This window comes from Hippocampus bargibanti, linkage group LG08 (genome assembly GCF_051943395.1).
Source record: "Hippocampus bargibanti isolate YZ-2025 linkage group LG08, ASM5194339v1, whole genome shotgun sequence".
Lineage (NCBI taxonomy): Eukaryota > Metazoa > Chordata > Actinopteri > Syngnathiformes > Syngnathidae > Hippocampus > Hippocampus bargibanti.
Genome location: NC_142741.1, coordinates 12,576,991 through 12,721,169, shown reverse-complemented (window position 1 = coordinate 12,721,169; position 144,179 = coordinate 12,576,991). Strand labels below are relative to the sequence as shown.

At 44.7% G+C, this 144,179-nt stretch overlaps 4 protein-coding genes and 1 pseudogene across 14 annotated transcripts; 4 read left to right on the top strand and 1 right to left on the bottom strand.

Moving 5' to 3' along the window:
* The first annotated feature begins 10,368 nt into the window (after window positions 1–10,368).
* On the top strand, window positions 10,369–55,657 carry wdr4 (WD repeat domain 4). 2 transcript variants are annotated; one of them, XM_089002175.1, is made up of 11 exons: window positions 10,369–10,526; window positions 20,865–20,933; window positions 21,116–21,253; window positions 21,326–21,482; window positions 24,803–24,915; window positions 24,997–25,057; window positions 26,980–27,072; window positions 29,074–29,138; window positions 43,554–43,743; window positions 44,071–44,140; window positions 55,304–55,657. In XM_089002175.1, exons 1-11 carry the CDS (start codon window positions 10,444–10,446, stop codon window positions 55,492–55,494), a joined length of 1,230 nt encoding a protein of 409 aa, XP_088858301.1. In that variant the 5' UTR covers window positions 10,369–10,443; the 3' UTR covers window positions 55,495–55,657. The 2 variants fall into 2 exon arrangements, with proteins under 2 accessions (XP_088858301.1, XP_088858302.1); XM_089002176.1 differs by lacking the exon at window positions 55,304–55,657 and adding an exon at window positions 54,563–55,218.
* Window positions 55,658–61,860: 6,203 nt separating this feature from the next.
* ifngr2 (interferon gamma receptor 2) lies at window positions 61,861–84,279 on the top strand. The gene is made up of 7 exons (XM_089003011.1): window positions 61,861–62,161; window positions 64,596–64,710; window positions 76,243–76,412; window positions 79,368–79,510; window positions 79,679–79,820; window positions 83,743–83,885; window positions 84,085–84,279. The coding sequence occupies exons 1-7, from the start codon at window positions 62,122–62,124 to the stop codon at window positions 84,184–84,186; spliced, it is 855 nt and encodes a 284-aa protein (XP_088859137.1). The 5' UTR covers window positions 61,861–62,121; the 3' UTR covers window positions 84,187–84,279.
* On the bottom strand, window positions 72,422–73,821 carry LOC148894562 (uncharacterized; annotated as a pseudogene).
* Window positions 84,280–91,285: 7,006 nt separating the features above from the next.
* On the top strand, window positions 91,286–116,227 carry LOC148894560 (interleukin-10 receptor subunit beta-like). 8 transcript variants are annotated; one of them, XM_089003004.1, is made up of 8 exons: window positions 91,286–92,962; window positions 96,527–96,571; window positions 96,840–96,954; window positions 98,433–98,611; window positions 99,208–99,362; window positions 104,935–105,085; window positions 112,517–112,647; window positions 113,116–116,225. In XM_089003004.1, the coding sequence occupies exons 3-8, from the start codon at window positions 96,878–96,880 to the stop codon at window positions 113,227–113,229; spliced, it is 807 nt and encodes a 268-aa protein (XP_088859130.1). In that variant the 5' UTR covers window positions 91,286–92,962; window positions 96,527–96,571; window positions 96,840–96,877; the 3' UTR covers window positions 113,230–116,225. The 8 variants fall into 8 exon arrangements, with proteins under 8 accessions (XP_088859130.1, XP_088859129.1, XP_088859136.1 ...); XM_089003003.1 differs by lacking the exon at window positions 91,286–92,962 and adding an exon at window positions 92,988–93,239 and having other exon boundaries at window positions 99,289–99,362; window positions 113,116–116,227; XM_089003002.1 differs by lacking the exon at window positions 91,286–92,962 and adding an exon at window positions 92,993–93,239.
* Window positions 116,228–129,857: 13,630 nt separating this feature from the next.
* il10rb (interleukin 10 receptor, beta) lies at window positions 129,858–139,193 on the top strand. Of its 3 annotated transcripts, XR_016115819.1 has the most exons (9): window positions 129,858–130,042; window positions 132,060–132,189; window positions 133,358–133,545; window positions 133,704–133,864; window positions 135,639–135,792; window positions 136,541–136,698; window positions 137,009–137,181; window positions 138,690–138,848; window positions 138,932–139,193. XR_016115819.1 is itself a non-coding variant. In XM_089003000.1 (8 exons), exons 1-8 carry the CDS (start codon window positions 129,952–129,954, stop codon window positions 138,694–138,696), a joined length of 1,062 nt encoding a protein of 353 aa, XP_088859126.1. In that variant the 5' UTR covers window positions 129,858–129,951; the 3' UTR covers window positions 138,697–139,193. The 3 variants fall into 3 exon arrangements, 2 of the variants coding, with proteins under 2 accessions (XP_088859126.1, XP_088859127.1); XM_089003000.1 differs by having other exon boundaries at window positions 138,690–139,193; XM_089003001.1 differs by having other exon boundaries at window positions 129,884–130,042; window positions 132,060–132,175; window positions 138,690–139,193.
* The last annotated feature ends 4,986 nt before the right edge of the window (window positions 139,194–144,179 follow it).

Below are 144,179 nucleotides of genomic sequence, written 5' to 3'. Positions count from 1 at the left end.
ACTTCCCTGTGCGGCAGTATCAGGGCTTGTGATGAGTCAAGACTTTGTGTTGTCAATAGGCGTGTCATGTAGGATTGATGTGTTGTGCATGGTAACGTTATGTGTTGGGCTGAGATGTGCAACAATGCTGTCTGCCAGCTGCTGGCCAATGTGTCTAATTATGTCACTCATCTGACCAACTACGTCAGGTGACTGGGGTAAGGGACCTGATGTGTCAGGAGTCTGTGCGCTCGTCGGAGATGTACTGCACTGGGTCTGGGAAGGAACTCTGTCCCCACTAACATAAGTGGCCTCAGCTAGAACCTGCCCATTCCCCACTACAACATCACTCTGGATGTGACTCCACAACTGTAACATGGTCGGGATGCCTCTTCCTCTACCAATACACTTATTCAAAGGTGTGCTAAATGTCCCTTGGAAGGAGCTCATTCTCAAACTTATCACAAAAAAAAACTTACAGGAAAAAAAAAAGAAGCACACCAATTGCAAAACAGCAGCTCAGACAATTAACACACAATTTAAAGAACGGGGTCGACACACCGTCCACCGAGTGATGGGATGAAGACACTGTGCAGCATCGCGGTACCGGTCCGAAGTGGAGAGTCACTCGTGATCGACAGGTCACGGCACCAATGTGACGGGTGTCACCACAGTGACTGTCTTCATCTCCACGATGCTGCCGTATTAATGATACCAGACGCGTGGATGTGTCTTTTTATTTCTTTTATTTCTGCAACACATTATGGCAGAAGGGATGGGTGAAGTGGCATGGGTTTTGTCTTGTGATTAACATAAAACTCCTCCAGATTGTTCTGGAAACTATGCAAAACATTGTAGATAACAAAACAGAATGAACAACGTGTGATCGTATAGTGGTTATTTACAGAAAAAGAGAATACAACACAAGTTCATTGTTATTTACATGATGTCCCTGAACGCATCAAACGCGGAGACTCGGCAGAACACGCGGTGCGCTTGCAAGGGCGCACAGTTCAACCCATGCATGGGTTTCGTCTTGTGATTAACTGCGCAATAGAAAAGCACTATGAAGCACATGTGCTTCAAAGTTCCACTCGACAAAACGTGAAGTAAATAATGACACAAAAAGTAATCTGGACTCGAAATGAATAAGGGAACTAATTAGATAACACTAGACAGTATAAAAGGGGAAACAAAATAAGATATTGTCATGAAAATGCGTGTTAATCGAGGCCAACAGAAAACTGCGACTCACCATAAATCTCCTCCAGATTGTTCTGGAAACTATGGGCGGGACATGGTGCCACACTGTGCGCCGTTGCGTCACTTCCTTCATAATTTAATAATCTAAGTGCACAACTCCGTTACACATATATACTGAAACATCTCAGTAAACCTTATTTCCTTGGATTGCATTTACCTTTATTTGTCTCGCAGTGGAGAAATTTACATTTTATCGCAGCAAAGTTATGAAAGTTCCTTTCGCCAGTAGTTGCCGTGGCGACTGCGGCCAAAATAAGTTTGTCTATGTCCCCAGGTCCAGACTCAGCTTCACTGACTTCTCAGCTCCGGATGAAAGTTGACTGCTGTTTCCTCAGACCCGCCAGCAATTCGTTAATTAAATTCTCAGTTGTCCTTGCAACCCGTCATATTTTTCGCTGTGATGAGTCTCGTAGTGGCGTCGAATATTATATTCCTTCAATACCGAAACTTGTTGCAAACACACCAAGCACAAAGGTTTTCTGTGCATCTCTGTAAATAAATAGGACGTGGTCCATTTTTCTTTGAAAATTCTACACTCCTTATCTACTTTTCTCCGTTTGGATAACGACATTCAGATCCACAATTTGTCTGGTTTGAGTTGGATTTTATTTCAGAATGGGTCAGATTTACTTCAAAGTGTATTTCAACCAAGAATACTTATAATCTGCGGTGTGTCGATGTGACAGGTTGTAAATTATCTTATTTCCTATTTTGGTTACATTCGCGTAGTTCTATTGGTTTACAAATGATATATATCGAAAATGTTTATTTAAACATGGAACGCCTGCTTCGGTTAGTGTTTCGTGTCGGACCGATTTAGATCGTTGGACCGGAAATTGTTGTGCGCATACGTTTGCATTAGATCGGGGCATTCGAAGTAAACCACTGTTGAGTCAAGACGTATCACATTGCTTGTCTTGTGGTTTTTTTCTGGATCCCACAACACCGTATCTCCCTTACTATAGTGGAGAGCGCAACATTTTGGAGGCACCGCTGGGATATTTGCGTTCGAGTGTTGTCTACTCGCCGTGGGTAGAAGCTCGCGCCGAATATCCCCAATCAACCCAGTCGGAGCTGCGTCGCCATTTACTGGTTTGTTTCTACATGTGCTCTAGTTGCATCTCTGTGCGTACAGCCACCACTAGAGGGCACTGGAAGACTTTGAAGTGAATCCGGCCAGCTGAACTGCGTCTACCCTCTCGAAAATGGCGTTAGAGGAATTGCAGTTGGACATCAAAGGCAAGTTATTTGGACTGAATTTTCAACAGTTGTCAGAGTTATGTGCTGAAATCCAAATATCTGGACTGGAAAGAGAGCAACTTACAGGAAAGACTCGAGGCCAACTAATTAATATTGTGTCAACCTACATTGAAAGAGCTGAATTAGAGCTAGAAGATGGAGGAATGTCAGATTTGCTACGTGTAAAGGACTTGATTGAAAGTATAAAAGATTTTGAACTAGGAATAGCCAAACCAAGTGAAAAAGGTCGGGATGCAGTGCGAAAGAGAAGCATAGTGCCCCCAGACACTGCCCCCTGGCGCAAAGATTTCAAAATATCTGGACAAATAGGTGAACTCGGACAAAAAGATAAACTCACATTTCCTAATTTGGTCAGACAGATAGAAAGTGGGCTCAGTAAAGGCTACCAGGGGGATGAGATTATTGATGCAGTGGTTCGTGCCATAACACCAGGTCTGCAGTTGAGAAGCTACCTCGAAGGGAAAGAAAATCTCACCCTACCTTCTTTACGAAGGATTCTCCGATCTCACTATCAAGAGAGAGGAGCCACTGAATTGTACAAGCAGCTCTCATCGGAAGTGCAGACTAATAAAGACTCCCCACAGAAATTTCTACTGCGTGCGATGGATCTTCGTCAAAGGATTCTTTTTGCATCTCAAGAGGCTGAATCAGGGGTGAAGTATGATCCCACGTTGGTCCAGAGTTTATTCCTGCACACAGTTCTGACGGGGTTACAGAGTGACAATGTAAAGAGTGACATGCAACCTTTCCTCCTGCTAACCACCACATCAGATGAAGTACTGTTAGAAAAATTAAACATGGCATGTGCAAATGAAAAAGAGCGACAGGAAAAAAAGAAAAATGCTGCTGCACGGGTGACAACGCTGAACACTGTCCAGTTAGATGACACACCAGTCCCGATTGGGAAGAGGACAGTCTTAAAGCAGAATACTTTTACTGTGCCGAATGAACTCCTTTCAGAGATCAAAGAGATGAGGTCAGAGATGATGCTGTTACAAGAGCTGCGTGCAGAAGTGTCCCAGATCAAAGAGACTATTCAGAAACCAACAGCCACTTCTCAGCCCACCAGCGGAGGACCTGAACGCCTGCCTGACCACTACCCTGAACAGGTCGCCTTCACTCCACCTTCACAATATCAGGTAGATCCACCAGCCAGGCACTACTACACCCAGCACTCCCCATCAGCTCTTCAGCAGTACCACCCAGCACCAGGCCCCAGGCCGATGAGGGGGGCAGCACAGTTCCAGCAGCGGTTCGCCCCTCAGCAGTACGACATGCCCCGTCGCCCTCAGCCCAGGTGTTATTCTTGTATTCAGACAGGTGAAGAATATTGTCAGCACTGTTTTAAATGTGGAAGTAGTGAACATTTCAGAGCAGGCTGCAAAGCACAGAACTCAGCTAGGAACCATGCTTTAAACTAGAAAGGGTTACCCCAGTGGGACATGGTGTGACCACAGAGACAGATAGGTCCCAGTGTGACAATGGTGCGATGAAAATGGAATGTAAGCCCCACACATGTGGCCCCGTTCAGAAGAGACATAAGCAGTCATTTGTCAAGCGTACAGATAAGAAACAGTGTGGCAAATTACCTTCGGTCAGGGAGTTAGTGGGAAAGAAATGTCTTATTCTGTGCTTTTTGGGTAACAAAAGGGTTGAAGCACTCTGGGACTCGGGGTCCCAGGTGTGTGCTGTAGATGAGTTATGGAAACAAACAAACTTACCTGACGTGTCATTGAAAAATGTGAATGAGCTTATTGACCCTGATAACACTCTCAATATTGTGGCAGCTAATGGAACGGATATGCCTTATGTAGGATGGCTTGAGATACTATTTAAACTTGGTGCTAATGATCCAGGGCTACTTGTACCAGTATTAGTACGAAAAGGTGACCAGCAACAGTGTCCTATCATAGGGTTTAATGTCATTGAGCGTCTTGTGTTAGATAGCCTCTCTAATGAGTCACAAACAGGGGATACAGAAAAGCTCTTGAAATCGGTTAGACTAGCTTTTCCCCACCTTAAGCGCAATAAAGCTGCCACTTTCATAAAAGCAGTTAGTCTGGGACAAGCACATGAGTACCGTGTAAAAACAACAAATGAGAGATTCACTATAGCCAGGCATAGCTCACACCTTATTCCATGCAAAGTACAGGCTAAGCCCTTTAAGGAAGATGTTACATTGGTTTTTGAGCCAAGTGAAAACCCACAGTGGCCAGATGGCCTCGAGCTTTGTGACTCATTGGTCTCAGTAAAGGCAGGTTCCATCCCTAGGATAGTTGTTAGTGTCCAGAACCCTACTAATTATGATATTAGGTTTCCAGTAAAGGCTATTATTGGTACAGTGCAGTTAGTAGGGTCTGTCTACCCAGCTAACATATTTAAAAGGGACCTTCCTTCAGCGGTTGTCAATGAGGTCCATGTCCAGAATACCACCATCGCTCTCAGTGAGCAGTGGGACCCCCCAATTGACCTTTCTCATTTGGATGAAGATAAAAGAAAGTCCGTTCAGCAGATGTTGAGAGAGGAATCGGCATCATTTTCAAAATCGGACAACGACATAGGGTGTGTGGAAAACCTACAAATGGACATTTTGTTGAAAGACACTGAGCCCGTTTCAAAGACATATATGTCTGTCCCAAAGCCAATGTACAGAGAGGTGAAAGACTATTTACAGGACTTGATAGCGCAGGGGTGGGTGGAAAAGTCCACTTCCTCCTACTCATCCCCTGTCGTCTGTGTCAGGAAAAAAGATGGTACACTGCGCTTTTAGATCGTTGGTGTATGCACAACACCGTATCTCCCTTACTATAGTGGAGAGCGCAACATCGATGAGAAGGTTTCTTCAGCCGTCATCTGTACAAATTTGAAGGTTTCGGACGTTTCGCCTGCTATCAAAGAGGCTTCGTCAGCGAACTAAAGCCTGACTGGTCGTATCGGACCTATTTATATATCCCTAATATCCAGACATGGCGGCGCCGGACACAGCTATGATAGGTCCCTATAGGGCTGACGAAGCCTCTTGGATAGGAGGCGAAACGTCCGAAACCTTCAAATTTGTACAGATGACGGGTGAAGAAACCTTCTCATCGATGGACCACTCCTGTACGACTGAGAGCTTACACAGACGAATCTACGGTTTGGACACACTCAAATACAGGCCAAACCAAATCCATTGTGTTCAGTATTTTACCATTGTTGAATTTATATAAATCCACAAGACACCTTCAAAAGTATAAATACAAAACAAGGTAGTTAGTTGAAAATTAGATTCACAGTAACTTGTTTCATTAGGAAATACATTTTCATTTCAAGACTCATTTGATCACTGAAATTCTCATTTGTTACTCTTCACCTGGTCGTTGTGAGAGAAATTAAGATGAGCAGGCAAAAGATTTTCCACCATTGGATTGGATGGATTGGATTTGCCTTTATTAGTCTTGCAGTGGAGAAATGTACATTTGAAAGTTATGAAAGAAATGAAAGTAAAAAAAGCAAAACACAGGAGCTGCTGTTTTCATTATGTGATCTCATGTGTTTTCTTAAGCTTCCCTTATCAAATGTGTTTAGCAGGCAATTTTTTTCATTCCGTTGTGTATTCTTGTATGTCTTCTTTAGTTTATGTTCTCAGAGAATCTTTGACCTCAAAAAGAACAGGCAAACGGTTTTTCAACAGAGTGCGTTCTCATGTGTGTTTTTAAATTTCCTTTCTGTGAGAATCTTTGTCCACAGGCTGAGCAGGCGAAAGGTTTCTCTCCTGTGTGGGTTCTTGTGTGATTGGTTAACTGTATTTTGGTGGAGAATGTTTGACGACACACTGAACAGGCAAAACGTTTCTTACCAGTGTGTGTTCTTGTGAGTTGTCAAGTTTCCTTTATCAGAGAATCTTTGACTACAAATTAAACGGGCAATCTGTTTCTCTCCAGTATGTATTCTTGTGTGGGTTTTTAGACTTCCATTCTCAGAAAATCTTTGACCACAAATAGGACAGACAAAAGGTTTATCTCCAGTGTGGGTTCTCGCATGTTTTGTCAAATTGGTTTTTTGAGAATGACCATTAAAATTATACCATACTCCGCTAAAAATAGCAAAAATATCATGTCTATCCTTTGTTTTGGTGTAAAGAAGCACAAGAACATTAGGAAAATATTGACATTTAATGACAATTACAAAACATTTCATGAAACACCTCATATTTCCTGAGACAAATGTGCAATTTACATGTATCATTCACAAATATGCATTGCAACTGATCCCACTGATTGTACAAAGGCACAAAACTTTAATTGGTACTAAAAAATATAGTGATGCACTTTAAGATTAAATGAGACTTTTAAAGAAAGGGAATTTTTAAACCACTTACACATACGCATATAAAATCTAAATGTAATCCCTGCGTACACCTTACAAACTAAGGAGAGTGATTTTAAATGTGAAATGAAGAAAGTGTACACCTGTCCTGTAAATCTGTAAACTTCATAAATGAAACATACATACTGAAAGAACTTTTGTTTTGAAGCTGCTGACTAACATTAAAGTGTGGTATGGCAGGCTGTGGGTAATGTTGCTGTCGCTGAGAAGTTTGTCAAACTGACGATGGTTCAGACCTCTGGACCGGATGAAATTTACAGTGTGAACAACCACCTCCATGACGTGGTCCATTTTCAGTGACTTGCCTACACAATGCCTCCTGGTGCAAAATACAGTGAAATGTCCAGAAACGATCTCCTCCATTAAGGGCTTGTACTTTGTCTTTGAACTTTGTCGCGACACCTGCTTTCTTTCCGACCATGGATGACGCGCCGTCTGTAGCCAGGCTGACAGCGCGGGACCAGTCCACTCCAACTCTGTCCAATGCAGCAACGACAGAGCCGAAAATGTCCTCGGCTGTTGTGGTGTCCATCATTGGCATCAACTCAAGAAACTCTTCAGTAACAGTCAATGTCTCATCAACTCCTCAAATAAATATGGCCAGTTGGGCCACATCTGTGATGTCAGTGCTCTCGTCAATTGCCACGGAAAATGCAATAAATGCTCTCTGCTATAGTATTCCTCGTCAGGCTAATATTGGCAAAAGCTTGTCGCTTCTCGGAACATACAAGTTCAGCCGCCTTCATCATGCATCGTTTAACAAAGTCTTGTTGCTGTGCTGATGACCATTTTGTGTTTGGGAGCCTCTTACTGAGCGAATTGCTCGTTCTGTAGCCACAAAGGGACATAAGTCTTCTTGTGCCGGTCCCAAGCCCGGATAAATACAGAGGGTTGTGTCAGGAAGGGCATCCGACGTAGAAGCTGGGCCAAAACAAACATGCGTATCATACCTCTGAAGATGGAGGTTACTGATTCGCTGTGGCGACCCCTTGAAGGGAAAAGCTGAAAAAAAAAGAAGAAGAAGACCGTCGAAATACGGCTTCGATGCTAATGCTATTTCGCCAGCAATTAGGTAGCTGGCTTTTACCGCTGCTTCACTGACTTCTCGGCTCCGGATGAAAGTTGACTGCTGTTTCCTCAGACCCGCCAGCAATTCGTTAATTAAATTCTCAGTTGTCCTTGCAACCCGTCATATTTTTCGCTGTGATGAGTCTCGTAGTGGCGTCGAATATTATATTCCTTCAATACCGAAACTTGTTGCAAACACACCAAGCACAAAGGTTTTCTGTGAATCTCTGTAAATAAATAGGACGTGGTCCATTTGTCTTTGAAAATTCTACACTCCTTATCTACTTTTCTCCGTTTGGATAACGACATTCTGGCTAATGAGGGTGTAGCAGAGAGGTAGAGACCAAGGTATTAACAACGTAGTAACAAGCAGCAGATGGGATCGTCATGCGTCGACTTGAGCAACTGCTGCTTGGAGGCTCCGCCATTCTGCTCATCTCATTGTGAGCGTCATTGTCAATCTTAAAACATCCATCTATCAAGGGTGGCTTCGTGAAATCGTTCTCTTCTTTAATATGCGGGGACCCGTGCACATTCTCTTTGATGAGGTGGGATTCTGGCTCCTCTTTCATGTCAATGACTTCTGGTGAATGTTTGTCCTCCACTTCCTCTTTAATGTGAAAATACTTTAACTCCTCCTGCGCAGGATGGATGACTCCCCTGACGTCTATAAAACACAAGAAGACAAACACCTGGTTTGGTAAAGTCAATGATCATGCTAAATAATTTGATGTTGTATGTTGTTGTTGTTGAAAAAAAGTAGTCATTCTACGGCCCAGCCGTTTGACTTTTGTACCTTTTAATTGTGAAGGGCCCACCCTGAGCGGTTGGGGTTTGTGTGTCCCAATGATGAAGATTTAAATTGTGTGGGGATTTATGCCTTCTTTCAACTAATTTTCAAGTTATTGTAAAAATGTCTTTGGAGACCCACGTCTGCAGTTTATTCCTCATTAGTCCGAAATTGTTGAAGTAAAATTAGACCATGTTGGACAAAAACGAACTGGTCACACGACCATCCACCCAAAAATGATCATTTTGCTTTTCAAGTATTGTCACCCCTTTTATCTAACACACCAAGAATTGTAACCCCTTTCATCTGGACCTTTATTGGATTACCGTTTGTTTGAGATTCTAATTTTGGATTTAAGTGTGCAGTACTATTTTATTCTAGAAAAACTTTGTTGTCCTTTACAGTTGCTATTTCATCTGAGCGGTGTGTTTTTAACACAGCATGTTTGTATGCAGGACTGAGAGGAAAGAAAAGTAATCTGTCCTTGGAACAGTGTTCAAACATCAGCAATATCAAAGAACAATGGTGAATGAATGGTGAAGGTTCAGGTTACAGAACAATGGTGAATGAATGGTGAAGGTTGGTGAAAATAAATGGTCGGTCATTATCCCTAGTGATAGAAATTAGAAAATGCAAAATGTTGGGCTGTTCTCACGTGAGTTTGGATGTCGGTTCAAAACTAAGCCCGCTAAGTGGCTGCCTTAATGCATAAATGTATGGTACTGTCGGGGCTGTGGACTTTCTAGTCTTAATTAAGCACCATTTACCGTGTTTAAATCAGTTGTATACGTTTCCGTATTGGCCACTCTGGCGATCACAAATTCATCACAGGAAAATTTTGAACAACAGAATGTGGGGGAAAAAAAGAGTGTTGAGAGAACAAACCTGCTCTGAGAACCACAGCGCAAGGCTGCCTCTTGCAAATTGCGTCGTCTTTGCTGTTGCGACTTGATCTCTTTTACTTTCCAAAGTTTCTCTTCAGACTCCGTTGTCCTTGTTGCGCACATTTTATACGATAACAGTGACAACACTTAATGATCAGCCATGTGGTTCACAAACGCGTCTCTTTATTAGCAGCTATAACAAAGAAAGCACGGTCAGGCTGAGAAGCTTGAACGTGCACCGAGATGACTTGAACCAGACTTGAAGATTTGTTGAATGCTGCTTGGACTCCAAAAAAGTAGCACAAAGGACGTACCACGTCAAGACTGGAATACTTTTACTACGACTAATTCATAAATAAATATTTTATTTAAGAACGAGTGACAGTTTCGTCAAAAAAGTGTGTTCGAAATGTCACAGAAGATCTGAGATCTGCACTTTTTAGTCGCGCATGAATTTTGGCCATCTTTGATGACGATGGACGGCATTTAAATTTGATCAAAATACTTTGTATTATTATAGAGAATAAATAGCAGTCGTAAATGTTTGTAATTACAAAACTATTATTGTTATAACAGTGACAATTATATTATGATTTGATCACAGGTTCGTCTTAGTGTACCTTTAATTTGGATGGATACGGGTTCTAGGTGTCCCCTCCTTTCTATCCTCAGATGTCATGCGTATGCTGTGAATGTTTTTAATGTAGTATGTTCTAGTGTGGGTGCCGTAGTTGGAGATCGAGGCTAACCTTCTGCGCATGAGCGAGATACCCAGCTGCCGTTTTGACGAGCACCACAACAGGAAGAGCGCGTGGGGTCAGAAATACAGTCATGGCTTCAATCGGTATTTGTGTAGAGTGGCTATTTCTCTCGTGTGGTACTAAATTGATAGCGGCTCACATCAAACAGGACAGGTGAGTTGAAATTAAAAGGCTTGCGTTGAAAATAATAGTTCGTTCACTCCTCTGGCGGGTACTCTTCTAAAGTTTAGGAGCCACGTTGTCGTTTACAAACACTGCAGTTTATTTATTTGTTACTTCGAAATAGTGTATATATAATACGAGACTGGAAGTCCAAAATATAATTTCAGGATGCGTCTTCAATTTTTGCCTTGTGTAAGTTACATTTATGGAGTTATTTCACCATTTTGCTTTCACCCGCAAAAATCCGCACGAGTTCACCTGGTCGTCTGTTGTTTGCTATTTGTTGTTTTACTTGTGTATTTTTTTTATATTTATGTCTATATTTGTGCATTTCAATTTGCTGCCCTTGTTTTTAGCTTTGTGTGTTTCAATGAACTGCGTGTTTGTACCAGTGACGTGCGGTGAGGTTCATGGCTGGTGAGGCACTGACGTCATCAATGACGTCACCGCCCGTCTCTACTTAGTATTTGAACGGTAAATTCAGCCATTTTGAAAAAAATCCTAAAACGGTGAAGTTAAATGGACAAGAACTTTAAAGTACAAATCACGAAATACATCTAACTGTTTAATTTATTTTTTCATTTGATATTTCCATGACAGCTTTCCATGATGACAGGTGAGGCACTGCCTCACCTGCCTCCACTGACTGCACGTCACACTGGTTTGTACTTTGGTTGATAGGGTAAAGTTATTTCATCTTTGCTGCATGTTGCACAAAGAGTATTCTGACAAACACACTTGATTCGAGACAGCTTTCGATTAGTTATTCTGGTGCGTCCGAAGTCTGTGTTGGGAAGGCGTCTTTGCCGAGTAATTATTCGTTCCAGGTCCATCCATCCATCCGTTTTCTGCTGCGCTTTATCCTCACACGATTCGCGAGACATTCTGGAACCTATCTCGGCTGTCTTCTGGGGGAATGCAGGGGACACCTTCAACCGGTTGTCAGCCAGTCGCACTTACACCTCCGGACAGTTCGTTTCGTGTGCGTGCCATGCATGTTTTTGGAATGTGGAAGGGTGTTTCAGTTCTGAAATCTGAAAACGGGTGCTGTGATCCTTAACCCCATACCTTCATGCCATCTTTGACACACAGTTTTGAACGCATCATCAGGTCAAGAATTGATGAAAAGACGCTTCCATTCCAACATAGGAAGGGAGAGCAGTGTTTTAAAAACATCATAACCAATTTTCCCTGCTTGGGTTAGGGCGAGTATTGGTGATGCAAGTATCTCGTTTGCAGACTTTACCTGCAAAATATTACATTTATCATGAAATGAAAAACACACATGCTAATTGTTATTTATTTTTTTTAAGCATCGCTAATGACTTTTTTGATTGTGGCTCTGCATTGAACAGTCGCGGAATCCCATGTCCACATTTAGAACCAAAACAAGAGCAAACTGTAGGAAGATGACAATTTTTAAAACAGTTATGTGGGAATAAATAATTTGTCATATTTATGAATCGGACTTTGACGCAGCTGAATGTGGACTTAATGTTTCTAAAATTGGATTATATTTATTCATCAGTGTTTTGGAGAGAAATAGTGTTCTTATTTTCGTCGTAAATACAGTAGCTTTAAAATGGCGATGGTGAACCCTCTTCTAAAGAGTAGTAGTACCGGTAGTTTGGACCGCAGCATTTTTAAATAATTACAGATCCAACTGTCTGCAACTCCCCGTTTAAAAAAAAAAAACTAGAGAAATTTTTTTTTTCAGTTACATATATATATATATATATATATATATATATATATATATATATATATATATATATAAATAAAAATTCCTCGTCTCACCCACCATGGGTGGTGTCTGTCCCCATTTCAGCTCGGGTCCTCTACCAGAGGCCAGGAAGCTTGAGGGTTCTGCGCAGTATCCGTGCTGTTCCCAGCACTGCGCTTTTCTGGACCGAGATATCCGATGTTGTTCCCGGGATCTGTTGCAACCACTCGTCGAGTTTGGGGGTCACTGCCCCGAGTGCTCCGACCACCACAGGCACGACTGTCACCTTTACCTTCCAGGCTCTCTCCAGCTCCTCTCTGAGCCCTTGGTATTTCTCGATTTTCTCATGTTCCTTCTTTCTGATGTTCCCATCACTCGGGACCGCTACATCCACGACAACGGCTTTCCTTTCCCCTTTATCTATGACCACGATATCTGGTTGGTTGGCCATTACCATCTTGTCAGTCTGTATCTGGAAGTCCCACAGGATTTTTGCTCGGTCATTCTCCACCACCTTGGGAGGTGTTTCCCATTTTGACCTTGGGGTTTCCAGTCCATACTCCGCACAGATGTTTCGGTAGACTATGCCAGCCACCTGGTTATGGCGCTCCATGTAGGCTTTCCCTGCCAGCATCTTACACCCTGCAGTTACGTGTTGGATTGTCTCAGGTGCCTCTTTGCACAACCTACACCTTGGGTCTTGTCTGGTGTGGTATATCCCTGCCTCTATGGCTCTGGTGTTCAGGGCCTGCTCTTGGGCAGCCAGGATGAGTGCCTCTGTGCTGTCCTTTAGGCCAGCCCTCTCTAGCCACTGATAGGACTTCTTGAGATCAGCCACTTCTGCTATGGTTCGGTGGTACATCCCGTGTAGGGGCTTTTCCTCCCATGATTGTCCCTCTTCCAGCACCTCATCCTCTGTTCCCCATTGTCTGAGACATTCTCTGAGTACATCATCCGTTGGAGCCTTCTCTTTGATGTATTCATGGAGCTTGGATGTTTCATCCTGGACAGTGGCTCTCACACTCACTAGTCCCCGGTCCTTCCTTACGGCTTGTGTACAGTATATATATATATATATATATATATATATATATATATATATATATATATATATATATATATATATATATATATATATATATATATATATATGTATATGATTACAAGAAAGCATATGACTCGATAGCACACACATGGATCACTGAATGCTTGGAGTTGTATAAGGTCAACAGGACCCTGAGAGCCTTCGTTGCAAACTCGATGAGGATGTGGAAAACCACCCTTGAAGCCAATGGCAAACCACTAACGCAAGTGTCCATCAAATGTGGCATATACCAAGGTGATGCACTCTCCCCACTGCTGTTCTGCATAGGAGTGAACCCCCTCAGCCAGATAATTGCCAAGACAGGCTATGGATACCGCCCCAGAAATGGAGCTACGATCAGTCACCTCCTCTACATGGATGACATAAAGCGGTATGCTAAGAGTGAAAGGGACATAGACTCCCTGATCCACACAACCAGGATCTACAGCAATGATATCGGGATGTCATTCAGGCTGGAGAAATGTAGTCGGATGGTGACTAAGAGGGGCAAGGTAGTCCACACTGAAGGGGTCTCACTCCCTGAAGGAACAATAGCAGACATTGAAAACAGCTACAAGTACCTTGGTATACCACAGGCCAATGGCAACCTCGAACTAGCAACAATGAAAGCGACTACGACCAAATACCTCCAGCGGGTGAGGCAAGTCCTCCGAAGCCAGCTCAATGGCAAGAACAAGACCCGGGCAATAAACAGCTATGCCCTGCCAGTGATCAGATACCCTGCAGGAATAATAAGGTGGCCAAAGGAAGAGATTCAGACCACGGATGTTAAGACCCGAAAACTCCTCACCATGCATGGAGGGTTCCATCCCAATTCCAGCACCCTGAGACTGTACACAAGCCGTAAGGAAGGAGGCCGGGGACTAGTGAGTGTGAGAGCCACTGTCCAGGATGAAACATCCAAGATCCATGAATACATCAAAGAGAAGGCTGCAACGGATGATATACTCAGAGAATGTCTCTGACAATGGGGAACAGAGGATGAGGTGCTGGAAGAGGGACAATCATGGGAGGAAAAGCCCCTACACGGGATGTACCACCGAACCATAACAGAAGTGGCTGATCTCAAGAAGTCCTCTCAGTGGCTAGAGAGGGCTGGGCTAAAGGACAGCACAGAGGCACTCATCCTGGCCGCTCAAGAGCAGGCCCTGAATACCAGAGCCATAGAGGCAGCGATATACCACACCAGACAAGACCCAAGGTGTAGGTTGTGCAAAGAGGCACCTGAGACAATCCAACACATAACTGCAGGGTGTAAGATGTTGGCAGGGAAAGCCTACATGGAGCGCCATAACCAGGTGGCTGGCATAGTCTACCGAAACATCTGTGCGGAGTATGGACTGGAAACCCCAAGGTCAAAATGGGAAACACCTCCAAAGGTAGTAGAGAATTACCGAGCAAAGATCCTGTGGGACTTCCAGATACAGACTGACAAGATGGTAATGGCCAACCAACCAGATATCGTGGTCCTAGATAAAGGGCAAAAGAAAGCCGTTGTCGTGGATGTAGCGGTCCCGAGTGATGGAAACATCAGAAAGAAGGAACATGAGAAAATGGAGAAATACCAAGGGCTGAGAGAGGAGCTGGAGAGAGCCTGGAAGGTAAAGGTGGCAGTGGTGCCTGTGGTGGTCGGAGCACTCGGGGCAGTGACCCCCAAACTCGACGAGTGGTTGCAACAGATCCCGGGAACAACATCGGATATCTCGGTCCAGAAAAGCGCAGTGCTGGGAACAGCACGGATACTGCGCAGAACCCTCAAGCTTCCTGGCCTCTGGTAGAGGACAAAAAAAGGGGGGCAGACACCACCCATGAGGGGAGAGGCGAGGATTTTTGTTTATATATACAGTAAAGTCTCGTTATATCGATATCGGTTATATCGATAGTACCGCTTATTACGATGCTATTTTCATTTCCCTTGCACATTTCTAGTCTTTTTATGTATAATTAGTACCGTTTATTACGATAATCCGGTTATTACGGTGCTCCTTTTCATCCCACGCCGGCCATTTTTGTTGTTTATATCGATATATCCGTCGCGCCATTGGTCAACTTGGTCACGTGTCTTGTTACGTGAGCCGCCATCGGTCGCGCCATTGGTCGACTTGGTCACATGAGCCGCCATCGGTCGCGCTATTGGTCGACTTGGCCGTGTGACTTTGTCACGTGACACGCCATCGGTCGCGCCATTGGTCAACTTGGTCACGTGTCTTGGTTACGTGTCACGCCATCAGTCGCGCCATTGGTCGACTTGGTCAGGTGACTTGGTTACGTGCCCAGCACCCGTGTAGCAGAGCCATTTTCATTTTCAGACGCTAGCTCGTGTGTAGCAGACGAGATTGAAGTGTTTGTGTTAAAAGGTAAAAATGGGAAGCAGAAGAAGATTGATGACTTTTTTAAATTGTATACATAATACAGTAAGATGTAAGCGTTGCAGTTTCCCTGTTGTGTTATGTACATGCCCACTGTACTGTATATGAATGCAATCGTTTTTTTGCAACAATGTTTCTTGTTTTGTCTGCTGAAGCGCGATGATTTTGAAAATTATTAACATTCCATACTGTGTATTAAAGGACAGCCGATGTCACTTTTTATTCAAATGCAAATAAAAATGACTTCACGCCAAGACGTCTTGCATTGCTTGTGAATCCAAACAATGGCTTCAGATTCGGATAATATGCTTTCTTGTTACACATCCAGTTATGAATATGTTTCAAATACACTGTAGTTCTGAAGATTAAAGCATACATGTTTACAATCATTAAAGAATTATATGTGCCATTTTGAGTCAACATTGGGGGAACATCTCTCACCCAAAAAAAAGGGAGCTAATGGCCAGCTCCGTTTCTTATATGGCGCTTGGCTGCCCTCTTTTGGCGGCTTTTGTTTAATGCAGTTCGGCGCAGGATTGGATATATCGATAGTCCCGGTTATTTTTTCGATATTTTTTCGGACTCCCTTGAATATCGATATAACGAGACTTTACTGTATTTTAAATACAAATAATATCTTATATCTTATATCTTATATCTTATATCTTATATCTTATATCTTATATCAATATATTTGTTTTTAGGACGAACCAGTCCAGAGACAGTTGTTTTAAGTTATTTATATTCTTCTTTTCGTTTCGGCTTTTCCGTTCAAGGTTTGCCATCGCAAATCAATGTCCTCCATCTAACCCGGTTTTGTGCATCCTCTTCTCTCACACCAGTATGTGACATCAGTGAAAGGTGTTAGTATGTAAGTTTAGAATATTTTTTTTCTCTGAACAAAAATCATGATGTTTTGCATTGATGACTATGTGCATTAGTTTAGACTTACTATTCTTTTTTTGTGCAACAACTACACATCACTTCCAATTGTTAACTGTCATTTTCTTTTCAGTGACATGCAAAATCAACTGTCTACTTCTTTTCCCTTCTGCTTTTCCCTTCAGGGGTCGCCACAGCGAATCAGTGTCCATCTAACCTAGTTTGTGCATTCTCTTCTCTCACAACAGCTACCTTCATGTCCTCTTTGACAACACCCATAAACCTCTTGTGTCTTCTTTTCAGTCTCCTGCCTGGCAGTTCAAGGCTCAGCATCTTTCTTCCGATATAGTCACTCTCTCTCCCCGGGACAGGTCCAAACCATCTCAGTCTGGCCTCTCTGACTTTCTATCCAAAACCTCTAATATGAGTTGTCCCTCTGATATATACTCATTCTTGATCCTATACAACCTCATCATCTTCATCTCTTCTACCTCCAGCTCTGCTTCCTGTCTTTTCTTCAGTGGCACTGTCTCCAAGTCCAAACATCATGGCTGTTCTCACCAACGTTTTATACACATTTCATTTCATCCCAGCTGAAACTCTTCTATCACACATCACACCTGACATTTTTCTGCAGCCATTCCAGCCTGCCTGGACGCATTTCTTCACCCCTTTTACACACTCTCCATTGCTCTGGACAGTTGACCCAAGTCCTTAAAATCCTCCACCTTCTTTATCTCTTCTCCCAGTATTAGCACTCTTGTACTTGGGTCCCTCTCATTCACACACATATATTCCGTCTTGCTACGACTGATCGTCATTCCTCTCCTTTAAAGGGCATCCCTCCACCTTTCTAGTTTCTCCCCCACCTGTTCCCTGCTCTCTCTACAGATCACAATGTCATCTGCAATGTCATCTGCAAACATCATCGTTCTGTCAGCCTGTCCATCACCATAGTGAGTAAGAAAGGGCTCAGTGACCCCAGGTGGAGTCCCACTTCCACCTTGAATTTCTCGGTCACACCGACAGCACACCTCACCACTGTCTTACAGTCATGATACATGTCTTGCACCGCTCTGACATACCTTTCTGTCACTCCAGACTTCCTCATGCAATACCACAGCTCTTCCCTGGGCACCCCATCATAAGCTTACTCCTAGTAGTTGTGGGATCAGCAGCTCCTATTGTGTCTACAAAGACACAATGCAATTCCTTCAATTTCTTCTACTCTGTACATTCTTAAAGCAAACACTGCATCTGTCATGCTCTTTTTTTGGGGCATGAATACTGCCATACTGCTGCTCACAAATGTTAACTTGTGCTCTTAGTCTAGCTTCAATTACTCTTTTCCATAATTTCATTGTATGGCTCATCAACGTTATTCCTCTGTAGTTAGTACAACTCTGTACATCTCCCTTGTTCTTAAACCAGTACACTTCGTATCCATTCTTCAGGCATCTGTTGATCATCTAAGATCATGTTGAACAACCCAGTCAGAAACACCACTGCCACTTCTCCTAGGCACTTCCATACCTCGATTGGTAAATCATCTGGCCCGAGTGCCTTTCCCCCCTTCATCCTCTTCAGCGCCCTCCTCACTTCATCCTTGCTAATGTTTGCTACGTCTTGGTCCACAACAGTCACGTCTTCTACTCTTTGTTCCTTCTCATTTTCCTCATTCATCAATTCTTCAAAGTACTCTTTCCATCTTGCCATCACACTACTCGCACCTGTTAATACATTGCCATCTTTATCCTTGGTATGGAAGTAAGGATGCCCCTTGTGACTACATTTCAGCAATTTATATTATACTAGGCATAATGCAGTCATGAAATAACTCACCGTCTGCATAGAGTAAATTAAAGCATTTTCATAACCATGAACTGCAGCGTATTAAAAGGCTCAGTCTCAAGTATGGGTGCTATTTCCATCTGTAAAACACAAACAATCTGCACTGTATGGGACGCAGGCATGGTAAAACATACACTATCTTAAAAAAATACAATAGCATGTATGCGTCTGTGTAAGCTCTCAGTCGTACAGGAGTGGTCCATCGATGAAAAGATCGGCAGTACATATGCACCTAAAAGCTAACAACCACTCATTTGACGACAATGAGGTTAAAATTTTAGCGAAAGAACATAGATGGTTTGAAAGGGGAGTAAAAGAAGCGATTTTCATAAAACAGCTAAATCCTTCACTAAACCGATATGGTGGGGTGAGGTTCAATTTGGATCATTCGTACAACAGCCTGCTTAGGCAACATAGGATTAGTAATACTGATGAGGTGATACTGGAGGAAGTGCGGCAATCAGGCCAGTCGTTAGTCAGGACAATAGGAACAATCAGTGGAGCCGCAGGGAGTAGTACTCTGCTCCCCCCAACCTGAAAGCAGGGACCTGTTGGGTTCTAATTCTTGTTTCTCATCTGGTTCGGTGTTCAACGAAGTTCTGTGATGAAATATCAGCGAGGGCGATAGATGGTGAAGAAAAAGCTACTTTGTTCTAGTGAAACAAAAAGGAGCACATCTCTCGTCGGAGCGAGGAGCCAAGAACACACGAACACAACAAGAACAAAAAGCACACAGCACACAGCCCGCCCGCTCAACTAGTTTTAAAAGGACACAGCAGCGATCTGTTGTCCAATCAGCTACGGACAAGTATTGTACATTAGACTGAAAGTTGATACTTGTTACATTCTGCTTTCACAACTATTCAACTAATAAGCTTCATAATTCCATGTAGTCTAAATTAAACATGCAATAACATAATATGTATTGGATTGGATTGGATTTGCCTTTATTAGTCTCGCTGTGGAGAAATTTACATTTCACAGCAGCACTGATCTAAACATAAAATAACATAAAATGTACTAAGCTAAACATGGAATAACAATGTTTACGAATGTCCATAAAAACACTCTATCAGGACCTATCATAGCAGAGTCCGGCACCGCCACGTCTGGACGGTAGGGATATATATATGGGGCCTAAACTAGCAGAAATACTTTAGTTTGCTGACGAAGTTTCTTGGATAAGAAGCGAAACGTCCATCACCTTCAAAGAAGTACAGATGACGGCTGAAGAATCCTTTTCATCAGTAGCATGTATGCATACTAGCTTTTTTTATTTTTATTTTTTAAACAGCAGCAGGACATTTTTTTTAAATTTACAACAGATTCTTTTCTGACAGACAGTGGCTTTTTAGGTGTTCAATTACCTTACATATTTCGGCGTATACTTCCGCCTTCGTCAGAGTGTCACGGATGTTGTTGTGATGCGCCTTTTTCAGCTGATGTTACTATGAGGGCGTGACGTACCTGTCAGATCTGACTGGGAAGTCATGCCCCCCGCTGTCCGCTTATCCCTCTAGGATACTGCTCTAGGTGGTAGAGAGCATGTAAGCTCCCTCATCCCTGTTTATGGTCCTTGGTTCTCACTTCCGGATTTCAATGGCCTTCCTGATCCAGCACTGATGTTTGTTTTCTTCAGTGCGGATGACTCTGGCGTTCTCCCAGTCCGTGATGTGATTCTCTATTTTGCAGTGGTCTGTGATGGCTGATTTATGGTGTTCCTGTTGTGCTTGTTCTTTTATCTCTTGTTTATATTGTTGCTGTCTCCTTCTCACACTCCTTCTTGTGCTCGTTTTTCCTTGTATTAAAACTCGTTCCTGTCTCCCCGATGTATGATATATTGCATGATTTGCATGGGATTTCATATATTGAGTTGCATTTATTTTCCGGGTGTATTTTGTCCTTTGGGTGTACCAAAATCTGTCGGAGAGTTGTATATGGTTTGAGTATACGCCAAAACATGTAAGGTAATTGAACACCTAAAAAAGCCACTGTTCGTAAGAAAAGAATCAGTTGTAAATTAGATAACAAGTAGACAGAATGAACTTAACACAACTAGTAGCAGGATAAGTTCATTTTGTTGTACTTTTTGAAGTACAGTAAAGTCTCGTTATATCGATATTCAAGGGAGTCCGAAAAAATATCGATATAACCGGGACTATCGATATATCCGACCCTGTTTGCATGTAATTTTCTCTGTGCGTGCATAGAAATAGTATCGATATAACCGGGACTATCGATGTATCCGATATCGATATAACGAGACTTTACTGTATTTAACAATGTAAGTAGGCCGGGTCCATTGTAATTCCTTGTGTACTCATAAAATAGTTCATTTATAGAAAGACTTTATCTTTCAAATAAACCAGTTAGGTATTTCAATCGTTCTTTTGTTGCAGAGACCCATTTGTATTTGACTGCAGCACCGCCAAGAAAAGGGAAAATGACTCAAAGACTGACGACAATAGGTAAAATAAAACATGACAAAGTAATCATATCCATGTGAATAAAATGTAACAATTCAATGTAGTTGTTGTGAGGATACCAAATTGTATTAATTCTATTCGCATTGATCTGTGGATTAATTTGTGTTGAATCCAAAATGAGGAAAATTTAAAACCATATCTGTCTTTGTCATCCACAACCTCAGTCTTGCAGGGACAACTGGACGTGACATCATACTTTCCTTCATAATTTCACCCTCTGGGAAACTGGTGGCTCTCACTGATGACTCCAAACGACTGGTCCTGTTGCGATATGAGCATTCTTGGCAGTGTGTCAGCACCAGGTAAAATTAGGTCCTATCCACCAAGACCGACCATTTATACTCTGTATGAAAAGGTGCATATTTGTTTTGTAGGTGGTTGGCGAGGAGGGGCACATCCTTGGTTTTTAACAGGGCGGAAGACGAGTTGCTTGTGGCTGATAAATCGGGTGATGTGTATTCCTTCTCAGTGATGCAGCCGGAGAGAGAAGGCCATCTTAAGATGGGCCACTTATCCATGATACTAGCTGTTGTAAGGATACCGCCATTAATACATGCACTTTTTTACCAAAGCGGATGTGTGCTCATGATAGATGGAGGTAAAAATGATTTGTAGCAGTCTATCTCCAGTATATTTCTTGATTGCACTCAATACCGGGAGGGATAGTTTTAGTCACACAAAGCAAAGAGTTTCTCATAGGTATATTTTGTCCTGATGTAATAAAATGTAGATTTTCATTGCATTGTTGGTTGCTATTTGGTGTGGGTGAAATAACATGGATTGTTAGATGCATCACAAGACATACACATGATGCTGAATATTAAATGATGATCTGCTGGCGGATCAAAAAAATGGTAGACAGAAGGACACTGCCCACCAGATAATCAATACAATGCAATGCATATGGATTTATATTGCGCTTTAACAATAGCTGAAGCTGTAACAAAGCGCTTAACATTGACATCTATCATACAGAGGAAAAATAAAGCAGTGTCAAAGATAGTAGAAAGCACCAGGGACTAAAACCAAGATCAAGTCGGAATAATTCTGAAATTGCCATTGAAAGAGCTGCGCTGTCAAGTTTATTAGAATTGCTCATTATAAGAATTTCAGAAGCCTTAGCAAGCAAAAGACAAATATTAATTACACGCTTGGATCTAAACCTACCAGTCAGGAAAGCAAAAACTCAAAACCCTAGTTAGGGAATGCAAAATTCTCCAGAGCAAGCCCTTCAGTTAAGTGCGCCCCCCCCCTCACATCTTGTTTTGGTTGATCCGGCAGTGAATGAGTTAAATACCCTTTTACTTGTATTCTTGTTAAACACGTCCTACCAATAGGACTGACAAATTGTTTGGCGAACGAACGAGCGAGAGGTCTTGCTAAAAGAATTTGTGGCTAACCAACCAATGTTAATGAGCAGGCAAGCTAGTAAACTATCAGACAAATTGCTAGGCTACCATAGGTCATACGTAATGTGGTTAAAATCCAAATGTATTAGCTGTATATTAGCTAGCTAACTAGCTTTCTATCTACGTATTTGAGTTATTCCGGTTGAGTGAACGCTGGCGCATGTGGCTGCTGCTGCTCACCCACAGAAAAACGTATCCTGTGACTGTAAAGTGACCTTGAGAGTGTTGAAAGGTGCTTATAAATGAAATTTATTATTATTATTATTGTTATTATTATCATCATCATCGGTGCAGAATCCACACAGAAACTCACAGCCATGGCAATGTTACTGGCACATTGCAATTGGGCTGACGCAAACCAAAATACTATCACATAGATGCCTTGATGCTTAATGATGCCCGTATATGTGAAAATGGTCCAAAATGTCGACCTAAAATTTCTAAACATCATTTGTTTTGTTGGTTGGTTCGCAGTCGGAAAAGGGTTGGAAAACTGGTCTCACCAATCCCCCCAAAAGATTGGATTGGATTGGCCTTTATTAGTTTCGCAATGGAGAAATTTACATTTCACAGCAGCAAAGTGATGAAAGTAATAGGAAAGGAAAGGAATGAGTCGAAAAACAAAATACAGAGCTGCGACAGAGGCATACTCTCACCACGCCATGTTGATGTCAAAAACAACAACAAAAAACTAAATAACAAATAATGTGACACAACACAAAAGAGACAAGACAATCATTCAATCTTAAGCACTTTCTGCACCTTCTTTGTTGCATGAGGAGAGGATCAAAGCATCCTTTTTCCCCAAGACTGGCAAGTGGTGTGTTTATAACATGTATCCTCATTGATGAGAAGGTTTCTTCAGCCGTCATCTGTACAAATGTGAAGGTTTCGGACGTTTCGCCTCCTATCCAAGAGGCTTCGTCAGCGAACCAAGAGGCTTCGTCAGCGAACTGTTCGCTGACGAAGCCTCTTGGATAGGAGGCGAAACGTCCGAAACCTTCACATTTGTACAGATGCGTCTGTGTAAGCTCTCAGTCGTACAGGAGTGGTCCATCGATGAGAAGGTTTCTTCAGCCGTCATCTGTACAAAAGTGAAGGTTTCGGACGTTTCGCCTCCTATCCAAGAGGCTTCGTCAGCGAACTAAAGTCTGACTGGTCGTATCGGCCCCATTTATATATCCCTCATGTCCAGACCTGGTGGCACCGGACACAGCTATGATAGGTCCCTACTCTCAGGTTGGGGGGGGCGCGGGACACCCCTCTGTGGCCCCACTGATTGTTCCTACATTCCTGACTAACGATTGGCCTATTACACCCACTCCCCCCGGTATCACCTCATCAGCATAACGACCCTCATCAGCATTGCGAAAGTTGCCTAACCTGTTTTGCCTGAGCAGGCTATTGTATGAACGATCCAAATTGAACCTCACACCACCAGACCGGTTTAATGAAGGATTTTGTTGTTTTATAAGAATCGCCTCTTTTACCCCCCTTTCAAACCATCTATGTTCTTTCGCTAAGATTTTAACCTCATTGTCGTCAAATGAGTGGTTGCTAGCTTTTAGGTGCAAATGTACTGCCGATTGAGGCCCACTAGTATTATCCCTGCGATGTTGATAAAGTCTTTTTTTGAGAATTTGTTGAGTCTCCCCAATGTACTGCTCTTTACAATTTTCATTCTGTTCTACAGTAATGTAGTTTATTCCATACATTGTAAGAATGAAAATTGTAAAGAGCAGTACATTGGGGAGACTCAACAAATTCTCAAAAAAAGACTTTATCAACATCGCAGGGATAATACTAGTGGGCCTCAATCGGCAGTACATTTGCACCTAAAAGCTAGCAACCACTCATTTGACGACAATGAGGTTAAAATCTTAGCGAAAGAACATAGATGGTTTGAAAGGGGGGTAAAAGAGGCGATTCTTATAAAACAACAAAATCCTTCATTAAACCGGTCTGGTGGTGTGAGGTTCAATTTGGATCGTTCATACAATAGCCTGCTCAGGCAAAACAGGTTAGGCAACTTTCGCAATGCTGATGAGGGTCGTTATGCTGATGAGGTGATACCGGGGGGAGTGGGTGTAATAGGCCAATCGTTAGTCAGGAATGTAGGAACAATCAGTGGGGCCACAGAGGGGTGTCCCGCGCCCCCCCCAACCTGAGAGTAGGGACCTATCATAGCTGTGTCCGGTGCCACCAGGTCTGGACATGAGGGATATATAAATGGGGCCGATACGACCAGTCAGACTTTAGTTCGCTGACGAAGCCTCTTGGATAGGAGGCGAAACGTCCGAAACCTTCACTTTTGTACAGATGACGGCTGAAGAAACCTTCTCATCGATTTGTACAGATGACGGCTGAAGAAACCTTCTCATCGATGGACCACTCCTGTACGACTGAGAGCTTACACAGATGTATCCTCATTCTTGCTTTTAGACTGTGTCACTTAATGATCAGTATATCATCACTGCTGACCGAGACGAAAAAATACGAGTGAGTCACCTTTGTTCTCCGCACAGCATCCAGTCCTTCTGCCTCGGACACAAAGAGTAAGTAATGCTTCTCTTATTAATGTTTCCAATCGAGGGACACAAATGGTACATTTGATGGATTTTGTTTTATTCTGTTAGGTTTGTCAGCTCGCTGTTGGTTCCTTCAGGTGATTTGGACTGGTTGCTGTCAGGATCGGGGGTATGTTTGTCAACTTTTGGATGGGATTTACCGTGCAGATACTTTCTATAAATGCTGTCGTGAAAATTGTTAATAAGGAACGATTCACATGCGTATACCAAGAAAAATTGGCCCCATTGTGAGATGGAAACAAAATGATACTAGTTCTTCATTGTTGTTTTTTTTTGTCCAAACAAAAAATGTAAAATTAGCATATGCAACAGAATTTAACCTTGTTTTGAAAAATAGATTCTCGGCTGCTTTGTGAAGTACAGTGAGACCTCAACTTATTTAGTTCCCAGACAGAGTGTGTAAGGCGAAAAGTGTGTATCTCCCCAAAAAAATTCCCATAGGAAACCATTAAAATGGGAATAATCAGTTCCCGGTTTTCCATGAAATATAGTTTTTAACTCAATAAGCCTTAAAACTACACACAACATACCTTATTCTATGTATAATAAATGTGCTATTGTATTGTAATGAAAGAAATACACGGCATTGTATCATAAAGTCACAAAGAGAGGCACATTACATGAGGACTGTAATTAAAGAAATAAACTGCTGTAAAATAAAGTTTTATTTACCTTTTTGATGGTCAGTCACCTTCCATAAGGACTGTTGGTAACTTAACCTCTGGTGTGGCTTCTCTTCTTTTTTCTTTGAAGACTCCTCATCATTTTTGCTGATTAAAAACCTCTTAATTGACACCTGTTGCTTTCTGACTTGTAAGGTCTCACGAAGCTGAGGCATCACATTATTGTTCATCATGTTGATGATTGTCATAGCCACAGTCTTTTATGAATGGAACTGTTTGGTAAAAGCCTGCACATCATTCCACTTTGCCAACATTGCCTTCTCCTCCTCACCCTCAGATGTTCTTGAACCATCCGTTACTGGCTTTAAAATCCTAAATAAGCGGCGAACTTCCAGGTTGGCGCATGGCGATATCGGCGTGAATTAGCCGTGCTTTCTCGCATAAAATAGCTTTACTCACGCTGTCGCCGGATAGCTGCTTTTCATGAATCCAAATTAACAGAAGTTTTTCAACTTCTTCGATTGCCCGAGACCGTCGCTTTGAGAGCACGGAAACACCTTTTGCAACAGACGTACCTTTGATGGCTTCTCTGTTCCGGAGAATGGGAGCAATGGTTGACTTAGCATAGCCGTGCTTGGCCACTAAATCACACAAACGCACACCTCGTTTGTGTTTTTCAATTATCTCCTTCTTCTCAGCCACAGTGATTTTATTTTGTGTCTTCTTGGGCTGAACACGAGCCTGTGGTGGTTTTTTTTCTGTCCCATCACAGTAAAATTATCAGCAAAAAGCTCCAAGTAGGCGATCGACGTGTGCATTCAATGAGAGGGGGTGTGCTAAGTAGCGCCGGCTGAAGCGCTGTTCGGTCGTGTGCTTCCACCGAACATCACTCCGCCAACCGTGGTGGGTGTGTTTTATGAAAATAGTGATTATTATAAGGTTTAATTTTCATAAATTTGACGTTCTTAAGACGAAAAGTTTGTAAGTTGAGGTCTCACTGTATTTGTAGGGGACCAAGTGAGCCTATGAATAAAGGTTAGGTTTTGATAATCTGGCAGTCACCAGGCCATTTCGGCTGTTTGTCATGTCTCGACTCATTCTGGATCCTGACAGACACACTCTCATGTAGGTTCTGTCTGGTTTAAGAATGGACAATAGAAGTATGGCCCGAATTCCCCAGCAGTTGACATTGGGCAAGTGCTGACCAGGTCCAGGATGGGCATTCGAATTGTGAAGTGTGACCTAAGTCCATGAATGAGAAATCATCAATCAGCCTGTCAGCTGCCATTCCAACCGCCATGTTTCCCACGGCTACAAGGACACCTGACTTGGATGACCTGCTATTCTTTATGTTGCTTCTGCCAGTTACCGGACCCAACGACTTTTAAAACGTTTCTCTATTTGGCAGGATGGGACGATGAAGCTGTGGGAGTATACTACTGGTCAGAAACTCCAAAGTTGGGACTTGCACGGCCCGGAAGAGACATTGAAGAATAAGGGGGTAATTATGTTCTTTCATGCCCAAGATTGAGTGTCAGTCATACAACAAACCACTGAATTTCATATCAACAAGTGCAGACCAGGTCTGTCTGTCTGTCTGTCTGTCTGTCTGTCTGTCTGTCTGTCTGTCTGTCTGCCTGCCTGCCTGCCTGTCTGTCTGTCTGTCTGTGTCTGTCTGTCTGTCTGTACATCTGTCTGTCTGTACATCTGTCTGTATGTACACGTACATGTGTATGCATGTATGTACATGTATGTATGTACGTGCGTATGTATGCAGGCATTCTTCTAGCCTGGTAATCCTCTTGGGAGAGCTGGACAAAGGGGAGTGGCGGTTCAAGATCAATTTCACTTAAAGGACAACCAACATCACTTTTTTGTTTCCAGAAAAACGTTTGAGAGCATCTAAAATACCCAAAACACGCAGTATGATATTTTTAGTCAAATGCAAAACAGCAATAAAAATGACTTAGTGTCCAAAATCTGCAAAAAATTGAGCTGCGAATTGGGCATTTTCAGAAAGTCCCGCCCCTAGTTCGTGACGTCACGCCCAGACGTCTTGCGTTGCTCAAGAATCAAAACAATGGCTTCAGATTCAGAGAATATGCTTTCTTGTTACACATCCAGTTATGAATATGATTCAAATAGTTCTGAAGAGGAAAGCATACATGTTTGCAATCGATTAAAGAATTTATTCCGTGCCATTTTGAGGCAACCTTGGGGGGGAATGTATCACCAAAAAAGAGGCAGAAAATGGCAACCAAGCTCTGTGTGAGGAATTAATCAGCCCGTTTCCACAGGCTGATTAATTCCTTACATGGAGCTTTGTTGCCCTCTTCTGCCTCTTTTTTGGTGCTACACGAAGTTTTCAGAGCAGCCAAGTACAGCCAAATGCATAGACGTGATAGAAGGACTGCTACAATGTGTCCTTTTTTCGGTCGGGTTAAGTCAACTTCAGTGACGTAACATACGGACTTGTCACCAACTCAAAAACAAGACTTCCGGAATATTCAGCACGAGTCTTAAAACGTAAAATATAGCTATGTGTGGTGGAATCTTTGTAAAATACGCTCAGTAGAAGTCATTTGAAGCCATTTTACAAATTACGGACATAACTTGTTCGGAGACGTCGGTTGTCCTTTAAGGGCCCTGGCTGGGGGCAGGGGTTTTGATAGAGGGGCACATTCAACCCCGAGGGCCGAAGAGAAAGAGGATCTGTTTGGGAGATAAAAAAAATGCTCAATCTTATTTGACTTTATCTTTTTATCAAACTTTTAAACCTTTGCAGACATGAGATTACTGTGATGATGAAGTTGTTGTTGATGTTAGGGCCATTCTTAATGAAGCAGGAATCAAAAGTAACAACAAAAAGAGTATTTAATCTTTGGGACGGCACAAAATGAAACTTCCTGTACCCAGAGGGGCAGGCAGCCCGAGGTGCGAAGAGAAAGAGGAGCTGTTTGGGAGAGCTTTTGTAAAGACTGGCAGGATGTGATGTCATGACCGGAAGTACAGATATAAAACGGAGGTCCCAGAAACTAAAACGATGTGTAAGGAAATGAAAAGATGTTTAAAATGTGTTCGTATAGCGAATGGCCCTAACAAAAAACAGTATAATAATCACAGGAGTGCTGATAAAAGATTCAGATCGGTCCAGATCTTGTAGAACAGTCTTAAGATGCCCTACTTATCGAGCAACTGTATTCTGCGATTTTTATTATTTCTGGCAAACTGATCAACCACCAATGATTCAAATTCTTTTGACATCAAAGACTTAATACAAAATACAGGGATGTTTTCACAAGATTATGGAAAGTGGAAAATCTCAATAATACATTGACGAGTCTTCTTTACATTTGTTGACATCTGTGCAGAAAGACATAAGGCTATTTATAGCCTCTGTGCGCCAGACCACTCCAATGAGTGGAAGAAGCAGAATGGCTTCTTACTGGCATTCAGAAATGGCCAATGAAATTTTAATCTCTTGTTTTTATTTAATTTACAGAAGGTAACAGTTTGCCATATTACCAGCTCCTTTGATGGGTGTCACATCGCTGTGCAGTGTGAAAGGTGAGTGCACCTCTGTCTTTGTGAAAGTCTTCGTTTGTTTTTGAAATAATTGTCGAAGGCTCCTTTCTGTTTATTGTCATTTACCTAGACTATTTTCAAATTTGAATCTTGCTTTGAAACCCTGTTTAAATGCAGGTTATGTCTGCTATTGTTCCTTCAGGGAGTGAGACCCCTTCTGTGTGGACTACCTTGCCCCTCTTAGTCACTATCCGACTACATTTCTCCAGCCCGAATGACATCCCGATGTCACTGCTGTAGATCCTGGTTGTGTGGATCAGGGAGTCTATGTCCCTTTCACTCTTAGCATACAGCTTTATGTCATCCATGTAGAGGAGGTGACTGATTATCCATAGCCTGTCTTGGGCGATTATCTGGCTAACGGGGTTCAGTCCTATGCAGAACAGCAGTGGAGAGAGTGCATCACCTTGGTATATGCCACATTTGATGGACACTTGCGTTAGTGGCTTGCCATTGGCTTCAAGTGTGGTTTTCCACATCCTCATCGAGTGTGCAATGAAGGCTCTCTGGGTCCTGTTGACCTTATACAGCTCCAAGCATTCAGTGATCCATGTGTGTGGCATCGAGTCATATGCTTTCTTGTAATCAATCCAGGCTGTGCACAGGTTGGTATGTCGGGACCTGCAGTCTTGTGCGACTGTTCTGTCAACCAGCTCTGGCACCTCTAGTATCTCTACCAATGCCTTTCTGTGCGTTGCTCATGTATTGATCCATGTGTCCACTTATCTTAGCCGCAATGATGCCTGACATGAGCTTCCATGTTGTGGAGAGACAGGTTATTGGCCGATAGTTGGAAGGAACTGCACCCTTTGAGGAATCGTTCATGATCAGGATTGTTCGCCCTTCGGTTAGCCATCCTGGGCGAGTCCCATCCATCAGCAACTGGTTCATTTGTGCTGCTAGGCGCTCGTGGAGATCTGTGAGTTTCTTTAGCCAGTAGGTGTGGACTATATCCGGCCTGGTGCCGTCCAGTTTGTCATACCTGAGACTCTTTCTTGTATATATGCCGTTGTGATGGTAACTGGGTTCTGTTCAGAGAGGTTGCTGTGCTCCTTTTTCATAGTCACCAGCCATTGTGCACTGCTGTCGTGCGACCTCCTTCTCCCATATGCCTTTCCAGTATCTTTCAGTTTGCAGCCTTGGAGGGTCTGCTCTGCTGTTAGAACCCTGCCACTGAGCGTACACTTTCGTAGGTTGTGTTGCGAACAGCCTGTGTATTCTTCTGGCCTCATTCTCTTTCGTGTACCTCTTTAGGCGACTGTACAAGGGCTGGAACAGTTGTTTGGCAGTTTCGAGTGCTTCAGGTATGGTTATCTGCATGTACCTCTTGGGTATTGGCCTTTTATTCACACCTCTCTGGGTCTCCGTCAATTGACTCACATCTTTCCGAGCCGCCTTGATCTTAGCCTCCAACCGTCTTTTCCATGGTGGGTAACGAATCTCGTGGCTCTCATGGTTGCTCTTGTAGCCAAGCATCTCTAGGATCACTGATGCTGAAGCGTATATCAGCTCATTGGTTTCCGTGAGACACTGAGCTACTAGTTGTTTCGTGGTGTGACTGTGGGTTTCGAAGTAACCATTCAGCCCCCATTCTCCGCATGTAACCCCTCTGACTAGGGTTGCTCGAGTAGTAGCATTCCAACAGAGCCATGTTATCGTATCTCGTACATCTCCGCTTTGTTCCAGTAGCCCATTTTTCATCAAGGTGCCGTCTGAGCCGGCGTGTCATTCGATTTATTGATGAGAAGGTTTCTTCAGCCGTCATCTGTACTTTTAGAAGGTGTCGGACATTTTGTCTTCTATCCAAGAGGCTTCGTCAGCGAACTAAAGTCTGACTGGTCATATCGGCCCTATTTATTTATCCCTAATGTCCAGACATGGCGGCGCCGGACACAGCTATGATAGGTCCCTACTCTCAGGTTGGGGGGAGCAGAGGACCACTCCCTGTGTGGTCCCTGTGACCCCACTGATTGTTCCTACATTCATGACTGACTTCCTTCCTGATGTGTGTGTGTGTGTGTATATATATATATATATATATATATATATATATATATATATATATATATATATATATATATATATATATATTTTTATAGGTGTATATGTATATATATTTATATATATATATATATATATATATATATATATATATATATATATATATATATATATATATATATATTTACATAGGTATATATGTATATATATATATATATATATATATATGTAGATATATATATATATATGTACATATATGTATATATATGTGTATATATATGTATCACAAGGGGGCACAAGCCAGTGTCTTATTGTGCCGGTCCCAAGCCCGGATAAATACAGAGGGTTGTGTCAGGAAGGGCATCCGACGTTCAAAAATTTGCCAAAACAATTATGCGAATCAAACCTTTGAATCCCATACCGGATCGGTCGAGGCCCGGGTTAACAACGGCCGCCATTGGTACTGTTGACCTTCAGGGTGCCAGTGGAAAATGGACTACTGTTGGTCGAAGAAGGAGAGGAGGGAGGTGTGCCCGGAGGAAAAGAGAGAAATGGAACGCCAAGAGTATAGAACTAAGAGTAGGAACTTTGAATGTAGGAACAATGACAGGTAAAGGTAGAGAGCTGGTTGACATGATGCAGAGAAGGAAGGTAGACATACTGTGTGTCCAGGAGACCAGGTGGAAAGGGAGCAAGGCTAGAAGCTTAGGGTCAGTGTTTAAGTTGTTCTATCATGGTGAAGACAGAAAGAGAAATGGAGTTGGGGTTATCTTAAAAGAGGAGTTTGTTAGGAATGTCTTAGAAGTAAAAAGAGTATCAGATAGAATGATGAGTCTGAAGCTAGAAATTGAAGGTGTGATGTTCAATGTTGTTTGTGGGTATGCCCCACAAGTAGGATGTGAGCTGGCGGAGAAGGAGACATTTTGGTTGGACTTTGATGAAGTCATACAGAACATCCCGAGAAGTGAGAGGGTTGTAATTGGTGGAGACTTCAATAGACATATTGGCGCAAAAAGGAAGTGAGTTATTCCGGTTGAGTGAATGGTTGAAGTGTTGCATGACATTTAGGAAGGAGGTAAGACAAGGGTGGGCAAGAGGTCCTTCCAGATGACTGGCAAACTACAGCGAACATAATCAGAGACACGGGTCGGAAAGTACTTGGTGTATCGAGTGGAAGAAAGGTAGATAAGGAGACTTGGTGGTGGAATGGGGAGGTGCAGGAGTGTATACAGAGAAAGAGGTTAGCAAAGAAGAAGTGGGACACTGAGAGGACGGACGAGAGTAGACAGCAGTACAAGGAGATGAGGCGCACAGTTAACGTAAAGGTGGCAAAGGCCAAACAAGAAGCCTATGATGACGTGTATGCTCGGCTGGAAAGCAAGGAAGGTGAGACTGATCTTTACCGGCTGGCGAGACAGAGAGATAAAGATGGTAAGGACTTGCAGCAGGTTCGAGTGATTAAGGATAGAGATGGCAATGTATTAACAGGTGCGAGTAGTGTGATGGCAAGATGGAAAGAGTACTTTGAAGTATTGATGAATGAGGAAAATGAGAAGGAACAAAGAGTAGAAGACGTGACTGTTGTGGACCAAGACGTAGCAAACATTAGCAAGGATGAAGTGAGGAGGGCGCTGAAGAGGATGAAGGGGGGAAAGGCACTCGGGCCAGATGATTTACCAATCGAGGTATGGAAGTGTCTTGGTGAGGTGGCGGTGGTGTTCCTGAATGGGTTATTCAACATGATCTTAGATGGTGAACAGATGCCTGAAGAATGGAGACGAAGTGTACTTGTGCCCATTTTTAAGAACAAAGGAGATGTGTAGAGTTGTACTAATTATAGAGGAATAAAGTTGATGAGCCATACAATGAAACTCTGGGAAAGAGTAGTTGAAGCTAGACTAAGAGCAGAAGTGAACATTTGTGAGCAGCAGTATGGCTTCATGCCAAAAAAGAGTCCGACAGATGCAGTGTTTGCTTTAAGAATGATGATAGAGAAGTACAGAGAAGGTCAGAAGGAATTGCATTGTGTCTTTTGTAGATCTGGAGAAAGCGTATGACAGGGTGCCCAGAGAAGAGCTGTGGCATAGCATGAGGAAGTCTGGAGTGATGGAAAAGTATGTCAGAGCGGTACAAGACATGTATCACGACTGTAAGACAGTTGTGAGGTGTGCTGTCGGTATGACTGAGGAATTCAAGGTGGAGGTGGGACTCCACCAAGGGTCAGCTCTGAGCCCCTTCTTGTTTGCTCTGGTGATGGACAGACTGACAGACGATGTTAGACAAGAATCTCCTTGGACCATGATGTTTGCAGATAACATTGTGATCTGTAGCGAGAACAGGAAACAGGTGGCGGAGAAACTAGAGATGTGGAGATATGCCCTGGAAAGGAGAGGAATGAAGATCAGCAGTCGCAGCAAGACGGAATATATGTGTGTCAATGAGAGGGATCCAAGTGCAAGAGTGATGCTACAGGGAGAAGAGATAAAGAAAGTGGAGGATTTTAAGTACTTGGGGTCAACTGTCCAGATCAATGGAGAGTGTGGAAAAGAGGTGAAGAAGCGTGTCCAGGCAGGCTGGAGCGACTGGAGAAAAATGTCAGGTGTGATGTGTGATAGAAGGGTTTCAGCTAGGATGAAAGGAAAAGTGTATAAAACCGTGGTCAGACCAGCCATGATGTTTGGACTGGAGACAGTGCCACTGAAGAAAAGACAGGAAGCAGAGCTGGAGGTAGCAAAGCTGAAGATGTTGAGGTTTTCTTTGGGAGTGACCAGGTTGGATAGGATCAGGAATGAGTACATTCACTTATACACTTGAGGGACAACTCATATTAGAGGCTTTGGAGAGAAAGTCAGAGAGGCCAGACTGAGATGCTTTGGACATGTCCAGAGGAGAGAGAGTGACTATATCGGGAGAAGGATGCTGAGTCTTGAACTGCCAGGCAGGAGACCGAGAGGAAGACCGAAGGGGAGGTTTATGGATGTGGTCAAAGAGGACATGAAGGTAGCTGGTGTGAGAGAAGAGGATGCACAAAACCGGGATAGATGGAGGACATTGATTCGCTGTGGCGACCCCTGCGGGGAAAAGCCGAAAGGAAAAGAAGATAGTCTGGTTATATCGATATTTTCGATACTTTTTTGGACTCCCGAGAATATCAATATAACAAGACTTTACTGTATATATATATATATATATATATATATATATATATATATATATATATATATATATATATATATATACACATATATATATATATATATGTATATATGTGTGTATATGTATATATGTATATGTATATACAGTGAGGCCTCAACTTACGAACTTAATTGGTTCCCAGACAGAGTGTGTAAGGCGAAAAGTGTATCTCAAAAAAAAAAAAAAAATCCCATAGGAAACCATTAAAATGGGACTAATCCGTTCCCGGGTTTCCATAAAATATAGTTTTTAATTAAATACGCCTTAAAACTACACACAACATACCTTATTCTATGTATAATAAATATGCTATTGTATTGCAATGAAAGAAATACACTGCATTGTATCATAAAGTCACAAAGAGAGGCACATTACATGAGGACTGTAATTAAAGAAATAAACTGTGCTATAAAATAGTTTTTTTTTCAACTTCTTCGATTGCCTTAGACCGTCGCTTTGAGAGCACGGAAACACCTTTTGCAACAGACGCACCTTTGATGGCTTCTGTGTTCCAGAGAATGAAAGCAATGGTTGACTTAGCATAGCCGTGCTTCTTCTTAGCGACTGTGATTTTATTTTGTGTCTTCCTGAGCTGAACACGAGCCTGTGGTGGTTTTTTTTTCATAGTAAAACTATCAGCTACTTTGCACCGGCGCTACTTTGCACACCCCTTCTCATTGAATGCACACGTCGATCGCCTACTTGGAGCTTTTTGCTGGTAATTTTACTTTTATGGGACCGGAAAATAAACACCACAGGCTCGTGTTCAGCCTCAGTTCAAATGTGGTGCGTTACTATGAATACATTGAGGAAACTACCAGCCGTACACGTCTACTCTGCTCTGTTTATTCGTCATCCAAGACTTGGGGTGCGTTCAAGTTCGAGAATAGCGCACGACTTCTTAAGACTCTAGGCTGTTTGGAAAGCATTGTCTAACTGAATGAGCGGTGACAAACACTTCCCAACGTTTTTGTGTTGCTACTCTTGAACGCACCCCTCTGTCAAGTTGCGATAGAAGTGATTGTGATTGGCTAAACGGTAGAGTCATGTGTCATGGTAAGCCAATCAGATCTATCGATGAGAAGGTTTCTTCAGCCGTCATCTGTACAAAAGTGAAGGTTTCGGACGTTTCGCCTCCTATCCAGGAGGGTTCGTCAGCGAACTAAAGTCTGACTGGTCGTATCGGCCCCATTTATATATCCCTAATGTCCAGACCTGGTGGCGCCGGACACAGCTATGATAGGTCCCTACTCTCAGGTTGGGGGGGGCGCGGGACCCCTCCCTGTGGCCCCACTGATTGTTCCTACATTCCTGACTAACGACTGGCCTATTACCCCCACTCCCCCCGGTATCACCTCATCAGCATAACGACCCTCATCAGCATTGCGAAAGTTGCCTAACCTGTTTTGCCTGAGCAGGCTATTGTATGAACGATCCAAATTGAACCTCACCCCACCAGACCGGTTTAATGAAGGATTCTGTTGTTTTATAAGAATCGCTTCTTTTACCCCCCTTTCAAACCATCTATGTTCTTTCGCTAAGATTTTAACCTCATTGTCGTCAAATGAGTGGTTGCTAGCTTTTAGGTGCAAATGTACTGCCGATTGAGGCCCACTAGTATTATCCCTGCGATTTTGATAAAGTCTTTTTTTGAGAATTTGTTGAGTCTCCCCAATGTACTGCTCTTTACAATTTTCATTCTTACAATGTATGGAATAAACTACATTACTTTGTTTTTCATTTGGTAGCCTATCTTTTGGATGCACTAATTTTTGCCTTAACGTGTTTATCGGTTTGAAATAAGTAGGAATTTTATGTTGCCAAAGGACTCTTTGTAATTTTTCAGAAACTCCTGCAATGTACGGTACTGCTACTCCTCTCCTTCTAGAATCTTGAGAATTATTGGTTTCGTTCGCTATTCTTTCTTTCTGACATTTGTTGAATGACCACTGAGGGTACCCACAGTTAGTGAGTGCTCTCCTGATATGTTTTGACTCCTTTTCTCTACCTTCAGTGCTAGTTGGTATTAGTTTAGCCCTATGCTGGAGGGTTCTGATAACTCCTAGTTTATGTTGTAAAGGGTGGTTAGAGTCAAAAAGTAAGTATTGGTCAGTGTGCGTAGCCTTCCTAAAGACTTCTGTTTTTAGCGCTCTGTCCTCTTTTATAATTACTTTACAATCCAAGAAGGCTAGTTGGTTCTCTTGAATGTCCTCACGAGTAAATTTAATGTTGAAGTCTACAGAGTTGAGATGATCTGTGAAGGATTGAATTTCTTGTTTCTTAATTATGACAAAAGTATCGTCCACATATCTAAACCAGTGTCTAGGTTTTGTCCCTGGGAAGGATGTGAGGGCCTGTTTCTCCATCTCTTCCATGTAAAGATTAGCCACTATGGGTGAAACTGGTGAGCCCATAGCACAACCATGGATTTGTTTATAAAATTTTTCCCGAAATTGAAAATACGTAGTATTAAGGCAGATTTCTAATAATTGGCAGATGTGATCCGGTTTAAGTTTGGTTCTTTCATGCAGAGTCTGGACATGTCTGGACATTAGGGATATATAAATGGGGCCGATACGACCAGTCAGACTTTAGTTCGCTGACGAAGCCTCTTGGATAGGAGGCGAAAACGTCCGAAACCTTCACTTTTGTACAGATGACGGCTGAAGAAACCTTCTCATCGATCGCTACGTCTTGTGCTCCAAATGTTTGCTTGTGCTTCAAGTGTTTGCTTTGCACGAGGTGATTGTTAGACGCGAGTGTGCCATTTTATTCGCCCCGCCCGCCTTCTTTTGTCGCGTTTTATTCCGCGTCCGTGGAATCATCGGACTCGAGCCTTTTGTTGTCATAAAATCTCTGCCAGCACCTACGGGACTCGAAGTGAATGCAGATGACATTGAGGAGCTTGTTGCTGACCATAATGAGGTCATCAACACAGAGAATTTGATTTGCCTTCAAGAGGACAAGCAGAAGCAGGCCATTCAACGGTTGATGTGCAGGCTTTTATTGAACAGTTCCATTCAGAAAAGGCTATACGAATCATCAACATGATGAATGATAATGTGATGCCTCAGTTTCGTAAGACCTTACAAGTCAGAAAGCAACAGGTGTCAATTAAGAGCCATCAATGACCATCACAAATGTAAATAAAGTGACTTTATTATACAGTGCAGTGTATATCTTTCATTACAATACTAGCACGTTTATTATACATAGGATAAGGTAGGTTGTGTGTAGTTTTAAGGCTTATTTAGTTGAAAAGTATATTTTATGGAAACCCGGGAACGGATTATTCCCATTTTAATGGTTTCCGATGGGATATTTTTTTTTAGATATACACTTTTCGGCTTACACACTCTGTCTGGGAACCAATTAAGTTCGTAAGTTGAGGTCTCACTATATATATAGTGCAGAGTTCGCCGGTTCGTGTCCCACTCCGGCCTCCCTGTGTGGAGTTTGCATGTTCTTCCGGGTGTTGTGCAGCGAGACAGCAAGCAGGTGGAAGGATGATAAAAGTTCTCTCAGCCAGATGTAGGATTGCATTGGATTGGATTGGATTGGATTTGCCTTTATTATTCTCGCAGTGGAGAAATTTAGGAAGGGTATTGTGAGTTTTCTTTATTTGAAGTCGCGGTGGATATCAGTATTCGGCTGACCACAGGTAACACTGCTCTCCAGGCTGTCCTTTCTCCCTCCTCTTCCTCCTCGAAGTGACTGGCTCAGTCTGGTTTTAAAGGTACTTCACCTGAGCTTCTGGCCAATCAGGTCCCAGCCGCGATTGGCCATTCCCAGGTGGTTGCAATCACCTTCTTAGAGTCAATTAGTGGTCTCCCAACTCTACTGTTTTGGATGGGGAGAAATGCGCACCGTTCTCCCATCCAAAATCCAGAAAACACAAAATCATTTAACATTTCTTTTGGCATCATGACATCATTCACACCCTCTCCTCAGAGTTCAGACATTCTTGACAAATAATCAGCTATGACATTTTTCTTACCCTGGCAATGCTCAATGGTGAACTGGTATGGCTGAAGGGCAAGACACCACCGCATTATTCTGGCATTCTGGTGTTGCATGGAGTGCATCCACTTCAGGGCTTGATGGTCAGTCTGTAATCTGAATTCCCTTCCTAGGAGGTATTAACGGAGTGCGCCAATTGCCCACTTGATGGCTAGGGCTTCCTTCACGATTGTGGAGCATTTCTTCTTCCTCTCAAAGAGTTTCCTACTCAGGAACAGGATGGGTCTCTCTTCTCCAGCACTGCCCTGTACCAGAACTGCGCCAAGACCAACATCCGAAGCATCCACTTGGACTAGAAACTCCTTGGAAAAATCTACACTCTGCAGGACAGTAGCTTGGCAGATGAAAAACTTCAAGGCCCTAAAAGGTTTTTCACACACTGCTGTCCATGGTAGAGGAGACTTGATGGTCTTCCTTGTCAGGTCAGTTAAAGGAGCAGCTAATGTAGCAAAATGTGGAATAAATCTCCTATACCAACCAATCAGCCCAAAAAATGATCTCAATTGCTTCTTGGTTTGGGGAGGTGGTATCTTCTCCACTGCCTTCACTTTCTCCACCTGGGGCTGAATCTTTCCTTTCCCAATCAAATGTCCCAGGTAACTAACCTCTTCTTGTGCCCAGGAGCATTTTTCTCATTAATGGTGAGTCCAGCCGCTTGTATTTTCCCAAGGACGGTCTTGATGTGCAGGAGATGGTCCTCCCAACCTTCACTGTAGATCACGACATCATCAAGATAGGCAGCTGAGAAACTGTAACAGTCCTTCAGGATGATATCCATTAATCTTTGAAAGGTCGCTGGTGCTCCATGCAGACCAAATGGTAAAACGGTGTAGTGGAAGAGTCCTAACCCCGGAATCTGAAAAGCTGTGTATTCTTTGCAGGTGGGGTCGAGAGGGACCTGCCAGTATCCTTTACACAGATCGAGCGTTGTAATAAATTTTGCTCGCCCCAATCTTTCCAGCAGCTCATCAATACAAGGCATAGGGTAGGAGTCAAAACATTAGACACTATTGAGCTTTCTCATGTCTGAGCAGAATCGTAGTTGAGTGGTGTCCTTTTCAGGTACTAACACTATTGGGTTAGACCACTCACTTTTAGATGGTTCGATGATCCCCATATCAAGCATTGCTCGTACCTCCTGTTTCAGTGGTTCAACCTGCCGCTCCGGAATCCGATATGGCCTCAAACGTACAGGTTTATTTTCTTTGAGCACAATCTTGTGGGTGATGAGATCAGTTCGTCCAGGTTTATCTTTAAATAGGGAAGGAAATGATTCCCTTACCTCTGCCAACTGAATTTGTTGCTTTGGGCTCAGGTGCAACAAGGTCTCTTTAGAATTACCTCCTTCCCTCTTGGGTGTCATCACAGCCTCATCCATCTCCTCCCTCTCAGTAGAGATTTTTCTGATGAATAGGCTCTGGGAGCTCAATGGTTCCGATTGTTTCTCTGCATACAACTTCAGGAGATTCACATGTAGAATCTGCTTTTTCTTTTGTTTGTCAGGGCAGAGAATCTCATATGTGACAGGTCCTATTCCTCTAGTCACAGTGTATGGGCCCTGCCACTTTGCCAGTACCTTACTTGGTCCCGTAGGTAGCAATATTAACACCTTCTGTCCAGGGTGCAAATCTCTCTCTCTGGCGTGTTTATCATACCACACCTTTTGGTTTCGTTGACCCTCCTCCATGTGCTTCTTTGCCATCTCCCTGAAGTTCTCCAACTTGTCCCTCATTTGAAGAATATAGGAGATGACACTGCGTGATGACGCCTCTCCAGCCACCCAGTTCTCCTTCAGCATGTCCAGGGGTCCACGGACTTGTCTACCATAAAGCAACTCAAAAGGAGAAAAACCAGTTGACGCTTGGGGCACTTCTCGATAAGCAAATAATAGAAAAGGCAGCCATTTGTCCCAGTCTTTACCAGTTTCATGAATGAACTTCCTCAGCATTTGTTTTAATGTCCCATTAAATCTTTCAACAAGACCATCAGTTTCAGGATGGTATGGAGTGGTTCCTATTCCTTTAACTCCAAGCTGGCTATATAGGCCTTTCATCGGATGACACATAAAGTTTGTACCATGGTCTGTTAATATCTCTTTAGGTATGCCTGTTCTTGAGAATAACTCAACCAAACATCGGACTACATGTTTCACCTGCATAGAACGTAATGGGTAAACATCTGGGTACCTGGTTGCATAATCACAGATTAAAAGAGCATACTTGCATCCTGAGCTACTCTTTGGCAATGGGCCAATAATGTCCATGGCTATCCTGTCAGATGGACACTCATGATAGGTAGTGGCTGTAAATAGCCTCTATCCGATTTTTTTTGCTGGTGCACCCATCTGACAAGTGCCACATTGCCTACAATATTCTTGTACATCTTTATATTGCCCTGGCTAATAGAATCGCTGACTGACTCTGTCATACGTCTTTGCCTGTCCGAGATGTCCGGCCCATGGAATAGTGTGTCCTAAATGTAAGATGAGCTGTCTGTAAATGGTAGGGATAACTAATCTAGGTGTTGCAATGTCGGAGAGATACAATAAGTCGTTTCTTAACATAAACGGGTCTCCGGTGATTTTTCCTAAACACTTTGTGCTATTCACTGGCACCCCATCAACCTCATAAACTTTCTCAAACAGTGATTTCAAAGTTGGATAATTTTTTTGATGATCCCTAAAGTTCTCTGGAATCTGCCACTCTGGTTTAATGCTTGTGCCCTCAATACTAGTTTGCATTGGAATGCTCGAAGGAATACATCTCCAGTTCTTTTCCTTCCTGCGCTGCCGTCTACTTTTCTTTACCTTGCCTCCTGCTTGGACAAGTGTATTTATTATACATAGAATAAGGTATGTTGTGTGTAGTTTTAAGGCTTATTTAGTTGAAAAGTATATTTTATGGAAACCCAGGAACGGATTATTCCCATTTTAATGGTTTCCTATGGGCATTTTTTTTTTTGAGATACAAACTTTTCACCTTACACACTCTGTCTGGGAACCAATTAAGTTCGTAAGTTGAGGTCTCACTGTGGTTCCAAACCTTTTGTTTGAGACCTAGTGACTGCCATACATGTGCAATCCTTTGCAATTTTATGGACAACATGGTCCAATACAGGCAAATCATCCCCCAGCACGTTTGCAATAATTTCCATTTGGAAGGATTTCCAGCTTTAGGTACTGAACAAAATTCTATGGCTTTGGATTTTCGTACAAGACACATGGAAGCCTTGTGGCCACGTTGCTGACAATTAAAACAAATAAAGTCACCTTTTGGTTGAAACTTTCCGGACTGTCTCCGAGCCCCATTGTCAGCTTTACCCAAGTCTGCATGTTGAATGGTTTGAGGGCTCTCGTATTTCAGCTTTGCAGATGGTCCCTTTTTCCTGTACGACTCCCGGTGTGCTGCTACGTAGCGCTCAGCCAACTCCGATGCTTCTTCTCCAGTCTTAGGCTTGTGCTCCTTTACCCAGATGCGGACCTCAGATACTGCTCCAGAATGACGACTTCTCCAATCTGAACCTTGCTGCGGTGATCAGGGCGCATCCACCTCTTGTATAGTCCTTTCAGTCGATTATAACTTTCTGTGACAGTCTCTTCCGTGGGAACAATCGTACTACGAAACCTCTGTCGATAGGTTTCTTCAGTAACGTTGTATTTGATTAATACTGCTGCTTTAATTAATTTAAATCTTCATCCATGCCAGCATATGCCTCAAGTGCCTTTCCAGTCAGCAAGGTCACTACTCGAGCAGCCCACTCTTTATAATTCCACCCCCAGGTTTTAGCTACTCTCTCAAACCTGACGAAAAAACTTTCTGCATCCTCACCCTCTCTCAGTTCTGGAATTCTGGGTTCAGAAACCATGGGAACTACAGCTTGTCTTGGACGAGGAAACTGTGGAGGTTGGGCATATGGTAGGTAACCCAACATGGAGGTTTCTTGTGCCGGAGGAAGGTTTGTTGGTCTGGATATTCGAGGGTCAGTGTTTTGGGGCTGTGGTTTTTGAGGAGGATAATGTTGACTCGATTGACTGTCAAATGTCCATTCTTGCTTGTTGTGGAGCATCTGATCTCTTAATTGGTTGATTTGTTCAATCAACACCCCCTCTCTATGTTTAGAATTTTGCATGAAATTTCTGATTTCGTTCACCAATTCTACATCAAGTTGAGCTCTGTTTGTACTCACTGTCTGAGTCTTAGGCTTCACCACTGGTTCCATCTCACTCTGCTCAGTTCCATCCTCATGTAAAAGAAGAACGGCATCTTCTTGGGGCAATTCAAGCTTCTGGTTTCCTTGATCCCCTTCAGAACTCTTCAGTCCAGTTTGGTTGGCCCGTGCTACACGACTTCTTTCTCGTTCCACCTTCTTCATCTCAGCTTCCTCTTATCTTTTCCGCTTCAGCCAGGCGTAACGATCCCACCACTGCCACCAATTGTTGTGCGGCGAGACAGCAAGCAGGTGGAAAGACGATAAAAGTTTCAGGAAGGGTATTGTGAGTTTTCTTTATTTGAAGTCGCGGTAGATATCAGTTTTTGGCTCACCACAGGTAACACTGCTCTCCAGGCTGTCCTTTCTCCGTCTTCTTCCTCCTCAAAGTGACTCGCTCAGTCTGGTTTTAAAGGTGCTTCACCTAAGCTTCGGGCCAATCAGGTCCCAGCGGCGATTGGGCATTCCCAGGTGGTTGCAATCACCTTCTTAGAGTCAATTAGTGGTCGCCCAACTCTACTGTTTTTGGATGGGGAAAAATGCGCACCTTTCTCCCATCCAAAATCCAGAAAACACAAAATCATTTAACATTTCTTTTGGCATCATGACACCGGGCCTGTGTGGGTTTTCTCTGGGTTCTCCGGTTTCCTCCCACATTCCAAAAACATGCATGACAGGCATATTGAACACTCCAATTTGTCCCAAGGTGTAAGTGTGAAAGTGACTGTTGTACGTCTTTGTGTGCCCTGCGATACGCTGGCAACTAATTCAGGGTCTCCCCTGCCTCGTGACCGAAAACAGCTGGGATAGGCTCCCGCGACCCTAATGAGGAATAAGCGGTACGGAAAATGGATTGATGGATGGATGTTGCCGATGCAACAAGTTTGAGCTTATGGGATTTATGGAATAACGAAGTGAAGTTGATACTTAACGAATGGGTCAGATGTTCAGTTCGATGTTTTCCTATTTTCTCAGAGTGTCAACAATTCAGTTTTTCGTGCTGAAAGAGGAGAACAAAGAGAAGAAACTTGTACCACACAGCAGGCTTTCTCTGCCATGCTGTCCAGTTCACATGACCTTTGACCCAGAAGGCCAGCTTTGGGTGCTGATGGATTCCTATGAAACCCTACTTCAAATCTACATCGTTGAACAATGCTCTTGGAAGGTATATTACTCTTAATGCACTCATGCATTTTTAACAATTGAATAAAGTACTTTGGAAACGTGTTTTGCGTTACTTTTTTTCCGGTACAGGAAGTCTAAAACTAAATTATATAATTTATGAAAACTGAGGTTTCACTGGACTGACACTTCTCATGAGTATCTGAAGTTATTCAAACAGTACTTTTTCATAAACATGTTCAATACAGGCTCACTGTCTGATGAAAAGGGTTTGCTGCATGCGAGATAAATGTAGATTATAAAAATGTATGTTACCAAATGAGTCGTTGTCCGTCTCAAATTCTACTCCATTCCTTTAATTTGCTTCCAGTGTGTAACTGCAACCAGTGAACTGAAAAGAGTTACTGAGGTCTTCAAGCCTCATTGGCAGACACTTGATGGTGAGTCAACAAGCCCACTCATTCAGATGTCCATGCTTTGTATTTTGCCAGCAGAATTTGTTAAAACCGTCTTTATGGGGTACCTAAAAACTGTGCAAAAATGTGTCCACTCTAGGGCCAGGGTTTTTGTCATTTTCACTCAAATTCCAGGACCCACAGAATATTGACTTTTAGGACTACATAAACATTCAATGCGTAAGAAACCTCAGACTCATTACTTTCATCAGAAAAATAAGTTAATTCCTAAGTTATATGGGTCTGGATTTATCTGATGTGCAGGTGGGGGTGGCTGTACAAAAGTCAAATGCTCCCCCCTTGTAGGAAAAACATTGCCAGAGGGCTGACAAGCGCTTTTTCGGCACCCGTCGCAAGAAAAAACAAAAGCCGAACAAATTCGGGTATGGCACACCACGTCATATTTTCAATTCCCAAATAAATTCGGGAACAGCACTGAATGAATATTACATTAACTCAGTTATTTCAGTTTGAGTTTTGCTTTCTGCATTTTGTTAGTTCCAATCACCTTTTCAAAGCGGGGTAGTTAGGTTTTAATCATTTTAGATTAGTTTTGTGAAATTTAGTTTAATTTTGTTAATTTTTGTTTAAATCATTTTGTTTTTCATATTTTTTTTAAATGTCACAGTTAAACATTGTGCAGTACAAACTCCATCCATCCACTCTCCAAAATGCTTCGCCTCATGAGGGTCGCAGCTGTGCTGTAGTCTATCCAACCTGTCTCAGGGCAGTAAGCACTCCCTGAACTGGTTGTGTGTCAATTTCAGGGCACACACAAAACAAGAAACCACTCACACTTGCATCAAAATCACACTCCACAACTTAGAATGCTCAATTAACCTACCATGTATATTTTTGGTGAACCCAGAGAAAACATGCCCATGCCTGCCGAGAGCATGCAAGCTCCACACGGAACAATTCAACAATGGAACTATGTTCTGTGAGGCGGATATTCTAGCCCAGGGGTGGGCAAACTTTTTGACTCGCGGGCCGCAATGGGTTCTAAAATTTGACAGAGGGGCCGGGCCAAGAGCATTTGGAGGGAGTGTTTGGGCCGGAAATACTAAACCTAAAGAATTAAAGGACAACCGACGCCTTCGAACAAGTTATGTCCATAATTTGTAAAATCACTTCAAATGACTTCGACTGGGCCTATTTTACAACGATTCCACAGCATATAGCTATAGTTTACGTTTTAAAACTTGCGCTGAATATTCATGAAGTCTTGTTTTCGAGTTGATGACGATCCCCATGTGACGTCACGTTTGGACCACCCCTGACCGAGAAAGCGACACACAATGCATTTTGCGGTGCTTTGTTTGGTCTGAAAACTTCGTGTTGATGGCAAAATTAGAAGGAAAACACATAATGTGATGGTGAATCGTTGTGTGTTGCACCAAGACTACTATTTGATACTAGTTGACACAAATCCCCTGCAGACAAATCAGCCCATTTCCAACGGAGCTTGGGCGCCATCTTCTGCATTTTCTGGGTGCTACATTGCTGTCATTGACGGCTTGAATTGATATGGGAGGATTCCTTGAATCAATTGCAAACATTTATGCTTTCCTCTTCAGAACTATTTGAATAATATTCACAACTGGATGAGTAACAAGAAAGCATCTTCTCCAAATCTGAAGCCATTGTTTTGATTCTCGAGGAAGGCCAGACGTCTAGGCGTGACGTCAAGAACAAGGGGGCGGGACCTTCTGAAACTGGCCATTTCCGGATTCATTTTGAAGTCATTTTAATTGGTGTTTTTCATTTGACTAAAATATCAGCCTGCATGTTTTGGGTATTTTAGATGCTATAAAACGTTTTTCTGATGTCAGTAGGAAACAAAAAAAATTGTGCCGGTTATCCTTTCAATGTAGTGTGTACAAACCTCATAGCACAGTAAGAACACTACAACCCAATTTATTAACTGTCTTTCAAATGTGAAAAATATCCCTGATCAATTAATAAATTTGTCTCAAGGAATATGCAAGATATGGCATTTACAGACTGTTTCGCAGATACTGGCAGGAGGAAATGGAAATAGATTAAAATAACATGCACTGTGATTTATCAAGATTGCGTCTGTTTTTAACAAGTTTCAATCGAAGATGCAAAGTTAAGAAATCAACATTTATTGACAAACGAAATATTCAAGATCTATAATACCTCCTTGTGTTAAACTCCGCTAAATCATGGATGGAATGTCCTGACCGCGTGCTCTACGAACTCGCTACGGACACCCTCGCCTTCACCTGCAAACAGTACACGTGTACCGTCACCAAGCACACAGACATAGGCTACCTGCAGTTGAAATTTGCATACTCGGCACGACAGCCAATCAGAGGTCTGCTTCTTTCCTACGGACTTTCGCAAGCGTTATAATGTTTTGCATTTGCATATCATTTTCCAAAATAGATGCACAGAACCTCAGCCCAGAAGAAAGATTCAAAAGAAGCTAACAACATGTGTGATGCTACTAAACGTAAATTTATATCAAACCGTGACTGTAAAGTGTATGTGAGAGTTATGAAAGTGGCTTAGTGGCTTGTAGCAAGCAATGCAAACATTGCATTGTGCACCATGGTGACAAATGACTACTGCAGCGAAATCTGCAGCCTTGGACATTTACCGTAAATTAAGCAAGGTAACATTTGTGGTAGGTACAGCCTTAATTAATATAAAAAACTTAATACTTTGTGACGATGTTTTTTTTTTGCGATTGCTCGTGTTTCAAGTTGTGAAAAACGGGGCAGGCAACTTTTCAGAGTTGTCTGTATGTGGCCCGCGGGCCGTAGTTTGCCCATGACTGTTCTAGCCAGTCTCACACCGCACCACCCTCATTAAAATGTCAAGCAAAAGTACAGTAAAGTCTCGTTATGTTGATATTCTCAGGAGTCTGAAAAATATCGATATAACCGGACTATCAATATATCTGATCATGTGCCGAACTGCATTAAAAGTGGGCAATAAATGAGGGATCTTTGATATGGCATGTAATTTTCTCCTTGAGTTCATGGATTGCGTATCAGCATGCTTTTGTACTGTAGTGAAGTGAAAAATGAAGTAATGCATTAAATAAAAACGTCTTCACACTTTTTAATGACTATTTCCTTTCTAAAATTCAACCAATGCAAAATCCTCACGTTGTTCTATACACACGAGAGAAACCACGAATGCCAGCTCCCGCTCTGACTAGTTTTTGAATGTCCACAGCAGCGATCTGTTGTCCAATCAGCTACGGACAACTCAGTGTTGGAAGAACATAGGCTGAAACTTGATACTCGTTACATCCTGCTTTCACAATGATTCGACTGATATTTTATTCCATGTAGTCTAAATTGAACATGCAATAACATAATATGTACTAAACTAACATGAAATAACGTAATATGTTTACTAATGTGCATAAGCACTCTATCAATCATATTTAAAAGTTTCATGCTGTTATATGCTTAGTCAACATGTCTGACTCGAATACACAATTGAAGCACAGACAACCTGGGGTCAATGAGGTCAACAGACACACCAAATTAAACTGTCATCTTCATCTACGACAGGGGTCAGGAACCTTTATGACTAAGAGAGCCATAAAAATAAAATATTTAGAAATGTTTTTCAGTGAGAGCCACACGCGGGGCGCGCGCACACACACGCGGGGCGCGCGCACACACACGCGGGGCGCGCGCACACACACGCGGGGCGCGCGCACACACATGGGCGTACGCGCACATACAAACGCGGGCGTGCGCGGCCACACAGACACACCCACGCAAACACGCACGCATGCGCGGCCACTTTTCAACATAATGTCAGAATGTATTATTTAAAATATCTTTGATAGTACTCACTGTTAACATGAATGGTTTTCCGTTCCTCGTGATTGGTAAAAATCCAGGCAAACGATTGGAATGAAATTCAACTTGCCGGTCCAGAGGCGAAGTTACTGCTAGCTAGCCTGCACGCGGCTCATAAGCTTCCACACTTGCTATCTGCAATATACGTCTAAGTATATTGATGCTAACGTGAACATGGGGCTTGTTAAAATGTCACTGACTGTTTCATCGATGGAATTGTTTCATTGCTAATTACAATCAGAACATTTTCTCTCATCAAAGGCGAATGCTCCGGGGCATTCAAACTGAAGTGCACTCGTTGGGCTCATTCAAAGGGGTGTTTACCTGTTTCAAGATGACGGCCAGTATCATCCAATCAAAATGGCGCTTTCGGCCAACCTAGGTGCCTTTGTGTGAAATACTGACACATCCAACGAAGGTCTGGGGGCTGTACTTTATCAGCAGCAGGGAGATAAACTTCGCGTTGTTGCTTATGGATCCAGAACACTCTCACCTTCAGAGAAAAATTATCATCTCCATTCTGGAAAGCTTGAGTTTCTGGCATTGAAGTGGGCAATCTACGACAAATTTCGAGATTATCTCTACTATGCACCTACATTCACTGTGTACACGGACAATAACCCCCTCGCGTATGTCCTAAGCACGGCCAAACTCAATGCTGCCGGACATCGCTGGGTGAATTGGCGGATTTCCACTGCACAATAAAGTACAGCAAGGCGAATGCTGATGCCGACACACTGTCGTGATATCCAGTTAAGCTGGAGGGACACACAGAGGAGTACACTGAAACTTTGCCCCCAGGCGTGGTTTCCACCATATGGCTATGGCTGTGTTGCAACACACCTCTGATGGTGAGGATTTTCTTCCGGTGACAGTCCCCGTTCTCACTCCAGATGATATCAGAGCTGCTCAGGAAGAGGATGCATCAATCTATGAGGTAATGACACTGAAGAGGAGGGGATGGAAAGACAAAGATAAAAGACAAATGGGACCAGAGGCAAGGAGACTAGTACACGAATGGAATAGACTTAAACTGGACAAGGGAATTTTATACAGGCAGGCGGGGAAATGGAAACAGCTCGTTCTCCCTAGTAAGCTGAAGTCGACTGTGCTCAAACACCTGCATGATGACATGGGTCATGTCGGAGCTGACAAGGTGATCAACCTTGCAAGGCAGAGGTTCTATTGGCCATTCATGCAGCACGAAATAGAAAACTACGTAATTCGCCAGTGTTCCTGCATTAAACAGAAACGACCCACCATTCCGGAAAAAACACCCATGGGCAACATCACTACTAGTGCACCATTTGAGCTCATTTCTATTGATTATCTCCATCTTGAGCCAAGTAAAGGAGGCTATGAGTATATTCTAGTCCTGGTAGACCACTTTACTCGTTTCGCACAAGCCTACCCGACTAACACAGGTATAAGTCAGGCAAGGTTGCTGCAGAGAAAATCTTTAGTGATTTTATTCCACGGTTCTCTTATCCAGAGAGACTACATCATGATCAAGGTCGGGAGTTTGAAAACAGTCTATTCCAGCGGCTTCAACAGTTGTCTGGCATTGCGCATTGCCGAACCACCCCATACCATCCGCAATTGCAACCCTGTAGAACGTCTGAATAGAACATTGTTACAGATGCTACGCACTCTCCAAGAAGAAAGGAAAGCTGAGTGGAAAGACTATTTGCCTCATGTAGTTCATGCGTACAACTGTACAAGACATGAGTCCACTGGCTATTCACCATTCTTCCTCCTCTCTGGAAGGTCTCCCTGGTTGCCCATCGACTTAGTTTTTGGTCTGACAGCTGACGAAGAAGTAAAAAGCAGACAGGAATATGCACGTGAGTGGGCCTGTCGAATGCAAGATGCTTACAGAATTGCCTCCGAGAACAGTCAAAAGCGCTCTGAAAAAGGGAAGAAATACTATGACCGTGGTGTTAAAGGCATTGCAATCCAGCCAGGGGATCGTGTACTTGTCAGGAACCTATCTGAGAGAGGTGGACTTGGCAAGCTCCGGGCTTACTGGGAGGAAAGAGTCCACAGGGTCATTGAAAGAGTGGGAGATGGACCAGTGTATAAGGTTCAGGCAGAAAACTGAGACAAAACTACCCGTGTGTTGCACCGTAATCTCCTGCTGTCTGTCAATGATTTGCCAGTTGAACAGCCCCGTAGGGTGAAAAATAAACAGAAAAAACAGCTAGACCGACAGGCTTATAGCAGGGAAGCAGTTGGGCAGGAGTCTGGATATTCAGGTGAAGAGGAGGGATGTTCATACAATCTCCGACGGTTACCTGTTGTCACATCTCGTCGCCGTCCTGGGCGCGCCCCGCCCCTCCTGTCACCTCCTCCGCTGCTCCCTGGAGACGGCCCCTCCAATCATCATGCACCTGGGTCCCCACAGCTGATTGTCATTCCCTTGATTGTGCCTTCTGACTATATCTACCGATCGCGCTATTCAGTCGCCGTCGGAGTATTCTGAAAGCCACCATTACCACTTCCATGACGTCAGGTCTGCCGTCACCAATCTCTCACTTACCTCTCCCTGGTGTTATTTTTGCATGCGTGCCTCAGTAAAGACTTTTTGTTCACGAGTATCTGTCTCGCCGTGTATTTTGGATCCAACCTCCCCGCTTTCCTTTCGTCACTCGAGCCCTGCCCTCAAGCCTCGAGTGCCGTGACACCTGTGTATACAAGGAAGACAGTCAGTCATCAGGCGTCTCAACCTGAACCGCACAATTTCAGAGCTGTAGCATCAGAATTCCACCCCCAGGCACAAACTACGGAACCAGAGGATGGGCAGCAACTAGAGGAAGCTTTTCCATTGGTTGTACCAGCATCATTACCAAAACCAACACCAGCTGACACCCTGCCTGCTGAGGGAAGCCCGGAACAACCTGTAATGGATGATAATGAGGGTGATGCAGGAGCGCCGGCGGAGTTGGTGGAATCGGACACCGAGTCACAAAGTGGAATGGAATCGCTGGCAAGAAGGTCTACTCGTACTCTAAGACCCAGAGAGATATTCACATATGAACACTTGGGTCATCCATCATACCAGCCCTGGAGACCTGGGGCAAATGTCTTGTATACTTGCATGCCTTACCCCACGACTCATTATCTAGTGCGACCTGAACCCTATTACTACCCTACCCCAACAGTATGGACTTATTAGACAGCAGACTTGCATTTGAATGTGACTGAAACCACCCTACGGAGACCAGACAGATGACTGTGCTTTTACTGGTACTTGACTACTTGTTGGTGTAGTCAAGATGTCGGGGGACATCTCTTAAAGCAGGGGAGAGTGTAGGGGGTTAGAAACGACCTCCGTTACTGTATGTTATTCGATTAGCCTACCAATTCAGGAGAGGGCGCTACGCTCCTGTGAATGGAACAGAGGAAGACAATGTAGGCTCAGCTCACACATGCGCAGTCAGTCATAAATGCCGCTGTGTGAAGCTGATTAACACGTTTGTCTCGTGTCGTCTTTTCCTCGTCGTTCACAGGTATTCAAAATAATAATTTCTAGACATCCTCAAGATGTTAGAGTAATCCGGGACTTGTTGGGCGATGCTACATATGAAACCGTAGTTTCGTGGCTTTGATGAATGTTTTGTGGCATTGATGAATTTGGATTTTGGGATGTCAATTGGTAGTTCCCAGCACAACACACACGAACGTGCATACGCATGTGCGAATGTGGAGGATATATACAATGTATAGACCTACACATGAATGTATATTGATATCAGGAGCCGGTATTATTGGAACTTGAACCGAATTGATGTTTTGATGAGTAAATAAGTCATAAATGCCGCTGTGTGAAGCTGATTAACACGTTTGTCTCGTGTCGTCTTTTCCTCGTCGTTCACAGTGCTACCTGCCTGTGACTCCTTTGGACCGACCCAGGTATCCCCTAGGCCTGAGGCCGGTTACATATCACTTGAATTTGCATAAATCTCAATAAATAGCTTGGCAGAGGGCTGCATAATTCAGGCGTCTGGCATGAATGGCTGCGTCTCCTGCCGGCAGTAAAGACAATCTTTCTGGGTCCGAGCCTTTGTCCACAGTGTCCGATCGAACATCTCTGACAGTGCCGTCAGAGACCCCCAAGAAAATATCCCAGATATAAAAGGCAGAATTTGTTTCTTCCACCGGATTTGTGGGCTCTCCTTTAGAGATGAGGTGAGAAGCTAGGTCATTTGGGAGGGACTCAGAATCGACTAATGAAGTGGTTTGGACATCTGATTAGGATGCTTCCTGGATCCGTTCCTGGTGAAGTGTTCTGAACACGTGACCCCAAAGCACACTGGAGAGCTATTTCCCGCCTGGCCTGGTAACGTCTTGGGATCATACCCGAAGTGATGAAAGAAGTGTCTGGGGAGCGCATCTCCCTTCGAGTATGACCAGGCTTCATTGGATGCCGAGTGGGCAGCAGTTGACACAATATTGTACTATTCACAATGTGATAATAACATAAAAGCCCATTGAACAAGATGAACCACTGCAGGAAGACGCCTTCGAAGAAGTGGTTACTCCACTAAACTCAGCCCGATTGGTCTATGAATAGTCGTGCGTCAGAGACAGTGGTCCACCCCAGATCTTGACCAGCTCGATGTGGGGAGTGTACATGCGTGAAAGCTTCGTACACACAATGTTCCAGTCAACGGCCAGAAATAGTTGCAAATGTGTGAGAATATTTGCCTTGTGTGAGTAGCGTTAAAGGACAACAAACATTACTTTTTTGCTTCCTGACATCAGAAAAACGTTTTATAGCATCTAAAATACCCAAAACACTCAGTATGATATTTTTAGTCAAATGCAAAACACCAATAAAAATGACTTAGTGTCCAAAATCTGCAAAAAAAAAATGAACCCGGAAGTGGCCAGTTTCAGAAGGTCCCGCCCCCTTGGTCGTGGTGTCACCCCAAGACGTCTTGCCTTGCTGGATAATCAAAACAATGGCTTCAGATTCGGAGAATATGCTTTCTTGTTACTCATCCATTTATGAATGTGATTCAAATAGTTCTGAAGAGGAAAGCATACATGTTTGCAATCGATTAAAGAATTTATTTCGTGCCATTTTGAGGCAATAGGGGGGCAAATGTAGCACCAAAAAAGAGGCAGAAAATGGCGACAGAGCTCCGTGTAAGGAATTAATCAGCCCGTTTCCACAGGCTGATTAATTCCTTACACGGAGCTTTGTCGCCCTCTTCTGCCTCTTTTTGGTGCAACACGAAGTTTTCAGACCAAACAAGTACAGTGCGACTTCAATGAACTTAATTGGTTCCCAAACAGAGTGTGTAAGGCGAAAAGTGTGTATCTCAATTTTTTTCCCCATAGGAAACTATTAAAATGGGAATACTCTGTTCCTGGGTTTCCATAAAATGTACTTTTCAACTAAATTAGCCTTAAAATTACACACAGCATCTTGTTCTATGTATAATAAATATGCTATTGTATTGTAATGAAAGAAATACACTGCATTGTATCATAAAGTCACTTTATTTACATTTGTGATGGTCATTGATGGCTTGATGGAATGGCGTTGGAGGTCCGATGTCAAAGGGAATTGCTGTTTGGAAAGAGTCACATTCCATAAGGACTGTAATTAAAGAAATAAACTGCTATAAAATAAAGTCGTTTGATTTACCTTCATGATGGTCATTGATGGCTTGATGGAATGGTGTTGGAGGTCAAAGGGAATTGCTGTTTGGAAAGAGATGCACATTACACAAGGACTGTAATTAAAGAAATAAACTGTGCTGTAAAATAAAGTTTTATTTATCTTTTTGATGGTCGTTGATGGCTTATGGAAGCAGAGTCATCTTACATAAGGACTGTTGGTAACTTAACCTCTGGTTTGGCTTCTCTTCTTTTTTCTTTGGAGACTCCTCATCATTTTTGCTGATTAAAAACCTCTTAATTGACACTTGTTGCTTTCTGACTTGTAAGGTCTTACGAAGCTGAGGCATCACATTATTGTTCATCATGTTGATGATTGTCATAGCCACAGTCTTTTCTGAATGGAACTGTTCGGTAAAAGCCTGCACATCATTCCAATTTGCCAACATTGCCTTTATGAGCTCACTTGATGCTGCAGCCATCTCCTCCTCAGATGTTCTCGAACCAGTTACTGGCTTTAAAATCCTCAATAAGCGCCGAACCAGGTTGGCGCATGGCGATATCGGCGTGAATTAGTCGTGCTTTCTCGCATAAAATAGCTTTCTTTATTCACGCTTTCTCCGGATAACTGCTTTTCGTTAATCCAAATTAACAGAAGTTTTTCAACTTATTCGATTGCCCGAGACCGTCGCGTTGAGAGCACGGAAACACCTTTTGCAACAGACGCACCTTAGATGGCTTTTCTGTTCCGGACAATGGTAGCAAGGGTTGACGTCGCATAGCCGTGCTCGGCCACTAAATCACACAAACGCACACCTTGTTTCTCCTTCTTCTCAGCCACTGATTTTATTTTGTGTCTTCTTGGGCTGAACACAACCCTGTGGTGTTTTTTTTTCGGTCCCATCATCGTAAATTTATCAACAAAAAGCTCCAAGTAGGCGATCGACGTGTGCATTCAATGAGAGGGGGTGTGGAAAGTAGCAGCGGCTGGAGCGCTGTTCGGTCGTGTGCTTCCGCCGAAGATCACTCCTCCAGATCCGAAGGTCGTGTGCTTGATGGACCAGCCGTGGTGGGTGTGTATTATGAAAATAGTGCTTATTATAAGTTTTAATTTTCATAAATTTGACGCTCGTAAGATGCAAAGTTCGTAATATAAGGTGTTCGTAAGTTGAGGTCTCACTGTACAGCAAAATGCGTTGACGTGATGGAAGGACTGCTACAATGTGTCCTTTTTTCGGTCAGGGGCGTTCCTTCAGTGACATAACGTGAGGACTCGTCACCAACTCAAAAACAAGACTTCCGGAATATTCAGCATGAGTCTTAAAACGTAAAATATAGTTATATGCGGTGGAATCTTTGTAAAATACGCCCAGTAGAAGTCATTTGAAGCCATTTTACAAATTATGGACACAACTTGTCCGGAGACGTCGGTTATCCTTTAAACTCAACTGTTAAGCAGTGAAACATGTTTTTTACGATATATCAATGTTTGAGTATTTCTATGCTGTCGTTCTCAGCCTTTACCTGTGTTCTTCTTGCAAATACAGTATTCTCAAACTTAATTCATTGCCCAGGGTGCTCAACTGTACTCTTATTTTCAATTGTACGTCTTACTAAATCAAATTTCATTGCAACTGTTCCTCCAACCCTTCTTCTGTTTTGTTTACAGCTTGCACGAGGGATGCTAGCCGTTTTGAACACCTGCATAAGGTGACTTTTGATAATATGACCGTCTACATGAATAAGAAGCAGCAACGACTGGAAGAGCAGCAGCAGAAGAGGAAAATGGAACAGGAAACTCATGGCAAGAAGGCCAGAAAAGAAGTGTCTGGAACCGTCACGACTCTTTCCTCCACTTGAATTGACTGCTTTGTGTTCTCCATTTATTTTAATGATTTTGGATGAGCCACGGTGATAAAATCGTAATCATATGGAATCACTTTGAGTTTGGCAGATTTTTGATATACCATATGCCTTACACATTTATCAGACTTGATCAAAATAAAGTTTTGTTTCAAAAGTATGATATTTTTGGGTGCCAAACATGAAACTTAGAATATCCTAGAATATAGAATCTAGACCGCACTAGCAATCGGCCTCTTGATGTACAAAGTAGGTCACGGTTAGAAAACACTTCGACATACTTTTCTTTACCCTTGTCAACAGCACAACATACATTTTCTGCAAATAAGCAACCCAAAATCAAGACGTTGGAACTAATTACATCGATTTTCATATTCCAGCAAGATGTGTATACTAAATTGGATGATGAGGGAAAATATATTCATATATTTTGGTCTTTTTTTCTACTAGTGGGTTACATATTTAGTTGGAGCATTAGGGTCACAATAGCCTCTTTTCCTCTCACTAGTACAGGGGTGGCCAACCAGTCAGAGATGAGGAGCCATTATTTTTTATTTTGTTACTGCAAAGAGCCACAAACACGCACGCACATGCACACACATACACACACACAAACTACACGGACGCAGACACACATGTGCAGACACGCACACACACAAACACACACATGACCATGCACACACGAACATTGCAGGCACGACGAGCAACAGCCCGAACATAAATGAAACCTAACAACACAAACACAAACCAACTTACTCCTCCCACCGTTCGCAGTCCACTTGGGACCAATCTGCTGGCCCTTGGTCAATTGCAATAAACTTAGCATTTACCACTTAGGACCTATTTCTGCGCATGAGTGGTGATCCAGTCATCTGATCGGCTGACCTCTATGTCAATCAAGTTGCGGGATTGATGATATGCGGTTCGTTCTGTGTATTCAGAAACGTTTGAATGGAAACGCCATCGGTGAGGCATTTTGGTTGTGTGAAAGCCTGGGAGCCGCATTGAAGCAGCCAAAGAGCCAGACGCGAGCCTCGAGTTGGCCACCTCTGTGACTAGTACTTAGTTCTTGGTAATTTAAATTCTCAGTAATACAAAGTTGCTGGGGCCAAAGTGAATCACACAAATGAGACTGATGATGTTAAAGGGTGCGCCACAATGTCTTCAGGCGGCGATGTTGTTCACCGTATTCTGTTCCTCCTAACTTCCAATATATGGCTCTTACAAATCATTAGAGTAAACATTGATGCTGAGCCTTGAACTACCAGGCAGGAGACCGAGAGGAAGACCAAAGAGGAGGTTTATGGATGTTGTCAAAGAGGTAAAGGTAGCTGGTGTGAGAGAAGAGGATGCACAAAACTGGGTTAGATGGAGGACACTGATTCGCCGTGGCGACCCCTGAAGGGAAAAGCCGAAAGGAAAAGGAGAAGAAGATAAAACTCATTTAATCTTAAAGTGCATTACTATATTTTTTGATACCAATTTATTGTTAGTTTTGTGCCGTTGTAGAATCATTGGGATCCGTTGCAACACATATATGGGAATGATAAAAGTAAATTGCACATTTGTTCATGAAACTAAATGTGTAAAAGGAATGTTAACAGACATTGCTTTAGTCTGACCTGAAATCAATGTGTTGTAGGGTATTTAAGTCACATTATCATTTTAAATTATTTAACATACATAATCTATGATTTGCTCATTCCTCACAAGGGTCGCACATACAGAAGTTTATCCCAGCTATTTTCGGGCAGTAGGCGGGGGACACCCTCAACTGGTTGCCAGCCAATCACAGGGCAATTTAGAGTGTTCAACCAGTCTGCCATGCAGTGAAAGCCTAAACAGACCTGGTAAGAACATGCAAACTCCACACAGGGAAGCCGGAGCTGGAATTAAACCTGCCACCACTGCACTGTGAGGCCAACCAGCAAACCACTGGAATACCGGGCCACCTTCCTGCTGGATGATGATTTCTGCATCTCCATACAGATCCTCATCTGAAGGAATGTGTCAGGACACTCGAAGCTTGCGGGCCGGACTCGAAGGAAGGTGGGGCGGTTCGGATCCGAAATACACGGCGAGACAGTTTTCCAGGAAAAGTCTTTACTAAGACACGCATGCGAAATAAAGAACAGGGACAGGTAAGTGACTGCGACCAACAAAGGCAGACCAGACGGCAAGGTAGTCGCGAGGGTAGCTTCCGGAATTCTCCGACGGAGATGGTAATTTGCGATCGGCATATATAGTCAGAAGGCACAATCAGTAAATGACAAACAGCTGTGGGAGCCCAGGTGAGTGATGATGGGAGGGGCCTTCTCCAGGGAGCAGCAGAGGAGGTGACGGGAGGGGCGGGGCGCGCCCTGGACGGCGACGAGATGTGACAGAATGAAGTTCTCTCAAACATTCTGATAGACTGTTGCAGTGACCTTGGATTGAAGAATGCAAAGTTGACCAGTGCCTTTACTGTACATTGGTCCCCAAATTCTGACAGATTGTGGATGTTTCACACTATACTTCAAGCGGCTTGGCTTCAGTTCCTTACCTACTTTGTTCCAAACCCTTGGACCTTGATTCTTGAACGAAAGACATCACGGGAATCTTGGATTAATGGGCAATAGTCCAATCCCCCTATTCTTTGGCCCAGTTGACTCATCCTACATTGCCTCAAGTTCTGAATTTGCTTGCCATAAGGAACTTGACAGTTGTTGCCCATTTCCTGGATGGTCTGTATGTGGTGGTTTTTGTCCAAAGTACAGTATTATTTTTTAATTCCTCTTTTTGTGACTTTTATGAGCTGTAAATCCAAATCATGTAAAAATAGACACATAATTTAATTGGCCGGCCTGAATATATAATCTATGAAGGTTTAACTTTTTGCATGGAATTATGGAAGTTTATTGATCATAAACATTAGCTGAATCCGTTCCCAGGTCTCCATAAAATATAATTTTCAAATAAATTACCCTTAAAACTACACACAACATACCCTATTCTATGTATAATAAATGTGCTATTGTATTGTAATGAAAGAAATACACTGCACTGTATAATAAAGTCACTTTACTTACATTTGTGATGGTTGTTGATGGCTCTTAATTGACACCTGTTGCTTTCTGACTTGTAAGATCTTACGAAACTGAGGCATCACATTATCATTCATCATGTTGATGATTCTCATAGCCTTTTCTGGATAGAACTGTTCAATAAAAGCCTGCACATCAACTCCTGGATGGCCTGCTTCTGCTTGTCCTCTTGTAGGCAAATCAAATCCTCTGTGTTGAGGACCTCATTATGGTCAGCAACAAGCTCCTCGATGTCATCTGCATCCACTTCGAGTCCCGTAGGTGCTGGCAGATTTATCACAACAAAAGGCGCGAGTCCGATGATTCCACGGACGCGGAATAAAATGTGACAAAAGAAGGCGGGCGGGGCGATCCGTTGAGCACATTCAGGATCCTGGAAAGCACCAAACTTACGCCATCGCTGCTAACAATCACCTCGGCAGAGCAAACTCTTGAACTTGCCAGCACAAGACAGCGAGGTGTGAGGCGTCGTAATCATGTCACTAGTGAGGTGACAGCGACTCATTGAAATGTCCCAGTATCGGTGATGAGGGGATCAACACGCACATTCGCGATCCCGGAAAGCACCAAATTTACGCAATCGCGGCTAACAATCACCTCCGGCAAAGCAAACTGTTGGACTTGCCAGCACAAGACACAGCGAGGTACAATGTGTGTTATCATGTCACCGGTGAGGTGACAGCGACTTGTTGAAATGAAATTGAAGTGTCTTCTTCGGCTGGCGGAGGTCGCGAAGGACGGCCCCGCCCCAGCTGTCAACTCGCAAGTGACAATTTCTGTGTCATTAGTCACGTAAAAGCATCGACTAAATAACGCCTTTGTGTAAAGCTTTTGGGCGAAGGATGGTAGCAATGGTGAACGGTACTGGGCTCTATTTGTAGAATGGTCGTAGAAAGTTACTCTCAGGGAAGTGACACACAGCGTGAGAGATGTGTCAGGCTGATTCACATGACAGCCGAGGTGTGCACATGTGACGCCACAAACGCACACCTCGTTCGTGTTTCTCAATGATCTTCTCCTCGACGGTGATTATTAGGGGATCATCTTGCATTCATTTCCCAATAGTAAAATTATCTGCAAAAAGCTCCTCGGAGACGATTGACATGTGAATTCAGCGAGAGGGGGTGTGGAAAGGTGCACCGGCTGGAGCGCTGTTCGGTCGTGTGCTTCCGCCGAAGATCCGAAGATCACTCCGCCAGATCCGAAGATCACTCCGCCAGATCCGAAGATCACTCCGCCAGCCGTGGTGGGTGTGTATCGCGAAAAGTCGTGCGTATTTCAAGGTATAATTTTCATACATTTGACGTTCGTAAAATGAAAAGTTCATAAGGTAAGGTGTTTGTAAGCCGATGTCTCACTGTACCTGACTTGGACTCCTGTATTTAGATTTTGCTACTGTGAAATGTGAATTTCTCCACTGTGAGACAAATAAAGGCCCATCTAATCTAATCAAATAAATGCATGACTTCATTAACTTCTGTGGTATATGAAACCGTATTTTTTGGATTATACGTTGCTCCGGATTATAGATCGCACCAGCCAAAAAATGCATAATTAAGAAGAAAAAAACGTATATAGGTCGCACTGGAGGATAAGTCGCATTTTTGGGGAAAATGTATTTGTGATAGAGATTTCTGATAGAGAGGCATTTGCGTTGCATGAAGCGGTAACACCAAGAAGGTCCTCCTGCAAAGCCGTTCATATTCATTTCCTTGGCAACGACCTGCGCGTGGAGACGCAACTGCACCGTTGACAAACCTCTCGCAGCAGCACGTCGTTCAAGCACCCATGCGTGAACTCGTTCCTCCAACTGCGGCCACCGAGCTTTTCGCCCGCGATTAGCTTTTTTTGTTTTCTTCATTTAAGTAAGCGCAACCTCTGCTTTTCGCCAGTCCCTTACAAGTTTTTCGCTCACTTCAAACTTTCTTTCTTCTGCTCGATTGCCGTTTTCGGCTGCATATTTCACTATCTGCAACTTGTAAGCTACAGAATATGACTTTCTTTTCTGTGACATTTTTATTCAGCCCTTCTCAGTTGTGTTTATAAATAACAGGTGTTACAGAAAAATCTGACCCTCCAGAAACCGCGACCGCAGGGACGACAGATTCTGACGCGTCACAGATTTCCCTGTAACACCTGTTATAGAAATGTGTAGGCTACTGTCTCTGCGCTCACACATTTTGACGGCTCACAGATGTTTCAACACCACAATATCAGCACAGGCCTAGAGCGCGCTCTTGCGGTTTAATGTGAAAATAACATGTGAAATGACATACAGTAATAAAACAAGCATTTATAAGTCGCACCCCCGACCAAACTATGAAAAAACTGCGATTTATAATCCGACAAATACGGTAGTTGTCCTGGTGGTTGTCAAATCTCCCAGGGAGGTGACACGCAAATGTCTCGCAGAGCTTGATAGTGGCGTGGAGTCGAGCAAGTCGTGCTGTGAAACTCTGTCCGATGCTGAGCAGGTCTCTGGAAGTTGCGTGTGTGTCTGAGTCTTAGATGATTCTGATCTGCTGTCCCGCGCGACGGCTGTCCTTTTATACTTTCCTAGCGTGGGAAAAGTGTCAAGCAGAGATTCACATCAAAGCCGCGGTGTGTACCTGTGACGCCACAGTGTCCTTGAGTTTTGAAAGGCGCTTAGAAATTCAATTTATTATTATTATTATTATTATTATTGGAGTTTGCATGTTCTCCCCGGACCCGCGTGGGTTTTCTCCGGGTCCTCCGGTTTCCTCCCACACTCCAAAAACATGCATGGCAGGCAGATTGACCACTCCAAATTGTCCCTGGGTGTGAGTGTGAGAGTGACTGTTGTATGTCTTTGTGTGCCCTGCGATTGGCTGGCAACCAATTCAGGGTGTCCCCCGCCTCGTGCCCGAAGACAGCTGAGATAGGCTCCAGCAACCCCCGCGACCCTAATGACGAATAAGCGGTACGGAAAATGAGATGAGATTATTATTATTATTATTATTATTATTATATGGAGTTTATAAACGTGGCAAAAACAAACCTCTAAAGATGGAGGACACTGATTCGCTGTGGCGACCCCTTGAAGGGAAAAGCCGAAAGGAAAAGAAGATCCTCATTCGCACTCAATATCTGAAGGTGACGGTAATGAAGTAACAGTTGTTTGAAGGGAGAGAGTGAGCGAGAAAGAGTACGCAAGTGAGAACAAGAGAGTGTGGCGGAGCTCGCGCGTACCGCAGACGCATGTACGCACGGCTCCCACGCATGCGCACTGTTGGAAAATCGTTCTTGCTAACTGCTAAGGAAGAGGTCGCGCGATACACACGGTCAACTCAGGCGGACGCCGAAGAAAAAAAAGCAGCACCTCTGGGCAACTTGCTCGACTCCATGCCGCTACTAAGCTGTTGGACATAATTCTTCTTCGAGAACAAACTGCAAACATCTGTTAGGAAATTGTGTTTGGCGCTTCCAAATGTCTTTGCAAATTCAGGCGAGAGCCTGACAATGATTAGGATGGTTTAACATGTTTGGTAACCTTTCGTTGGCATGAAATGACGCGGTTAAAATGCTTTTAACTATAATATGGTTTCACTTCGCCACCCAAGGTAAGTGTTGCTATGTTTACATTTTGCATTTTCTTGAACGACGCTGTTAAGAAACAGTTATTCTGTATTCTCATTTTGTTCAATGCTGTAATATTCTCATCTTCCGTACCGCTTATTCCTCATTAGGGTCGCGGGGGTTGCTGGAGCCTATCTCAGCTGTCTTCGGGCACGAGGCGGGGGACACCCCGAATTGGTTGCCAGCCAATCGCAGGGCACACAAAGACGTACAACAGTCACTCTCACACTCACGCCTAGGGACTATTTGGAGTGGTCAATCTGCCTGCCGTGCATGTTTTTGGAGTGTGGGAGGAAACCGGAGGACCCGGAGAAAACCCACGCGGGCCCGGGGAGAACGTGCAAGCTCCACACAGGGGCCCTTGCTCGGGCGGCTCGGTAGTCGAGTGGTTAGCACACCGGCTTCACAGTGCAGAGGTCGCTGGTTTGTGTCCCACCCCGGCCTCCCTGTGTGGAGTGACTGTTGTACGTCTTTGTGTGCCCTGCGATTGGCCGGCAACCAATTCGGGGTGTCCCCCGCCTCGTGCCCGAAGACTGCTGATATAAGCTCCAGCACCCCCCGCGACCCTACTGAGGAATAAGCGGTATGGAAAATGGATGGATGCTGTAATATTATTTTATTAAATAGCCAGCTTACTAAAATGAGGGAGTTAGTTTTACTTGATGCTGAAATTAACTGTCCAACGTTGCACGCACACTTGCACGCACGCACGCACCTCACACACGCTTGCAACACTGCAAACCCCTCCAAAAATATCCCCCAAAAGTTACATACTTAGTACAAATCATACAGTGTTACAAATGTTACGAATTAGTTAATGTCTCGTTCACTGCCATGTAAAAGTAATTAATTACTTGGCTAAGTGATTATGATGGGATGAAAATAAGAGGTCATACCTGAAACAACCAACTTTCATTTAAAACATTTGTCATTAATTTGAACTCAAAACATCACAACTCGACACATGGATATAATTATTTTTTTAAATACTGCCAGTGATATTCATACATTACATTCCATTGCCAAACAAGGACACACAAACACACGATGTTCATACCAGATGTGTGTTAGATCACAAACAAGCCTTCAAGTGAAAATCTGTCTTAATTTTGTGACTCCTTGTGGACAAGGTTTTCTGCAACTTAGAAACAACTCCACTGACAGGCAGGCTGAGAGTACAGACGCTCCCCAACTTAAGAACATTCGAGTTACGAAAAATGGTACATACGACCATTTTTGTGGGTATGTCGAAAAATGTTTGGACAGAGATGATGTAAGTTAGACTTTGTATTGCACACCTTTTTCTGGCCTTCTCGCATGTGATTGGCTGCTTACTGTGCTTCACGCACACACACAGACAAATTGGAGGTTCCAAGGGCTGGATGTTTACGCGACGGACACCAAGGCTGACCTTTCCCGGCTATGCTGAAGTGTTGCCAACGAGTTCAGGTCCCGATCCGCCGTGCTCGCTTACGATTGGCTGCGTAGAGTTTGTGGGCGGCAAGGAAATCCCTCTTCCCAGTTGTCGCTCTGAGGAGGAGGCGCCGAGCTCGCTTACGATTGGCTGTGTACAGTACGTGGATGTGGAGGAAATCCCTCTTCCCAGTTCACGCTGCAGGAGGATGCCATGCATAACAAAAAGTAATGACTGCTGGCACGTAATTCAGTAATTACGTACCTGCAGCTTCAGTAATAGCTTACTGAAGACCCAAGGACATATTGTTGTACTACAGTAGGTGTGAATTTATTTTACAACTGTTAGAGTGTCTGTTTTATACTTCCTCGTTCTGTGTTTGACTTAAACATACATTCCATCCAAAATATGGCAGTGAAGTAACTTACGAACAAATTCACCTTATACGAACGACCGCTCTGAACGTATCTCGTTCGTAAGGTGGGGAGCGTCTGTAAGTGCAACAGCGCCGCCTGATCCTCATTTTGACAGCGATATGTCCCGTTCGATGGCCAGGCGCGTAGCATCCAGACTGAGATATTTATCCACTCTGTGATTGGAAAAAGAAAAACATAAATATAAATAAGCCCCTCACCGCTTGTCCTGCACCGACTTCATTGAGTGACATGTAAATATATATGTATCGGACCTACGTATTTGAATTTTGGGACTTGTGCATCAGCAGGCAAAGGGGAATACAATTTGGGTGGTTGCTGAGGCAATTTTTTTTGCTGCATTAATGGAATTCGTTAGAAAATAGAGAACGGCTTGCTATAAGGCTATAAGGAAAGTCTGGTCCACATCTCTTTGCGAAACAAGAGGAGCACCATTGTGAATAGTGGGGATGTGGCACTGTAAACCTCGACTCAACACCTGCGATGTGTGGACATTGGCGACAGATCAAGATTCGAAAATACAGTATTCAAACACTTCACACGCTGATCAATTCATTTTTCATCCCCCAGTATTTAGTAAAGCTCCACCAACTCTGCCACAGGAAGTCTTGTTTGATAATTGGCATGTGACTTGGACTCCTGCCTCAAAAGAGACCACCGTTACTTACACTGTGAGGTACACCAGGTGAGTGGCATGAGCGCCTGAACTACTTGTGTAATTGTTCATACCCTATACATACACACACACACACACACACACACACACACACACACACACACACACACACACACACACACACACACACACACACACACACACACACACACACACACACACACACACACACAGTAAAGTCTCGTTATATCGATATCGGATATATCGATAGTCCCGGTTATATCGATACTATTTCTATGCACGCACGGAGAAATGCAAACAGGGTCGGATATATCGATAGTCCCGGTTATATCGATATTTTTTCGGACTCCCTTGAATATCAATATAACGAGACTTTACTGTATATATATATATATATATATATATATATATATATATATATATATATATATATATATATATATATATATATATATATATATATATAATTACAATACAATAGCACATTTATTATACATAAAATAATTTTGCATCATATCATACCTTTGACAGACCCACAGTAAATATGTACCAATTTTCACTTTGCTGGGTAGGAGAGGTGCGGCACGTCAGGGTGAATGCAGACATATGAGTGAGAGAAGGATCCTCACTCACGAGATTGTATTTGTAAACATACTTATTTGATATTGCTTAATTAACCAAACCCACAAATTAATTTGAATCTGAATAAAAATGGTTAATGCTGAAAAGTGAAATATTTTGATAGTAGTAAAATTCAGCAGTCTAAATTTTAGATTCATATTAGCCCCCTGACACTTCTATGAATGGCAGATCCGCCTTACTTTTTGCGCATGCTTACCTTGTGTGCTACAGGCTCTGACAAGATTTGAAGTTAGCCCATGTCTCTGCTTGCACATCCAGCATAATACAACCATACTCTGCCTCGGCTTTGATGAAAGTGACGTTACAGGAAGTAAAATTAATCTGCTTGCAGTATGGAACATCTTTCCACAGGTCCTCACTCACGATTTTCAGTATTTATCTCGAGTTTGGTCTGCTTATGGACTAAGGATATGAATAAGGTAACCTGTTCACATGTCACTGATGTGTGAAATTCAAATGTTGACATTGAGATGCACAATTAATTCATCATCTGCATAAATGAATAAAGATTCATTTATGCATTTTATAATCTGTCAGAGATGTTCGTTCGGACACTGTGAACAAAGGGTCGAACACAGGAAGATTGTCTTACTTCCATAAAATTGTTAGGTTAAAATATTACATGCTAATATTAGCATTTTACGGTGATCTTTAAAATTGTAAATATTATGAACGGAATTAAATATTTACCTTATTGTGCAATGTTATAACCTAACAATTGGCGTGTTCGTTGTGAGAGAGATCACCAAAGAAGCCGGCAACTCCCTCACAGATAATTTATTCCTAACAATTTGATCTAATACAGAATTCTGGGTCTCAGCTCCTTGACACAGAAAATATTCGTGTGCCCCAAATCAGTAAGACAGGCGAAAAGACAAAGACTGAGACTGAGTACCCCAGATTTAAAGGTGTCCCACATGCATATTCAAATTTGGCTCAAACAAAGAAATCAGCAGTTGATTGGATCCCTCTCCTCTGATGTCGTCATCCTTTTGGTGGGGTGTTGTGGAGACGGCTCCAGTTGCCTTTGCCAAGATAGCGTTGGTTTATGTTGTATCCCTTCACCTCCTTCCTTCAGCCTTGGTCAGGTCGTAACTTTTCCTCTCCTTTTGGTGATACGAATCAGCGTGGAGACGTCTCGAGTTGCTCTTTTATCTTTCCTTGGGTGATGAGGACCAGCTGAACCCTTGACATCCTGGTTCCTGAACAGACACAACTCCACAAACAAACATGCAAACCTTCCATGCCCGCTTGCCCATCCTCCTGTTGAAAGCAAAGCACTATCTATGCTGAGTAATTGTTTTACCGCTTATCCTACACAGTGCCTAACATGGCTAAGTAAATTTACTACTTCCTTTATTGCAGACCAGCCGACCCCTTAACCCCCTGGTATCTAAACAACCACAACTTCAATCATGCAACCATTCCACATCTGTTCCTTCACCCATCCACTGAAAACAAAGCACCATTGATACTGATTAACTCAATATTTTAATGTTCATCATACAATGTTAAAAATGGCTAACTAAATGTATTTATTTCCTTCATTTCCCTCACTTGGCCTCAAACAAGAGGCCACCACTATAATTGCCTAACTAGTAGACTATTCTAACCAAATAAGTGGGTGAAATAAAGACATAACAAACGTGAACAATGGATACTACAACCAAATTAAGAAATGTGACAAGTGAAAAGAAAAATAACAAACGTGATAAAATACAAATTATAAGGCATGCCAAAATTAAAAGAAAATATAAAAACAATTGTGGGGTTAAAAAATATGACAACATTGAAAATAAGATATAACAAAAAATGTGATAAAAGCAACTCATGAAATATGACAACATTCCATTTGCCTCATGGCCCGTTTCTGGGACCATATTCATGTTATATCCTCTCAACCAACGGAACATCGACACGTCCATCTGACTCATGACTTCTACTTGTGGCAACATTACATACTGGCCCCCCGGTGGGAGCAGTCCGACAGTTTTTTCTATCAATCGAACTGTGAGGGTCCTAATACACGGAACACAACAACATCCGCAAAACACCATGATAGCTGCAAAAACGGCAACAGACACCATCACAGATGCAATTAAACCCTTCCATGAACCAAACATATTCATCCAATCTAACCACCACTCATTATTGACACCCGAATGTTCTTTCATCTTTTTATTCAAAGTCCGCAGCCCGTCCAAGGCCTTAGTCAATCGTCCACGCGGTGCTGTGTTGTTGGGAATGAAACTACAACAATTTTCGTTTCGTTTCATTTCACACACCCCATTTTCCTTCGCTAATAACATGTCCAGTGCCATACGATTTTGAAACGCCATCAAAGACGTTGCTGCCAATTGTTCGTGTACTGCCGCCAACGATTCCTCAGTATAATTACCCAGACGCTGGACATTATAATAAATGTAATTAATTCTGTCCACATTTTTATTTGGGGTGATCCACACAAAAATACTCTCAAATCCAGATGATACTTGGTCAGCCAATTTATACTCATCTGGTACCCCTCGGGGAATGCCAATAGCATCAATGTACGTGGGGTCGTCTTTTCCCATCCACGATTGAACTCCTCTCTTAGCCCGGTTCAGCCCATCGAGGGTAACCAGATCCCCTATGCGCCCCTCTTCTGTCCATTCTACTGGAACCACAGTGACAGGCATTAATAGGACACAACAGCACAGACACCGGATGAATTTTTGGGAAGGTGGTCGTATAGTTTATTATCACCGCACCACAGCCACACATCTGCACGAGACAAGGGAGAATCCACCGGCAATGGCAAAACAGTCATGCACCAGTCATGTGATACTCTTCCTATGTTTTTACCCCTACCAAGTAATTTCAAACATGTAAAATTCTGTCAGGCTACAACTTTATCAAAAATTGGCTTGCTCTTGTCGGGTGTGGCCAAAGGAAAGATAACATTGTACTGAGTACAATTACCTGTTAAACGTGTTTCAGTCAATACAGGAATAACGCACTCTGAGGTGATGGTTGCTGTAACTACTCGGAGGACTGGGCGAGCCCCACATATCACACAATCATTTTGGGTTGTATTCACGGCTTGTTCTGCCATTAAAAGCCAATTATTAACCATTCCTGAAATACCTGTGGTAACTTTAAACCACTCATCGACCACTTAGATGACTTTAGCTATTACTTTATGAGTGGTAAATGGGCCAAGACTTAATTTGTTGGATTTTTTCTTTATTCTCACACAATATCAAATGGAAATATGGGTAACCCCCTGTATATACATTAAGTTGAAATCCCCAACATCCAGATTTGTCTTCATTCACTATAATTGGTTTACTAGTATCAATTTCTAAAGTGAAGCCTGTTTCTGTCTTACTTTCCCTGATCGCTTTTTGGTGTTGTCGTGCATATTTATTTGTGCCCCAACTTATATACCATCCTTTTGTATCCCAGACCAAATCTTTCCAGCCCCGCGCTATTTGGTCATTCGTTACATACCAATCATAATTCTGATAATTCCATCCATTAATGCGACTATTCGCTATTGCCTCATATGGGATTTCAATAATGACAGTTTGGTCTTTTGGCAAACAAATTTGAATACCATAATGGTATTTTGGGTGGCCTTAACAGGACCCCCTTTGGGACACAGTAATTAACTCTTTGACCCCTCTTCTCCATCTGTCTGGGTGCCACTCTTGCCCTATCCTTGGTTCGTATCCTGATCTATTGCACACCCATATCGGTTCATCCATCTTGATCGGATGAATGTGCCATTCTTGTAATTTGTTTTGGAGTGTCCAATTTGCCACCCTTGCCATCAACTCTGTGAACTGTATACTATGACTTTGCAGTTTCCGAAGAATCCAATTTTTTGACTCTAAGCTTTCCCTTGAACTACATGAATCCCAAAAAACATAGACCTCTAGCCAAGTCAATCGTTCAGGGGATTCTCCAGGAGATACAACAAACCGGCTGTTGTCTTGACAGGTGTATATCAAGGTTCCTTCTCTGCTAATTGCCACCATCTGTACAACATGATAGAAGTCTGTTCCTGGTCTATTCTCTGCAAACCATTGCCTTTTAACAGCCAGATCATCTTTGGCTTGTGTCCAATTATATAATTGTACTTCCAAATCCATATTTTTATCTTTGCATTGAGCATTAAGCAAAATTTGTTCTACCTGTGTCAGCTTCATTGGTGATTTTTCCCTTGCCTCGTACATTACCTCATTCTTGCACATGTGTCTTTCATACACTTCAAAATCAGGAGTGGTCCGGTCAGTTTGAAGTCGCCCGTGTTGTACAGCTTCCCACAGCAAAAAAGGTCCCACAAACAAAACACAAAACAGACTTAACATAATTTCCATTCATTCAAAAATATAAAAACATCGTATAGGGCAGGGCGACTGTACACCCTTTCCCTCATGGCCTGGCTGTTCGGTCGGCCAACTAAGTACCACATCCTGTTCATCACTCAGCGTCTGATGGCCTATAATCAAGGGCGGGACGAATTTGTGAATAATGATACCACTTGTGTTTGTGATCGTCCAGCTGTACGGCGTGTGAAGTCCGAGCTAGAACTTTGAACGGTCCCTTCCATTTTGGTTCAGTCCACTTCCGAGAGATGACCCTTAAGTAGACGTATGGAGTGAGTTGTCGATCTGGTTGTTGTTCATCCGTTTCTTTACTGGCGGCCGCAGCAACCTGGGAAGAAATACTGGACACCAGAGCATGCAGATAAGACCAATACGTTGCACGCGACAAATCCAGGGAGGGGAGTTCCTGCGGTGGAACAATCGTGGAGGAAGGACCCGGCATCAATCTCCCCGTCAGTAGCTCAAAAGGAGCGAATCCTGTGGTCTTATTTACAGATTGCCGGACAGATAATAGAGCCAATGGCAAAGCTTGGAGCCACGTCATTTTGGAATGATGCATAACTTTAGCCATCTTTTCTTTGAGTGTTCGATTCATTCGCTCCACCTTACCTTGGCTCTGAGGATGGTACACACAACCGAATCGGTGTTTCAGTCCCAAAATGGACTCGACTTTGGCCAAAGCTTTGTTGTTTAAGTGTGTGCCATTATCAGAGCGAATCAAGGCTGGGAACCCATGAGTTGGGATGTAGTGGTTCACTAATGCCTTAATAACTGAAGTGGCATCCTCCTTCGCACAAGGGTAAGTCTCCGGCCACCCCGAAAAAGAGTCAACAATGACCAAGAGAAACCTTTTGCCATTCACACTATTATTCATGTCCGTGAAATCCATGACTATTTTAGCACCAGGCCACGATGCCCGTGAAAAGGAACCAGGCAACGGTTTCAACGTTGGCTTAGCGTTGAATGACTGACAAGTGGGGCAATCAGCTACATATTGCCACACAACACCAGTCATTTTCGGATGCCACCAATTAGAAAGTTGCCGTAACATGGCTTGGGGTCCGCTATGCGATGGGGAGTGGGCCTCCTGAAGAACTCGCTCCATGACCGGGCCTTCTGGGAGGACAGGTTGGCCATGTGGTCCCACCCAAATACCATCAGAGCGTCGAACAGCCTTAGAGGCAATCCACATTGATTTCTGCTCAGGGGATGCATTTTTCTGATCATCAGCAATCCCGCGAGCTGTTATCACATCTAGACCCTGGAGAGCATCAGGGCCTGTTTGAGACCCTTCTTGTTGGGCCATCATTATGATACCCACCGGGGTGTAACCGGCTCCTCGTTTTGCCAAAATGTCTGCAGCTTGATTACCTCGGGCTGACAAAGAGTTGGCCTTCGAATGGCCCGGTACTTTCACCACCGCCACCTCACTAGGGTACATCAGAACCACATGAAGGCGTTCCATCAAATCCTTATGGGCGATCATCTCACCTTTAGCTGTGAGATAGCCATTTTTCAACCACCCAGCCAAGTCAATTAAGGCAGCGGAGACAGCGTACGCCGAATCAGAAAACACTGTCACAGCTTCGCCAGGATATTGTTCGAGCGCCAAAATAAGTGCCAACACCTCGGCTGCTTGTGCCGATGGGCGATGGTCCAATTTTTGAGAAATGACTGGTATGAAAGAATCTTGTTTCCATTCAACTACTGCTGCTGCAGCCCGTAGAGAGCCACCCTTCTCACGCCAACAGCATCCATCAGAAAAGAGGACATGTCCGTGTTCTATTGGCTCAGCATATAAATCAGGTCGTATTCTAAGCTGGTTTTGAACGCGCATGGCACACTCATGGGGGCCGAATACTAGATGGTCTGCCATGTTCACACCATCATGCACATAGGTGACGTTAGGAGCCGTTAGAATTTTTAAAAGCCGCATCTGTCTTAATGGGGTTAATGTGAATGCTGTTGATGCGACAAATGATGACACCGCATGGTCCGTTAAAACATGCACGGGGTGTCCCATGACCATGTGTGCAGTTTTTTGTAAAATCTTAGCTAGGCCCGCAGCGTATCTGGCACAATCAGGTTGTTTTTGTCAAGGCCATCCAATGGAACACTGCAGTACATCAGTACTGATCGGCCAGTGCGTGCCTTCTGGTACAGGACTGCATTCACCACCTTTGAGGCCACCGCCACGTCCAAACAGAATGGCTTTGTGTAATCGGGATTGGCAAGAGCAGCTGCCGATGCTAATTCCTGAACTAATGAAATAAACAGTTTGTCCAATTCAGGAGTCCACTGCAGATTGGCCTTCAAATTGCGAACACCCTGTTCTTTGATGAGTGCCCTCAGCGGAGCCGTTTTGTCCACAAAGCATGGGATGTATCCCCTGCTATAGCCACACAGCCCTAAGAATGACATCATTTCCTTAACTGTGGTGGGGCGCGGATGGCGCAGAATCGAGCTGCGATGGTCAGGAGACATGGCCAGACCCATAGGAGAGACAATCCTCCCCAAAAATGTCACTGACTGACGGCAACATTGCAACTTCTTTTTTGACACTTTGAATCCAAGTTCACATAATTTTTCTAAAAGAACTTTCGTGGCCTCAATGTATGACTCTGGATCAGCAGCTGTGACCAAAAGGTCATCCGCATATTGAAGAAGAATAGACATCTGCGGAAGATGACAGTCTCCCAACATGTCTTTCAAAACCTGGTTGAAAATCCCCGGAGAGTTTTTAAACCCTTGAGGCAGCCGTGTGTATTGCAATTTCACACCACGGTAGGTAAATGCGAACACATGTCTTATGTCAGAGGCAAGGGGAATGCAAAAATATGCATTTGCCAAATCTATCACTGAAAACCATTGGTATTTTGGGCAGAATGCGATGTGGATCAGGAACTGGCAACACAGGAGTACTCGTCACGTCATTTACAGGTCTTAAGTCATGAGCCATACGATAAGTCTGCTTGTCAGCTTTCTGTACCAGTCTTAGCGGAGTATTCCAATTTTATTTTGAGTTCTCCAAAACACCTGCATCCACAGACCACTCACCGTTTCTTCCATGCCTTTATCCGCCTCTTTAGGCCATCCATTCTGGTGTCTGTATACCGTCTGGGTTTCGTCAATGTCCAGTTCAACCGGTGCTACTGTCCGGCAAAACCCAACATCAAATGGTCCAGCCGACCACAATCTTGGTGGCAGTTGTGTTAACATGTCCGTCGCCCAGTCATGATCTGTGAACTCTCATCCGTGTGACCTGCTCAGAAGGTCCATTTCTAAAACACTGTCATCAGTCATCTTTGCCATAATTTGAAAAGCTTTCAACATTGGTGAATATTGCAAATCTGGTGATTGAGTGGCTGTCCAATCTGTAGCTATCAAACATTCTTTCACCATTGGCCCCAATTGCCGAGCCTCATGACCGGGTGCCACTGCCAATGTGATGTGTGGCACCGAGTTATGGGACGTCCTGAACCATGCCGACTGGTCAGGGGTTAGCTGTGTGACAGCCGCCACACCCTGGGGTCCCACAATAATGCATAATGATGCCAATCCCCACACCTACCCTTCCATCTCTTCGAACTGGTCTCAATAGACATCATTATGTTCCCTATCATAAAACAATGTACAGTGGAGGGCATCTGCTGGTGTATGGTACGGTGCTAAGGAACAAATCCAAGGCTTCCACAGGAGGAGTCTCTGGGTTCAGCCGAACCCAGTAAATGGACTTTAATGGTGCCATCAGCCATTGTCCATTTGTCCTCAATGTCTCTGCACAAGTGACAGTTTTTCCATTTGGAAACAAGACGGTTAATCTAGCTGGTCCGCACAGGATTTGAGCCTTCACTGCTGACAGCAAGTCTCGGCCCAATAGGTTGATTAGAGTTCCCAAGGAGTAAATAAACGTGTGCCATAGCGTCTGTCCAGTTTGCGCCACAACAGTCTAGAGTGGCTTGGTGAAGGGCAGAGTCTGTGGGTGTCCCGAAAAGCCGACCAACGTTGTTGTTTTCTTAGACAACGCTGTCTGAGGTAGTGGTAGGTTGACCGATGCCCCTGTGTCCACCAGCATCAACAGGGGGTGTCCAGCCACTGTCAACTGAAGCATTGGCTCCGCCGGGCCGCTGCTTCCCGTGCTTCCCAGGCATCCCTATTCGGATAGCTCCTCCCATGAGCCATCCTGTTGGACAAACTGTCCGCGTGGGTGCTGCTGCCACGGCCTTGGTGGACCTGGTGGGCCAACTGGGGCTTGTTGCCGAGGTGGTGCTGCTTGTGCCCTTTTCTCTGGATATCCATTAGGAGAAGCTGGATACTGTGGGCCACTGTATGGGCACTCCCGTATCCAGTGATCAACGGACCCGCAAATACAGCATGCTCCTGGGGGCTGTCTGCCCCTCCCAAAGGGGGCGCCTCTCCCACGGCCTCTGTGTCCACCCCGAGTCTGTCTCCGGCCCCGACCAACACCAGCAAAATGTTGATACATCTGTAATTCTTTCTTTTGAGTTTTGGACATCTTGGCTTCATCATGTAATTTGGCTAACTGCAATTTGAGCAGTTGTTTTGAAAGTGTATTAGCTTCCCCATCCACCTTCGCCTGCTGATCTGCAAAAGCCTTGCAGTGATGTAGCATGTGCCGTTTAAATCGGGATTCGTCACACACCAAAATGTCAGGATCACACATCAGCTGTTTCTTAACAGCTGCTGGCAATCCATCCACTATTGCCGTGCTAAAAAGCACCTCCGATTCAGGTGACCCAGCCGGGTGTTTTCCTGTTGTCTCAATCCAATTTTCCATGCATGCTAAATAGTGTTGGGCAGGTGAGGCAGTTGCATCATATGGAAACATTGTGGGAGCCAAATCAGTTGGCTGGGGGAAAGTAACTTTAATCCGTTGAAATAGAGCAGGGGTCGGGAACCTATGGCTCGCGAGCCATATATGGCTCTTTTGATGATCGCATATGGCTCGCCGATAAAACTAAAATATGTATTTACTTTTTCGTTTCGTCTTTTTTTTTCGCCGTTCATTTCCCGTTGGGGCTGCAGTTGGTGGAAAGCGCAATTTTGATTGGATGACACTGACCTAGAATGGCCGAAAGCGCCATGTTGATTGGATGATAGTGGCCGTCATGTTGAAACAGGTAAACGCCCCTTTAACTGAGCCCAACGAGTGCACTTCAGCGTGAATACACCGGTGTGTGTGCGGGGAACCGCATCGGGTGGGAGTGAGCTGGGAGGTGACGCAGCCTCCCTGGAAGTGTGACAGCGGGCGTCTGCGGAGGTCTTCAAACCGACTTTCGATCACCGAATGCGGGCGTGCACGGGGGAATGTCGGCCTGTTCCTTTTGAAATATTTTCAAAGTGTTTGAGCTCCAGCAAGACGGCGAGGAGAGAAAATGTTCTGATTCTAATTTGCAATGAAACAATACCATCGATGAAACAGTCGAATGTCAGTGACATTTTAACAAGCCCCATGTTAATGTTAGCATCGACATACTTCTGTGAGAAGTATATTGCAGATAGCAAGTGTGGAAGCTTATGAGCCGTGTGCAGGCTAGCTAGCAGTAACTTCGCCTCTGGACCGGCAAATTAAATTTCATTCCGATCGTTTTCCTGGAATTTTACCAAACACGAGGAACGGAAAACCATTCATGTTAACGGTGAGTACTATCACTGTTATTTTAAATAATGAATTCTGATATTTTGTTGAACAGTGTCCGCGCGTGCACGCGAGCGTTTGTATGTGCGCGCGCGCGTGCGTGTGGCTCTCGCTGAAAAACATTTCTAAATATTTTACTTTTATGGCTCTCTTAGTCAAAAAGGTTCCCGACCCCTGAAATAGAGGCTCAGATACTTGGGCCAATGGTGTCTCACGTCTCATATCAACAGTCCCTGCTGCTTCCTCAATTGCCTGTGCCTGGATCAATGAACATGAACCAGCTAAAACATGTCTGAAATCTCCCAGTGCACATCCTTGCCCAGTCATCAATGCCAAAAATTTAGCAAGCCACGTCTTTCCTCTTCTGTGTAAGGGTGGCATTTTTTCCATCATAGCTGTCACATCTCTAATACCCAGGTGTTCATATTTCACTCCATGCGGAGCAGTCACTAATGGAAACATATGTTCATAACTGTCAGTCACCACCATCTGCTGGCTGACCTTCGACTGTTCCTTGCTCCGTAAATTGTATCTATCCTCACTCTCTGTCGCTTCTTTTTTCGCAGCATTTTCTTCTGCTGCGTAACCCACGAGTCGGCCTCTTCTTTCACACCCCCCTCCCCTTCTCTTTCTTGACATTGCCTCAAGTCCCGGCCATTCTTAAAAAGATCTAATGCACATTTTAACATACCTGCTTCCTGTCTTTCAACTTCCGCCTGCTTTTTTAACTTATCACTTTCCTCCAATAAACGTCTCGCAGTCTGTTCTGGCGTTTCTGTCATGTTATATCTTAGTGTCTGTCAATAACCTTATCTACTGTGCACTGAACTAACCGCTGTCCCTGAAAGGTTTAAACAATGGTGATTGTGAAAAATGACCATGTCTGTCTCTGATTTTTAAATTCAGCTTTCTGTCTGACCTGTGGAAAGATGTTCCATACTGCAAGGAGATTAATTTTACTTCCTGTAACGTCACTTTCATCAAAGCCGAGGCAGAGTATGGTTGTGTTATGCTGGATGTGCAAGCAGAGAGACATGGGCTAACTTCAAATCTTGTCAGAGCCTGTAGCACACAAGGTAAGCATGCGCAAAAAGTAAGGCGTATCTGCCATTCATTGAAGTGTCAGGGTGCTAATATGAATCTAAAATTTAGACTGCTGAATTTTACTACTATCAAAATATTTCACTTTTCAGCATTAACCATTTTTATTCAGATTCAAATTAATTTGTGGGTTTGGTTAATTAAGCAATATCAAATAAGTATGTTTACAAATACAATCTCGTGAGTGAGGATTCATCTCTCACTCATATGTCTGCATTCACCCTGACGTGCCGCACCTCCCCTGCCCAGCAAAGTGAAAATTGGTACATACAGTAAAGTCTCTTTATATCGATATTCTCGGGAGTCTGAAAAAATATCGATATAACCGGACTATCGATATATCCGATCCTGCGGGCATGTAATTTTCTCCTTGAGTTCATCGAAATAGTATCGTAATAAGCAGTACTATCGATATAACAAGACTTTACTGTATTTACTGTGGGTCTGTCAAAGGTATGATATGATGCAAAATTGAACCTAGTTGAATGAAAATATTCAGTATTTATCTCGAGTTTGGTCTGCTTATGGACTAAGGATATGAATAAGGTAACCTGTTCACATGTCACTGATGTGTGCAATTCAAATGTTGACATTGAGATGCACAATTAATTCATCATCTGCATTAATTAATAAAGATTCATTTATGCATTTTATAATCTGTCAGAGATGTTCGCTCGGACACTGTGAACAAAGGCTTGAACACAGGAAGATTGTCTTACTGCCGGCAGGGGGTACAGTTTTCATGAAGCCACTTTGTGCTCTTCTTCCCCCTATGCCCGACCTTGCAGGCTTCTGCCCAGCTATTTATTGAGAGTATATGCAAATCTATGATAGATTAGTAAAACACAGCCTTCTTGATTTGAATACCACGCCCCTGAATGTCCTATGATACAAGCACCGACATTCATAAACCAACAGAACGTAGACATTTTAATGGGCTTTCTTTCCATGAACTGATAGATTTGTAACCTAGCTATTGAGCTCTACCTGTGCAGGAGTTTACCCAGTCCTAAATTTCGCCCAAGGCTAGATTTCTTACTTGAGGATGACAGTTTAACAGGCTGTGTCCGTTCACTTCAGATTGACCCTATATCAGTGGTGTCAAACATACGGCCTGCGGGCCGGAACTGGCCACCAAGGAGCTTTGATCAGGCCCACAGGATAATTTAAATGTGGAAAAAATGCACATACGACATGGAATTCATATTTTTTAATGAGGCACAATTCAAGGACATTGGTGCTGTTTTAATCAACATAGAAGAAAACCGCGGTTTCAACACCCTCATTAGCCAAAATGTCATTATCCAAACGGAGAAAAGTAGATAAGGAGTGTAGAATTTTCAATGAAAAATGGACCATGTCATATTTTTTTACAGAGATGCATGGGAAATATTTGTGCTTGGTGTGTTTTCAACACGTTTCGGTATTGAAGGAATATAAAGTGACAGCTAAATGTATACCGCACGAAAGTGTCAGCTAGTCAGGACATGACACCTGGTATTGATGCACTTTTACAGGCCAAAAGATGCTAAATATCAGGAATAAAAACAATGGTTTAAAAATTACTTTCTTTATAAAACTCATTTAATAATGTAGCCACAAGGGGGCACAAGCTAGTGTCTTATTGTGCGGTTCCCAAACCCGGAAATACAGAGGGTTGTGTCAGGAAGGGCATCCGACGTAAACATTTTTGCCAAAACAAATATGCGAATCAAACCTCTGAATCCCATACCGGATCGGTCAAGGCCCGGGTTAACAACGGCCGCCATTGGTACTGTTGACCTTCAGGGTGCCAGTGGAAAATTGACTACTGTTGGTCGAAGAAAGAGGGGAGGGATGTGTGCTCGGAGGAAAAGAGAGAAATGGAACGCCAAGAGTATAGAACGAAGAGTAGGAACTTTGAATGTAGGAACAATGACAGGTAAAGGTAGAGAGCTGGTTGACATGATGCAGAGAAGGAAGGTAGACATACTGTGTGTCCAGGAGACCAGGTGGAAAGGGAGCAAGGCTAGAAGCTTAGGGTAAGGGTTTATGTTGTTCTATCATGGTGAAGACAGAAAGAGAAACAGAGTTGGGGTTATCTTAATAGAGGAGTTTGTTAGGAATGTCTTGGAAGTAAAAAGAGTATCAGATACAATGATGAGTTTGAAGCTAGAAATCGAAGGCGTGATGTTCAATGTTGTTTATGGTTATGGCCCACAAGTAGGATGTGAGCTGGCGGAGAAGGAGACATTTTGGTTGGACTTTGATGAAGTCATACAGAACATCCCGTTCTTTAAGTGAGAGGGTTGTAATTGGTGGAGACTCCATCTATCTCTCGATCTCTATTTCTATCTCTATCTCTCGATCTCTATCTCTCGATCTCTATCTCTCGATCTCTCTCTCTCTCTCTCTCTCTCTCTCTCTCTCTCTCTCTCTCTCTCTCTCTCTCTCTCTCTCTCTCTCTCTCTCTCTCTCTCTCTATCTCTATCTCGCTCTCTACCTATCTCTCGCTCTACCTATCTCTCTCTCTCTCTCTCTCTATCTATCTCTCTCTGTCTATCTCTCTCTATATCTCGCTCACGACTGACGATGGCACACTACTGACGATGTGTCCCAAATTCACAACCTCCCATCCCTGAGGCACAGCTCCCACACCACTCTCAACATCAAGGCTAATCTCATGTGAGGACCATCCATTGGCACAAATGGACAGAATAACATCACGTCCAGTGTTTCATGATTCTTCTGTGTTTCCTTTGTGGATCTTGTGTTCGGACAACTAAGCATAGAACAGCATGAAACTTTTAAATATGATAACTTCTATTCTGTATATTCTCCATCATTGTGTCAAAATCTTACCTTGCTTTTAATACTCGGGTGTGTAATATTATTATGTCCCCACCCAACAACAGAGGATTGGTGTTTTATTGTTTTTTTTTCTCCTACAGGTAACTCATGCACCCCTCAAGTTGGTCTGAGTGCACGCCCAGGCTTCATGACTGTTCATCTAAGTAGACACAGTGGGATCGCCCAGGAAGGGGACCACGTAAAACAACGGATATATTTCGGAAAAGAGGGAGAACTCTTGGAGGCAAGCAAAACTCTTTGAGACATACTGTATTTGTATGAATGCATACAAATTAGAGAGACAAAAGGAAAGGGGCTGCCATAAAAAATGCAAATAACCATGATGACCAACTGGGCGATTGAACTATATTACTTTGTTTGGGCTCCCTTAGAATTGTCTCTTCTTCAACAGTTTTATGAAGATGCCCTGGCCTCTGTATCCATTTACAATTTAAAAGCTGGAGAGCGCTACTGTGCTAAAGTCCAGTACACTTACTTTGATCGTCCTGTTGGTCTGACCAGCTGCGACAAGTGTGAAGTCATCCCTGCGCCAGGTGGGACAACATTTCTTGTTTATTATGATGAAATAAACACTTGATGTTAACTGCTTGGGTAGCCCAGTAATCAAGTGGTTAGCATGTCGACTTCACAGTGCAGAGGTTCACTTCCTGTTCCAGCCTTCAGTGTATGGAGAGTGTGTGTGGAATGGTTGCTCGTTTTTGTGTCCCCTGCGATTGGCTGGCAACTGGTTCAGGGTGCGCCTGCCCACCCCCCCTGCACTGAGATAGGCTCGAGCACCCCCTACGATTCTAGTGAGGATAAATGAATGAATTTTATCTGCTTTGTGTCATGTGGTTTGCGGAGTCAGTTGATTTGTAATCGCATCATGTGGTTAATTTAGAAAAAAAAATGCCTACCGTATTTTCCACACTATAAGGGGCACCGAATTATTAGGCACACCTTCAATGAATAGAAGACCAGCAGGTGGGTGCACGTTACACTGATTTTAAAATGACTAAATTGGCTTTTCGTGGTTTTCAGAGTGAGCCCTCTGCACGAGGAGATATGGTCTGTTGTGGCTGTGGTCCTGCTTAACGGTGTCTCTGTTGTTGCTTTGTGTGCATTCAGGCTCTTGCCACGCCTCTGCACTGGGGATTCCATGCTGATGGACTATGGTATTTTGTGTTTGTGTGTGTGTGTGTGTGTGTGTGTGTGTGTGTGTGTGTGTGTGTGTGTGTGTGTGTGTGTGCGTGTGCGTGTGTGTGTGCGTGTGTGTGTGTGTGCGCGTGTGTGTGCGTGTGTGTGTGTGTGTGCGTGTGTGCGTGTGCGCGAGTGTGCAAGTGCAATGTGTGTGTGTCAATAAGTGGTTAAGTTGAATTTATGGAAAGCACTTTGAGTAGCATTTTATGTTATGAAAAGCACTGTCAATAAAGTTTGATTCGACCCTTTTAGTGACTGTGTTTACAACAGTGGACACCTTATCACCTTCTCTTAATCATATTGCTACAGGCATTTGGAATAAGAAGTCTGTAATCATGCACACGTTGGAATTGTGGTATGCATTTGCTCATTCGTGTTTACAAACCGCAATTTATCTGTGAGATTGCGGTCTTAGCCTATAAACCCTTTTTAGTGGAATGCTTCTCAAACAGTCATTCTCGACTGTGACATGGAGAAAATGTTGAACCCAGTATCCAACAAATTCAGGCCATCGAGTGTGGTTGTGGCGTCACCGGTGCGCACCGCAGCTTTAAGCTTTGATGTCTTTCAATTCCTTGATCTCCTTGATGTGCGTCTCACCCTGACGCATATCACAGGCTTGAAAAAGCAGCTGTCGTGGGACAGGGAGATTGAGACTCATCTTGGACTCAGACCCAGACAGACACACCGCTCGCAGAGACCTGCTCAGCATCGTTTGAGTTCCTCCGCATGCCATTTGGCCTCCGGAACGCCGCTCAGACTTTTCAACGCTTCATCGACTCTGTCCTGCGCGGTCTTGACTTCTGTTGTGCCTACATCGATGACATCCTCATAGCCAGCAACTCCCAAGACGAGCACCTGCAGCACCTGGAAATGGTCTTCAAGCGTCTGGACGAGCACGGCCTGGTCGTCAACTCCGACAAGTGCGTTTTTGGCCAATCCATGGTCCTTGGTCACCTAGTCGATGGCAAAGGAGTACGCCCTCTACCCGGCAAGGTGCAGGCCATCCATGACTTTCCCACACCCAAGACGGTAACCCAATTACAACGATTCCTCGGGATGGTAAACTTCTACCGACGCTTCATCCCGAACTGTGCCGAGGTTGCCCTGCCACTAAACTCACTGACTGGCAACAGGAAGACGCACGTTCCCGTCGACCTCTCCTCCGAGCAATTGAAGGCTTTTCAACGGCTGAAGGATCTCGTGGCCGATGCAACACTCCTAGCCCACCCAAGCCCCGATGGTCAGTTGTCTCTCATGGTTGACGCCTCCACGGTTGCAATCGGTGCGGTTCTCCACGGCGGCCTCGATGGTGACTGTCGACCCATCGCTTTTTTCTCCAAGGCCCTCCAGCCGGCCGAACGCCGATACTCCACCTTTGGCCGGGAACTTCTTGGTGTCTATCTCAGCGTGAAGCACTTCCGGCACTTCATCGAGGGTGGACGCGTCATCATCTATACCGACCACAAGCCACTCCTCTCCGCCATCCCCTCGGCGTCGACAAAGTACCTGGAGCGAGAAGTTAGGCACTTGGACTACCTCTCGCAATTTGACCTTGAGTTTCGCCACATCCAGGGGGCTCAGAACGAGGTCGCAGATGCCCTTTCTCGGGTTGAGATCAATGCGATCCAGTTTCCCGACGGTCTTGACTACGATGAGATGGCAGCAGCTGAGGTACGAGAAGGTCTGGCCGACCATGCCAACGGTTCCAACATCATCGCTGTTCCTCTCCATAACTCTGGCTGCACAATCCTGTGTGTCCAGTCCGACGGCGTCCCTTGACCACTGGTTCCCGACTCCTTCCGGCGAAAGGTGTTCGACTCTCTGCACAGTCTTTCTCATCCTGGAATTCGTGGCACGACCAAGATGGTGGCTTTCGGTACTTGTTGACTTGCATTGACCGCTTCACCCGATGGTGCGAAGCCCTTCCCTTGTCCGACTGCGGGTCCGAAGTTGTTGTCGGTGCCTTCCTCCAACATTGGGTCGCCCGCTTTGGGTCACCGAAGACCATCACCACCGATCGTGGAGCCCAGTTCGAGTCTGCGCTATTTGGCAAGCTGTGCAATTTTCTGGGATGTCAACGAAACCGGACGACTGCCTACCACCCAGCTGTGAACGGCATGGTGGAACGCCTCCATCGTCAACTGAAGACCTCCGTAATGTCTGCCGACAATGCCGAACACTGGGTGGATAACCTGCCTCTGGTGTTGCTGGGCATCCGCTCCACGCTAAAGCCCGACATCAACTCGACTCCAGCGGAGCTGGTATATGGCACCAGTTTACGCCTGCCTGGTGAGCTGCTCAACCCGACCGACCCTACGACTGCTGACGTCAATGATCTGCTCACCCGCCTCCGGCAGTTTGCGCTGGCTCTGCGGCCCCAGTCACCGTGAACATCGTACCAGCCGACGCACGTGGATCCCGCACTCCTAACATGTACGCATGCCTTCCTGCGGTGTGATCGGGTGCGTAAGCCCCTCCAGCCCCCTTATGATGGCCCGTATCCCGTCCTCTCCCGTGGTGAGAAGACGTTCCGGATTCAAATCAACGGCCGCGAGGATACAGTCTCCATCGACCGACTCAAACCGGCAGTCGTAGAGCACGCGTTGCCGTGCTCTCGAACATCGACGTCGGCCGCCCCGCCAACGACGCCCCCCGTGTCCGGTGATCGACCTTCTTCGTGCCTAGCCTCTCCGTGTGGCCGAATGACCCGGAGCGGCAGACGTGTGCATTTCCCAGAACGTCTCACCTCCTACCGGCTCTTCTGAGCGCGTCCAGCTCGTTTTTTTTCCTGCGTCGACTTCTCCGACTTCGGATCCAGGAGGGGAGCCCTGTGGCGTCACCGGTGCGCACCGCAGCTTTAAGCTTTGATATCTTTCAATTCCTTGATCTCCTTAATGTGCGTCTCACCCTGACGCATATCACAGGCTTGAAAATGGTATAAAAGCAGCTGTCGTGGGACAGGGAGATTGAGACTCATCTTGGACTCAGACCCAGACAGACACACCGCTCGCAGAGACCTGCTCAGCATCGCACGGAGTTTCACAGCACGACTTGCTCGACTCCACGCTTCGATCAAGCTCTGCGCATCATCTGCCTGGAAGATCTGACAACGAACCTACTTACAAATAAAGAGAAACATCAAACTCTTTATGGTTACGCCCATAACTTTCCTTTTCTTGTCTGCGCCATATTTGGCGACATGTCTCAGATTTGCACTTCTTCTGTTTAAAACACTCTTATAACTTGTCTACATTTTTGTCTTTTGTTTTCCAGACACAGGAACAAAAACAATTGTGACAACATTTGCCATTGTTTCTGTGCTTGTTATTCTCATACCAATCATCGCATACCTCTGGCTATTCCAGAGGAGGAGAATTAAGGAGTGGCTAAAACCTTCATACAAGTTACCAGATACTGTGAGTATGAATAAATATCACTTCATCTATCTACTAATCTTCTTGTCCTCACAAGCGTCGCAGGCCGGCTGGAGCCTATCTGAGTTGTCTTTGGGCTGGAAGCGTGTGTACGTGTGTGTGCGAGCATATGAATGTATGACCATGTGATACTGTATTTTCCAACTTTTCTAACTTCATCACAGTGTTGTTGTTCCCACAGGTCATCATGGAAGCACAGAATCCACCTCACCTTCAAATTTCCACCAACAGCCCAACCGAGGAGCTCTTTGATATTACAAGCATGGAGTTGAGAAGGCAGTGACTGAATATTACGTTTTATTCAAAATTCTTTTCTACAAATTGGCAATAATTGTGATCGGTTATATCAGAATAAATAAATATTGTGACGAATGGACTACACGGTCATAGACAAATAGCCAGCCACATGATTAATATTCTCATGTTTCACTGAACCCATTTCATTGCAGATATAAGGACTTTGTTAATATGAATTAATCACCTACCAGTTGCTGAACCTTTTCACTTCTAGAGCATGGGTGTCAAACTCATTTTTGCCACCGATCAGGTTGTAGTTATGGTTACCTTTCGGGGGTCATTATGAATTTGAGGATGCCATTAGAATATTTAATCCCCTCCGAATATTACATATAGAGCGCACAACAAATTCATGATTAACTAGTTTTCAAATTTGAAATAAAAAAATAATGACTGTTATTGTGGTTTACATGGGACAATTGGAAATTTTGATTCGGACCTCAGCAAGCATCATGGAATTTCAGAAGATTGATTTGCTTTCGTGGGCCGAACGAAATGATGTGGCAGGCCAGATTTGACCCTTGGGTCTTGACTTTGACATCTGTATTATAGACTCTTCCGAGTGAATTTGACTACATTTTCACTGCAAGTCCAAGTTTCAAAATTTTTAATCGCCATTGTATGTCCAAATGTGCTCCATTTAATTGAACACAATCACCAATAGCATGAAAACAAGTGTCAACACCTTGCAGGGATAACACAAACGTACACAAGTAAAAATATCTGTTATGTCTCTTGAGGCTTGGAGGCAGGACTCAAGTGACGAGGGAAAGCGGGGAGTTCGGATCCAAAGTACACGCGAGACAGATACTCGTGAACCAAGAAAAGTCTTAACTGAGACACATATGCCAAAACAACACCAAAGGAGATGAGTGAGGACAAAAGAATAATGCAGACCTGACGGAAGGGAAGTCGCGAGGGTAGCTTTCTGAATACTCCGATGGAGACGGAAAAGAGCGAACGGTCTATATAGTCAGAAGGCAAAATCAGAGAATGACAATCAGCTGTGGGAGCCCAGGTGAGTGGTGATGGGAGGGGCCGTCTCCAGGGAGCAGCGGAGGAGGTGACAGGAGGGGCGGGGCGCGCTCAGGACGGCGACAAGATGTGACAGTGCCCCTCCCTCAACGGACGCCCCTTGGCGGCCCACCGGGTTTGGATGGGTGATCCGCATGGAACGCCTCGATGAGAGAGAGGTCGAGAATCATGAACGTGGGACCCACTGGCGTTCTTCTGGTCCATAACCCTCCCAGTCGACCAGGTATTGTACTCCCCTGCCCATGCGCCTGGAGTCCAGTATCCCGCACGGTGTAGACCGGTCCGTCGTCCAACATCCGGGGGGGGTGGGCGTGGGGGCTAAGGAGCTGGTTTCCACTGGCTTGAGGAGGGACACGTGGAATACGGGATGGGTCCGCATGGTGGGTGGCAGCCGGAGCCTCACCGAGACCGGGCTGAGGATGGCCTCGATGGGGAAGGGACCCGTGAAGCGTGGGCCTAGCTTGGCTGAAGACCCTGCTAGCCGAAGGTCCCTCGTGGACAGCCACACTTCCTGCCCGACCTGGTAGCTGGGTGCCTGTCGCCGATGACGGTCCGCCACCCGCTGGTTCCGGGATGCGGTGCGTGTCAGGGCGTCCCTGGTCTCCTTCCAGACTCAGTGGGCCCGTCTGAGGTGGTGTTCGATAGACGGGACCTCCACCTGGCCCTCCTGGGTGGGAAACAAGGGCGGCTGATAGCCACAGGCGGACATGAACGGGGACCGACCTGTGGCGGGTCAGGGAGTTGTGGGCGTACTCCACCCAGGGTAGATGTAGGGCCCACGACGCCGGGTTGTGGATACACACGCACCGGAGGGCCGCCTCCAGGTCCTGGTTCTTCCTCTCCGTCTGTCCGTTGGTCTGGGGGTGGTATCCAGACAACAGGCTCGCTGATGCCCCGAGGGACCGACAGAAACGTCTCCATACCTTGGACACGAACTGCGGTCCTCGGTCCGACACGATGTTCGTCGGAATCCCGTGGAGACGGACGACGTGATTAACCAGGAGTTGAGCCGTCTCGATGGCTGACGGCAGCCTGGTTAATGGGACGAAGTGGGCCGACTTGGAGAATCGGTCCACTACAGTGAGGACGACAGTCTTGCCACGGGAGGGGGGGAGGCCTGTAACGAAGTCGACGGAGATGTGGGACCGGGGTCTGGACGGTACCGGTAGCGGTTGGAGGAGTCCTGCCGGGGGCTGGTGAGAGGCTTTCCCTGGGCGCAGGCCGGGCAGGCTTTCACGAATAGGGTGATGTCCCTCCTGAACCCCGGCCACCAGAACCGTTGGGCGATGAGTTGGATCGTCCTGTTGACCCCCGGGTGACAGGCGATTTTGGAGGTGTGCCCCCAGATGAGCACCTCTGTGCGTAGGGGGGGGTTGCAGGAATTTTGGTGGAAGTGAGGTTAGTGAGGGGGAGTGCCTTCTGACTATACCCACGGATGAAGCGGCGGTAGAAGTTGGCAAACCCCAGAAACCGCTGGAGCTGCTTACGCGTCTTTGGGGTCGGCCATTCTACCACCGCTTTGGTTTTGGCGGGGTCGGCCCTGATCTGCCCCTGCTCCACGACGAACCCTAGAAAAGACAGAAAGCGGACATGGAACTCGCACTTCTCTGCCTTCACGTAGAGCCAGTTTTGCAGGAGCCGCGCCAGGACCCGTCGGACGTGTTGCCGGTGTTCTTCTGCGGAACGAGAAAAAATAAGAATGTCATCCAAGTATACAAAAACAAAAACGTCGAGGAAGTCCCTGAGCACATCATTGATCAAATTTTGGAAGATGGCGGGCGCGTTTGTGAGTCCGAACGACATCACCAGATACTCAAAATGCCCTAAAGGTGTCTTAAATGCTGTCTTCCATTCATCCCCCTCTCGGATGCAGACCAAATGGTACGCACTGCGGAGGTCTAATTTAGAAAAAATGGTTGTTGACTGAAGGGGTGTGAATGCTGAGTCCATGAGGGGGAGAGGGTATTTGTTGCGGATGGTGATGTCGTTCAGACTCCGGTAGTCAACACACGAGCGCAGGGTGCCGTCCTTCTTGTCGATAAAGAAGAACCCTGCGCCCAACGGAGACCGTGACGGCCGAATGAGTCCCGCCGCCAGGGAGGAGTCTATATAAGTGCTCAGGGCTTCTCGTTCGGGTTGGGATATATGAAATAGTCTGGAGTCCGGTAGGGGAGCTCCTGGCTGCAGTTCGATCGCACAGTCATACGGTCGGTGGGGTGTCAGGGATTGGGCGTTGTCCTCCCGCAGCCTCTCCCGAACACCTCCCGCAGGTCGTGGTAGCAAGATGGCACCCCCTTGAGGCAGATGGCCTCGGGTGGGCCACCGGGGGAGGGGTCTCGCCCTGCCATTGCCGACCGTAGGCAGTTGGCGTAGCAGTAGGGGCTCCAGCCCTGAATGGTGGGACCCTCACAGGAAATGGACGGGTCGTGGGTATTGAGCCAGGGAAGACCCAATACCAACGGCACGTTCCGGGAGGGCATAACAAAAAATTGGCGGTGCTCAACGTGGTTCCCCGCTACCCGGAATTTAAGCGGGGCAGTGATGTGCGTGACTCGGGCTAACAGTCCACCGTCAAGGTCTACGATCTCCTTGGGGGGGAAGGAGGTCGATAAGCTGACAGCCCAACGAGTCCGCCAGCTGGGGATCGATGATGCACCCGTCGGCCCCCGAGTCCACTAGTGCCCGCACGGTTTGGGAGCTGGAAGAATTAATTCACTTTCCAGCTCCAATCGCGTCACGGGGGTTTGGTCTCCAGCGGTCGCCATGGTCGCCTCTTCGACGGAGACTTACAGGTGCCGGAGGTCTTTGGTTGGGGGCCTTGGGTGCGGCGAACCCCGGGATTGACGCGGTCGCTCCCCCCACCCTCCAGACGTCGCACGCGCTCGCAGCCGGGGGTGGTTGTCCTCGACCGGCTTCGTGGCTCGTCGGGCCGCCGACCGCTCAGCTCCCTCTGTCGCTCCCGGAGGCGGTGATCTAGGCCGATGACAATGTCGACCAAGTCGTCGAAGGTGGTGCCAGAGTCGCGTGTTGCCAGTTCGTCTTTGAGATCGGTGTTCAGGCCGCGAGGAAACAACCCCCTCTACGCTCGGTCGCTGTAGCCGCTGCCAGCGGCCTGAATTCGGAAGGCGACAGAGTACTCCGCGGCCGAGCGGGGCCCTTGGACACAGTCGAGGAGTCTTCCCTCAGCCTCGACCTCCGTGACCGGATGATGGAATACCCGGCGTATCTCGGCCACGAAGTCCTGGTATGAGGTGCACAGTTCCGGTCGGGACTCCCGGACGGCCAGCACCCATGTCTCGGCGTCTCCCGTGAGCAGGCTTGTGATGAAGGCTACCTTAGCCTCATCGCTGACGTAGGCGTGCGGCTGTTGTTCAAACACGAGCGTGCACTGCATTAAGAATTGCGCGCAACGCCCGGTTTCGCCTGCGCAGCGCGATGGGTTAGGTAGCTGAAGCGTGCGCCCACCCACGGGCGGGGAGGACTGGGTTGTGAGGGCTGCCAGGCGTGTCTCGACCGTCTCGAAGGGTTGAGCCAGCGAAGTGGTGACTTGGTGGAGTTCCGCGAAGGCTCGCGCCATCTGACTCGAACGCTCCGCTTGCATGGAGAGAGCGGTGAGGAATCTGTCTTCGCCGGCGGGATCCATAGGTGGTCGGAGTATTATGTTATGTCGCTTGAGGCTTGGAGGCAGGACTCAAGTGACGAGGGAAAGCGGGGAGTTTGGATCCAAAGTACACGGCGAGACAGATACTCGTGAACCAAGAAAAGTCTTTACTGAGACACATATGCCAAAACAACACCAAAGGAGATGAGTGAGGAAAAAAGAATAATGCAGACCTGGCGGAAGGGAAGTCGCGAGGGTAGCTTTCTGAATACTCCGACGGAGACGGAAAAGAGCGAACGGTCTATATAGTCAGAAGGCAAAATCAGAGAATGACAATCAGCTGTGGGAGCCCAGGTGAGTGGTGATGGGAGGGGCCGTCTCCAGGGAGCAGTGGAGGAGGTGACAGGAGGAGCGGGGCGCGCTCAGGACGGCGACGAGATGTGACAATATCGAATGTCTACTCACCATTTATTTGGTTAGATTACCCTTCGTCCCTCACGGACAGTGCTTTTTTTTTTAATAAGTGCAGCATCCACATTTCTCCATGGACCACTGACTGCAATGATTGACTTATTTAGTCACCGCTGATGCACGACATCCTCCATATACATAGAGTAATGGTGAAAATTGTTAATGTATTAAAGTTTTGTATGTTTTTTATTTTTATTTGCATTATTTGGTCAGGTGAAGGAAAGATCCAGGGTTTTTATTTAAGTTGACTGTTTTGCCTCTTTTAATTGACAAGCATGTCAACAGTTCCCCCAGCCCAATCATTTTGTACATTTATTTTTAACTTAAAGGACAACCGACACCATTTTATTTGTTTCCTAACTGACATCAGAAAAGCGTTTTATACCTTCTAAAATACCCAAAACATGCAGGCTGATATTTTTAGTCAAACGCAAAACACCAATAAAATGACTTAAAGTTGAGCAAAAACTGCCACTAATGAGCTCAAAACTGGAGAGATTCAGAAAGCTCCGCCCACAGTTTGTGAGGTCTCATCAGGATACTCCTTCACAAACTGCCTTGCTCCAGAATCAAAACAATGGCTTCAGAGAGTTCAGATTCGGAAAAAGATCCTTTCTTGTTACTCATCCAGTGATGAATATGATTCAAATAGTTCTGAAGAGGAAAGCACAAGTGTTTGCGATCGATGAAATAAGTCCTTCCGTGTCAATTCGATCTGTGTAAGCAAAGCGATGAAACTGGTGAAGGACACGACATATGAACCGTATATGAAGCTTCGTGAATAAGCAATATAGCATCAACTTCGGTGATATGTGGCATATGAGGACATGAATAACAATTAGCTACAAGATGTCAACATAAATGCAGATTGTTTCATGGTTGTGCATGCAAAAAGTTGTTTAAACTTTCAAGATGAAGAGTTAGGAACTTACGTATGAATGAATGACAGCGGTTATCCATCGGTAACTCCGTTTAGCTCCTCGTCCCAGCAGCAGGATGTTTGTCCGATTGGTTTGCTCCACTATTATGACGATTGCTCTCTTTCACCACTGGAAGCAACTTTCTACCTATTGTCAGGCTGAGAAGGTGACAGCGGTTATCCAAGCAGGGATTCGCGCACTTCGGGGAGCTCTCGTTCGCCTCCAGCTGCCACTATCCTGCTCTGGTCTGTTGGAAATGGCTGGTTTGTCCGCTGGGAATTAGTGTAAACTTATACCTTCTTTATACGTGTTACCCCAATTGACACAAACCACACAATGATTCACCACCGCGTTATTTATATAGTTTTCCTTCTAATTTCTCGATCAACACAGTGTTTTCAGACGGGAAAAAAGTACCCAAAATGCACTGTGTATGCTTTCTCGGTCTGAGTTCCCTCCGCGATATCACTTCCGGCATCGGCATCAACTCACAAACATGAATATTCAGCGCGGGTTTTACAACTTAAAATATAGCTATATGTGGTGGAATCTTTGTAAATTGCGCTCAGTAGAAGTGATTTTACAAATTATGGACGCAACTTCTCCGGAGGTCAGTTGTTCTTTAAGCTGATCTTATTTTCCCCCTATCTACGTCTACGTTTCCCGTGCAGGTCGCACTCTACAGTGTAGAGTTTTGAAAGGCGCTTATAAATGAAATGTATTATTATTATTATTATTAGTAGTAGTAGTAGTAGTAGTAGTAGTAGTAGTAGTAGTAGTAGTACAGTGAGACCTCAACTTACAAACACCTTATCTTACGAACTTTTTGTCTTAAGAACGTCAAATTTATGAAAATTAAACCTTATAATAAGCACTATTTTCATAATTCACACCCACCACGGCTGGCGAAGTGATCTTCGGCGGAAGCACACGACCGAACAGCGCTCCATCCGGCGCTACTTTCCACACCCCCTCTCATTGAATGCACACGTCGATCGCCTACTTGGAGCTTTTTGCTGATAATTTTACTATGATGGGACCGAAAAAAAAAAAAAAAAAACACCACAGGCTCGTGTTCAGCCCAAGAAGACACAAAATAAAATCACCGTCGCTGAGAAGAAGGAGTAATTGAAAAACACAAACGACGTCTGCGTTTGTGTGATTTCGTGGCCGAGCACGGCTATGCTAAGTCAACCATTGCTCCCATTCTCCCGAACAGAGAAGCCGTCTGTTGCAAAAGGTGTTTCCGTGCTCTCAAAGTGACGGTCTCGGGCAATCAAAGAAGTTGAAAAACTTCTGTTAATTTGGATTCACAAAAGCAGCTATCCGGCGACAGCGTGAGTAAAGCTATTTTATGCGAGAAAGCACGGCTAATTCACGCCGATATCGCCATGCGCCAACCTGGAAGTTCGGCGCTTATTGAGGATTTTAAAGCCAGTAACGGATGGTTCGAGAACATCCGAGAGCGAGGAGGAGAAGGCAATGTTGGCAAAGTGGAATGATGTGCAGGCTTTTACCGAACAGTTCCCTCCAGAAAAGACCGGCTATGACAATCATCAACGTGATGAACGATAATGTGATGCCTCAGCTTCGTAAAACCTTACAAGTCAGAAAGCAACAGGTGTCAATTAAGAGGTTTTTAATCAGCAAAAATGATGAGGAGTCTCCAAAGAAAAAATAAGAGAAGCCACACCAGAGGTTAAGTTACCAACAGTCCTTATGGAAGGTGACTGTCCTTCCATAAGCCATCAACGACCTTCAAAAAGGTAAACAAAACGTTACAGCACAGTTTATTTCTTTAATTACAGTCCTCATGTAATGTGCCTCTCTTTGTGACTTTATGATACAATGCAGTGTATTTCTTTCATTACAATACAATATCACATTTATTATACATAGAATAAGGTATGTTGTGTGTAGTTTTAAGGCTTATTTAGTTAAAAACTATATTTTATGGAAACCCGGGAACGGATTATTCCCATTTTAATGGTTTTAAAGAGTTTGATGGTTCTCTTTATTTGTAAGTAGGTTCGTTGTCAGATCTCCCAGGCAGGTGACGCGCAGAGCTTGACCGTGGCGTGGAGTCGAGCAAGTCGTGCCTTGATGTCCGTCAAGACGCCTGGCGTGAGCTGTGCGGGTCTTTGCAAGTCTCTTTGAGTCTGAGTCCGAGATGAGTCTGATTCTCTCTGTCCCACGACAGCTGCTTTTATACCATTTTCAAGCGTGTGATATGCGTCAGGGTGAGACATACTAGATGAGATCAAGGAATTGAAAGACATTAAAGCTGCGGTGCGCACCGGTGACACCACAGTTTCCTATGGGATTTTTTTTTTGAGATACACACATTTCGCCTTACACGCTCTGTCTGGGAACCAATTAAGTTCGTAAGTTGAGGTCTCACTAGTAGTAAACGAGTAACCGATACAGTATTTCGTTGAAACACGCCCTCTCCAGTTCAAAGAATGTTCTTATGGGGAGATCGACCACATCGAATATAGCAGAAACGATTACGGCCGGACAGCGTCAGCAAGCGAACCAGCAGGGTCGTGTTTATGTTAAGGTTCTTTTACAGGACTTTCCAGTGGTTGTTTATATCCACGTGTTAGCAGTTGGAATAAAGACGTGCTGCAGTCAGTCGTGTGTGCTCCTTCCTCGACTGCACAAGAAAAAAAAAGTACAGTATTTGTATTTTGTCCCCTTTTGATCGAAGGAATTACGTTTCCTGTGTCATTATGGTAAGACGATTTTCGCAAATGTACACCATATTACAGGCATTATTCATGTTCAGGATTTTCTTGCCTGTCAACACAAATCTATTTTTTTGGAGGGCGTGTCACATCGACGTCATTGTGCTGCTGGGCTCGTGTAAACATCGGGTCCAGGAAATACAAAACTGAAAGTAATTAACATACCTCACCAAATCCAGTACAACAACCAAATGAAAGACGCTCTTCGGAATGTCAATTATTTCAAATGCTGCAATTATATTCCTAACGTTGGGTGGAGCAACAGGTAAACTGATTCATTCAATTGTGGGGTTTTTTAATCGCATCTTTTTAACAAAGAAATAGGTCATCTTCATTTTCTATTGCACGTCGGGGATTAGATGTACGTGATTAAACTTCTAATATTCGCAAGAAAACCTCTAATCAAGAATAATATTCAGCTGCTCTATACCGGGGATGTGCAAAGTTTTTCGCTCGGGGGCTACATTGATGTTTTAAATTTGAAAGGCGGGCCCAGCTCAGCACAAGATACGGTATATATAAACAACGGCATGTATTGTCAGTGCACACCAAACATCAACAGAACAAACCATGAAAGTATTCACAAACTTTTATTCGTGAGAACAGTGAAACAACCACGGTGTAGTTTATGTCCTATATGAACGCTCAAGTATGTTAACAACATCAATGTGTACCGCCAGAGTGTAACAGTATACAGTCCCAAAACTGCAGCATACGGTACAGGTATGTTGAGATCTTCAGCGCTTTCGCGATGCATTTGGTAGACTAAAGAGTCGAGATGGTCCTCTTGTTTACATAATACAAGAAGGATATTTATTTGCCGGAGCACAGACAGCAACCGCTGCGCTCATCGTCGTACTAGAAGTCAAAAACATACACATAAACTGGCTTTTATCGCTGTCAAGTCGCGTGATGCCGCGTAGTGGCTGGATGGCCAGATCAGCTCAGTATTACAGTCTTCTTCTTTTCCTTTCGGCTTGGATACAATGTATAAAAAAACGAATACAATACAGTAGCATGCAAAGAAATTCTAAGATTATTTTTTGCTCCCAAATGAGACGAGTAAGAAACCTGATGGCTTTTTCGCCCTCAACTCACTCACTGTCAATAACCTTGCTTCAATCAGCACACATGACAGCATTGCTCAGCTGATGTGAAACTAACTTTTGAAGTCAGCCACGGCCATACTCATACTTAGCGCAATGGAACTCACATAGTCTCTTATTAGCAGTTCAGTTTGTGGAAGGTTTTTAACAGGATAAGTTAAACCATTCTCGGAAATGTGCATTTACTCGACTGACCCCAAGCAATTAACCTTGAGCATGGAAATTGCCAGAATCGGACTGAGCAAGAATCGCTTCCTTGTTTTTCAAAGTCTCTAGATTTGAGTCTTTCCAACACCATAAATGTCCGAAATGTGATGTACTTTGTAAACTGCTTCATTTAATCAGATACATATCACTTGGTCTTAATAATTACTCGACCTCTTCGTTTTGCAGTGCTGGGCCTTCAGGGCCTTCTCTGCTAGCCTAGAAATATCGGAATCACAGACTAATATTAATTATATTTTGTTCATGAATTTTTATTTAATAATGTCAAATTGCCTTTCAGCTTCCCTTCATTGCTTTTCCACTGTTGTGCTGCTTCCAGATGTATGTAACCATTGAACCAAGCACTTTTCAGCTATCATTTGTTACCAGAGTCACAAATCTACATGGATGCCTTCACAATTGGTCATGCGGGCCCTGTCACATTAAATGCGGTGTTGATGACTCTATTGCTTTAACTAATGTATGTTGCTTTTACCAATCAGATTTCGAGTTGGTGATGCCTGCTCGCAGCCCTGGGTAACGTCAGGGTTTCCGCAAACTATGATTAGCTAGTCACCAGTCAATCATTGTATCACCAGCTGCTAGTGACAAGAGCATCCTGGCCAGAGCTAGCTCACTGCATAAGACAGGACATACTGTAAATATAAATGAATGAAGACTTCAACATTAAATTTACTCGTGAGGACATTCAAGAGAACCAACTAGCCTTCTTGGATTGTAAAGTAATTATAAAAGAGGACAGAGCGCTAAGAACAGAAGTCTTTAGGAAGGCTACGCACACTGACCAATACTTACTTTTTGACTCTAACCACCCTTTACAACATAAACTAGGAGTTATCAGAACCCTCCAGCATAGAGCTAAACTAATACCAACTAGCACTGAAGGTAGAGAAAAGGAGTCTAAACATATCAGGAGAGCACTCACTAACTGTGGGTACCCTCAGTGGTCATTCAACAAATGTCAGAAAGAAAGAATAGGGAATGAAACCAATAATTCTCAAGATACAAAAAGGAGAGGAGTAGCAGTACCGTACATTGCAGGAGTTTCTGAAAAATTACAAAGAGTCCTTTGGCAACATAAAATTCCTACTTATTTCAAACCCATAAACACGTTAAGGCAAAAAATTGTGCATCCAAAAGATAGGCTACCAAATGAAAAACAAAGTAATGTAGTTTATTCCATACATTGTAAGAATGAAAATTGTAAAGAGCAGTACATTGGGGAGACTCAACAAATTCTCAAAAAAAGACTTTATCAACATCGCAGGGATAATATAAGTGGACCTCAATCGGCAGTACATTTGCACCTAAAAGCTAGCAACCACTCATTTGATGACAATGAGGTTAAAATCTTAGCGAAAGAACATAGATGGTTTGAAAGGGGGGTAAAAGAAGCGATTCTTATAAAACAACAAAATCCTTCATTAAACCGGTCTGGTGGGGTGAGGTTCAATTTGGATCGTTCATACAATAGCCTGCTTAGGCAAAACAGGTTAGGCAACTTTCGTAATGCTGATGAGGGTCGTTATGCTGATGAGGTGATACCGGTGGGAGTGGGGGTAATAGGCCAGTCGTTAGTCAGGAATGTAGGAACAATCAGTGGGGCCACAGGGAGGGGTCCTCTGCCCCCCCCAACCTGAGAGTAGGGACCTATCATAGCGGTGTCCGGCGCCACCATGTCTGGACATTAGGGATATATAAATGGGGCCGATACGACCAGTCAGACTTTAGTTCGCTGACGAAGCCTCTTGGATAGGAGGCGAAACGTCCGAAACCTTCACTTTTGTACAGATGACGGCTGAAGAAACCTTCTCATCGATACATGAATGATTTTTTTTTTTTCACAACTCCAGTAAAACTCTCTGCAATCGAGTCACTTGCTGGTCACCGTTTTGGATCCAATGATAAAAAAATAGCAGTGAAGACACATTTACTCCATCATTTTGAGATAGAGTTGCTTGAGTTGGCCACAGTCCTCCACATGGCTTACAGAATGTTTGTTGTGATGAATCATTTATTAATGTTATATTGTAGTTGAATGTTTCATGCATAATTTTTTTCCCGTTTGACAAAGGTCAATTCGCTATACGCCCACATTTTAATCAGTGAATTGTGCTTGAATGAAACATTTGGATGCTATTTTAGTGCGGCTGTCTCACCGAGTATTGATCTGGGGAAATAAATTATGAAATGTTTTCTGCAATGTGCTCATGTCCTCCAGGTTGGGAAACACGACTCTATGGGAATGGCACCTATGAACCTACAGGTACCAGATAAATGCTGTACTTACTGAATGTGTGTGATCTCTATATGAACTATCCTGTCGGAAAATCAATACCACCCCAACGACTTACTTAATTCTCAACTTATTGGACTGCAAACTAATCAGTCGGTTCATACAGGCAATGAAGCATTGGTATTTCCACTGGCAGTGTCAATTTTTTAGATGCACCGTATATATACCGTGGCGGTCATGAATGATTCAACTTCAGCATTGTTTGTGAAATTGCTCATGATGTGTGTCGTGATCTTAGCGGTCCTCAGTCCACCCAGAAATGTCATTCTCACCTCCATGAACATGAATTTGGTGCTGAAATGGGATTCACCTGAAGGGGTGACCGGTGATCTTTTCTACACCGCAGAATGCACGTAAGTCAATGTGTTCTGAGCACAAAAACATTTTTTTTCCTTTACCATTTGAACCATGCAAGCACATAATTAGCATTTTTTTGGAATTATACACATAGTTTTGGAGTATAAATGGAACGACCCAAAAATGTATAACAAAGAATAAAAACATACATCGCATGGACGTATAAATTGCTTTTTGGGGGAAATGTATTTGTTTAATTCCAACATCATGAACAGATATGTCGTCTTGAAAGACAATTTAAAATAAAAATAAAATGGAGAACAATACAATGATGTATGTCACAAGACGCTTTGATCACAAAGTTGAGAATGTAACATACATGTAGCATAAAGAACATGCTCACAAGTTAACAAATCCTCCAGTGTCACTCCAAATAACCAATTCCAATGAAATCTTCATCCCCTGTGTCTCTTTCAAAGAACCCCACAAATTCCAGAGGTTGAAGATTTTTCACTTCCTCTTCTCAGTCAGTCATCGTCAGTTGCTGTTATGGAAAGCATCAAAACAGGCCTAGAGTACTCTCTTGCGGTGTAATGTGAAAATAAACTTCAATTATATACAGGTAATATCCAACTTACGACCGACTTCTGTTCCAGCAAAACGGTCCTAAGTCGAAATGCATTAAAAATGGCCGACGCGAGGTTTATACGGCAGGATTGGAAACAAGTTCATTCTAACATTTCTACAACAATTACACAGACATATATTGTTTGTTCTCTTTGTTTAAAAAAACAGCTACATATTAATGAATAACATATTCACTTGCAAATGTATTTTTAATGTGAATGAAATGCTTTTCAGTTACACATCTTTACTTTTTAGTTTTACTTTTTAGTTACAAAAAAAATGCAATTTGCGGTTAAATTGTCATGAATACCGACTTGGAACTTCTTCCTACACATACAACACCTTCTGCCTTCAATCACAGATATCACTTGTTTTCAAACCACAGCACTGCGTTATGCACATGGCCAATAAAGGTTACCGGTATACATCACGAGACGAATTACAACATTGATCCATCCGCTCACGTGGAAGCTGATGTCATAATTGTAAAGTTGACACCCGTTCTATAAAATACAGAATTTATGTAACGAAGAGGGCACAGAAAGTGCTTAAGAATGAATGTCTCTATGTGTCTTTGTGTTGTCATGTTATTTGTTATTTAGTTTTTTTTGTTCTTTTGACTTCAAGACGGCGCCGCGAGAGTGGCTGCCTTTCCAGCAGCTCCTATGTTTTGCTTTTCTACTTTCATTTCTTTCATAACTTTGCTGCTGTGAAATGTAAATTTCTCCACTGCGAGACTAATAAAGGCAAATCCAATCCAATCCAACACAGGACATCCTACTGGAACCAGTTCTTGATCTTTTCCTGGCACACGTGGTATAGTTATGTGACTTGAGTGGAATCACCACAAACTGTACATTACATGTTTTGGGGGAACATTATTGTGTTTTGTTTTGTTTCTCCACAGTACCTCTGTACGAATGTGCCAGTTGGGCTGTGTGAACATCTCAAGCCTTGAATGTAACTTCAGCAGCCTCAACAACTTCCTCAGTGTGTATGGAAGGTACATAGCCAGAGTACGGACACAGCGACGGCCAGACTATTCTTCTTGGGTAGAAAGTCAACAGATTGTCTTGGAAAGCGATAGTGAGTATTTTTGGATTACATCTTTTTAAAAATATTGAGAATGTGTATTGAAACTACATCTTTTGACTTGAATGAATGGCATGAATGAATCAACATGGCTGTTGTCTGTGCAATGTTTAACATAAATAATTTTTGTTTAAATCACTTTTTTTAAACACTAAAATTAAAATGAAATTCATGTTCAAGTATCCCACAAACCACAGATGCAAGTATATTTCAATATGATGTTTACTCTAATCTTTTCATGCACCCTGTAATCCGATAACAATAGCTGTTCACTGTAGCATGTTGTAATGTTAATATCCTGTCGATTTGCATCATGTTTGAAAGCATCTGCTAATAACATACCAAGACAGAGGACTCAATCTTGAAGAGGTTATTTCGTCCTGATTTTTGAGCTAAAATGGGGCCCGTGGCATGTGTAAGCCTGCAGAGGGCTTGGTGTGTCAATAAATGCTCCAGTCGGAATTTGTCATTTGTTTATTATCAGTGTCATGTTTAGTATCTCGAGGGACCAGCTTACTTCACTGAAATATTTATCATGATCGTACTCAAATAACAGTAACATGTTGCAATGCAGTTATTTTTCTCTTTAGCTGTTATTGGTTCACCCAACGTTTTGCTCATTTCCAATGGGGCTACAATTGGAATTTCAATCAAAGATCCAACTTTTGCAGTCTCAGACCTCAGGAGTGTCTATGGTACGGCCCGGTACAACATCACCTACTGGAAAGATGGCCAGAATGAAAAGGTGAGCACAATAAACTTAGTGTTATGAGTTCGAACATAACCATCCGTGAACTGTATTTTATGGAACGCAACCAATTCAGGGTGGCCCCCGTCTAGTGCCCAAAAACAGCTAGAATAGGCTCCTAATGGGGATTATGGGCCGACAGTGCACCCCATAACCCGATGCACCTTACATATGGTGTTACCTGTAGTTAGTTTCTTGACAGTCCTCATTGAGTTGTTCTCCCCTTTGTGTTCCTATACCATCGATTGGTGATTAACAGGAAACTATTGTAACCTAAAAGGGTTCTGCCCGACACTAATTGACATTCATTGGCCGACACATACTCAAACGACCAACTACTTTTTGAGTTCTGCAGCTATTATGAATCAAAGATCATCTCAAAAGCATACGTCTGTATAAACTCTCAGTCGTACATGAGTGGTCTATCGCAGAGATAATACTAGCTGGCCTCAATCTGCAGTACATATGCACCTAAAAGCTAGCAACCACTCATTTGACGACAATGATGTTAAAATCTTAGCAAAAGAAAATCGGTGGTTTGAAAGGGAAGTAAGAGAAGCTATTTTTATGAAACAGCAAAACCCTTCACTAAATCGCCATGGTGGTGTAAGGTTTAATTTGGATCGTGCTTACAACACACTTCTGAGATACACACCACATAGGGTTGGATTGGATTTGCCTTTATTAGTCTCGCAGTGGAGAAATTTACATTTCACAGCAGCAAAGTTGTGAAAGAAATGAAAGTAGAAAAGCAAAACACAGGAGCCGTCTTGAAGTCAAAAGAACAAAAAAAACTAAATAACAAATAACATGACAACACAAAGACACAGAGAGACATTCATTCTTAAGCACTTTCTGTACCCTCTTTGTTACATAAAGCAGTTCCAGATGAAAGAGGAGAGGATCAAAGCGTCTCTTCACCAGTGGATCAGGGACATCATGGTGGAACGTGCACGTCGACTACAAGCTAAATGTTGAAAGCAAACACGCAGCTGTAGCATCCATTGACGAAAAGAGATTGTCTCACATCTCCTGTCCCCTATAAATCAGCTTAAATTCCATCCCGCGACAGTTCCATATATGCATCGGCGCTCTGCGCAGACACTCCTTCCTTCTTATCGCGGGCTCTTCAAGCCATTTATCCATCCAGCCGCAGACTGTCCAACAGCACCGACCTTCCACTGAACAAAGCGGGGCTTTGAAGATGCTGCCCATTACAGGCGCAAAAAAGCACAATGGCCCCAGAGCTGTCCAGCGATGACAGTCGAATGGCACCGACATTCCTCTCATTCAAAAACAGTACTGGCATATCCATGCTGCTGAACAGGTGCAACCGCTCAGCACAGTCTCCTCCTTGATGAATGTCGTTGTAAAAAATGCTGAAAAACAATCCATATCCGTTCCATACGACGCACAACACAAAGTGACAATAGAAAACACAAAAACAAGACAAAAACAACAAAAAAAGCAAGGCTCATCAGAGCACTTGCTGATGGCTGCCTACTCGGGCGCCATCTTGGACTCCTTTAGTTATGCTGATGAGGTGATACAAGAGCATATGGGGCAATCAGGCCAGTCGTAGACCATAATCAGTCAGGACAATAGAAGTAATCAGTCAGGTCAGGACAATAAAAGTAATCAGATTAGCTTCAGGGACTAGTCCTCTGCTCCCCCCAACCATAGAGCAGGAACCTATTAGTGCAGAGGTGTGACACCACCCCTGGAAAATTGGGATATATATAGGGCCAGAGCTACCAGCAACATTTTAGTTCGCTGAGGAAGCCGCTTGGATGAGAAACCAAACATCCGACACCTTCAAAGAAGTACAGATGATGGCTGAAGAAACCTTTTCATCTCAAAAGCAGAGTTAACCACGTACCGATTAAACAAAAGAAGAAGGAGACAAGCAAGACTGAAACATATTTAGCCTATTGTGTATGTGAGCCCACGAGGTTGTGTGCCTTTTTTGTTGAATCAATTGTCCTCATCACATTTGTCTTTCATCTCTCGTATTGTAATGCTAATTGTTTTTTTTTTATGTTTCATGTACATATTTGTGATCAGTTCTCATGGCTTGTCAATGAATAAACACTATATTTTTGCAGCTTCGACTGTCTTAAAAACGCAACATAAATGAGGATGTATTGTATTGTGTTGTATTGTATTTTATGGACATCCTGAGTAGATACATATGGATCAATATTCAGATTTCTTGGACATAGTATTTTAAAAGTTCTGTGAAGTGCTTTGTTACAGCTGCAGCGGTTATGAAGCCTCTATAAAAGTAAAGTTGTATTGTATTGTATTATCTTTAACATAGCTCCATGTAGTGGATACATAGCGCAACCACAGCCACTACTGTGGCTGTTGTGGGATGGGCCTAATAATACAGTGCCCTCCATACAGGAAAACAGTTTTAAATTAAGCCATTCATTGACGGTGTGCCTTGGGATCCAAAGCATTGTATAGTACAGAAATTACGGTCCCTTTTTTTCTTCTCTTGGTTACTTACACATATGACTGTCTGTGTCCTATGTTTTGTGTTGTATTATTTTGTAATTTTATGTTAACTGTGCTTGTTAGGGTCATTATTAATTAAGCAGAATCGAAAGTAAAAACTAAGATTCTTTAATCTTTGGGACGGCACAAAAAACTGCCTACTTCGAGAGGCAGGCAGCCCGAGGGTAGGAGAGGAAGAAGAGCTATTTGGGAGCGCTTTTGTAAAGATGGCGGACAGAATGTGACGTCATGACAGGAAGTCTGATAAAATAAAACGATGTGTAGGGAAATAGAAAAGATGTTTAAGATGTGTTAGTTTATAGAATTGTCCTAACAGTGCTTTTAATGGCGATGCGGGCTCCCACAGCAGCAATGGTGGGCCGCCAGGGTCTGCAAAGCCTTCTCTGCTGGCCTAAAAATATCTGAATCACAGACTAATGTTAATTATATTTTGGCCATGAATTTCTATTAAATAATTCCAAATTGTTTTTCAGTTGTCTTTCAATACTTTCAGTTCATTGCTTTTCCCTTGCTGTGCTGCTTCCAGATGTGTTTCGTATTTAACCATTTAAACAATCACATTTCTTCTATCATTTGTTACCAGGGTCAGAAATCTACTTGGACGCCTTCACAATCAGTTCCGCGGGCCCTGGATCATCAAATGTGTCGATCAAACTGTTGCTTTAACCAATCAGATTTCGAGTTGCAACCCAAGGCCTGCTGGAAGGCGTTGGAAACGTCGGAGTTCTCGCAAACTATGATTGGCTAGTCACTAGCCAGTCATAGTATCACTAGCCGCAAGTGATAAGAGCATACTATCCTGAGCTAGCACACTGTATCCTGTAGCGAGCTGCAATTGCAAATATATGTGTGTATATGTTGTGTTGTTGTGTTGTTTTGTCAACCCACAATGGCTAAAGAAGGAGAAGAAATTGATTTGGTTGCAGATATACTGTTAAAGCCATTTTCTAGATGGACATCATTAAGAAAGGTTGGACAGCTCCAAAGCTACCCAAAATAGCAAATAAAATTGTAACTTTATGAGGTTATGACGAATCCACATGTTCATAGTAAAAAAATAGAACAGTTTGATGACAGTAATTCTTAAAGGACAACCGACACCTCTGTCAGGGTTGAACCCAAAACATTATCACCAATTGTGAAAGAAGACACAAAGACGTAAGATTAGACTTGCAAGGAGTGTTCAGAGACTGTTCAGTAACATTCATCCGACCCACTCTGAAAACAATCTCTGGTCTCCTTGCTTTTATTGAAAGTTTGGGAGTGCCTGGTGACAAAGGTCTCAACCATCTAAAGGGAGAGGGAGCACACCGGTTGAGACTGGCGCAAAACACAAGCATATTTTGAGAAAAGCAGAAAAGATTGTTCAAGGAGACATTCTGTTATTGTGTCTGCACATTCTGTTATTGAGAGTCAGCATGGCTATGAGTCAAAACAAAAAGCTATGTGCGTGTGTAAGTAACTTGGATAATACAAAGCAAACTAATTTACGAATATAATGTGACTAAATGATATACAGTTTTACTCCAACAACCTCCGCACAAGTTGTGTCCATAATTTTGTAAGATCACTTCACATGACTACTACTGAGCGCATTTTACAAAGATTCCATGGCATATAGCTATATTTTACGTTTTAAGACTTGCGCTGACTATTCATGAAGTCTTGTTTTCGAGTTGATGACGATGCCCAAAGTGACGTCACATTCGGTACGCCCTGACCGAGAAAGCGACACAGTCATTTTGGGTACTTTTTTTCATCTGAAAACAGCGCGTTGATCGTGAAATTAGAAGGAAAACTACATAAATAACGCAATGGTGAATCATTGTGTCGTAGCCAATTGCGGTAACACGCACAAAGAAGATGTAAGTTTACACAAATTCCCAGCAGACAAACCAGCCCATTTCCAACGGCGCAGAGCAGTCGAGCACCAGCGGAGGCGAATGAGGAAGCTAACCAGAGTTAGCGATTCGGCGCTTGGATAGCGGAAGTTTGATGCATGTTTACTCATTTAGTCACGCTAACTGTGAGCTCACCTGGTGAAAGACAGCAATCACCATATTAGTGGAGCAAACCGATCGGACAAACATCCACTTTCCACCGTGTCATTTTCTTACTCTGTAGCGCTGTCGGAGCTTTCTCTCTGGTCTCAACATCTGATGTTCATGTGCTTGTTCGAATTGTGGCGGTCTCCTTTTTGTGTGTGCATAAAACCCACCCCTCTGTCTTCTACGACGGATTTTAAACAATCACGGCTCTGATAAGCGGCTTCATATACTGGACGAAACGCAGCTTGTGCGCCATCTTGTGCATTTTCTGGGCGCTACATCGGAGTCCGGATCTTCACCGGTTTCATTGCTTGCAGACGGCTCGAATTGATACGGAAGGACTTCTTTAATCGATTGCAAACATTTATGCTTTCCTCTTCAGAACTATTTGAATCATATTCATAACTGGATGAGTAACAAGAAAGCATCTTCTCTGAATCAGAACTCTCTGAAGCCATTGTTTTGATTCTGGAGCAAGGCAGTTTGTGACCCAAAGTGACGTCGCGAACAAGGGGGCGGGACTTTCTGCTCATTTGTGGCAGTTTTGGGAAACTTTAAGTCATTTTTATTGGTGTTTTGCATTTGACTAAAAATATCAGCCTCCGTGTTTTTGGTATTTTAGATGCTATAAAATGTTTTCTGATGTCAGTTAGGAAACTAAAAAATTGTGTCGGTTGTCCTTGAAGTTTCTTCAAGTCACATTTTATTTCCTGGCTAACGGCATCCTCGAGTGGACGTGTAGTAAATAACATCACACTCGCAGCTGTCCATTGATTCAGACGTAGCACTAATGAAAGGCCTAGTGTTGACATGCACGACCCGCCACTCCGCTGCAGCTCCTCTCTCTCCTGTGATTTCGAGAAAAGAAATGCCACCTGTGCTGTACATTGCACAATGGGGACAGTTGACAATAAAGTTGACTTGAACTTGAACTCACTCGATCTGTCTTCTGCTGTAGAATTAACAGAGGACCCTCTCCCACCTTTTTTGTCTTCTTGCAGGCAAAACGCATCAGCAGCATTCTGCAAAACCAAATATTTCTTAATGACTTAGACCCCTGGACAAAGTATTGTGTTCAGGTCCAAATCATTGCAGAAGTGAACACCAAGCCAAGCAAGCCCAGCCGAACAGTTTGTGAGAGCACTTCTGGTGGTAAGTATCAAGTAAAGTCAGTTTGTTGTCATTTTATATCAGGGTGTTCATCTGTTTATAAACTGAAATGGTTAAATATGTCCAGGAGGAGGAACCCCGTTGTTGAGCATGTTTGCTCAAATCACAACATACACTATTGTTAATGTTTCTCAGGCATCTCAATAATAATAATAATAATAATAATAATAATAATAGTAATAATAATAATAATAGGGCGGCCCGGTAGTCGAGTGGTTAGCACACCGGCTTCACAGTGCAGAGGTCGCCGGTTCGCGTCCCGGTCCGGCCTCCCTGTGTGGAGTTTGCATGTTCTCCCCGGAACCGCGTGGGTTTTCTCCGGGTCCTACGGTTTCCTCCCACACTCCAAAAACATGCATGGCAGGCAGATTGACCACTCCAAATTGTCCCTAGGTGTGAGTGTGAGAGTAACTGTTGTATGTCTTTGTGTGCCCTGCGATTGGCTGGCAACCAATTCAGGGTGTCCCCCGCCTCGTGCCCGAAGACAGCTGAGATAGGCTCCAGCAACCCCCGCGACCCTAATGAGGTGTCGTGCGGCGAGACAGCAAGCAGGTGGAAAGAGGATAAAAGTTCACTCAGCTAGATGCAGGAAGGGTATCGAGAGTTTTCTTTATTTGAAGTTGATATCAGTTTTCGGCAGACCCCAGGTAACACTGCTCTCCAGGTTGTCCTTTGTCCCTCTTCTTCCTCCTCCTCCTCGAAGTGACTGGCTCAGGCTGGCTTTAAAGGTGCTTCACCTGAGCTTCCGGCCAATCAGGTCCCAGCGGCAATTGGCCATTCCCAGGTGGTTGCAATCACCTTCTCAGAGTCAATTAGTGGTCGCCCAACTCTACTGTTCTGGATGGGGAGAAATGCGCACCTTTCTCCCATCCAAAATACAGAAAACACATTTAACATTTCTTTTGGCATCATGACATCATTCACCCCCTCTCCTCAGACTTCAGACATTCTTGTCAAATAATCAGCAATAACATTTGTTGTCAGGGCAGAGAAAGTCATATGTGACAGGTCCTATTCTCCTAGTCACAGCGTATGGGCCCTGCCACTTTACCAGTAGCTTACTTGATCCCATATGCAACAATATTAACACCTTCTGTCCAGGGTGCCAATCTCTCCCTGATAAATTCTTGCCGTTATTCTCGCTGGAGATCCTCTTCCAGCTCCTGACGTTCTGCATCTTCCGTTTCTTTCTGGAATTCTGGGTTCAGAAACCATGGGAATTGCAGCTTGTCTTAGATGATGAAACTGTGGAGGTTGGGCATGTTAGGTAACCCAACTTGGGAGTTTCTTGTGCGGGAGAAAGGTTCGTTGGCCTGGATGTTCGAGAGTCAGCGCCCTGGGGCTGCGGTCCCAGAGGAGGATAATGTTAACTAGATCGACTGTCAAATGTCCATTCTTACTTGTTGGGTGCATCTGATCTCTAGATCTGTTCAATCAACATCACCTCTTGTCTGAGTCTTAGGCTTCACCACTGGTTCCATCTCACTCTGCTCAGTTCCATCCTTGGCTTGGCAACTGTCAGACGCCTCATGGAAAAGAAGAACGGCATCTTCTTGGGGCAACTCAAGCTTCTGGTTTCCTTGATCCCCTTCAGAACTCTTCAGTCCAGTTTGGTTGGCCCGTGCTACACAACTTCTTACTCGTCCCACCTTCTTCCTCTCGGCTTCCTCTTATCTTTTCCACTTCAGCAAGGCGTAACGATCCCACCTTCTTCATGCAGGGTGAAACCATCCCACCACTGCCACTAATTGTCGTGCGGCGAGACAGCAAGCAGGTGGAAAGAGGATAAAAGTTCACTCAGCTAGATGCAGGAAGGGTATCGTGAGTTTTCTTTATTTGAAGTTGATATCAGCTTTCAACAGACCACAGGTAACACCGCTCTCCAGCTTGTCCTTTGTCCCTCTTCTTCCTCCTCCAAGAGACTGGCTCAGGCTGGCTTTAAAGGTGCTTCACCTGAGCTTCCGGCCAATCAGGTCCCAGCGGCAATTGGCCATTCCCAGGTGGTTGCAATCACCTTCTCAGAGTCAATTAGTGGTCGCCCAACTCTACTGTTCTGGATGGAGAGAAATGCGCACCTTTCTCCCATCCAAAATATAGAAAACACATTTAACATTTCTTTTGGCATCATGACATGAGGAATAAGCGGTACGGAAAATGAGATGAGATGAGATAATAATAGGGCGGCCCGGTAGTCGAGTGGTTAGCACACCGGCTTCACAGTGCAGAGGTCGCCGGTTCGCGTCCCGGTCCGGCCTCCCTGTGTGGAGTTTGCATGTTCTCCCCGGAACCGCGTGGGTTTTCTCCGGGTCCTACGGTTTCCTCCCACACTCCAAAAACATGCATGGCAGGCAGATTGACCACTCCAAATTGTCCGTAGGTGTGAGAGTGACTGTTGTATGTCTTTGTGTGCCCTGCGATTGGCTGGCAACCAATTCAGGGTGTCCCCCGCCTCGTGCCCGAAGACAGCTGGGATAGGCTCCAGCAACCCCCGCAACCCTAATGAGGAATAAGCGGTACGGAAAATGAGATGAGATAATAATAATAATAATAATAATAATAATAATAATAATAATAATAATGATAGATTTAATTTCCAAGTGCCTTTCTGAACACTCAAGGACACTCTACAATCAAAAGAACAATACACAGAATATTAAAACCATAAATAAAATTATACATAATAAAATAGCTGGTGGAACTAGACCAGTGATAGGTAAACTACGGCCCGCGGGCCAAATACGGCCTGTTAGGCTTTTTAATCCGGCCCGCCGAACTTGTCCAAATTATAGTAAAAATAGTGTCTGAAACTCGTGACAAAAAGGTAGCGGACAAAAGGACAGACAACTCTGAAAAGTTACCTGCCCCGTTTTTCACAACTTGAAACACGATAAGACCAGCAATAGCAAAAGAAAAACATTGTCACAAAGTATTACGTTTTTTATATTAATTAAGGCTGTACCTACCACAAATGTTACCTTGCTTAATTTACGGTAAATGTCCAAGGCTGCAAATTGCGCTGCAGTAGTCATTTGTCACCATGGGGCACAATGCAATGTTTGCATTGCTAGCTACAAGCCACTAAGCCCCTTTCATAACTCTCACGTACACTTTACAGTCACGGTTTGATATGAATTTATGTTTTTTTAGCGTCACACATGTTGTTAGCTTCTTTTGAATCTTTCTTCTGGGCTGAGGTTCTCTGCATCTATTTTGGAAAATCATATGCAAATAACCTTATAACGCTTGCGAAAGTCCGGAAGAAAGAAGCAGACTTCTGATTGGCTGCCGTGCCGAGTATGCAAATTTCAACTGCAGGTAGCCTATGTCTGTGTCCTTGGCGACGGTACACGTGTACTGTTTGCGCGTGAAGGCGAGGGCGTCCGTGGTGAGTTTGTAGAGCGCGCGGTCAAGACAATCCATCCATGATTTAGCGGAGTTTAACACAAGTAGGAATAGTATGTTTTGAATGTTGAAAGTGATTCAATTTTTCAATAAATGTTTATTTCTTAACTTTGCACCGTCGATTGAAACTTGCTAAAAACAGACGCAATCTTGATAAATCACAGTGCATATGTTATTTTAATCTATTTCCATTTCCTCCTCCCAGTATCTGCGAAATGGTCTGTAAATGCCATATCTTGCATATTCCTTGAGACAAATTTATTAATTGATCAGGGATATGTTTCACATTTGAAAGACAGTTAATAAATTGGGTTGTAGTGTTCTTACTGTGCTATGAGGTTTGTACACACTACGTTTAAAGGACAACCGGCACCATTTTTTTTTGTTTCCTACTGACATCAGAAAAACGTTTGATCGCATCTAAAATACCAAAAACACGCAGGCTGATATTTTTAGTCAAATGAAAAACACCAATAAAAATGACTTCAAAATGAATCCGGAAATGGCCAGTTTCAGAAGGTCCCACCCCCTTGTTCGTGACGTCACGCCAAGATGTCTTGCCTTGCTCGAGAATCAAACAATGGCTTCAGATTCGGAGAAGATGCTTTCTTGTTACTCATCCAGTTATGAATATGATTGAAATAGTTCTGAAGAGGAAAGCATACATGTTTGCAATCGATTAAAGAATTTATTCCGTGTCATTTTGAGGCATCGGGACTCCAATGTAGCGCCCAGAAAATGCACAAGATGGCACCCAAGCTCCGTTGGAAATGGGCTGATTTGTCTGCTGGGAATTTGTGTCAACTAGTATCAAATAGTAGTCTTAGTGCAACACACAACGATTCACCATCACATTATGTTTTCCTTCTAATTTTGCCATCAACACGGATCAACACGAAGTTTTCAGTCCAAACAAAGTACCGCAAAATGTATTGTGTGTCGCTTTCTCGGTCAGAGGCGGTCCAAATGTGACGTCACATGGGGATCGTCATCAACTCGAAAACAAGACTTCATGATTATTCAGCGCAAGTCTTAAAACGTAAACGATAGCTATATGCTGTGGACTCTTGGTAAAATACGCCCAGTCAAAGTCATTTGAAGTGATTTTATAAATTATGGACATCTTGTTCGGACGCGTCGGTTGTCCTTTAATTCTTTAGGTTTAGTATTTCCGGCCCAAACACTCCCACCAAATGCTCCTGACCCGGCCCCTCTATCAAATTTTAGAACCCATTGCGGCCCACGAGTCAAAAAGTTTGCCCACCCCTGAACTAGACCATGAATGCAATTTTAAATAGATGGGTTTTGAGGTGGGATTCGAAAGTCGGAAATGAGTCACTATTACGGATGTTGGGTGGAAGTGAGTTCCAGAGTTTGGCAGCAGAGTGGCTGAAAGCCCTGCACCCCATTGTGGTGAGATGGGCAGAAGGCACATATAGGTTGAATACTGGAAACACACGGGCTCTCTTTTCCCTCTATAACAAAATCATTCAACCTCCTATCTCTCTCCCCTCACACTTTTATTCCTCAGATACCTGCAAAGCTCAGATTCTGTTTTTTTTACTGAAAAGATCAAAAAAATCCACCAGCACCTTGGCTCCTCTGTACCCCTCCCCTCACCCAACCTTCCTCCTCCCTAACAACTGATATCTCTTTTGAACTACCCCATCCCTCAATAATTTCAGACTTCATCACCAAATCCAAGAATTCCTCCTTTCAGCTCAACCCACTACCTACAATCCTGATCAAATCCTGCTTACCCTCTCTCCTACCTTTTATTTCAGCCATTATTCACTCCTCATTATCCACTGGAATTGTTCCTGTCCCACTCAAAACCGCAGCTGTCACTCCAATCCTGAAAAAACTTGGCTCAAATCCCAATGATTTCAATAACTTACGTCCAATTTCCCATCTTCCATTCATCACCAAAATCCTTGAAAAAATTGTTGCCTCCCAGCTTTACGCTCACCTCACTCACAATAACCTTTACGAACAATTCCAGTCTGGTTTCCGTCCCCACCACAGTACTGAATCAGCCCTCATAAAAATCACCAATGATCTTCTCATGCCAGCAGATGCCAGTTCACTCTCTATTTTCATCCTTCTCGACCTGACGGCTTTTGACACCACACTTCGCTGGTTTCACTCCTATTTCACTGGCCGCTCGCAGTTTATCCTAATTAACTCCTTCACCTCAAAGTCCCCTCCTGTCTCTTTATGATCTACCTTCTTCCTCAATATTTTTCGCAATTTTTGCATTCACTTTCACTGCTTCACAGATGACACCCAACTCTACCTCTCCAGCAAACCCAACGCCTCTCTTCCACCTTCATCCCTCTCACTTTGCCTCTCAGAAATTAAATCCTGTTTTTCCCATAACTTTCTCAAGCTTAACAGCAAAAAAAACTGAACTTCTCCTTGTCGGTACCAAATCCACCCGACACAAAGCAAACAGTTTCTCTCTCACCATTGACAGTTCAACCGTGTCCCCCTCGCTTCAGGTCAAGAGCCTGGGTGTCATCCTTGATAGCGCACGATCTTTCCACTCCCATATAAATAACAACTTGGTCTGCATAGTTCCACCTCCGTAATATCAATTGTCTCCGTCCATCTCACACCGCTGCTATCCTTATCCACAGTCTCGTCACCTCCCGTATCGACTATTGTAACTCACTTCTTTTCGGTGTCAATCAAAAATTTCTCTATGAACTCCAACTACTCCAAAATTCCTCAGCCCGGATCATCACTAAAACCCCCTCCTTTCACCACATCACCCCTGTCCTCCAGCAGCTCCACTGGCTGCCTGTTAAACTTTGTAGTGAATTTAATATACTTCTGTTTACATTCAGATCCTCATCCTCCCTCCACCTCTATGTGCCTTCTGCCCGTCTCACCAAGATTGGGTGCAGGCATCTGTGTACATCAGACATGTCTAGCTCCAGGCCTGGAGGGCCACTGTCCTGCCTGCTTTCCATCCGACCCGGCTGCAACACACCTGATTCAGATGATCAGCTCGTCAGCCTGCTCTGAAACAGCATCAAAACGGTCCTGATGTTTTGAATCAGGTGCGTTGCTCCTGGGAGAGCTGGAAAACAGGCAGCACAGCGGCCCTTGAGGACTGACTTTGGACACCCCTGGTGTACATTTTTTTGTTTTAATTTGACAATTATTTTGGTTGTGTTTAATTTTGAAAGTGATATAAAAAACGGTGTATTTTACTTTACAGTCTTATTTGTTGTTGTTGATGTGCTTTGCACCCTTTGGACACCTTTATAGATAAAAATGTGCATGCAAAAAGCATAGGTCTTAAATCATTATACAACCACATCAATATTGTGTATGTGCATACATTCTTTGAAAAAAGTTTTTTTAATTGATATTTTGATTTGTTTTTTTATTTTTTTGCCACTGGAAATATGTTTTATTGTACTTTGACTTATATTTTATCAATCTAATTGTTTTCATCTGCTTAATCTCCACCCATCCATCCATTTTCCAATCCGCTTTATCCTCACAAGGGTTGCGGGGCGTGCTGTAGCCTTCCTAGCTGTATTCGGGTGGTAGGCAGGAGACACCCTAAACTGGCTGCCAGCCAATCGCGGGGAAAACAGAGACGAATCAACGCTCACACATAGGGACATTTTAGTGTTCAGTCAGCCTGCCATCCATGATTTTGGAATGTGGGTGGAAACCGGAGTACCCAAAGAAAACCAGTGCAGGCATGGGGAGAACATGCAAACTCCAGACAGGAAGGCCGGTGCTGGGATCAAACCTATGAGTTTTGCACTGTGAAGCGGACGTGCTCCCCCGTGCTGCCCAAGTCAATGATTTTGGACATGATTTATGAAATAAAACATATTAATTAATTAAAAAAAACATTCATTGATGATGATTTGATAGCAGTGTACATTTGTGTCTCAAAGGTGTCCAAAAGTAGTGAAATTGAATACATGAGGTATGGTAAGAAATCTAAATAACGCATCTTTTTTTTTCTTGGATGGAACCCTAAAGCGAAAGCTGTATGGGTACCTGCTGTGATCACATTTGTGGTTATGGCAATGGCAGTCACTCTTGCAGGGATTGCTGTTGTTTATCGAAGAAGGATTTCCCATTTTCTTTGTCCAAAAGACAAACTGCCTGCGGTGTGTATCCATATTTTTGATATTTATTTCCACATCCCTGTATTTTATTTATATATCATGGGAGAATGGGGTAGGAGTACATTTTAAAGTTTGTGGCTCAAGTAACCATCTCGTTCAGTAGTGTCAAACTCATATTTGTCGCGGGCCACATCGTAGTTACGGTTTCCCTTGGAGGGCTGTTGTGAATTTTGGGAAACCACATAAATGTTTCATCATCTCCACATATTATATACATAGCACACAACAAAAGAATGAATAACTAGTTTTAAGTTGGGACAATTTGAAATTTTGGTTCGGACTTTAACAAGCATCATAGAATTTCACAAGTTAGATTTGCTTTCGCGGGCCGAATAAAATTATTTGGCGGGCCGGATTTGGTCCCCGGGCCTTGAATTTGACTCCTGTGATCTAGTTGGTTGCATGTCATTTTGATCTACCACTCAAACAGAACCTTTTTTGTCTTTCTAGCACCTGTTGGCAACCCACAACTCATCTCTCTACTGGGCCATGCACAACTCTGACCGACTTGAGGAGCTCTACAATTCACTCAGTGTCATTGCAGAGGATAAGACTGTAGAATAATAGCAAAAAAAGTTCTTGGAGGAATCACGGACAACCATCTGCAGAAAATTTGCCACCGAGACAAGACGCAAAGGCCTCCAGAAGAAGCAATAGAAAAAAAGATTCATTACAACTGTGAGCAGTTTTCCCAAATGTTGAAAGAACTGGTTTGTCAAAGGTTAGTGAAGCCAAAATGCTTGGAAAGTGTTCCATGCTAGTTATGCAGTGAAACCAAATGATGACTGCAGTGTTTTTCAATCATTTTTGAGCCAAGGCACATTCTTTCATTGAAAAAAAAAATCCCTTGGCACACCACTACTGGAAAATGTGAAAACAATTCATTTTAACAATTAAGTGTTGTTACTATTTTTGAACAGTAAAGAATAATGCAATATGCAAACACATTGAATAGGAATCAAATCAACATCAACCCAATATTGGTGCATTCATTTTTATAGCAAGTAAAATACGTGTATAGACAATTAGAACTTTAACCCTTTACTGTCTGAATTATGTTCTAATTAGAAAAAAAAAATCTGTTCAGTTTTTATGGTCACTGATGGATATAATAACATACCAGTAGCTTCCTTTTTTATTATTTTTCAATAATGTAGAAAATTTGAGCCTAAAAAAAATTGTGCCTAATTTTGCACAATCGTCATGAAAGGCCTATGTTGAGAGGGTGCCTTTTTGGAACATATGTCAAGTGCAACTTCAAAGACTAGACTTTTACCCATATGACATATTTTTATTAAAACAATAAAATACATAAAATATTGACATAAAATACATAAATAATTTACATAAAATATTGACATAAAATGTTTACATAAAAATACATAGTTCCTTTACAGATAAAGAAAACTAGCTAATAACCATGGAATAATGCAAAGCAGTTCTTGTGATGATTCAAACAAAGATTTACATTGCATTTTTTTTGCTGTAAATATTAGTTTTCACCGAGCATGTGCCATGCTTGCACCTGTTGCAGTTCTTTGCAACATATGGAACATAAGCTATGTTGTCAAACCGAATACTGTTTCATCGGCGGGAAAAGAACCTCAATGTCTTTTAGCTGTGGTTCAGCTGAACAATCGACTGAGCCTCTCTGTGCCACAACACCAGATTTTTCTTGTTGCCAAATGTTGTAGTAAGGGGATAGATGTAAACCAATTATCAAAATACAATCGATGATTGTTTCCTGGTTGGATGTTTTGATACAAATGGAGCACAACATTTGAGGTCACTTTCAGATCGGGAAACTTGAAGTCACTGACTGGATCTATCGTTCCTGTATATGGAATGCATACATGTAGCCATCATAACCTGCCAGCACAAACAACTTGAACCCCCAGTTCATTGGTTTATTTGGTAGATACTGCTTGAGTGTAAATCTACCTTCATAGAGTACAATTTGTTCATCAATTGACAAACGTTGTGACTTGGGTAATTCTTGAAACTTTTATCATTGGCCTTACTTTGTGCAAGGGATCATAATTTGGGCTTCCCTGAGTTCCTTGTTTTGTGTTGTCTGCTATATGCAAGTTCCTTTTTATAATTTCGAAGCGATCCCTTGACATACAGTACATTCTGCAGCATAATCAGTTAGTGGAGATAGCTTTCAAGCCCAAAGCATCCGAGTGTTTGGTCATTTTGAGATTGAGAAACAATATATCAATCCCAGCCACTTCTCAAGCTCTTCTTTGGCGAGACACAGGGGCTTATTGATGTTATTTTGCATTGCATAGAATTTCAACTGTTCAACAATAATATCCATCATTTTTTCATCGAAAATCCTTTGAAAATATTTGAATGGTGATAGAAGTTCATCAATGCAACAGTCACGACTGTGTCCGATGCCAAAATGTCTTCATCAACATGGTCATCTATTTCATTCTCATCAGGATCTGGAAAGATATACAGTACATGGGTATTTTAGAAAAAACATATGGGCACAGCAACGTTCAAAAAAGCAAAAACTATACCAAGCCAACCATTTTAACTCAATGCTCTGATGTTACCGTGAAATGGGCATCTCTTTCCTTACATTACATCACAAACAGAATTTCAGTCCTTTCAGATGCTTTATCTTCAAGTCAAAGTACTGTATTTGAGAATGTGAAATGCACATACGGTAGTGGGGACTATTTTGTCCACTAGGTGGCAACAAAACCTTACATAACACAAGTGGAAATGCAACCTATTACCTTCTTCAAAACAATCATTTCTACATTTTCTGATTACAAATTCTTTCTCTCAGATGATTTTACTTGACATGCCAATCTAATGTCCTCAAGGCCTTCAGAAGTAATTTAGCTGTCTTTGATTTGCCCCAAATAAAATATAGACTTTTAGCTTTTCCTGTATTTTTTTTCACAGAAACTTGTAAGTGTTGTACCTGCTCCTACCATGTTTCACGGTCTTTTGGAAATTGTCACGTCACTCGAGGCTCGAGGGCTGGGCTCGAGTGGCGAAAGGACAGCGGGGAGTGTGGATCCAAAATACACGGCGAGACAGATACTCGGATACAAAAGTCTTTACTGAGGCACGCATGAAAAAATAACAAACAGGGAAGAGTGGAGGAAGATAACTAAATGACAGCAGACCTGGCAACACGGAAGTGGAAACGGCAATGTCCAAAAATACTCCGACGGAGACGGTAGTGAGCGACAGACAGATATAGGCAGAAGGCACAATCAGTGAATGACAATCAGCTGTGGGAACCCAGGTGAATGATGATTGGAGGGGCCGTCTCCCAAGATTGGCGGAGGAGGTGACAGGAGGGGCGGGGCGCGCCCCGGATGGCAACGAGATGTGACAGTGCCCCCCCCCCTCAAGGGACGCCTCTCGGCGGCCCACCAGGTTTGGATGGGTGAGCCGCATGGAACGCCCGGGTGAGGGATGGGTCGAGGATCCAGGAACGTGGGACCCATTGACGTTCCTCAGGTCCATAGCCCTCCCAGTCGACCAGGTACTGCACTCCTCTGCCCCTGCGCCTGGAGTCCAGTATCTCCCACACGGTGTAGACTGGTCCGTCGTCCAATAGACGGGGGGGAGGTGGGGGCGCGGGCGTGGGGGCTAAGGGGCTGGTCTCCACTGGCTTGAGGAGGGAAACATGAAAAACGGGGTGGATCCTCATGGTGGGTGGCAGCCGGAGCCTCACCGAGACAGGGCTGAGGATGGCCTCGATGGGGAAGGGACCCGTGAAGCGTGGGCCCAGCTTGGCTGAAGACCCTGCCAGCCTAAGGTCCCTCGTCGACAGCCACACCTCCTGCCCGACCTGGTAGTTGGGTGCCTGTCTCCGGTGACGGTCCGCCACCCGCTGGTTCCGGGATGCGGTGCGTGTCAGGGCGTCCCTGGTCTCCTTCCAGACTCGGTGGGCCCGTCTGAGGTGATGTTCAATAGACGGGACCTCCACCTGGCCCTCCTGAGTGGGAAACAAGGGCGGCTGATAGCCACAGGCGGACATAAATGGGGACCGACCTGTGGCTGCGGAGACCAGGGAGTTGTGGGCGTACTCCACCCAGGGTAGGTGCAGGGCCCACGACACCGGGTTGTGGAGGCACACGCACCGGAGGGCCGCCTCCAGGTCCTGGTTCTTCCTCTCCGTCTGTCCGTTGGTCTGGGGATGGTATCCAGACGACAGGCTCGCCGACGCCCCTAGGGACCGACAGAAACGTTTCCATACCTTGGACACGAACTGCGGTCCCCGGTCCGACACGATGTCCGTCGGAATCCCGTGGAGACGGACAACGTGGTTAACCAGGAGTTGAGCCGTCTCGATGGCGGACGGCAACCTGGTTAACGGGACGAAGTGGGCCGACTTAGAGAATCGGTCCACAACAGTAAGGACGACCGTCTTGCCACGGGAGGGGGGGAGGCCTGTCACGAAGTCGACGGAGATGTGGGACCAGGGTCTAGACGGTACCGGTAGCGGCCGGAGGAGTCCTGCCGGGGGCTGATGGGAGGCTTTCCCACGGGCACAGGTCGGGCAGGCCTTCACGAAGAGGGTGATGTCCCTCCGGAACCCCGGCCACCAGAATCGTTGGGCGATGAGTTGGATCGTCCTGTTGACCCCCGGGTGACAGGCAATCCTGGAGGTGTGCCCCCAGACGAGCACCTCCGTGCGAAGAGGGGGGGGGACGAACAGGCGATCCTTCGGACAGCCCCTGGGGATGGGGGTCGTCCCCTGGGCTTGCTGGACTTTTCTCTCAACCTCCCACCTCAGGGCACCCAGGATGCGCTGGGCCGGCAGAATGTTGGTGGTGGTCTCCTCCTTTTCTGCCGGCTCATGGATGCGGGATAGGGCATCGGGCTTGGTGTTCTGTGACCCTGGGCAGTAGGTGAGAGAAAAGTTAAAACGGGTGAGGAAGAGTGACCATCGGGCCTGACGGGAGTTCAGTCTCTTGGCCGACCGGATGGCCGCCAGGTTCTTATGGTCAGTGAAGACGGTGAAGGGGTGTTTCGCTCTCTCAAGCCAGTGTCCCCATTCCTGCAGGGCCAGGACGACCGCCAGCAGTTCCCGGTTGCCGACGTCATAGTTGGCCTCAGCGGGGCTGAGCCGGCGGGAGAAGAAGGCGCATGGGCGTAGCTTCTGGTCTGTGGGAGAGCGCTGGGACAGGACGGCCCCTACTCCAGACTCGGATGCGTCAACCTCGACCGTGAACGGGAGATCCGGGTCGGGATGACGCAGAACAGGGGGATTGGTGAAGGCTAGACGGAGGCGATTGAATGCCCCCTCAGCATCGGGCGTCCACCTGAAGGGAATCTTGGTGGACGTGAGGTTAGTGAGGGGGAGTGCCTTCTGACTATACCCGCGTATGAAGCGGCGGTAGAAGTTGGCAAACCCCAAAAATCGCTGAAGCTGTTTCCGCGTCTTTGGGATCGGCCATTCCACCCCCGCTTTGGTTTTAGTGGGGTCGGCCCTGAGCTGCCCCCGCTCCACGATGAACCCTAGGAAGGACAGAGAGCGGACATGGAACTCACACTTCTCTGCCTTCACATAGAGCCGGTTTTGCAGGAGCCGCGCCAGGACCCGTCGGACGTGTTGCCGGTGCTCCTCTGCGGAACGAGAAAAGATGAGAATATCGTCAAGATAAACAAAAACAAAAACATTGAGGAAGTCCCTGAGCACATCATTGATCAAATTTTGGAAGACGGCGGGCGCGTTCGTGAGTACGAACGGCATCACCAGATATTCAAAATGTCCTAACGGTGTCTTAAATGCAGTTTTCCATTCATCCCCCTCCCGGATGCGGACCAAGTGGTACGCGCTACGGAGGTCTAATTTGGAAAAAATGGTTGCTGATTGAAGGGGCGTGAAGGCTGAGTCCATGAGGGGGAGGGGGTATTTGTTACGGATGGTGATGTCGTTCAGACTCCGATAATCGACACACGGACGCAGGGTTCCGTCCTTCTTGTCAATAAAGAAGAACCCTGCGCCCAGCGGAGACCGTGACGGCCGAATGAGTCCCGCCGCGAGGGAGGAGTCTATGTAAGTGCTCAGGGCTTCCCGTTCCGGTTGTGAGATGTGGAAAAGTCTGGAGTCCGGTAATGGAGCCCCTGGCTGCAAGTCAATAGCACAGTCATACGGTCGGTGGGGCGGCAGGGATTGGGCGTTGTCCTTGCTGAACACCTCCCGCAGGTCGTGGTAGCAGTGTGGCACGCCCTTGAGGCAGATGGCCTCAGGCGGTCCACCGCGGGAGGCGTCTCGCCCTGCCGTAGCCGACCGCAGGCAGTTGGCGTAGCAGTAGGGGCTCCAGCCCTGAATGGTGGGACCCTCCCAGGAGATTGACAGCCCCTGGGGATGGGGGTCGTCCCCTGGGCTTGCTGGACTTTTCTCTCAACCTCCCACCTCAGGGCACCCAGGATGCGCTGGGCCGGCAGAATGTTGGTGGTGGTCTCCTCCTTTTCTGCCGGCTCATGGATGCGGGATAGGGCATCGGGCTTGGTGTTCTGTGACCCTGGGCAGTAGGTGAGAGAAAAGTTAAAACGGGTGAGGAAGAGTGACCATCGGGCCTGACGGGAGTTCAGTCTCTTGGCCGACCGGATGGCCGCCAGGTTCTTATGGTCAGTGAAGACGGTGAAGGGGTGTTTCGCTCTCTCAAGCCAGTGTCCCCATTCCTGCAGGGCCAGGACGACCGCCAGCAGTTCCCGGTTGCCGACGTCATAGTTGGCCTCAGCGGGGCTGAGCCGGCGGGAGAAGAAGGCGCATGGGCGTAGCTTCTGGTCTGTGGGAGAGCGCTGGGACAGGACGGCCCCTACTCCAGACTCGGATGCGTCAACCTCGACCGTGAACGGGAGATCCGGGTCGGGATGACGCAGAACAGGGGGATTGGTGAAGGCTAGACGGAGGCGATTGAATGCCCCCTCAGCATCGGGCGTCCACCTGAAGGGAATCTTGGTGGACGTGAGGTTAGTGAGGGGGAGTGCCTTCTGACTATACCCGCGTATGAAGCGGCGGTAGAAGTTGGCAAACCCCAAAAATCGCTGAAGCTGTTTCCGCGTCTTTGGGATCGGCCATTCCACCCCCGCTTTGGTTTTAGTGGGGTCGGCCCTGAGCTGCCCCCGCTCCACGATGAACCCTAGGAAGGACAGAGAGCGGACATGGAACTCACACTTCTCTGCCTTCACATAGAGCCGGTTTTGCAGGAGCCGCGCCAGGACCCGTCGGACGTGTTGCCGGTGCTCCTCTGCGGAACGAGAAAAGATGAGAATATCGTCAAGATAAACAAAAACAAAAACATTGAGGAAGTCCCTGAGCACATCATTGATCAAATTTTGGAAGACGGCGGGCGCGTTCGTGAGTACGAACGGCATCACCAGATATTCAAAATGTCCTAACGGTGTCTTAAATGCAGTTTTCCATTCATCCCCCTCCCGGATGCGGACCAAGTGGTACGCGCTACGGAGGTCTAATTTGGAAAAAATGGTTGCTGATTGAAGGGGCGTGAAGGCTGAGTCCATGAGGGGGAGGGGGTATTTGTTACGGATGGTGATGTCGTTCAGACTCCGATAATCGACACACGGACGCAGGGTTCCGTCCTTCTTGTCAATAAAGAAGAACCCTGCGCCCAGCGGAGACCGTGACGGCCGAATGAGTCCCGCCGCGAGGGAGGAGTCTATGTAAGTGCTCAGGGCTTCCCGTTCCGGTTGTGAGATGTGGAAAAGTCTGGAGTCCGGTAATGGAGCCCCTGGCTGCAAGTCAATAGCACAGTCATACGGTCGGTGGGGCGGCAGGGATTGGGCGTTGTCCTTGCTGAACACCTCCCGCAGGTCGTGGTAGCAGTGTGGCACGCCCTTGAGGCAGATGGCCTCAGGCGGTCCACCGCGGGAGGCGTCTCGCCCTGCCGTAGCCGACCGCAGGCAGTTGGCGTAGCAGTAGGGGCTCCAGCCCTGAATGGTGGGACCCTCCCAGGAGATTGACAGCCCCTGGGGATGGGGGTCGTCCCCTGGGCTTGCTGGACTTTTCTCTCAACCTCCCACCTCAGGGCACCCAGGATGCGCTGGGCCGGCAGAATGTTGGTGGTGGTCTCCTCCTTTTCTGCCGGCTCATGGATGCGGGATAGGGCATCGGGCTTGGTGTTCTGTGACCCTGGGCAGTAGGTGAGAGAAAAGTTAAAACGGGTGAGGAAGAGTGACCATCGGGCCTGACGGGAGTTCAGTCTCTTGGCCGACCGGATGGCCGCCAGGTTCTTATGGTCAGTGAAGACGGTGAAGGGGTGTTTCGCTCTCTCAAGCCAGTGTCCCCATTCCTGCAGGGCCAGGACGACCGCCAGCAGTTCCCGGTTGCCGACGTCATAGTTGGCCTCAGCGGGGCTGAGCCGGCGGGAGAAGAAGGCGCATGGGCGTAGCTTCTGGTCTGTGGGAGAGCGCTGGGACAGGACGGCCCCTACTCCAGACTCGGATGCGTCAACCTCGACCGTGAACGGGAGATCCGGGTCGGGATGACGCAGAACAGGGGGATTGGTGAAGGCTAGACGGAGGCGATTGAATGCCCCCTCAGCATCGGGCGTCCACCTGAAGGGAATCTTGGTGGACGTGAGGTTAGTGAGGGGGAGTGCCTTCTGACTATACCCGCGTATGAAGCGGCGGTAGAAGTTGGCAAACCCCAAAAATCGCTGAAGCTGTTTCCGCGTCTTTGGGATCGGCCATTCCACCCCCGCTTTGGTTTTAGTGGGGTCGGCCCTGAGCTGCCCCCGCTCCACGATGAACCCTAGGAAGGACAGAGAGCGGACATGGAACTCACACTTCTCTGCCTTCACATAGAGCCGGTTTTGCAGGAGCCGCGCCAGGACCCGTCGGACGTGTTGCCGGTGCTCCTCTGCGGAACGAGAAAAGATGAGAATATCGTCAAGATAAACAAAAACAAAAACATTGAGGAAGTCCCTGAGCACATCATTGATCAAATTTTGGAAGACGGCGGGCGCGTTCGTGAGTACGAACGGCATCACCAGATATTCAAAATGTCCTAACGGTGTCTTAAATGCAGTTTTCCATTCATCCCCCTCCCGGATGCGGACCAAGTGGTACGCGCTACGGAGGTCTAATTTGGAAAAAATGGTTGCTGATTGAAGGGGCGTGAAGGCTGAGTCCATGAGGGGGAGGGGGTATTTGTTACGGATGGTGATGTCGTTCAGACTCCGATAATCGACACACGGACGCAGGGTTCCGTCCTTCTTGTCAATAAAGAAGAACCCTGCGCCCAGCGGAGACCGTGACGGCCGAATGAGTCCCGCCGCGAGGGAGGAGTCTATGTAAGTGCTCAGGGCTTCCCGTTCCGGTTGTGAGATGTGGAAAAGTCTGGAGTCCGGTAATGGAGCCCCTGGCTGCAAGTCAATAGCACAGTCATACGGTCGGTGGGGCGGCAGGGATTGGGCGTTGTCCTTGCTGAACACCTCCCGCAGGTCGTGGTAGCAGTGTGGCACGCCCTTGAGGCAGATGGCCTCAGGCGGTCCACCGCGGGAGGCGTCTCGCCCTGCCGTAGCCGACCGCAGGCAGTTGGCGTAGCAGTAGGGGCTCCAGCCCTGAATGGTGGGACCCTCCCAGGAGATTGACGGGTCGTGGGTATTGAGCCAGAGGAGACCCAATACCAACGGCGCATTCCGGGAGGGCATAACTAAAAATTGGCGGTGCTCGACGTGGTTCCCCGCGACCCGGAGTTTGAGCGGGGCCGTGAGGTGGGTGACTCGGGCTAACAGTCTGCCGTCCAGGTCGATCATCTCCTTTGGGGGGTGGAGATCGATCAGTTGGCAGCCCAACGAGTCCGCCAGCTGGGGGTCAATGATGCACCCGTCGGCCCCCGAGTCCACTAGGGCCCGCACAGTTTGGGAGCTGGACGGGCCGATTAATTCGCTGTCCAGCTCCAACCGCGTAACGGGGGTCGTGGATTTGACCTCCAGAGGTCGCTGTGGTCGCCGTCTTGTCGGGGACTTGCGTGGACCTGAGGTCTTCGCCTGGGGGCCTTGGGTGCGACGAGCCCCGGGGGTAGTGTGGTCGTTCCCCCCCCCCTATGATCATGGGTTCGGGGTATTCCTCCAGGCGCTGCACACGCTCGCTGCCGGGTGTGGGAGATCTGGACCGGCTGCGTGGCTGTCTGGGCCGTCGGCCGCGCTGCTCCCTCTGTCGCTCCCGAAGGCGGTGATCCAGGCCGATGACTATGGCGACCAGGTCGTCGAAGGTGGTGCCCGCGTCGCGGGTAGCCAACTCGTCCTTGAGGTCGGTGTTCAATCCGCGACGAAACACCCCCCTCAACGCTCGGTCGCCGTAGCCGCTGCCAGCGGCCTGGATGCGGAAGTCGACGGAGTATTCCGCGGCTGAACGGGCCCCTTGGACGCAGTCCAGTAGTCTCCCCTCCGCTTCGGACTCCGTCACCGGATGATGGAAAACCCGGCGTAACTCGGCGACGAAGTCCGGGTACGAGGTGCGCAGCTCCGGTCGGGATTCTCGGATGGCCAGCACCCACGTCTCGGCTTCTCCCGTGAGCAGGCTGGTGATGAAGGCTACCTTCGCCTCATCGCTAACGCAGGCGTATGGATGTTGCTCAAACACGAGCGTGCACTGCATTAAAAACTGAGCGCAGCGCCCGGTTTCGCCTGCGTAGCGGGAGGGAAGAGGAAATTGAGGAGCGTGCCTACTCACGGGCGGGGAAGACTTGGCCGTGAGAGCGGAAATGCGTGCCTCAGCCGCCTCGAAGCGTTGAGCCAGCCTGGTGGTAATTTGGCTGATTTCCGCGATGGCTCGGGCCAGCTGGCTCGAACGCTCCGCTTGCTCGGTGAGGGCGGCGAGATATCTGTCTTCGCCGGCGGGATCCATAGTTGGTCGGAGTATTATGTCACGTCACTCGAGGCTCGAGGGCTGGGCTCGAGTGGCGAAAGGACAGCGGGGAGTGTGGATCCAAAATACACGGCGAGACAGATACTCGGATACAAAAGTCTTTACTGAGGCACGCATGAAAAAATAACAAACAGGGAAGAGTGGAGGAAGATAACTAAATGACAGCAGACCTGGCAACACGGAAGTGGAAACGGCAATGTCCAAAAATACTCCGACGGAGACGGTAGTGAGCGACAGACAGATATAGGCAGAAGGCACAATCAGTGAATGACAATCAGCTGTGGGAACCCAGGTGAATGATGATTGGAGGGGCCGTCTCCCAAGATTGGCGGAGGAGGTGACAGGAGGGGCGGGGCGCGCCCCGGATGGCAACGAGATGTGACAGAAATAGGAAGTGTTAAATGTGTACCAGACATTATGATGAAAATGTTTTAAGTTTTCTAATTTCTGTTTAGGATATAAAAAAAACTCATGGACCTCCGTTTCAATAATTATATTGAGAATGCAAAGCAATGAGGTACAGCTATTAGTGTAAAACGCACCATTCACTTACAATTATTTGCATCGGGTACCCAGTCAGGATAAACAATATCATCATGAAAATAGCGTTACAGTTAGAATGTTCCGAATTCGGGACACCCCTTATTTTTAATATTTCTCGGTAAATAAACAAGTTAGCGTTAGTTTATGCATTTCAGTATCAAGGTAAACCTCTTCTGAATAGCTCATAAAATCGACACAACATATACTTACGTGATATTTGATCCGTGACGAGAAGTAGAAGGAGCTTTGAAGATGGAGGAGCGCACGTTGTGTTGCGCAAGAAGGAGATGACGTCACTTTTTGCAGTGATGATCTGAGCTATCGTCACTCCCCCCTGTTGAGACATGAAAAGTCTCAATTTGCCAACAGGGAACGTGTCTGTGTGGAACACGACCCATCATCGACATTGCACATATTATCAATTTGCATAAAACCATTTGTCAATCATTGTTCCAAAATTTTGGAGGCCAAATCTTGGCATGTTGCCACTTTGCTTGGTTGGAGGACAGCCTTCCACAATTCTTTACCACAAGTTGACATGGTCGGCAACATTATGACAAATGTCATCACTATACGCAAAGGCACCCGAAGATAAATTAGCATTTGCAGCTGTCTTAATAAACGTTGGATTTCCTCCATCGCATCTCCAACGTCGAATATTTTTCATTCGATCAAGCCTAATTGTAACAATTCGTCGCTCGCTAGATGGTTGGATGAGAAATATGTGCAATAAAATAAAAATTGTCATGCATTTGAATAAATGCCAAACACTATACTTTTGGAAATCAAAATTATTCTCGATAGGGGCTTTGTCATCAATCCCAAATCATCAGTTGGGTGTGCCAACTCTAGTTGTGTGGGTGCATCCCACCAGCCGTTGCGGCCTCTCCTTTGTTGGATCTCCTATGACAATTGAAGCAGAGATTACATTTTGTTTCCAAAGACACCAATAATCAAAATTCAGTTCGGATGATACTGTGTTTCAGAATCAGAATCAGAATCAGAATCATCTTTATTGCCAAGTATGTAGAACACACAAGGAATTTGTTTCCGGTAGAACACGCTGCACTAGTATCGTTGTCAAAAATAAAAAATAAAAATAAAAAAATAAATAAACTGCTAAGTGGCACTATACAGTTCCATTTTGGCTACTGTTGTAAGAGTTCAAAGAGTTAATGGCTTGGGGGAAGAAGCTGTTTAAATGTCTGCTGGATTTGGTGCGCATGGATCGGTAGCGCCTGCCTGAGGGGAGTAGCTGGAAAAGGTGGTGGGCAGGGTGCGGAGGGTCCAGTAGGATTTTCCACGCCCTAGTTTGGATTCTTGCAGTGTGCAAGTCCTCGAGAGTGGGTAGGGCGGTGCCAATGATTTTTTCCGCCGTCCTAACTGTCCGTTGAAGTCGGATTTTGTCCATTTTTGTGGCGGCCCCGAACCAAACGGTGATGGAAGAACACAGGATGGATTCGATGACAGCCGTGTAGAAATGTTGCAGCCCCTCCTGTGGCAGGCCATGCTTCTTTAGGCCGGTCATCGGCGACGGTGGCGATGATCAGCAGCATCTTCCTAGAAAATCACAGGATGGGTGGATGCAAGTGGCTTGTGCATCCCACAGTTCATCAATTCGTCCTGCAAATGGAACAATTTCTCAACCACCATCCCAGCTGTTTGCGAATTGTTGCGTTCCACATCATCTGCACAAAAAGCATAATGAAAAAAGTTTAGTCATCAAATTTTGCAACTCAATCTTGTCCTCTTCAACTTAATTTCTCCGCTCAGAAACTAATAAAAGTAGTAGTAAATGTTCGACAGACTCATCTCGGACTCACGCCCGGCTCACGCCGGGCGTCGGATGGACATCACGGCACGACTTGCTCGACTCCACGCCACGATCAAGCTCTGCGCGTCACCTGCCTGGGAGATCTGACAACGAACCTACTTACAAATAAAGAGAAACATCAAACTCTTTATTGGCGAGCCAGCCAGGAGCATTTTTTTCCCTCCTCCTCAGCCCAATCAACTCTCCAAATGGAAACACTCAGATTTCCCAGCTGCCCGTGAACCCGGCATCTTCACAGCAAGACCCCTCGAGCCGAGCTCCCGATGGGCCGCCACCACCCGTGGGCGCCCCGACCCCACCGTGAAACCTGCCGCACCCTTATGGCCAACATCGTCCAATTCGCCTGGCGACTCTGCAACTAGCTGCATCGTACATGTCCACGATCGCACATCGTCGGACATCGCTTATGTCCACGATCGGACATCGTATATGTCCACGATCGGACATCGTCGGACATCGCTTATGTCCACGATCGGACTTCGGGAAGACGCTTCATGGCCGACACGGCCGCCGACGTCAGCGTGCTTCCTCAGCGTCCTGCAGAGCACCATGGCAGCGCGATCATCGCCACCGTCGCCGATGACCGGCCTGTCCGGGCCCGGCAGCATGGCCAACCCCACGCACCTTCGTCCTCACAATCCCTCATCGATTGTCCGACAACTCACGGTGAGAAGACCTTCCGGCATCGACTCGACGGCCGCGAGGAAAGTTTCCATCGATCGACTCAAACTGGCAGTCGTAGAGCACTATTTGCCGTGCTCCCGTACAACGACTTCAGGCACCACGAAACATCCTCGGCAACCTCCCCACCGACGCCTGCCATGCCCGGTGATCGTCATCTTGCCTGGCCTCACTGTAGCATACACTGCTACAGAATGTTGCGACAGGTCGTAAAGCAGCGGTGACGTCACGACCGCAGGTAGACTAAGATGGTGGCACAATAAACACGTTGACAAAGCAACTCTCCTCCTCTCATTCCTCCGGACACAACATTGGCGACGAAGATGGACTTCTACACAGCTCCCCTCCCCTCATTCCTCGCGCTCCCCGGTGAGCCACCAGTCCCGTGGTCCCGCTGGTATGACTCGTTTACGACTTATCTGACGGCGACCGGACTAAACGAGGCAAGCGAAGCACGCCGAACGGCTATGCTAATACACAGTTTAGGTAGTGAGGGGCAGCGCATTTTTCGCTCTCTTGGACCCGCGAAGACATACGGGGATTGTGTCAGTTTATTGGCCCGACATTTCGCCCCACCTCAGGGCGTGATTGTCCGGCGGATTGCCTTCCGTCAACGACGGCAACGAACAGGCGAGTCGGTACACCACTACGTTGCCGACTTGCGGTGTTTAGCGGGCCTCTGTAAATTCGGCCGCTTGGAGGAGGAAATGATTAGGGATCAACTCGCCGAGCACACGATTGATCCCAAACTACGGGAGAAACTGTTATTGTCCCCTGACGACCTCCCACTATCGAAGGCTGTGGAGATGGCGTTCCAATTGGAGAACGCAGCACAACTAACGGCTCGGCTTGTGAACCCACCCACACCTTCACACTCTCCCGCATTGGCACAGATTGTTGCTCCAACCTCGCCACTCCCAGAAGCCACCACCACCTACGACTCCACCTCTACATACGACGGTGCAGAGATAAATGTGGCCAGACGTCAAGGGGCCGATGCACGCACGCCTTGTGCCAACTGTGGGTCAGCCTCGCACCCCACACGTGCGCCCACTTGCAGAGCCACCGGACAACGATGCCAACGCTGCGGGAAGATGAATCATTTCGCAAGGATGTGCCGCTCTGCTCCCACCTTCACCTACGACCGTACCGATATAAATGTCGTCAGACATCAACGGGCCAACACACGCAGACCTTGTGCCAACTGTGGGTCTGCCTCGCACGCCACACGCGCGCCCGCTTGCAAGGCCACCGGACAACGATGCCAACGCTGCGAGAAGATGAATCACTTCTCCAGGATGTTCCGCTCCGCCCCTACGTCGACAAACATATCATCCTGCTCACCAGACCAGCCGAGGCGAACCACCATCCACTGCGTGGGCTCGCGCGCCAAGCCATTCAAGTGGTGCACAGTGGAACTGGATGGAGTGAGTTTACCACTCCTGCTCGACACGGCAGCCTCCAGGTCACTGTTGAACGTGTCCACAGTTCGACGGCTATTTCCTCATCTCCCGATCGAGGCCAACGCTGAGGACTTGTTTGGCTATGGCCAAACTAAGATTGGTATGGTGGGCACTGCCACCTTCACGGTGCGCTATGGCTCAAGGACTCTCCCTGCTTTCACTTTCCAAGTGTCCCGTCACGGCGCCAACCTCTTGGGCTTGGACTTGTTTTGTGCACTCGGCTTTTCTATCTCTGACAGTGCGGGTGCCCCAATTCACCCCCAGGCCAACGGGGGTGGAGGAAGCTCCAACCAAGCAGACAGCCTTCCCTACTCTTCCTCAGCCAGCAGAGGGCCCAACGAGAAGCGCCGGACGAAGCAACGCACACTTACTGTGTCGGACTGGGTCCGCATTCGCCGGCCGTGCTGTTCTCACAAATTGGACTCATTCTGGACAGCACCAGTCCAGATTACCGCCCAACTCGGACCGACCACTTTCTGTCTGGCTGACGGGTCCCGTTGGCATGCTAGCCGCCTAAGGAGAGTGGCGGCACCGACCCCCTCGAACGACTTCTCAGGCAAAAACTACTGACGCCTCGAAGAGCGTCGTGAACCAGCCGTGCCCGTGGGGCCAGAGCCTCGGCCAGCTCGCGTTCGCCTTTGCCCTCGGTATTTGGACAATTATCACCGATTTTGAATGTCCCTAGCCAGTGCTTAGCCTATCGCGTGGCAGAATAACCCACACGGCTAAGCAGGGAAACCGGCAGTCTACCCGGTTTCCCTTGTTACAGAGTGTTTTTGGTTCCTTCAGGGAGGGGGGGGTAAATGTAGCATACACTGCTACAGAATGTTGCGACAGGTCGTAAAGCAGCGGTGACGTCACGACCGCAGGTAGACTAAGATGGTGGCACAATAAACACGTTGACAAAGCAACTCTCCTCCTCTCATTCCTCCGGACACAACACTCACCATGTCGCAGAATGACTTTTGTTTTTATTTTTTTTTCCTTCATCGCTTTCACCGACTTCGGATCCAGGAGGGGAGCCCTGTTGCGTCACATGCGTGTATGATTTTGAAGTGCGCCTTTCAACCCTTTCATGTCTTTCAATTCCTTGATCTCCTTGATGTGCGTATCACCCTGACACATAGCACACGCTTGCAAATTGTATAAAAAGAGCTGTCGCGGGACAGAGAGATTGGGCAAACCACGGGGCAGACTCATCTCGGACTCACGCCCGGCTCACGCCGGGCGTCGGACGGACATCACGGCACGACTTGCTCGACTCCACGCCACAATCAAGCTCTGCGCGTCACCTGCCCGGGAGATCTGACAACGAACCTACTTACAAATAAAGAGAAACATCAAACTCTTTACTTTCACAACGGCGGTTGCAGCTGTAACAAAGCGACAAGCAAACGCCTCATAAACGACACTTTTCAGAGGACATACAATAAAGTAATTGATAGGCCATTTAGTTATCTGTAAGGATTCAAGCTTGTATTTGGCGTAATGTTTCAGATACAGACAAATGTGAAAGAAAAACAAAACTGCGATTAACTGTTGAGGAATCCCAGCCCACTTCTGGGTTCCTGTGAAGGTACCCTTGATTGATCAACTCCCCACTTTAGAAGTTGCAGCACTGTTTGCGCGTACAGCATTCTTCACCCTCCCCTTGCACGCATGTGAGCTTCTTACCGGGTTGCTTACTGTGAATTGATGCGTTTTATGAATGTCCGCTTATCCTCCCTATCATTTTAAAGAAGTGATACCACTCCAGTCCACATGGTGGTGATATCGGATCTCCACTCTTCTTTGGCTGGCCTTCAGAGATGTAGATGCCCAACAAGAACGCGGTGTGTTTTTTCAGATCCAAATCTCGCCTCATCTTGAACCTGAAGAAAACGACAAATGGAATACATGGCTGTATTTAACGGCACGTTCCGTGATCATTTAACTTTACTTTTGCTCTCTCTTGTTGTGACGATCCTTGCAAGTAATGGTAGGTTATACTACGTTTCGTTGACGTTGGTGCCTCTGTACTGTGACCTCATAACGCTATTTTAACAATTTGTCGCCCAGAAAACATTGCAATTGGAGCCAGAGATTTGTATTTATTTATTGGTTTCGTGATGTATTTTTGTTGTTGTGCCTTTGTGCTTGCGTGTGTGTTTTAAGCCGCGGTTTATGCACAGATCGAGTGACATCTAATTTTGAGTGACAGTTGGTACACATTCAACAACCCAGATGCACCGCTATCAAAATGCGAGTTGAGTATAGCACACTACAAGGTAGCATCTACACGGAAGTAAATTCGAGACAAAATGTGTCGAAAAAGCTCCAGGACTGGAGGAACGAATGATTTGTATACTACTGTCGTGGAAAATCGAACCACGTCATGTATTTAAAGAATGAACTTCGCCCAGTTTTCTACAAATTATGTATATAATATGATTAAAACAAACGCTCCTCCTCTGAATACGTACAATTTAAACCCAGGGACAAAACTCTTGATAATTTAATAACCACTGGAGCAGTTTTACTTTCTTTCCTTTAGTCATCGACGTTTTAATGAAAGACCGCACCACACAGACGGGTGTTGTGATTTTTGCTATTTTCTCCTCCGAGAAGCTTGTCGTAGAGCAATAATTTATTCACAGGTGACTAAAATGACTGGGAATATTTGTCGCACCCAAAAAAGGCAGAAGATGGCGACAATCTTCCGTGTGGAAATGGCTCAACATTTTTGTCACAACACACAAGGATTCACTATCGCGTTATTTATGTGTTTTCCTTCTAATTTCGCCATCAACACGGATCAACATGAAGTTTTCAGACCAAATAAAGTACCGCAAAATACATTGCGTGATCAAAGGACTGCTGACAGTGTGTCCTTTCTCGGTCAGGGGCGTTCCTTCAGTGAAATGACGTGAGGACTCGTCACCAACTCAAAAACAAGTCTTCCGGAATATTCAGCGCGAGTCTTAAAACGTAAAATATAGCTATATGCGGTGAAATCTTTGTAAAATACACTCAGTAGAAGTCAATTGAAGCGATTTGACAAATTATGAACACAACTTGTCCGGAGACGTTGGTTGTCCTTTAATGCTTTAGTATATCCGGCCCAAACATTCCCTCCAAATGCTCCTGGCCCGGCCCCTCCGTCAAATTGTAGAACCCATTGTGGCCCGCGAGTCAAAAAGTTTGCCCACCCCTGGCCTAGGCCCTAGCACATACTAACGGTTTGTCTACAAGTGCCTCCTGCCTGGCATCCCCCCCCTGCTGATGTGTCTCAGGCAATGACGTCCTGTAAATCTTAATGTGACGGAGGCCTACATTAAGTCTTGCCACGTGTGTATCTTGGAGGTGGAGAAAACATGCATTTGAGTTGTAATAGTCTCGTGCCGTGGGTTGTCAGAATAGAAAGAGCACACACAGTCTTTTATAGAATTCTTGCTTGTAAACACCTTTTACAGAAAAAACGGCAAACATTATGGTTACAAAATGCTCTTGGCCTCGGACTTATTGTGCTGCTTGATTTAATCCGTGGATGTTTTATGACCTCTGACTGAAGCATGGATTTGGGATGCAGCATCCCAACACTCATCCACAAACGCCGATAAAGCGCTGGTCAGGCCTATGGCAATATTTTTCCCTCCCACAAGGTGGCAGCATCTGACATTGCACAACCGCCCCATTATAAGCTCAGATAACTCCAGACCTATATAATTTAGTAATTAACTCTTTTTTTCTAATGAAAGAGGAAAGTATTAGGTTTCTTACGCTGCATTGAATGTTTGTCGTCCTAAAACTCAATATCCTGTGGGTCCTGCAACTTCTGTGAAAATGACAAAAACACTGGAACTGTAGTGGACACATTTTTGCACATCATCTGGCAGTGAGTGAGTTAACAACAAAATGTATATCAAATAGGCCCTTTTGACTTGCACTTTATTGCACAAGACAACAAGTACATTATTTGGGCAATGAGGTCATGAGTCTTTGTTTTTTCATTTCAGTGATGAAAGTGCCGCCTCCGCCACGGCATGCAGTTTTGATGACCTTGAACACCAACTACACACTGAAGTGGGACTGGAATGGGACAACTTCAAAGACTAAAGCTGTTTCGTTTTCGGTACAATATATTTCGTGAGTCGAGCTGCATATTACAATTTTGGGCTGTGTCTGTGAGTGAGACATATTTATTAGCTTACATCTCTTGCTAATAAGAGCTTTGTTTGTGGAAATATCCATTTTTCATATGAGAAGAAGTACAGTGATACCTCATTTTACGAACTTAATTGGTCCCCAGAAAGTTTGTGTAAGGCAAAAGTGTGTCTTTCAAACATTAATTTCCCATAGGAAACGATTAAAAATGACAATAATCCGTTCCCAGGTCTCCATAAAACATAATATTCAACTAAATAAGCCTTAAAACTACACAAAATCTACCTTATTTTATGTATAATAAATGTGCTATTGTATTGTAATTAAATAAATAAACTGTACTATATAATAAAGTCATTTTATTTACCTTTGTGATGGTCGTTGATGTAGTTGCCTCTTGATAATATCCGAGTGAATTTGCCGTACTTTCTCGGCGATAATACCCTAACTCACACTGTCCCCTACTGGCTGCTTTTCATTTATCCAAATCAACAAAAGTTTTTCAACCTCTTCTATTGCCTGAGACTGTTGCTTAAACAACACAGAAACACCCTAAGCCACACGTAGCAATGGTCGACTTAGCATACTGATACTGGGACGCTGAGTCACACAAACCCACATCTCGTTTGTGTTTTTCAATGTTAGCACAAAAAAAAAATCATGTAACTGTAAAGTGTCCTTGAGAGTTTTGAAAGGCGCTTAGAAATTTAATGTATTATTATTATTATTATTATTATTATTATTATTATAACTGGAACGTTATTTTCTTTTGTGTCCTCTTCGCCTGAACACTAGTCTGGTGGGGTCTTTTTCGGTCCCAAAAAAGCAAAAGTATCCACTCCATTACAAACCACGTCTGCACTGAGCGCACTCAAAGAAAGTGGGTGTGAAAAAGTGGTCCGGCAGCCACGGTGGCGCTGTTCAGCCGTGTGGTTTGGTGTTCTTCCGCCGAAAACTAGTCCGCCAGCCATTGTGGCGCTCCGTGTGTTTCCCGAAAAGTAGTTTGTAGGCCAAGATTATATTCTCACAAATTTAATGTTCGTAAGGCGAAAAGTTTGTTAGCTAAAGCGTTCATAAGCTGAGGTATCACTGTATTGCAATTTCTGAGGGAAGAGGTTTGTCATGTGGAAATCTCCTTTTGTTGTTACAGGAAATATAAGCTTGAATCCAAGAAAAGGCACAACTGGTCTATTGCCTGTGACAGGACGCTTTCCAAGTCATGTGACCTTACCGCATATAACCTGCACTATTTGGGCATCTATATGCTGCGTGTGCGCACCAATTACAATCACAGTCATTCGGAATGGGTGCAAAAAGAATTTTGTCCTGACAAGCATGGTGAGTGATTGTAGGAAAGTGGGGAAAACATTCCAGAAAAATTAAGCACCCCACTATTTGAGAAGAATAGATTATGCCAACATGTTTTGGGGGTTGTAAAGAATATTAATAATTGAAGCCCACTCTTTTCAGATCTCCTTTGTCTTATGTCTTTGTAGCTGCAGTTGGTCCACCATCCAAAGTGGAATTGGCTGTTTCTATGAACAACCTTGACATTTCTATATTTGATCCACTGACCAGTTCAAATCGCTCGATGAAAGTTAATCTTCCCAATTTGTACTACGACATTTTGTACTGGGAACATCATGCAAACAAGCGGGTAGGAACTGCTGACTTTAAATTTTCTTCTACCCACACAAATTTTACACACTTTTCTCGTGGAAGTTGAAAGTTCACTAACATTTTAACTTGTAGGTGCAAGAATCAATGACAAAACGGATGCATTTAAACTGTAGATTTATTGCCTCTAAATTTTGAAGAGAACGTATTTTCCGCACTAAAAGACACACCTAACTGCATTCCATTTTCTTAAAAACTCACAGCGTGCGTGAACATCAGATGCGCTTTGTGTATGGTCATTATGGTAATAGTTCAACCTCAAAATGGTTCCTACTAAAGACAGTTCAAGCTTAAGACAATAGATTGGTCCATTCTAGACCTGGCCAAACAGCTTTCTGATTGTATTCCAGCTCAAAACACATGTGAAGTGCATCCTCTCATGGCCATTTGTTTTCACTGTGCCAATCATAGTGTTTCACTGTTATGTTTTCTGCCTGAGCGCCCCCTGGTTGCCATTAGATAAATATTTTAAAAGGCAGAATCATTCAATAACCTCACTGGAGGGCTGTGACAAAAGTAGCGGTTTATAGAGTGATACCTCGGCTTACGAACTTAATTGGTTCCCAGAAAGCGTGTCTAAGGCGAAAGGTTCGTCTGCCAAACATTTATTTCCAGTAAGAAACCATTAAAAATGACAATAATGCATTCCCAGGTACCCATAAAACACAATTTTCTTTTAAATAAGCCTTAAAACTACACTAAATATACCTTATTTTATGTATAATAAATGTGCTATTGTATTGTAATTAAAGAAATAAACTGTACTGTATAATAAAGTCGTTTTATTAACCTTTGTGATGGTCGTTGATGTAGTTGCCTCTTGATGATATCCGAGTGAAGTTGTCGTGCTTTCTCTGCGATAATACCCTCACTCACACGGTCCCCTGCTCGCTGCTTTTTGTTAATCCAAATCGACAGAATTTTTTTCTACCTCTACTATTGCCTGAGACTGTTGCTTAGACAACACAGAAACACACGTAGCAATGGTCGACTTAGCATTCTGGTACTGGGACGCCAAGTCACACAAATGCACACCTTGTTCGTGTTTTTCGATGATCTCCTTCTTCTGCTAGACCGTAATTTTCTTTGGTGTCCTCTTTTGCTTAACACTAGCCTGTGGTGGCGTCTATTTCGGTCCCATAATAGCAACAGTACTCCACTCGATAACAAACCACGTCTGGACTCAAAGACTCAAAGAAAGTGGGTGTGGAAAACTAGTCCACCAGCCACCGTGGCGCTGTTCGACTCTGTGGTTCGGTGTTCATCCGCCGAAAACTAGTCCACCAGCCATCGTGGCACTGTGTGGTTTGGTTCGTCCGCCGAAAAACTTACTATTTGCATGCCAAGATTATATTCTCACGAATTTAATGTTCGTAAGGCAAAGAGTTCATGAGCTAAAGCATTCGTAATCCGAGGTATCACTGTCATCTGGAAATTGTGAGAGTTCCATCTCACATCCTGCATACCCGCGAAGCCATTTTGTGTGAGAAGGAAACAAGTGTGATGTCTTGCCATCTTCTTTTCCTTTGGGCTTTTCCCTTCAGGGGACGCCACAGTGAATCAATGTCCTCCATCTAACCCTGTTTTGTGCATCCTCTTTACTCACCAGCTACCGTCATGTCTTCTTTCACAACATCTATAAACAGCCTCTTTGGTCATACTCTCGGCCCCCTGCTTGGCATGTGCTATATATTTTTAGTACTGTACATAATAATAATAATAATAATAATTAACTGCTCGTCTTTGGCTTTCAGGTCCCACAACCCCAAATTTTGAACACCAGTACGAATGTGGTAACTCTGACAGACCGGAAATCTTGGACATTGTACTGTGTTCGTGTCCAATCACGTTCTGACCGTCCTGTTAAGCGCAGCAAATTCAACTTGCCGCAATGCATTCAGACTGATGGTATGTAAATGTTATTTAAATATATATATATATTTTTTTAACTAACTCAAACAATCCAAATAACAAATAGGTGGGATTCGAGATGGGACTTGAAGGTGGGAAGAGAATCAATGTTACGAATGTTGGGAGGAAGTGAGTTCCAAATTTCGTTTGGCAATTTGCATACTCTGCACGGCAGCCAATCAGAAGCCTGTTTCGTGCTTCGGATTGTATCGTGACTGTAAAGTGTACTTGAGAGTTTTGAAAGGCACTTAGAAAGAGGAGTCCATGTGGCTTTTAGCCGACAACGCAACGCAAACATTGCATTGTGCACCATGACGACAAACGACAACTGGAGCAAAATCTTCAGCAAGGGATATTTACCATGCATTAAGAAAGGGAGCATTTGTGGTAGGCACTTCCTTAATTTAAAAACATCCTTTATACTTCGCAACAATGGTTTTTTTTTCTTTTTTTGTTGCGATTAGTTGTCTTATTTTGTTTCAAGTTGTGAAAAATGCTGCAGGCAACTTTATGGCCGGGCAGGCAAATTTTCAGTTGTCTGGCCTGGTGTCAGCTAACTTTTTGTCATGGGTTTCAGACACTGATGTAACTCAGAATCAAAAAAAGAAAATACAGTACATATTTCATTCTATTTTAAAACTACTGTGCAGATACAAATGACAACAAGTAGACAATGAGCATTGATAGGATACATGACATAGCACTGAAGCACACAGTAATCATTTATGTTTCTTCTTTTCAACAGGACTCATCCTTTGGTGGCAAACTGCTCTGTACTTCTTGGGCTCTTTAGTGATGGCTTTTACAGTTGTCCTCCTCCTCGTGTATATTCTCTTTCAATGTTATCAGACATTCACGGCAACCTTCTATCCCTTGATCCAGCCTCCACAATTTATCCAAAAGGTATGGAGGGAATTCATCCTGACCCCAAAAAAAGAAACATTTTCTAACACGAGATATTTTTGTGACAAAAAAAAAGCCTTTTTTTGTGTTTTTAATGTTTTTAATTGATTGGCTGTCTGGCTAGCTAGCTAGCTTTATATTCTTGTTTATTCTTTTATTTTGATGTTTTGTGATACCACAAAAGTAGAAAAGTGAGGTTACCAGTTGAAATTAATGACTGGTAACCTCACAAAATCTTATTTATAAGATCTCGGGGCTGGGGAAACGCCAGTAACATGACATTAGTCGTTCTGTCCGTTTGTCTTCCCAGTATGCTTTTGATTCCCTTGGATCTGATATTCCTTGTCTTCTGTCTATGGAATCTGAAGCTGAATTTGTTTGTGATATTGTCAAAATTTGTCAAAAAAACCCGGAACATCACAGTCACCCTTCAAAAGATCCATTGATGGCGCGTTTTGGTCTGGAGCCTACGAGTAGTTCAATGTAAGTTCAATTTGCATTGTCTTTATATAATGATTATTTACGAGGCTAACTCATGCTAATGTCACAAACTAGCATTCACATCAGCTAAATGTTGAAATGATGTATTATATTGTACTGATTGGAGACTAATCCACCTACTAATGTTGCCTCTATCAATGTTGGTCCTTTCCAAAACAACATACAAAAATGCAATATAATTGTGTGTGGCATTAGAGCAAGAGGGGCATTTGGGCCGAGTACCATGATTACGAAAAAAATAAACATACTCCACAAATTATGCCAAAGCTATTGTATCTTATTTTCCGGGTTGAGTGAACGCTGGCGCGTGTGGCTGCCGCTGCTCACCCGCAAAGGAAAATATCCTGTGACTGTAAAGTGTCCTTGAGAGTTTTGAAAGGCGCTCATAAATGCAATGTATTATTATTATTGTCCAAGAAGACCCCTTTTCTGGGCTATTTGATGTAGCCCAAGCAGCCTCAAACTCTCATTTCCAGCCATGCTTCCACATACACTAAATTCACGTCCAACACAATTACCAATCATCCTTGTCAGAAGAACGATTTTTTTTTCATTAATTAAAAAAAAAATCCATCCATAAAAGACATCTCCTTTGCTTCTTCTTTCAGTTTGGTAGTGATAGAGCAGTTAATAATACATATAATTTATCGCTCATGAAAAGTAATTAGATTACACGATGTATTTAAATTGTAATTGTGTTACAAATCACGTGCAAGTCTTCAAAATGTACTTTGACACAGCAATTCTTTAACTCATTCCTCCCGGCAAACGACGACAGTCGTTGTGTTTTTACTTCCGTGTATCCCGAGTCACGCCTCCAGTCGGGCTGACGCGATAACAAATAATGCCGGATGCCGACTACAGATGGGCCGTGAATGGATGTTAACCCTTTACTGACGATTGTGCATATAGATCGAGAAAATGAAAGGTCGCAGTTCAAGTGCCAATAGAAACTGATGCGGCACAAGTTACATGCCCCTTTAAAACAGGTTATATGCAGCTTTGCCTTTAAGAGTGTCAGTGACATCATCTCCTTCATGCGCAACACAACTTGCTCTCCTCCATCTTCAAAGCGCCTTCTATTTTTTGTCATGGATGAAATACCACGTAAGTATATGTTGTAACTGTTTTATGAGCTATTCAGAAGAGGTTTACCTTGATACTGAAATGCATAAACTAACGCTAACTTGTTTATTTACCGAGAAATATTAAAAATAAGGGGTGTCCCGAATTCGGAACATTCTAACTGTAACGCTATTTTCATGATGATTGGATTGGATTGGATTGGATTGGATATGCCTTTATTAGTCTCACAGTGGAGAAATTGATATTGTTGATCCTGACTTGGTACCCGATGCGAATAATTGTAAGTGAATGGAGTGTTTTCCACTAATAGCTGTACCTCATAGCTTTGCATTCTCAATATGATTATTGAAACGGAGGTCCATATGTTTTTTTCTAAAATACCCGTGTACTGTATATCTTTCCAGATCCTGATGAGAATGAAATAGATGACCATGTTGATGAAGACATTTTGGCATCTGACACAGTCGTGACTGTTGCATTGATGAACTTCTATCACTATTCAAATACTTTCGGGCGAATCATCTACGTGCTTCATACGCTATCTCCAGGAAATCACTCAAATGGTAGAAATACTTGTTCTGGTTTCTAGTGGATATTTGTATTTGCAATGGATTTATACTGATGAAACTCTCTCCAAACCATCAAGTTAAAACCAGAACAGGTCGCCTCCGAAAAAGGACTCTGGACAGACTCAGCTCATCAGTTGTTTTGCAATTACGGAAGGAAAAGAAAAGGAGAATGCATGAAGGCGAATGACCATGCTGCCCTCCTTCATTGGCCAGTAGAATTGGATAAAAAGAGAACATGTAAAGAGTGTGCAAGAACATGTTGTGAGCTATGCAAGGTGAACCTATGCATTCCATGCTTTAAACCATACCACAAATAAAAACATCCTGAATTATTTTAAATGCATTCTAGGTTGATTTCATGCATATGTGACTTGTTGTGAATGCATTTTGTTGTAATTTGCAGGTTTTGGAGACAAAAATCTTCATTAACATTGCAATAATTGTATATTATATTATATTATTATAGTATAATATATATTATATTCATAATTGCAATTGTCAGCGATTTCCATCTCTTTAGATGGCCTGCAACAGCGATTTTGATCACACAGCGATGTTAACTTCCAAATGAGGAAAAGGTTTCTTCGGACGTCATCTGTACTCCTCATCTGAAGAGCTTTGTCAGCGAATTAAAGTTGTGCTGGTAACTTTTCCTCGATGGACCATTCCTGTACGACTGAGACCGTACGCAAACATTAACTTCCAAACCCGATCCCAATGAAGTTGGGACATACAGTGATACCTTGGTTTATGAACGCTTTAGATTACTAAGATTACTTTTCGCCTTACGAACGTTAAATTCGCGAGAATATAATCTTGGCATACAAACTATTTTTTCAGGAAACACACAGAGCGCCACAATGAGTGATGTGTCCGCGAATGAGCCGGTTCTTGGAGCTCCTAACAAGGAGCTGAAAATGGCAGCAGGCTTTTTCTCCTTTATTCCCGGCTGTCACGACACTCGAGGCTAGAAGGCAGGACTCGAGTGACGAAGGAAGGTGGGAAGGTTCGGATCCAAAATACATGGCGAGACAGATTTCCAAGAGCAAAAAAAGGTCTTTACTGAGACACGCATAAAAAATAATGAACAGGGAGAGGTAAGTGACTGTACTAACAAAGGCAGACTTGGCTGTAAGGTAGTCGCGAGGGTAGCTTCCGGAATTCTCCGACGGAGAGGGTAATGTGCGATCGGCATATATAGTCAGACGGCACAATCAGTAAATGACAAGCAGCTGTGGGAACCCAGGTGAGTGATGATGGGAGGGGCCGTCTCCAGGGAGCAGCGGAGAAGGTGACGGGAGGGGCGGGGCGCGCCCAGGACGGCGAGGAGATGTGACACCCACCACCAGTTTTCGGTTAAAGCCGCACATCATTGGTCAAGAGCAGTGGTAGAGGAGGGAGGAGACTCATGCAGCAGGACACACGCAGCAATGAGCAGGGGAGGGATTACAGAAACACACACGCTCACACACACACACGAAAGGCAGACACAGAGCTTGAAACAAAAAAACAAAAGTGAAAAGGTGAGAACATGGATAGAAAAAAGTGAAATTTGGACTTGTTTCAACTTTATTGATAGTTCAAAGGCAGAGTGTAGACTGCAAGGTTAAATTATCCGATCAATCATGCGGCACAAATAACCCGCACAAGCCATCTGTACAATTTGAACAGAACCTACAAGCAAGGGAACCAGCTATTAATGAAGTTTCTAGTGTGTCTGCCTGCATCTGTTGCTGTTGCAATATCACAACTTCTAAGATGTACAACCCAGAGCTCCTTGAGACACTTTATGCAAAAAGTTATCCATTCCATCAAGCCATCAATGACCATCACAAAGGTAACTTTATATAACTTTATTTTAAACTTTATTTTACAGCACAGTTTAATGTAGGCACAAGCCAGTGTCTTATTGTGCCGGTCCCAAGCCCGGATAAATACAGAGGGTTGTGTCAGGAAGGGCATCCGACGTAAAATAAAATTGCCAAAACAAATATGCGAATCAAACCTATGAATCCCATTCCGGATCGGTCGAGGCCCGGGTTAACAACGGCCGCCATTGGTACTGTTGACCTTGTGCCAGTGGAAAATGGACTACTGTTGGTCGAAGAAGGAGAGGAGGGAGGTGTGCCCGCAGGAAAAGAGAGAAATGGAACGCCAAGAGTATAGAACGAAGAGTAGGAACTTTGAATGTAAGAACAATGACAGGTAAAGGTAGAGAGCTGGTTGACATGATGCAGAGAAGGAAGGTAGACATAATGTGTGTCCAGGAGACCAGGTGGAAAGGGAGCAAGGCTAGAAGCTTAGGGTCAGGGTTTAAGTTGTTCTATCATGGTGAAGACAGAAAGAGAAATGGAGTTGGGGTTATCTTAAAAGAGGAGTTTGTTAGGAATGTCTTAGAAGTAAAAAGAGTATCAGATAGAATGATGAGTCTGAAGCTAGAAATTGAAGGTGTGATGTTCAATGTTGTTTGTGGGTATGCTCCACAAGTAGGATGTGAGCTGGTGGAGAAGGTGAAATTTTGGTTGGACTTTGATGAAGTCATACAGAACATCCCGAGAAGTGAGAGGGTTGTAATTGGTGGAGACTTCAATGGGCATCTTGGCGCAGGAAACAAAGATGATGAGGAGGTGATGGGCAGGTTTGGACTCCAGATGAGGAACGCTGAAGGACAGACGGTGGTTGACTTTGCTAAGAGAATGCAAATGGCTATTGTGAATACTTTCTTTCAGAAGAGACAGGAACATAGGGTGACCTATAAGAGTGGAGGCAGAAGTACACAGGTAGACTACATTTTGTGTCAACGGCGCCATCTAAAGGAAATCAGTGACTGCAAAGTAGTGGTTGGTGAGAGTGTAGCCAGACAGCATAGGTTGGTGGTGTGTAGGATGACGCTGGCAGTGAGGAAGATGAAGAAACCAAAGGCTGAAGTGAGGACAAAATGGTGGAAGTTGAAAAAGGAAGAGTGTTGCATGGCATTTAGGAAGGAGGTTAGACAAGCACTGGGTGGGCAAAAGGTCCTTCCAGATGACTGGCAAACTACAGCGAACATAATCAGAGACACGGGTCGGAAAGTACTTGGTGTATCGAGTGGAAGAAAGGTAGATAAGGAGACTTGGTGGTGGAATGGGGAGGTGCAGGAGTGTATACAGAGAAAGAGGTTAGCAAAGAAGAAGTGGGACACTGAGAGGACGGACGAGAGTAGACAGCAGTACAAGGAGATGCAGTGCACGGTTAAAGTAAAGGTGGCAAAGGCCAAACAAGAGGCCTATGATGACTTGTATGCTCGGCTGGAAAAAAAGGAAGGTGAGACTGATCTTTACAGGCTGGCGAGACAGAGAGACAAAGATGGTAAGGACCTGCAGCAGGTTCGGGTGATTAAGGATAGAGATGGCAATGTATTAACAGGTGCCAGTAGTGTGATGGCAAGATGGAAAGTGTACTTTGAAGAATTGATGAATGAGGAAAATGAGAAGGAACAAAGAGTAGAAGACGTGACTGTTGTGGACCAAGACGTAGCAAGCATTAGCAAGGATGAAGTGAGGAGGGCGCTGAAGAGGATGAAGGGGGGAAAGGCACTCGGGCCTGATGATTTACCAATCGAGGTATGGAAGTGTCTTGGAGAGGTAGCGGTGGTGTTCCTGACTGGGTTATTCAACAAGATCTTAGATGGTGAACAGATGCCTGAAGAATGGAGACGAAGTGTACTCGTGCCCATTTTTAAGAACAAAGGAGATGTGCAGAGTTGTACTAATTACAGAGGAATAACGTTGATGAACCATACAATGAAACTCTGGGAAAGAGTAGTTGAAGCTAGACTAAGAGCAGAAGTGAACATTTGTGAGCAGCAGTATGGCTTCATGCCAAAAAAGAGTACGACAGATGCAGTGTTTGCTTTAAGAATGCTGATAGAGAAGTACAGAGAAGGTCAGAAGGAATTGCATTGTGTCTTTGTAGATCTGGAGAAAGCGTACAACAGGGTGCCCAGAGAAGAGCTGTAGCATTGCATGAGGAAGTCTGGAGTGACGGAAAATTATGTCAGAGCAGTGCAAGACATGTATCATGACTGTAAGACAGTTGTGAGGTGTGCTGTCGGTATGACTGAGGAATTCAAGGTGGAGGTGGGACTCCACCAGGGGTCAGCTCTGAGCCCCTTCTTGTTTGCTATGGTGATGGACAGGCTGACAGACGATGTTAGACAAGAATCTCCTTGGACCATGATGTTTGCAGATGACATTGTGATCTGTAGCGAGAACAGGGAACAGGTGGCGGAGAAACTAGAGATGTGGAGATATGCCCTGGAAAGGAGAGGAATGAAGATCAGTCGCAGCAAGACGGAATATATGTGTGTGAATGAGAGGGATCCAAGTGCAAGAGTGATGCTACAGGGGGAAGAGATAAAAAAGGTGGAGGATTTTAAGTACTTGGGGTCAACTGTCCAGAGCAATGGAGAGTGTGGAAAAGAGGTGAAGAAGCGTGTCCAGGCAGGCTGGAGAAAAATGTCAGGTGTGATGTGCGATAGAAGGGTTTCAGCTAGGATGAAAGGAAAAGTGTATAAAACAGTGGTGAGACCAGCCATGATGTTTGGACTGGAGACAGTGCCACTGAAGAAAAGACAGGAAGCAGAGCTGGACACGAGGACGTCAAGAGGGGTGAGGCCTAGAGACTATTGTAAAGAACTCCGTCTTCAGTTTTACCTCAGAAGAGACTTTATTTGAATTTAAGTAGCAGAAGAGACTTTATTTTGATAAGTATTGGAAGAGACACTATTCAAACCTTTGTTGCTTGTGAATTCCCCCTGGAACCCTTGATTGATTGCAGTTTGATTCTTATAGAATCAACGTTGATGTGTGTATTGTCATCTTGTTTTTATACCAAATAAATACACTATTATGAAAAACTGACATGTTCATGCTTATTATCGCAAACAGTGGTGTATCTGCTCACTTGTTATGTGCAAAATTGTTTTTTTATCCATCTCTCCATTTTCAGACCCACTTTATCCTCAATAGGTCATGGGGGTGCTGGATCCCATCCCAGCTGTCTTCGGGCAGTAGGCAGGGGGCACCCTAAACCAGGTGCCAGCCAATCGCAGGGTACACAGGGACAAACAACCATCCGCACACCTCGGGACAATTTGCAGTTAGATCAGCCTGCCATGCATGTTTTTGGAATGTGAGAGAAAGTCGGAGTATCCGATGGTATCCCACACAGGCCAGTAGAGAACATGGAAACTTCACATCGGACAGTCGTAGCCGGCTGAACCCACGACTCCTGCACTGTGATGTCGATGTGCTAGAGAACAACTGGTACACCAGACCGCCCCAA

Bases quoted from the DNA above. Each gene is read 5' to 3' on its own strand.
- wdr4 (XM_089002175.1), top strand. From the start codon at position 10,444: ATGGCTTCAATCGGTATTTGTGTAGAGTGGCTATTTCTCTCGTGTGGT. The intron at 21,483-24,802 runs GTAAGGATACCG...TCTTGCTTTTAG, and splicing joins TATCCATGATACTAGCTGTT to ACTGTGTCACTTAATGATCA. The intron at 29,139-43,553 runs GTGAGTGCACCT...CTATTTTCTCAG, and splicing joins ATCGCTGTGCAGTGTGAAAG to AGTGTCAACAATTCAGTTTT.
- ifngr2 (XM_089003011.1), top strand. From the start codon at position 62,122: ATGCTTTTAACTATAATATGGTTTCACTTCGCCACCCAAG. The intron at 64,711-76,242 runs GTGAGTGGCATG...TTTTAAATTCAG, and splicing joins TACACTGTGAGGTACACCAG to CTTTCTGTCTGACCTGTGGA. The intron at 79,821-83,742 runs GTGGGACAACAT...TTTGTTTTCCAG, and splicing joins TGAAGTCATCCCTGCGCCAG to ACACAGGAACAAAAACAATT.
- il10rb (XM_089003000.1), top strand. From the start codon at position 129,952: ATGGAATACATGGCTGTATTTAACGGCACGTTCCGTGATCATTTAACT. The intron at 133,865-135,638 runs GTAGGAACTGCT...TTTGGCTTTCAG, and splicing joins AACATCATGCAAACAAGCGG to GTCCCACAACCCCAAATTTT. The intron at 135,793-136,540 runs GTATGTAAATGT...TCTTTTCAACAG, and splicing joins GCAATGCATTCAGACTGATG to GACTCATCCTTTGGTGGCAA.
- LOC148894560 (XM_089003002.1), top strand. From the start codon at position 93,185: ATGTCAATTATTTCAAATGCTGCAATTATATTCCTAACGTTGGGTGGA. The intron at 96,572-96,839 runs GTACCAGATAAA...TCGTGATCTTAG, and splicing joins TGGCACCTATGAACCTACAG to CGGTCCTCAGTCCACCCAGA. The intron at 96,955-98,432 runs GTAAGTCAATGT...GTTTCTCCACAG, and splicing joins TTCTACACCGCAGAATGCAC to TACCTCTGTACGAATGTGCC.